The 133,305-nt window shown below is 43.5% G+C and overlaps 1 protein-coding gene across 3 annotated transcripts; it reads right to left on the bottom strand.

Moving 5' to 3' along the window:
• Window positions 1-13,736: 13,736 nt before the first annotated feature.
• KCMF1 (potassium channel modulatory factor 1) lies at window positions 13,737-96,490 on the bottom strand. 3 transcript variants are annotated; one of them, XM_017947689.2, is made up of 8 exons: window positions 95,354-95,377; window positions 57,024-57,039; window positions 42,083-42,250; window positions 35,114-35,253; window positions 26,119-26,220; window positions 23,514-23,688; window positions 20,179-20,461; window positions 13,737-15,367 (listed from the first exon to the last, which is right to left on the bottom strand). In XM_017947689.2, the coding sequence occupies exons 1-8, from the start codon at window positions 95,360-95,362 to the stop codon at window positions 15,106-15,108; spliced, it is 1,155 nt and encodes a 384-aa protein (XP_017803178.1). In that variant the 5' UTR covers window positions 95,363-95,377; the 3' UTR covers window positions 13,737-15,105. The 3 variants fall into 3 exon arrangements, with proteins under 3 accessions (XP_017803178.1, XP_031511162.1, XP_009182794.1); XM_031655302.1 differs by lacking the exons at window positions 57,024-57,039; window positions 95,354-95,377 and adding an exon at window positions 96,128-96,490; XM_009184530.3 differs by lacking the exon at window positions 57,024-57,039 and having other exon boundaries at window positions 95,354-95,543.
• Between the last annotated feature and the right edge of the window lie 36,815 nt (window positions 96,491-133,305).

The following is a 133,305-nucleotide window of genomic DNA, read 5'->3' as shown; positions in this document are numbered from 1 at the left end:
CGTGGCTCTGGAGTCCCGGCCTGCCGGTGGCTAACTGGGCCACTTTACAGAAGCGGAAGCAAGCTCGGGGAGGGTAAACAGGAAGGGTAACTAATTTTCCTGAGATCACACAGTCGGTAAATGATGGAGGCAGCATCCATCCCAGGCCGTCTGGCCCCAGACACCACACTTTTACCCAATTCCCACAACTGCCTGGAAAATAAATAGAAATCAAATAGAGGTTAACAACGACCTTTGGGAGGTGTCCGGCGTTTGGGCGAGGGGTTGCTTTTCTGTTTCATGTTAGTCCACCGCCCTCACGTGGCCACGTCCTGAACTTCACCCTTGTTTGGTCGCAAACTGTCAAGACCCTCACCTTGCTGGGAACCACAGCCCTGCTGGCCTCAGACTGCAGGACAGAATCCTTACCCCTCCTGGGCCTCCGTTGTGTTCTTTCCAAAGTGGGATAATGGTAGCAGGTTAATGGAAATGATTAAATAAAATAATCCATCTAAATTCCTGGATCGAACGAAGGGCCCAATAAACATTAGCTGTGCTGCTGTAGTGCTCAGTGCTTCTCTCTCAAAAGCGGGTGGCAATAGACTCCCTCACACCTTTGCTGTCATGAGAACACTGCAAAGCCAACTGCAAGTATTAGGAATAGGTGTCCATCACGAGCCAACCCCGTTTCAAGGCTGCTTGGAAAACACTTTGCTAGACTAGCTTGGATCTTGCTAGCTTGACTCAGATCGCAGTTGAACAAATGCGCAGAAGAGGAAGAGATGAGGGAAGGCCTGGCTAAGTGTGCTCAGAGCTTCAATTTTGAGACTGTTCGGGAGGAAAAGTTCCTCACCAGACAGTGCCCTGCTGCTCTTCAAGCTAGAAACAGAAAGATTTCTGCACAGTTGGGGTCATGGAAGTGTGTATTTTCTTTTTTTCTTTTTTTTTTTTTTTTTGAGACGGAGTCTCGCTCTGTCGCCCAGGCTGGAGTGCAGTGGCCGGATCTCAGCTCACTGCAAGCTCCGCCTCCCAGGTTCATGCCAGTCTCCTGCCTCAGCCTCCCAAGTAGCTGGGACTACAGGCGCCGCCACCTCGCCCGGCTAGTTTTTTGTATTTTTTTAGTAGAGATGGGGTTTCACCGTGTTAGCCAGGATGGTCTCGATCTCCTGACCTCGTGATCCGCCCGTCTCGGCCTCCCAAAGTGCTGGGATTACCGGCTTGAGCCACCGTGCCCGGCCGGAAGTGTGTATTTTCCCTAAACCTTTCTTCGCTGAACCAGTTGTTGGAGCCTTCCATTTGAGACCTTGTGATGCCTTCACAGACATTATTTCTGCTCATCCACACAGCCAGCAGGGACTCGTGTGGCAGGAGGGGCAGGCTCAGAGTTAAGCAGCTGCTCCAACCTCACACGGCTAGCCTGGGCCTAATCTGGAGCTTGTCCCAGATCTGGAGCTTCCCAGGCTTGGCCCTGGGTCACTAGAGCAGAGCCTCCTTGCCTCTTCGTGGACGTGGAGCCAATTCACTGTGGCGGATCCCCAGCCTCACAGACTAAGGGGGCAGTTCTGGCCCTGCCCGCACCCCCACCACTGCCAAAGCCATCTCCGTGCAGACAAACACAAGCAGAAACTTCTCAGGATCTGCTGCCTCTTGTTCCCAGGAATTAGGCAAGCTTCTGTCTTGAGGACAGAAGAGGCAGCTGGAAGATCAGGGTGGTGGTTGAAGAGGGCCTAGGTGAGGTGCCATGACTCAAATGTCCCTAATGGGTGAGGGCTTTCGACCTTTGGAAACTGCAGTGGCAATTTTGGAGACAACGTTTAACTATAGTGTAAAAACTGCCAGTGTAATTTCTAATCCTGAAGAAATGTATATGTGGTCCCAGGCTAATGTTTCTAAAAGTCATCGAGTGACTTTACATGTCCTACTCCCGTATTTCCCCAAAGATGACTGTCTAAATGTCCCCAAGAGAGGCTTTGGAGTTCCTTGACTTCTCTGAATTGTTGTAGTAAAGATAAGGCAGAAATTTTGAAGAGATCAGAAAGAAAAACTTTAGAACAAATCTTGTCTTTTCTAGAACTGTCTTCATTTTAATTTACTGTCATATCAGATAACATGCCAGATGGAGTTTACTGTCTCTGACTTGAGTCAGACCAGCTGGGATGGGATCCTGCCTCCAGCAGTGGTGCGCCCCGGGAACATTTATTTCATCTCAGCATCAAGCATTCCCAAAGCAGCGGGGGCTAACAGGGCCGGCCGTAGAGATTACCCCTGCGACTGCGGGGCTGGCCAGCCACACTTCCCTAGATTTGTCTGTAGGGAGACATCAAGCCACATGGATTTGGACAGGTTGTTACGAACACAGACAGCAAAAGCAAAATCAGCATGGCGTGTCAGCTCCTTGTGTCCCTTGTCCCACAGGAGGACACCAGGCTGGAGGGTTGGGACACCAGATGGCATGGATAGTGGGTTGCCCTGCTGTGCAGCAGCCAGCTCTCAACTGCAACCCAGCACTCTACAGACTTAGCAGGCGCCTGCAGACTATCTTGTGGGAGCAGGGAGAGAGGAGGAAAGCGCTGTGCTCAACAGAAACTAGGGAGCTCCATGAGAAATGGCCTTGCAGCAGTTCCAAAAGGGTGGGGAGGCAGGTGAGACTGCCTCACGACAGCGATGCACAGGGCCACTTAACGCCCCTTGCTCTGCGAGGAGTTGCAGAGTGTTCCACCAAGACGCAGGTCAGGTTGCCGTCGAGCCCGGTGGAAATGTGCAGGGTTGCTGGGCACCTGGCAGAGCTGGTCCCTCACCCATACTTTCATCATCCATAAAATGGGGATGTTAAGAATACCTACCGCAGCTACGTTTGACTTTTTTTTTTTTTTTGAGATAAACTTTACATAAAATTCACCATTTTAACCATTTCAAAGTGTACAATTTAGTGGCTTTTCATATATTCACAGAGTTACGCAACCATCACCATTATATAATTCTAGAACCTCTTCAACACTCCAGAAAGAAATCCAGTGCACACGAGCTGCCACTCCCCACTCTCTCCTTGCCCAGCCCCTGGCAACCACTAATCCACTTTCTGTCTCCATGGATTTGCCTGTTCTGGGAATTTCATGTAAACGGAGTCATATACTCTGTGGCATTTTGCGACTGACTTTTTTCACTTACCGTGTTTGCAAAGTTCATCCAAGTTGCAGCATGTGTCGGTATGTCATCCTTTTTTATGGCCGCGTAATAGTCCATTGCGTAGATCGTGTTTTGTTTATCCTTTCATCAGTGAATGGACATCTGGGTTGTTTCCACTTTTCAGCTATTATGATTGATGCTGTTCTGAGCATGAATGTAGGAGGGTTTTTGTGAACATATGTTTTCAATTCTTTTGGATATACCTGGGAGTGGAATTGCTGGGTCACATGGTAATTCTGTGTTTAATGTTTTGAGGAACTGCCAAACTGTTTTCCACAGGGACTGAGTATTTGATATTGGTGTGCACTTTTTTTTTTTTTTTTTTTTTTTTTTTGGGAGGCCCAGGTCTGTCTATCACAGGCTGGAGTACAGTGGCCTTTGATCTCCGCTCACTGCAAGCTCCATACTCCAGATTCGTGCCATTCTCCTGCCTCAGCCTCCCGAGTAGCTGGGACTACAGAGCGCCGCCACCTGCGCCCGGCTAATTTTTTTTGTATTTAAGTGAGCGGAGTTTCACCGTGTTAGCCAGGATGGTCTCGATCTCTGACCTGCATTGATCCGCCCGTCTCAGCCTCTAAAGTGCTGGGATTACAGGCTTGAGCCACCGCGCCCGGCCCCTGGTGTGCACTTTTGACATAATAAACAACACTCTTAACAGAGCCTGGCCCACCCCATTCATTCTTTCATCCCATAAATATTTTGGAGCACTTACCGTGCGCCATGCCTTGTAGACATGGAGATACAAGGATGACTAATGGACAGCCCTGCCCTCAGGAAGCTGGCATCTGTGTGTGTGTGTGTGTGTGTGTGTGTGTGTGTATGTAGGGGTGTGTGTGTGCGCGTGTGCGCATAATGTGTACATGGGGTAGGAAGGATGTCAGATGGTGATAAGAGTTATAGAGAAACAGGCCAGGTGCAGTGTCTCATGCCCGTAATCCCAGGATTTTGAGAAGCCGGGGTGGGTGGATCCCCTGAGGTCAGGAGTTCGAGGCTAGCCTGGTCAACATGGTGAAACCCTGTCTCTACTAAAAATACAAAAATTAGCTGGGCATGGTGGTGGGCGCCTGTAATTCCAGCTACTTGGGAGGCTGAGGCAGGAGAATGGCTTGAACCCTGGAGGTGGGGCATGGGTGTGCTGGGTGGGCCTGGGATCCCTGTTTTCAGTTGGATAGTCAGAGAAGGCCTCACCGACAAAGAGAAGGAGGTGAGGAAATATGGATCTTCCAAGAAAAGGGGACTGCAAAGGCAAAAGTCCCAGAGCTGTGGCATGCCCGAGGGACAGCAAAGTGGTCAGCGAGGCTTGGGGGAGGGAATAGAGTAGCAGGGCATGAACCCCGAAAAGGAACGAGAGCCACAGCCTGTGGGAGCCAGGGGCCGTGGTGAGGACCCTGCCCTTCCTCTGAGAGGCGGGAGTGGCGGAGGGATTGGAGGTGCGGGTTCTGACAGGATCACCCAGCTGCTGTGCTGGGACATGGAAGGGCAGGGGCAGCGATGCCACTTGGAAGCTATAGCAGTGACTCTGTGGGGATACGATGGAGGCCTGGGCCAGGTGGCGGGCAGTGGAGACGGTGGGAGGGGCAGTTTCTGGAAAAGTGTGGAAATAGAAACAGTGGGATCTGCTGACGAAATGGATGTGAAGTGTGAGAAAAAGAGTAGAAAATGATTCCAACAGGTTTTGGACTGAGCAACTGGGAAGCTGTGCTATTTAGTGAGCTGGGGACCTCTTTGCTTTATTCACTGGAGAACCCAAGTGCCTAGAACAGTGCCAGGCACTTAGTAGATGCCCAAGAAATTGAGTAAATGAAGAGGTGGCAGGATCCATAGTAAAGCCTCAGTTTATTCTTTGATACCTGTGGTCTAGGGGGACCCCGTCCTTCCCCAACTCTTGAACTCCCCAGATAAAGAAACTTGAGCTTCCACAATTTTTACCAGGTCATTGACCCTCATGGAGTTTTGCCAGAATGACTTAGAAGTATTGAAGCAGGATGGGACTAATGAAATCAATGTGCTGTGTTTGCGTAGACGTTATCTGGCTCTGTCTTCCCTTTGCTCCCAAGCAAATCACTCTTTCTTTCCTTATTATTACTATTATTACTTTTTTTTTTTTTTTGACAGAGTCTCACTGTGTCGCCCAGGCCGGAGTGCAGTGGCGCGATCTCAACTCACTGCAACCTCTCTGCCTTCCTCAAGCGATTGTCATGCCTCAGCCTCCCGAGTAGCTGGGGTTACAGGTGCCCGCCAATACGCCCGGCTAATTTTTAGTACTTTTAGTAGAGACAGGGTTTCACCATGTTGGCCAGGCTGGTCTTGAACTCCTGTCCTCAAGTGATCTGCCCGCCTTGGCCTCCCAAAGTGCTGGGGTTACAGCTGTGAGCCACCGCGCCCAGCCCAAATTCCACTCTTTCTATTGGTCACTTTGGGTCCCTGTTGTGTTGGTTGCCTTCTGAGGCACCTGCCATTTGTTTTATGGTTACTTCACACCAGGCACTATATTAGCACATTATTTAATACTATTATTAGCTACATTTAATAATGAGACAATAGGAACACTGTTTAATTAAAGTTAATTAACTTGGCCAAGATCACACAGCTAGTAAGTGGTAGGGCCAAGATTGAAACTCACGTCTGTGCTTGTAACCACAGCATTTTATCTTCTCCCTGTTCTGGGTGGATATTCACTTGTCAGGAATATTTCTAAGGGAACTTCTGCAACCAGAGAGCAATTAGCCCTTTCCAATTCTAAGCTTTAATTCCAGAGTTCCATTCTCCAGGTTTTCCCTAACTTCACCTCCAACCCAACTTGATTTTGAGACCCGTCCACCGCCCTTGACACAAAAACGTGCATCTCCTTTTCCCCACCATGAATTCCAAGTTCTAACATCTGATCAAGCAACACAACCATTTTCCCTTTTGCTTCCACAGGGCAGGCAATGTCAGCAATCCAGGAAGTTCTGCAAATTTTACCTCCCCAGAATTGACCTACCAATTATTACCCACGACTTTCCTCCTAGTCCAAGCATGATCTGAATACTTTTGAGGTAAGAGAGAGAACCCCAAGATGATTAGCTGAACCCTAATTTCTGATGCAGAAGATTCACATCCATTCTCATCATTCATTGTAAATTTTCCAACCACTTCTTTTTACAAACTTAATTCCATTCTTTCTCCCAACCAACATCTGTTATGGCTGGCTACAGAATTTATAAGCATCTAAAAGCTATCTTACAAACACTTCATCAAATGCTGTCTACTTGAAATGTCTTGTAACAACGTCTAAAATGTGTAATTTACAACAGTATAAGATGTGAAAAGTGCTATTTGTTGCAACCTTTACATTTTAGGATTAATGGTCAACCAACCCACCCCAATCCTTGGCGGCCAGACTCTACCGGAGCTGAAGGCAGTTTGAAAGACAGCTGTGTGAAAAGAATGTGTTGCCCAGGACCACTGGACAAGCGCCTGCGAGTGAACTTGGTGGGTTTCGGTTTTGTTAGGTGGACTTGCTTGGGACTCTATAACCATAAAATGGTGAACACTTGGAAAACGCTATGAAAGGATTAAAAGTTTTATCAAAATATGCCAATAGTGTTCTTAAAAAGATACAATCCGGCCAGGCATGGCTCACACCTGTAATCCCAGCACTTTGGGAGGCCAAGGTAGGTAAATCGCTTGAGCCCAGGAATTCGAGACCAGGCTGGGCAACATGGCGAAACCCCATTTGTACAAAAAATACAAAAATTAGCTGGGCATGGTAGCATGTGCCTGTAGTCCCAGCTACTGGGGAGGCTGAGGTGGGAGGATAGCTTGAGTTCAGAAGGTCTAGGCTGTAGTGAGCCAAGATTGCACCACTGCACTCCAGCCTGGGAGACACAGTCTCCAGCCTGGGAGACAGAGTGAGACCCTGTCTTAAAAAAAAGAAAAAAAAAAGAAAAAAAAAGATCCAATCCACCCTCCTTCTCAGAACACAGTGACTTGGGGGACAACCCTAGAGCCCTAGGCTGAAGTGAAAGGCATTTGTTCAGGTAGATACTAAAATGTAATTTTCACCAATTGCTTTTAAACCTGCCGTTGGCTTGGCAGGGTACGGTGGCTCACTTCTGTAATCTCAGTACTTTGGGAGGCTGAGGCAGGCAGATCACCTGAGGTGACGAGTACGAGACAAGCCTGGCCAACATGGTGAAAACCTGTCTCTACTAAAAGTAAAAAATTTGCTGGATGTGGTGGCACGGGCCTGTAGTCCCAGCTACTCGGGAAGCTGAGGTAGAAGAATCGCTTGAATCTGGAAGGCGGAGGTTGCAGTGAGCCGGAGCCATGTCGCTCCAGCCTGGGCTACAGAGTGAGACTCTGTCTCAAAATAAATAAATAAATAAATAAAATAAAATAAAATAAAACAAACAAAAACAAACAACAACAAAAAAACCCCTGCCATTGGCCAGAGGCAGTTGGGTGTTCAAAATGGGGAAAAACAACCACCAAAAGCCAACAGGAAGTCTGAAGAGGGAAAAAAAATGGATAAGGAGCAAGTCTTGTCCCTTCTGGTCCTGAGTAGGTGGGGCTTATGTTCATGCTGAAGTTCGGGGGGCTCCTTCTCAAGTCCTTCTTTCTAGTCTTGCCCTGTGAAGCTGTAAGTAGAATCAGTATTCCAAAGTCCTTTTCTGGACTGAGGACAGAGGCCACACCTTCACCCCTCAGGCTCAGACACCAGCAAGAATGGTAACCTGGATGGTCCTGAAAATTCTGTCGGCAAATGGAACTGAAATGGCAGATGTCACTAGAAGCATTAATAAAACACACACACATACCCTCCCCATAAGGAAACAGGAGAGGAAGCAGAGAGGGACAATAGGAGAAATTGTATTTCACAGGGGATTTAAAACTATAGAAATGAGGCCAGGTGTGGTGGCTCATGCCTGTAATCCCAGCACTTTGGGAGGCCGAGGCAGGTGGATCACCTGAGGTCAGGAGTTTGAGACCAGCCTGACCAATGTGGTGAAACCCCGTCTCTACTAAAAATATAAAAAAGTAGCTAGGCTTGGTGGCATGTGCCTGTAATCCCAGCTGCTTGGGAGGCTGAGGCAGGAGAATCATTTGAACCCAGGAGGCGGAGGTTGCAGGGAGTCGAGATTGTGCCACTGCACTCCAGTGTGGACAACAAGAGCAAAACTCCATCTCAAAAAACAAACCAAAACAAAAACTACAGAAACGCCAAAACACCAGTGCCACAGATGACCAAGTCTGTGTTGAACATTACTGACATCTTAAGATGACACAACACGGAAGTCACACTCAGTTATCTCAGCGAATGCAATGTAAAGTGAGGCGCACAACCCAAAGTTTATTCAAATCAGAAAACAGGTAAGCTTCATGACAGGTGGTGATGTTATAAAGGAAAATCTATATCAAGGGTTCAGTATGAATTAGTCTGGGAGCCTGCCACAATATGCAATTTACTCTAAAGTACGGTATCATCAGTGTGATATTTTCCAAGGTGAGTCTGAATCCTGAGAGGTCAGCACACGTGGTGGCTGCTATCCGATAGGGCAATTCAACAGACACTGCTAATTAGCATACTGTATATTTATTTATTTATTTATTTATTTATTTATTTATTTATTTATTTTTTTGAGAGGGAGTCTTGCTCTGTCACCCAGGCTGGAGTGCAGTGGATCACTGCAAGCCCCTCCTCTTGGGTTCACGCCATTCTCCTGCCTCAGCCTCCTGAGTAGCTGGGACTACAGGTGCCCGCCACCACGCCCGGCTAGTTTTTTGTATTTTTTAGTAGAGACGGGGTTTCACTGTGTTCGCCAGGATGGTCTCGATCTCCTGACCTCATGATCCGCCCGTCTCGGCCTCCCAAAGTGCTGGGATTACAGGCTTGAGCCACCGCGCCCGGCCCATACTGTATATTTAAAAATGGACTTTCATGGGCAAAATAATGTCTTCTTGTCATGAGAGGTTCTCCTGGGCAAAATTAAATGGATTCAAGGCTGGCCAGAATAGCTTTCATGACTAGGGTGTTAAGAATCCATGAACTCTCCTTCAGTCCCTAGGGACAGCGGCTGAAGCCTGTGTCTGTTGGTCCAGTCCACTTGCCAATACAGGAGTACTGTAGAATCTTACCTCAGGAATATTGCTGCATCTACCTCAAGAAAACCTTATATACAGGGTGTGGTCAGAAAATCTACAAGGAGAGAGAGCTGGGACTCCATCCAACTTACAGAAGAGGATGCTTCTGGGCTGGTTTCACTATTAAATGAATATGGATCTCTTATGTGTGAGGCAGACTCCAAACGCTCTTAGTCTAATTTGGTAGATTTAAGGCAGCAGCTCACTCACCAGATCTGATTGGTCACGTGACCGACCAAAGGCAACAGGCTTGATGACCTTTGAAAACATTTCAATTGTGTAAGGGAGAAAGGCTCTTTTAGAAAATTCTTACAGGGGAAGTCTGTAAAAATCACAGTTGGCAAATAATGCTTAGACAAAGCTTGGTACCTACTGGGAACTCAAAAAGTATGTATGAATGAGAGCGAGCAGGTTTCTATAGACAGAGGAGCCAACATTCTACAGGCTACCTGCACTGTCTGCCAAGGACACAGTCAGATGCTCGGTTCCCTGTGGTTAGTAAAGGCCTCCTTGAAGAGAATCACTATCTAGGCCTGTGGAAAGCAGCCCCAGGCTTTGCACATGCAGCCCACATTTTTTTTTTTTTGAAGACAGTCTTGCTGTGTCCCCCAGGCTGGAGTGCAGTGGCCCCATCTCAGCTCACTGCAACCTCCACCTCCTGGGTTCAAGCAATTCACTGCCTCAGCCTCCCAAGTGGCTAGGATTACAGGTGTCTGCCACCACGCCCAGTTAATTTTAGTATTTTTAGTAGGGACTGGGTTTCATCATCTTGGCCAGGCTGCCCTTGAACTCCTGACCTCATGATCCACCTGCCTCTGTCTCCCAAAGTGCTGGGATTACAGGTGTGAACCACCAGGCCCGGCCCAACATGGGTTTTCAAGTCAGCCATGTGCAGCCCTCATCCATATCTGTGCACTATTTGTACACCAAGTAAAGTTACCCGAGACAGTCAGACTTAAGGGGTTTTTTTTTGAGATGGAGTCTCGCTCTGTCGCCCAGGCTGGAGTGCAGTGGCGCGATCTCCGGCTCACTGCAAGCTCCGCCTCCCAGGTTCACGCCATTCTCCTGCCTCAGCCTCCTGAGTAGCTGGGACTATAGGCGCCCGCCACCGCGCCCGGCTAATTTTTTGTATTTTTAGTAGAGACGGGGTTTCACCGTGGTCTCGATCTCCTGACCTCGTGATCCGCCCGCCTCGGCCTCCCAAAGTGCTGGGATTACAGGCGTGAGCCACCGCGCCCGGCTTAAGGGTTCTTTTTAATTGATCTCTTTAGTTGCCGTAAAGGTAACTTACTAAAGTTAACGTGAGGACTTGAGAGCATTCTCCTTTGTGATTCTAGGAACCCACGTTAAGACATTACCCACGTGACAGCAACCAACTAAAATGTGATGTAGAGGTTCAGGATCAACTTCTCTGAGATGAATCATCTTTCAAAACTTGAATTTGCTAACCAAGTTGAGGAAGTGGCAACAAACATCAAGTCACATCTTATTCGAGGTCTGCTGCAGGGTTCCTTAAGTAATGAATGTTTGCATTTATAGAACACTGACAGAGATGGGTTGAAAAACTACAGAAACCAAGAGGCAAGAGTACTAATTAGAAACAAATGTTGCGTCTGCATGGTTGAAGCCGATGAGCACAGGGAATTAATTTTTTACACTATTCTGAAAAACAGTTACTTGAATTTGGCTTTGGAATACTGTAATGACTTAGACATAGCCATGTTTAATAGCACAGAATTTCATTACACTGTCACAACCTGAAAGTCTGCAGACTGCTGCTGCATCCTGCACTCTAACCCTAACCTCTATCCACTCCAGGCCAGACATAGGGCTTCAGTTACCATTGGGGATGAAATGTTATGAGAGACTCCTCCCCAACCTCTTCCCTTCACCCTGCCAACTGCCATCCTACCTCCAATCTCAAGGAGAGAACTGTTTTAGTGTTTAGTTGAGCTTTAGAAAGAGCACAGATAACTGTTACCTTTTTCCAGCATAAACACCAACTTTTGCATGTAATTCTGGGAAAATTTCGTACCCAGTATTTTTTTTTTTTTTGAGATGGAGTCTCGCACTGTCACCCAGGATGGAGCGCAATGGCGTGATCTCGGCTCACTGCAACCTCCACCTCCCAGGTTCAAGCGATTCTCCTGCCTCAGCCTCCCATTACAGGTGCCCACCACCAAGCGCGGCTAATTTTTTTGTGGTTTTTAGTAGAGATGGGGTTTCACTATGTTGGCGAAGCTGGTCTTGAACTCCTGACCTCGTGATCCACCCGCCTTGGCCTCCCAAAGTGCTGGGATTACAGGCATGAGCCACCGCACTCAGCTATGTTTTTACTGCACATGAAACCAATATTGCATGTACCCCTTAAACTGTGCATGCAAATAATTAAGAAACAGGCATGTCATATAAACATTGCTGCAGGGCTTCTCTACAAAACTGTTAAGAGCTTTTAGCACCCATTCCTCCATCACACTTAGTTTTTCACACATGCCTATATCAGTAAGCCATATTAGACCCCACTTACAGTAGACTTAACATTGGTACTGAACACTGTTACAGGAATCCCATTCAAAAGATCCTTTTCTCCAGTCACCTGCTACCCTAACCTCTCTGTACAGAGTGTTCTCCTCTTACTCCCAACCCCGCTTTGTCCTTAACTAGAGCTATGAACTATTGACATGTGTGCTCACCCCAAGATCCATCGAGTAAAGTGTATAAAGTATTAATATTTGCAGTGAGGAGCCTAGCTTTTTTCTGTAAACTAAGTCTTGGACCTATCAAGAGAACTCTGGACTTGTTAGCTGTTCTCTAATTGTGGCCCACAGACGAGAAAAAACACAAAAGCCTTGGTGACCTTTGAAAATCTGTCAGTATATTATTGAAATTTCTAATAGAGGGAAAATGAGGGGTGGGGATAATGGACTGGGGTTTTTTTTGTTACATCTATTATTTCTAATAGTATAATGTGCTATCCTAAACTTCATTTCTCTGGGGACCACAGGGAGAGAAGCTTTCTCTTACTTTACCTGAGCCTCATTATAAGAATCCACTATTTTGTTAGTAGCAAACCTAGGTTCTACTTCTGTGGATTTTTTTTGTTTTAAACAAAACAATGCAATATAAATACAATAATTTCACGGTAGCCAACCATAGAAATTGTATCTTATGATTGCAGCCATACAAGGAAGCACAGTTATTTCTATTTGTTCAGAGTTGAAATTACACTTCTTCCAGAGCACCTTGAGGAGAAAGATTTAAATGATTTCTTAACAGGAAGTAAAGACAAGCACTGTAGAACATTTATAAACTTATATCCTAGACGCTCAAAACTCAACAAAACAAAAACTTCTCAAAATTCAGGATCTGGTCCTTAGAAATTTGAAGGTACTGCCAAAATAAACAGTGGTGTATTTTGATTTTGTCTCCTGTCCGTCAAAGTCTTTGCAATTTTTATTCAACAGTACATCCAGTAATAAGATTTTGATCCAGAAACTAAAGAAAAAGGACACAAGAATTTCAAGGGCTTGAATATATTTTTATATTGATATTCTGTGTCTTTCTACCCTAAAATAATACATTATTGATTACATACAGGATGAGGTGAGGTATTTGTAAAATATCTGGTAAAAAATAATTAATATACAGTATTCTACATGAGATGGAATCTTATGACTCCTTAGGTCTTCTGCAGTGTTAAAGTGATCATCTAAATTAAACTGCTCTGAATGGACTTACATTTGTTCCCTAAAACCATGTTAAAAAATGAAGGCTCTTACATTTTCCCAGAATTTGTGCAGAAAAGGGAAAGTACATAATTGGCATTTAAAAAAATTTCTCACATCCAAAATAATGCATTCACACAAAACCAGGATCTCCCACGTTTAGCATAAAAAGAAAAAAAAAAATACTGGATTAGAGATATAAAATCTCTGAGTAATGGTTAGGTTAATCCACCAACACCAAAGAAATTCAAGTGGTCAACAGTCTTGAAAATGCTTTATTGAAATGTGTGACTTAGTGCAGATGTGTTTGAAAGACCACAGCTTGAGAACTGGTTTTTGAAACTTCTCAACAACCAATCGAAAAAAAAATGAAAATCCCTACTGGGCTTGACTTCTAGTGTAACCAGAAGCCTGGTGTAAAGTTTTCCTTTAAACATTTTCCATTACAGAAACTAAAGAAAACAAAGCTATGATTGGAGTTTGAAGTTTCAGAGGAGAAGCAACAGTTTTTCAGACATGTAGGGTGACTTCTTTTTTGGTTACATTTGGATGAACATGGACTTCACAGTTCTCGGAAGAACACCGGAAAGGTGTTCAAGTCTGTATGCTTGTCATGTTGAAGAAATGGAGATACACGGACAGGAAAGGAAAAGGATGACAGGAGAAAGAGAGGAGACTAAGAAAAGGGCTCAGAGAAAACAGAACTGGAACGAGACATGATTAGGTTAAGTCTGGTTATAAATTTATCAGAAGCTGTGCGCACCTTTTTAAAAGTCCTAAATTTACATTCCAAAAACTGCCCTCCCAACCCCCAAACCCGCTGTCCCTGCCTTGGAGCTATTGTGAAAGTCTATGCACAAAAACCGAAACAGGAAATAAAAAATAACCCAGCCCTTCCAAACCCCAAAACAAACCCAAAAAAAAGCTGTACATTTTTTTTTACACATAGGATTAACAATATAGGCATATAGGTGGCATGATTCAATTAAAAGGCTTTACTTTTTATGCCAGAAAAAAAACCCAATAAATAAAAGGTGCTAAAATTAGCATTAAGAATTTGGTTGTAATATATTGACAAATCTGGGAAGGCAAATCCTCAAAGCTCCCCTGATACTGATCTGTCTCAGCAAACTACAAAGCAAATACATAAATAACGCAAAATATGATTGAGAATGTGAGATTTTTAAAAACAAAGACAACATAATTCAGGTTAACTCTGTTGAACAGTCAATAAATGAAATTCATCTACACCTGAATAAAACATATTTAACAATTGAAAAAATTTTAAACAACCACAAAAAGTAAAAACTTTAAACAAACATGAACAGGATTTGTTTTTAGGGCACACAAAGGCCCCTGCAGCAGATTCCAACGGTAGCTTTACTGGTGTGTCTTCTACAGATGAGTTAAAGAGACAGGCTGAGCTCCACACAGGCAAGATGACTAACAGGGAGACAGGACAGTCACACAGGGCGGAGTGCCACACCCGGCCACAATCCCCAGATTCCACTGCAGAGCTGGCTTTGTGCGTAGGAGGCACACAAAGAAAGGTGATTCAGGCAGACATTATTCAAAAGCTACTTCGTAGTGTAACCGTTGAATAATGTTTGGGAAAGCTTTGGGCTTTGTATTTTTTTTTTTTTTTAAGTTTTACTCCTTGTATTTAATTTTTTAAATAACAAGGTCACTAAAACTCATGCACGCTGCAAAAAACCTCATGCAGTAGTTAAGGTAAACCATCCAAGCAGTTTTTATTCATTAATATTCATAAATACACACAGCAGCTTCATTAGAGATTTCAATTTTCCTCTTCAGTTTGAATGTGGAGTATTAGGACAGCCTTTTGCATGTCAAGGTACAGGAAGCAGAGATCACCCCTGCACTGCTACCTACATTTACCTGCTAGAAGTAAAAATTAGTTAAGTGGAAATGATTATCATATATATTTTCTCTCTTCCTTTTGAATGTACACAATGTAACAAGAGTGACAGACCTGAAATTACAATCACCAAACAAACCCAAGATAGTTGTTGTCCACTTTCATTGGCAAATACAGCACAGAGGACATTGTCTGCGAATTGGGATGTCATCAAAGAGGAGGTGGTGGAGGCTCATTTCCTTTATTACTCTCTTTTAAATTTAGGTTTTCTAAAGCAACATCTAAAGGCATAATATCTACACAGCCCATAGCACCAAAATCTGCCATCTCCCCCCGATCATCCTCGTCTGAGGATGAGCTCTCTTCACGCACTAAAGTGGACAGAAGGAGCTCTTGGACAAACAGGCTGCGGTCTGCACGCTCGCTTTCCATGGACTGGCGCTCCGTTTCAGACATTTTAGGATCATTCAACCTGTTTAAGTTAAAAAGAAAAGACCTTATTGTTAAAAAGTCAATGAACAATGGCATGGCCAATATCTACAGTGCTCTCCACTGTGCAAGTTTTACAGTTGGCAAAATTCAGAATGAGACATTGCTGGAATATCTGGCTCTAATTTATCCTTAATTGTGTTGAGACGAATTCCCCACATTTGTTGCAATACTGTTACCTGGAGGTGCAAATCTATGCTTTAATTAGACTCAATGAGAAAAAAATACATTTAGACTTTTTCCACTCCAGAGAAAGCTAGGTGAAAATTTTCTAAGGAAAACAGGATTTCTTATAGATTAGACGCTTGGGAAAGCATCTAACCAGAATTTCATCTGGGGCTAAATACAGGAAAATAAAAACACAAAAACAAAATCTGCAGTGAACAGAATATTCAACTGAAAAATATCCGAAAATTTCCTCTGACTTTTCTCTATTACTCTATTTAATTCTTCCTGGTATATGCAGAAGCTAGAGAGGGCAAGAAAACACATGCACCCTCCTACATTTCTTCTACCAAGGACCTACCGTGTAGCAGGGCAGACGCAAGGTCTACCTGCCTGACTTCCTCCCCTGACGCATGTACTTATGAGATCTGGGCTATGCTGGGAAACCCGGCTCATATGCACAGAGACTGGACAGATGTTAAGAGCTGAAAATTCTACTTATCACTTGTTACTAAACTTGTTAAATTACTTTAAAATGTCAATCTCTGGCCAGGTGCAGTGGCTCACACCTGTAATCCCAGCACTTTGGGAGGCTGAAATGGGTGGATCAGCTGAGATCAGGAGTTCATGTCCAGCCCAGCCATCATGGTGAAGCCCCTTCTCTACTAAAAATACAAAAATTAGCAGGGCATGGTGGTGCATGCCTGTGATCCAAGCTACTTGGGAGGCTGAGGCACGAGAATTGCTTAAACCCGGGAGCCGGAGGTTACAGTGAGCCAAGATCGTGCCACTTCACTCTAGCCTGGGCAGCAGAGTGAGATTCTGTCTCAAAAAAAAAAAAGGTCAATCTCCAACAAAAAATGATATAAAATTCTGCTTAGTTTCAATACTGGTTTTCTCTACACTTTCAGTGGCAAAGAAAGGGAAACCAGCAGAAGCAATGGGGCAGCAAAAGGAACAAAGAGGGAGAATATGGGGACACTGAAAGGAGGCCCGGCAGGCACACATGACAGGTCTTCTCCCTGAGTACCCAGAGGCAGCACCCTGAGCCCAGAGACAGATCTATTCTATGCTGCCCTACTGCCTGGCACCTGCTCCCTGCTGTTCTACCAGCACTGCAAGGCACAGGAACACCCCCATGCCACCATGGATGATACTAACGGCGGGTCGGGCTTTGCGTGCTCTTTGAGTGCATTAGCTCATTTAACTCTCTGAGTTAGGGACTATTATTATCAACATTTTACAGGAAGAGGAAACTGAAGCAAAGGTTAAGTAATTTGCACAAAATCTCATAGGTGCTAAATAATTAGGTATCTATGACTCAGAAAACAAAAGATCAAATTTCAGAACTGAAAGAATGCAAAAATATCTGAAAGGTAATTACAGAAAAGCCATAAAATCCACATTGAAAGGAAATGACTGATTACATTTATGGTTAAAAAAAAATTAAGCATATCATAAGAGAGTATCTAATGGAATAGAAGATTGAGTAGACTACACGTTTTCAACCCAAAGCTATAAAAATATTACGAACTGAAGTCATTCCATGTTCTTAGCTTTGGAAAAGGTCTTTGGTAAAGAAAAAAAAATTTTAGAGAAGTTAAACCTTGTAACAGAAAGATAAAGAACGTAAAGAGGACTACCCACGTAACAACGAGGCGAACTAAAGACATACAGGCTGCGGCCTTCAGTCCTCGAAAGAACATGCAGTAACAATATTACTGTCTGTTTTTCAGGGAAGTAACTGAGAAGACACCTCATTCCTGAGAGGCAGGTAAAGTCTGCGTGTGAGGTACTGGTACTAGGTCTTGACTTCCTGATGAAATATAAAATTTAGGATATAAATGAAACTGCAAGGCTTGCGAGGATCTTCAAGTTGGGGTTAGCAAAATGAGCTGGTCCCATTGTCAAAAGATGAGATCTGGCCAGGCACGGTGGCTCCACAGCTGTAATCCCAGCACTTTGGGAGGCCGAGGCGGGCGGATGACCTGAGGTCAGGAGTTTGAGACCAGCCTGGCTAACATGGTGAAACCCCATTTCTACTAAAAATACAAAAAATTAGCCGGGTGTGGAGGTGTGTGCCTGTAATTCTTGCTACTTGGGAGGCTGAGGCAGGAGAATCGCTTAAACCTGGGAGGTGGTTGCAGTGAGCTGAGATCGTGCCATTGCACTTCAGCTTGGGCAACAAGAGCGAAACTCTGTCTCAAAAAAAGACCGATCTGACACACTCCAACAATCACTTTCTAAAAGGTCAACTATCTTGAACTCCAAAGAAACTGTGACCTTACCATCAGTTCCAGGGCAACATCAATAGGAACTGCCCCTGGTCAAAGAAAAGACCAAAAATAAGGCTTGGGCCCTATATATATCACATAAGAGCTGAGTGACCAGAGACCAGGATCTCTCCTGAATACACTGCAGCCGTTCTCCTTGCCTTGAAAATTCACAATGCATGTTAATACATGTGAAGTTCTGAGAAACCCAACAGTAAATAATCTCTTTATTCTTCTTTCTTTGCTTTCTCTGACCTTATTAATTGGGGGTGGAATAACATAATTACATATATTCCTTAGAATATATGAAGTTAAGAGAGTATTTCTGGGGAAATATTGCCTTAAATAAATCATATGATACAATAAAATATGTGGAAAGTGGTTTGCAAATTACATGGTACCATACAATGTACAGTATCAGATGACAGAAGGGGAATTTCAAGAAGCTACAACCAGAATTCAGAGAGAGCACTCAGAGGTCACTCCTACCATGCTCTGAGAGTTGGGTGTGGAATAAATGCACAGACAAGCTCACTGAGTAGTTTGGGTCTTTAAAAAAAAAAAAAAAAAAAAAAAAAGCATAGGGCAAGGGTGGACAGGAAGATGTCTTTTCCAAACGGCACTGGCAAGACGTTCCACCCACAGTTCTGTGAACTCTCAGTAGAAATGCACACTAGTAGATCTCCTTTTTGAGGCAGGAACTTAGATGTGGTATGCTACAGACCTGCTGCTGGTCAGTCCCTATAGGTAAGGCTACATGGCAGCAGGTAGCTCCATCTGTGGCCCTGTGGTTCTCTTACATTAAAGCAGCATTATCTGCTAATAACCAGGCACAGTTCCTGACCTAGCAGAGGTAATTCAAAGGTAAATTACCCATTTACATTTTTTTTCTTGGTTTCATAACAAATAATAATGAATACCATTAATTGGGCCTTTACTATAGGGCAGATACTGAGCCAGACCATACACATACCAGTATTCCATTTCATCCTCAAAATAATTCTCTCTCTAGAGGCAAAACTTCTGGGATACTGATGATAAAATTGAGGTTTGGAGGAGTGAAATGACTTGCCTGAGGTCCAAAACTTGCAAGTGGCAAAGCTGGGGCTCTAGTCCAGGGATTTTCAAGCATTTTTTATTCTGCACCCACACTATGTTATTTATAACTATACTATACACATGCACCACTGGATTAACAGAGTATGAGATAAAAGAAATATAAGTAGAAATTATAATATTTTCTTCTAACATCCCAATGAATTGTCATACACACTGCATTTTGGAGATAATGATGTATTACACAAACTCTATTCTTCATTTTACAGTTCTTTCTTTATATTCCTCTCTGCTCCCTTAAAAGCCCAAATTAGTCCAGGATCATTATCTGTTGAGGCTAAGTCTCCACTCATCATTGCTCTTTTTAAAATTCTTTATGTTCCTGAAAGTCACATAAAATGCCTATGAAGTTCTGGCAGACAAATACATACAGTTGCTAACAGTTTCAGAAGCGAACAGGAACTCCATCCAGTAGAGTAGTTTACTGTTGTACTGAATATTATTTATACCATGGGAAGTCATTTTTTTTTAACAGTTACTTTTGTGTGCCAACCATAAAAATTTAAATCTAGCTTTTTTAGAAATTCATAGGAGAAAACTGTCACTGTATTATGAAATCCTTCTAATACCTTTTAATATTTCACAGTAGATTAAAACTGGCAATAAAAAGCAATGTTAATTATGATAAATGCACCTAATATGAACCATATATATATATATAATGATATAGTGTTTAATGTTTTATGGGTACTATGGCAAAACAATTCATATTATATGATGATATATACCTTGAGAACAAGAAGACCAGTTATTTTATTTTAGAGACAGGGTCTCACTCTGTCACCCAGGCTGGAATGAATGGCATAATCTTGGCTACTGCAACTTCTGCCTGCAGGGCTCAAACAATCCTCCCGCCTCAGCCTCCTAAGTAGCAGGGACCACAGGTGCGCACCATCACACCTGGCTAATTTTTGTAGAGAGAAGATTTCACCATGTTGCCCAGGGTGGTTTGGAACTCCTGGGCTCTGGCAATATGCTTGCCTTGGCCTCCCAAAGTGCTGGGATTACAGGTGTGAGCCACTGGGTCTGGCCCAGTATTCTTAATTTATCTAAAAGAATTACTATGTTTCACATTCTTCGGGAAATACTGAATATGCAGTTTTAATCAGAGATTTGTGAGTTTTAATCAAACACAGAATTTTAAAGAAATATATATGCACAAAAGAGAAAAGATAATTCCAGACTGTAGTGGCAGTAAAATACTACTTCCCAAACAAAATTCTATTAACAAATGAGCTACCTTGTTAAAAGAAACTGGGAATTCTGGAGAGTCTGCTGACTGCTTTCTGTATTAGCTATGTTGGTTGTTGCTGTGGATTGTGTGATTGTAGTGGTGACACTGCTTGTGTTAGTACGCCGGGTTGCGTTGCGTGCGGTCTCCAGTTGTTGCCGTGCTGCCTGGGCATGCTGCCGTTCTAGCTGCAGCTGCATCTGCAGTTGTTGTAACTGAGAAGCGGAAGGGCCAGAGGAATTAAGCTGTCCTCCTGCAGAACGTCTCACTCCTGATAACTGAGATAAAAGCTCTGCCAATGGAAATGAAGACAATTAATGTCTGCTTAATACTGAGGAAAACAAAACGCTACAGATCACTCTTTTACTGGAACAACATCAAAAGCATTGTGAACAGGTAGGTAACCACAGCAGCATAGAGTTTCAGTTAAGAGCTGAATACCTTCTAGAATGCCTCCTGGAGGCAGGAGTTACTGTGTACAGAGAACGCAAATGCATACGAATATCGACCCAGACCCAACTATGTTTGCTTTAAGTAAAACTTAAATTGTCTTTAAAATTATCTGCATAATAGACTAATTTAGTTAAGCTTTCTCTTAGTATTTAATGAAGTGGTTTATCTGCGGGCCCAATTATAATATAAGCTTTCTCAATATGTGTTTCATGGAAGCAGGGATGAGGTCTACTGTTGACTATATTCCCAGCTCTCAGAACAGGGCCTGATATAGCAGGAATTCAAACATTTACTGAATGACTGAATGAATTATTAGGATTTAGTCCAAGAGGCCTGGATCATTTCTGATAGTGGCCCTTGAACACTCGCCTCTGCCTTCTCCCTCTAGTACCTTTTGGTACTGCTGTTTCAGAGTACCACTGCAGTAGGTACCACTAGCAGTGCTCAGCAAGGCTCCTGAGAACCTGTTGCATCTGACTGTACAGCGTACTTAGTGGCCTGTTATGATCCAGACTGTCTTGTGTCCATAAGGCTGTACTCATTAAGAGAGGTGTAAACCTTTGTCCCTGCACCCTCATCTACGTCAGGTGCAGTGAAATGCCTTCTTCCAAGTGGAGGGTCTACCTCGCTTATAGGGAACCGATGATTGCCTTGCACACACTCTTAGGCCAGTAAAAACTCTTTATCATTAAAACTCATTAACAGTTTCTGTTTTCTTCTTCACTGTTGCTTTATCCCAGGCTTTTGATAGCACTCTTACACCACTCTTTCATGGAATATACAGTCTATCACTAAAATAAACTAATTTTCACTGACAGAAAAAAAAACAAGTGAACATTTCTCAAATTTGAATTCTGCTCTCAGAAACTACTTTAATTTTTAGTGTCTGCCACCAAAATAGCAGGTAAATATTCCCTTTGGATGAAGAAATATTTTTTAAATCCCCCAAACTCAGTTTGTTAGGCTTGTTTTTGTTCTTGCACACCCAAATGTTCAAAGCACATTTGGAATTAAAATTTTATATGGTATATCTAACTTTTTAATAACATGATAGGTGTAAAATTATTCTTAGGTTTTTTTTTCTTTTTTAAATTTTTATTTTAGATTTGGGGGTACATGTGAAGGTCTGTTACACAGTTAAACACATCACGGGGGTTTGTCGTACATATTATTACATCACGCAGTACCCAATTAAGTCCAGTACCTAACAGTTATCTTTCTGCTCCTCTCTCTCTTCCCACCCTTCCCCAGTGTCTGCTGTCTCCTCCTTTGTGGTCCTAAGTTGTCATTTAGCTCTGATGTTCTCAGTTTCTATTACAGATTTACACTTACCAGTGTTTCAGGTGTTCTGCAGGGCACCTCATGACTTACAGGTAGGTGCACACTTCACTACATGGACACATTTCAGAATTGTTGCTTTAAATGTGTGCACACGTCCCACAGTCTTACCACTTGTCTGCTTGGTGTGTCTTGCAGATTGTCAGGCTACAGTGATTTCTTATATTTTATTCTGACCCTGTGTTCTGCTACCAACTTCCCAGGTTTGTCATGTACTAGACCAGTGACATGGCCAGGTTCAAAAACTGTGTATTTTTTTGTTTTTTTTTTTAAGATTTTCCCCAAGCTATTAAACATGTACCTTTCAGTATGTTCTACAACAATATAGTTCTCAAATCAAGATCAGGACATTAAGTCCTACTTTCCTTTCTTCCATGAGAAGAGCTTAATTTTTTAGTCTTGTCAATTAGCTATAGATAACAGTTCTGAAATGTGTCCATGTGGTGGAATGTGTACCTGGAAGCCATGAGGCGCCCTGCACAACACCTGAGATAGGCATAAATCTGTGATAGAATTTTACAGATAACATGTTCTTAAAAATGTTAGCTATGTCTTATAAAACCTTAATTTCAAATGTGCTTTGGACATTTGTTATGTGTACTTATGGGGGTTTAATCATGAAATTTTGGAGGTATTCAAACTGAAATCTTTTATGATTTCCTTGGGCTTCAATAGAGGCCACAAATACAACATAAAACCATTTTTTATCATCTTATGTCTCTAAGAACAGAAGTCTCCCACTCCCTTTACCTGCAGGAGACATGTTCCAAGACCCCCAGTGAATGGCTGAAATGGGCATCTGGATAACACAGAACCCTATATGTTTTTTCCTATATATACTTATCTGTTGTGCTCAAGTTTAATTTATAAATTAGGCACAGTATGAGATTCACAACAAAATAGAGTAAATCTAAAAATATACCATGAAAGTTATGTGATGTGGTCTCTCTCCCTCTCAAAGTATCTTACTGTCCTGTACTCACCTATTTTTTGACTGTAGTTGGTTATGGGTAACTGAAACCCAGGAAAGCAAAACCACATATGAGAGGGGGACTACTGGACTTAAGTGATACTAGAAGAGTATGAATTACTTTATGTTAAGTATCTGCTTTGAACACATTTTACACTTTTAAAGTATTTGGCAATTTTGTGAAGGAACATGGCTTATGATCAGAGAGGTGAGGCTACAAAAATCTCACATTTTTTTTTTTTTTTTTGAGACAGGGTCTCACTCTATCACCTAGGCTGGAGTGCAGTGGTGCGAGCTCGGCTCCCTGGAACCTCCACCTCCCAGGCTTGAGTGATTCTCATGCCTCAGCCTCCTGAGTAGCTGCGATTACAGGCGCCCACCACCACATCTGGCTGATTTTTGTATTTTTAGTAGAGATGGAGTTTGGCCATGTTGGCCAGGTTGGTCTTGAATTCCTGGCCTCAAGTGATCCACCCGCTCCAGCCTCCCAGAGTGTGAGCCACCGCACCTGGCATCACAAAAAGTTTTAAAAGGAGCTCCTCCTTCCCCTGCCATTTCCCTTATTAATGTGAAACTAACTTACCAGCTATAGGATCCATGGCTTCCCTATTGCTTGGAGAATATGAACTTTGAGAAGAAGAAAGTCCACCAGTAGAACTGCTAGTAAAGTGCATGTTTGATCTACGAGCACGAGGACCTCCTAATCCCCGGCCAGGGTGAAACATTCTACGTACATGTCGAACACCACTCGATTCATCATAACCCAAAAGTTAAGAAAAAAATGAAAATATTTCACAGAAAGAAAAAAAAAAAATCACTTGAGCCCTTGCTAGACAGATATAAAGACTTCCTGAATCGTAAGCTTTTAAAAACAGCACATTTAACTTAAAAGTGCAAATGTCCCAACTCTATCTATGAGGGAGGGCTATTAACCCTAAAAAACCACTCAAATATAAGGCAACATGTGAGTGTGTGTGTGTGTATTGGCTGTGTGAGGTAAGAAAGCTTCTCTATATAGCTCATGAAATCTCAAATACCACCTATAATGAAAAAGGAACAATATTGAATTTATATTCAGCAGATCACAGATTCCTTTTGGATTATTAGTTTTAATCTGTCTTTAAGCTTCTTTCCAATGCTGCTGCTAAGCAGAAAACAGATTTGCATTTCTTGTGTAAGACACACAGACAGATTAACATGACATTTATCACGAAGTCAAATTCCCAGCAGCCTCAACCATCTTACATAGCTGAGTTTGAGTCAAACTGAAAAAGGTCCTGAGTCGCAAATAGCTGTCAAAACTCATGAAGACAACCCTACGTTTCCACAAAGGCAAATAAGAGGTGGGGGAGGCCAGATCATATAGAAGAGATTTTTCCTTTAAAGCACCAAACAGACCAGCTTTATAATGCAGATTCATTTTTTTGCTGGCTTCTCAGTTTTTCAGCTGATGGTTCTGGAGTTATTTAAGGACCAGATGGGCAGCTCCAGGAGGCCTTCAGGTGTCACTGTACATGCAGTGTTCCATCATATTAATAAGGATGGTTTGGGTTTTAGAGAAAGTGATACGATCATATTTATATATTTGATAATTTATATATTATGATTTTATATATATATGTATTTTGAGACAGGGTCTCACTTTGTTGCCAGGTTGAAGTGCAGTGGTACAACCATAGCTTACTGCAGCCTTGAGCTCATGGGCTCAAGCCATCCTTCTACTTCAGCCTCTTGAGTAGCTGGGACCACAGGTGTGTGCCACCATGGCCAGCTCATTATTTTGGTAGAGACGGGGTCTTCCTATGTTGTCCAGGCTGGTTTCGAACTTCTAGGCTCAAGTGATCCTCCCACCTTGGCCTTTCAAAGTGCTGGGAGTATAGGCATGAGCCACTGTACCCAGCTGGTGACAGTTTTAGGCGAACAATTCATAACCTGAAACCAGAAGCAAAGACCACAAAATTAATCGCTCTGGTAGGCCAGTAATCTCAGGGAACACTGCCAGCAACTGTTGAGAGATAAGGAAGGGAATGAAGAAATAAAATCAGGAGGCTGGGCGTGGCGGCTCACACCTATAATCCCAACACTTTGGGAGGCCGAGGCGGGCGGATCACTGAGGTCAGGAGTTCAAGACCAGCCTGGCCAATATGGTGAAACCCCATCTCTACTAAAAAAAAAATACAAAAACTGGCCAGGCGCAGTGGCTCATGCCTGTAATCCCAGAACTTTGGGAAGCCAAGGCAGGCGGTCACGAGTTCGAGACCAGATTGGCCAAGAGACCGGCCTGGCCAATATGGTGAAACCCCATCTCTACTAAAAATACAAAAATTAGCTGGGCCTGGTGGCGGGCACCTGTAATCTCAGCTACTTGGGAGGCCGAGGCAGGAGAACTGCTTGAACCCAGGAGGTGGAGGTTGCAATGAGCTGAAGATCGTGCCATTGCACTCCAGCCTGGCCGACAGAGTGAGACTCAGACTCAAAAAAAAAGAAAAGCAGGAAAGGAAATGTAAAGCTAGAGCTGACCTTACGCTATCCTACTTAGGAACTGGGCAGGAAATGGCTCTCTTTGGAGAAAGAGACCCCAAAAAGGAAAGGAACACTAAGATGCACACCTGCCCCCACCATCTCACCACACCACAGCCACAACAGGGTAAGGCAGCAGAGGAACAGAGAGGGAAAGCAAATAATGCCTCTTCATATTTAACTAATTAAATTTTAATTTGGATTAACATTTTCCGCTTTTGTATGAAAATGCCATCCTGGAAGACATAATCTGGTCAAACTGCCTTAAAAAAATCTAATTATAGTGAACTAAAGATGAAGGACAAGTCAACTTTCACTTAGTGAAAATGGTTCATGCAACAGTGATAGTATATAAAAAGAGAAATCAATTGCATCTCAACACTGAGTCACTTCTAGGAAAAGTTCAAATAAGTAAAAATAATTTGGAGATTACTTTTCCTCTTTTGGGGGATATTATCCTTAAAAATAATCAAAATGACAAGCTGGATGCAGTGGCACTTGTGTGCCTATAGTCCCAGCTACTCAAGAGACTGAAGCAGGACGATCACTTGAGCTCAGGAGTTTGAGACCAGCCAGGTCGACACAGCGAGATCCTGTCTCCAAAACAAAAAATCAAAATGACAAACATTACAAACAACTCTTTTCCTTGTCATCTCTTAAAAGGATATTAAATCTCTAGGGGCTCTGTGTTCAAGTGTAAGATGAGCTGCAAAGTCATCCGTGACATGATTAGGATCGCCTCCAGGTAACGCTGCACATATTGGACAAATCTGAAATGGAAGTAAAGAAAGCAGCTTAATAAATGAATGTCAATAAGACATCTTTCCGGACGAGTATTCTGTTGTTTTACTATTATCAAGTTTTAACCATAAAAAACTCAGCAGATCCTGAATTAGTGAAAACCAGTAGAAGCCTAAGCAAGAACTGTTCACACAAGGTCCCTCAGGGTCAAACACAACAGTTTCAGACACACCAAACTTGATCTCTGGCAGGGCCTTCTAACAGCCAGTCTGATTCATTCGTATGGCCTAGCAAAATAGTTTCCATTAAAAAGACTTTAAAAATATGCTATTTAGTGCACATTTATGTTTAAGTCCAGTCTTGAATGGTAAAGACAGATACAAGCCTATGGCACACTTCTCCAAAGTAAGCTATACTTGAGAGACAATTCCCAAATAAGACAGCAGAGGTCTGATTAAATGCAACTGTGCAAACATTCAACAGATATGTTGAATGTAAGACAGATTATGATTACTAATAATATGCAAATGTGGTCTATAAATTTATGAATGTGACTTCCAAGGGGCATATTGAATGGAAGTCAATTTTTTAACCTTATTTTCCAAAGAAATGGGTGGTAGGCCATAAGCTTGTAACCAGGTCAGGCTCAAGGAGTAGAAGCTCAACTTTCCATGGGCCTTTTGGCAAGAGACAGGAGAAAGTAGGAATAAAATGATGTGTACACAGTCATGGTTTGGGGAGTGGGTGACAAGTTGGGAAGGCGGTGTCTATAGTTAACAGAATTGGTGAAACAGGGAAGGAGAGGGGAAGGATAGAAAGAATGAGGAACTTTTTAAAGAGGAAAGGCCCTTACTCTTCCGAAATTCAAATGGGCAGATAATGTTCTAACAATGGTAGCCAAGCCTTGAAGTATGAACAATTTCAATCTTAAAGAACAGGGCCAAGAAAAAAGGTCTGAAGCAAGGGGCATGACCAAAGGGAGCCCCAGGAAGTGCACAGTTCAAGTGGTAGACTTGTGTCTTTATAAATAAATAAGAAGGTTAAAGACAGGATACGTGATTCATCTTGCTAGTACTTGAGCCAAAATTCTTTCACCTAGGCAAAATCTAGGCAATTGGTCAGCCTTATTATCTGCTGACAGCACACTGGGAGTAGGTGGTAGTGCTAGAGATGAGGGGAGATGCGAAAGGTGAGACTTGGAAGGACAATCCTGGGGTACGGAGGGAAAACAAACTGCTCTGATTCCTGGAGCCCAAACAAACATAACTTTCCATCATCTAACAACTAGACAGCAGAAGTCCCCTGAGAGTTCAACTCTGATTTGGTATCAGTCTCTCTTATGCCTAATCAGCTGTCCTGATTATGTGACTCAGGACTCTGAGAAATATCCTCAGGAAAACCTAAATATGTTCATGAGAAATAACATTTAAGCATGACAGTGTGCAAAAGAACTAGAGAGGTCACAATGGAATGTGATGAGGCAAATGAGAAAAAGAAGTAGATAGACCTGTCTATGCCTTTCTTAAAAGATGCCAGGAAGGTGGTCAGATTCTTTCCTCTGTCAGTAAAGTAGCTGTATGTGTCACAAGTTTACAGATTATCCACTCTCTCTTTACTAGGAATTTAACTTCTACTATCTGTACCATTCCTGTACTCTAACATTACCTGGTTATGTCTGATATACCTATTTTACTTTTCATGTGCTTCTGGTCTTACCTAGCTAAACCGTAAACTCTTTGAGAGATGCAGCACAGTATGATTTGTCTTTGGTTTTAAACTCCAGACAGATTTGCTTTAAAAAAAAAAAAAAAAAAAAAAAGACCAGCAATGTTTGGAGAAACAGAAAAAATGTTCCAGTTATTTAAAAATAAAACAAGCTACCTTAGAGACTCATCATTTTGAAAAAGTTAACAAGTGCTGGGTTATAGTCTTATTACAATATTATAAGGCTGTATAAGATTTTTATTTAAAGAGAAAATAACCACCAAAAGGAAAAGGCATCTTTCTTCTAAGATACCTTCCTTTATATTGGCCTTCGGGTAAAATCTATAAACAACTTGAGCTATCCAGAGATTGCTGCAGAGGCTTCAGTACTTGAGGGGACATAAAAATGTTGGCAGATGAGAAAAGTCTCCACAAGGATATAAATTCCTAGAAGGAAAACAGAATGGGAAGCAGAGATACCAAATGTACTAAGAATGTCCTAATAAGATAGATAATTTAACAAGTAGAAAAGTACCTTTGAGAGGAGGATATAAAATAAAGCCAAGATCCTTCCTTATTGTGTATTGACTTTGGTTCTATACTCAAAATTTTTTTTATTTCACTGGAGTAACTATGTTAAGATGGCAGGATGAAGGTATTCAGAACTGCTTCATTCATAGAGAAATAATATAAAACCAACCAATCAACCAACCAAAATTCCATAACGTCTAGGGATAAAGAATTACTGAGGATAAGAAATTACTACGGCAGGAGGATCACCCAGGTTGACAGCTAGCATAGAAAATCAAGAGGCTAGGCAAGGCGTGGTGGCTCAGGCCTGTAATCCCAGCACTCTGGGAGGCTGAGGCGGGTGGATCACGAGGTCAGGAGTTCAAGACCAGCCTGACCAACATGGTGAAACCCCATCTCTACTAAAAAATACAAAAATGAGCTGGGCGTGGTGGCACATGCCTGTAATCCCAGCTACTCAGGAGGCTGAGTCAGGAGAATCACTTGAACCCAGGAGGTGGAGGTTGCAGTGAGCCAAGATCGCACCACTGCACTCCAGCCTGAAAAAAAAAACCCCACATTCAAAAAAAAAAAAAAAAAAAAGGAAAAAAGAAAATCAAGAGGCTAGATTTAGAACCAAGTGGAAGATGTTGCCACACTTGGGTCACATAAAGTGAACTCAGATGAGGACTTGGAAAGGAAAACTAAGCTCAGATGCTGATGTGACCACAGAGGCCTGGTCATCTTTTAGGTTTTACATTTTATATTTAGCAAGCTAACTTACGCTTTAAGACAAAAATGCTTGTTCTTAAGACTGTGTTTTCTGAAAGGAAATGAAGGGAACAAGAGGAAGAAAAAAAAAGGAGAGCAAAGCGGGGCAAGAGAAATGGAAAAGAGGTGGTGGGGAGTGGGAGGAAGCAAGCCACTGTACCACTCATGGCCACAAACACTTCTTAGTTTTGAGTGTGTCTTTATTTCCACATCATGGTGCCTAATATCTCTTACAGCACAGGAAAACTCAACACAAGGGTAATTTTAGGGTACTGACCCTAAAATTATGACAGCTTGTCAACATTAATATTTATCATACTTCCACTGCCACATGATAGAGTAGTATCTGTTATTTGTACAGGAAAATTCCATGTAACACACAAGCTTAAAATTATAACAACTTATCAATTAAGATTTACTTAACTGGCTTAAGTCAGTATTTCTTTAATTTGGCTAAGAATATAAATCATCGCCGGGCGCGGTGGCTCACGCCTGTAATCCCAGCACTTTGGAAGGCCAAGGCAGGCGGATCATGAGGTCAGGAGACTGAGACCATCCTGGCTAACACAGTGAAACTCCGTCTCTACTAAAAATACAAAAAATTAGCCGGGCGTGGTGGTGGGCGCCTGTAGTCCCACCTACTCGGGAGCCTGAGGCAGGAGAATGGCATGAACCCGGGAGGCGGAGCTTTCAGTGAGCCGAGATTGTGCCACTGCACTCCAGTCTGGGCGTGTCTCAAAAAAAAAAAAAAGAATATAAATCATCAGGGCCAGGCGCAGTGGCTGACACCTATAATCCCAGCACTTTGGGAGGCCGAGGCAGGTGGATTGCCTGAGGTTAGGAGTTTGAGACCAGTCTGGCCAACATGGTGAAATCCCGTCTCTACTAAAAATACAAAAAATTAGCTGGGCATGGTGGTGTGCGCCTGTAATCCTAGCTACTCAGGAGGCTGAGGCAGGGGAATTGTTTGAACCAGGGAGGTGGAGGTTGCAGTGAGTCAAGATGGAGCCACTGGATTCCAGCCTGGGTAACATAGCGAGACTCCGTCTCAAAAAAAAAAAAAAAAAAAAGAATATAAATCATCTGGAGCAATTGTTAAAAATACAGTTTCCTAGTCCTGGAAATAGAGGGATTTAACAATCTATTTTGACAAAGGTCCTGGTTGATTATTAACAAACTACGTAAGTTTGGCAAATACAGTTTAAATATACAATGATATTCAGAAACTGTATTTACTCTGTTATATGAAAACACCAAATGTTATTGTTACCTAACATAACAAAAAAATTTGGATTCACAAATGTTCTTGCCATTCTCAGTGTCGTCTCTGCTATTGCTTGAGTTTCCTCTTCTCCTTCACCATGCCACTGAGGGTCACCATCAATCTTGCTTTTTATCTGTAGCCCCTTTGGAAGCCTTTACTAATTGAGGTAAGGTCCCATTCCAAGAACCTACAGAGTCTCCATTTTTCCACGTGGTTCCAGCGCATGACTGCCAGCCAGCAACCAGTTAGGGCACATTATATAGCACAGTTGCCAATGTCTTTAAAACATACCTTCTGAAGTCATTACTCCACATATAAACACCGAGTCACTGCTGAATGCACAGAACTTTTCCTCTATGAAAGCACCTGAAGTCAGCATGCGTGATTTTTTTTTAAACAACAGCTCCACACATTCTTCCCCATACAGTTATCAACCATTCTAAGGCAAGTTTGGATTTCCTCTCGCCTCTCTCTTGAACTAATACAACCACATCAGACAGCATTCTCTCTCTGGGTACTATGCACAGCTTTAAAAACTGTTCTTTATAACCACCTTCCTATTTCTAGTTCAAGGATCTATGCTATGAAATCCAGGTAAACTGGTAAAGTTAAAGTTCTGACTGTTATATTGTATAATTTTGTTACCATGGACTAATCCATTAAGCATTTACTGAGTACCAAATCAGAACTAACTTAACACTTTAGGTTAAAACATTATCAAGAAATGAGCATAGTTCTGCCAATATTAAAGTTCATATGAATTTCATTTCTCTTTAAAAACTGGGGCCAAAATTGGGGCAGGGCACAGTGGCTTATACTTGTAACCCTAACACTTTGGGAGAATGAGGCAGGGGGATCACTTGCAGACAAGAGTTTGAGACCAGCCTGGGCCACCCAGTGAGACGCAGTCTCTACCAAAAAAATTTTTTTTTAAATTGGTGTATATTTTTCATTATTTCTTCAAACTGGGGTACAATTCACGTCTCTGCTTTTGAGCAGCTCTTAGAACTCAGCCACAGAAACACCCAGGCTTATTATGCCAAGGGATTTTCTGATCACCTGCAATACAATGGGGGGAATGGGGTTTAAAACACTTTTTCCACAGAAGAGTAATGACCCAAAAAGAGTCATCCGAATTTAAAGCCAACACACAAAACCTGTTGACACGTGTTATACTTTAGTGCTTATACAAAAAAAAAAAAAAAAAAATTAGAAGAAAGACATTCTATTGAGCTAACTAACTGCCACAGCCAATGACAACTTCAGGCTTTTGGATCTCCTTCCCAATTAAAAGTATTAGTTTATCCTACAAAATCTGCAGATATAATGAATACAAGACAGAAACTGAAGTTTTGCTTTGAGAATATACATAAAGGACTAGTGGATGATCTATGCTACATGGTCAACAAACTCCTTTTGGGCCTTGTAGAACCGTCTAGCTTATAGCTACCTGCACCTTGGCCATCCATTTTGCCAATATAAATAAAGGTCCTTTCAAGAGTTGAGTGAGCGCACTGTTCAACTAGATTACAATCTAATTTTCTGCTGCTGCAGTGAACAGTGAATAAGTGTCCAATTATAAGTGAAATTAACTTACAATTGTGAATTACTTCATATTAAATTATTTTCCCTCTCAATTCCATTCTCCCATAATGCTGAAGTTAGATTTATCACTGGCTTCTAAAGAGCAGCATCTACATGTAATTTCATGTAATTTAGGAAGTCCTAAAAAGCAATTATGTTTTACATTTAAACACAGTTCTTGTACAAAAATTTATGTGTATGACGACATCTTGGGAATTCACAAAACTTGAAATAGTATTAATATAATTTAGCAATACTGAAAAATAATTCCAAAGAAATCAGAAAGCAGTTCACAAAAGGGCTTGCACTCCTGTGAGAATCTAACGATGTAGCTGATCTGACAGGAAGTGGAGTTCAGGCGGTAATGCCCGCTGGCCCACTGCTCATGTTCTGCTCTGTGGCTCGGTTCCAAACAGGTCATAGATGGGTACTAGTCTGGTCCCGTCTGTGGCCCAGGGGTTGGGGAACCCTGGTCTAGAGGACACATGCAGGTAATGTGGGACAAAGCAAGACAGCAAACAGAGCATTCAGAAAGGAACATGTTAAGAGGAATAGAAAAGGAGATATAGCAAGTTGATATAATCCCCCAAACCAAAATGATGTAAATCACTCTTGAATTCCCTAATTCAAAAATGCAAAACATTGAGGGGTGAGAGAGGACACACAGTATTATCACCTGGACAATTACATGTAACTGTAGCACACTGGAGTTGATAATATGTTTCACATATATACAGAGAGGCATTCAAAACACTTAACAACTGGTATGGCACAGGCACCAATCCTTCGGAATGGACACTAGTCAGCATGCTACACTTGACTGCACCTGCTGAATGCCAGCCCTGCCTCTAGGACTTGACCCACATGACCTGAAGAAATCCTGTACTTTTATATTAAAGATTCTTATCTGCCTGCCATTTTTCACTTTGAAATGTCTGGGTGTATGGGTGGGAACAGAGGTAGATATAGTATTCATGTGAAGATTAAGGGCTAATGAGGAGAGATAAATCCTTAAAATATTCCACAAAAGCCAATATGAAAATAGAGTGACAACTGCCTTGGGCTATGTACCAAAAGCCTGGAAACTTAATGAAGGCATAAACACAACTCACAAGAAATAGACCATGAAACCATTTGCAGGTGGTGGGTATTTAATTTTCAAACTATGTATCAGGTATGCCAGAGTGTAAACAACAAATTTTGAGTATTTACTTTCCGGGGGGTGGGGGTTGGGGAGCAAACCAACCAGAGGCAACGTTATGGAAAACTGGGTTGTCTTGCCCTTGTGGGGAGATGAGAATACTATACTAGGGACTACTGGCTGATAATAATAATAATAATATATATTATTACTTGTTATATATCATTATATATATTTATTAATGATAATATAATGCTATTTATATATTATATATAATAATACATAATTTTTTTTTGGAGACAGGGTCTTGTTCTGTCATCCAGGCTGCAGTGCAACGCAGTGGCACAATCATGGCTCACTGCAGCCTCAACCTCCTGAGCTCAAGCAATTCTCCCACCTCAGCCTCCCAAGCAGATGGGACCATAGGCATGTGCCACCACGTCCAGCTAATTTTTAAATTTTGTGGAGACAAGGCCCCACTTTGTTGCTCAGGCCAATCTCAAACTTCTGGGCTCAAGCAATGCTCCCGCCTCAGCCTCCCAGTGTTGGGATTACAGGCATGAGTCACTGTGCACAGTCTGATAATGATTTTAAGGATGCCTAATTTACAATAAGAACTCCATGTTTATCTTACTGTATTTAGGTAAAGGACCCAAACTTAACAGAAATTAAATCAAAGAAAAATGATTCCAAGTTTTCCACAACAACCAGCATGGAGATGCAACTGAGTCAGGATTCTTCATACTGGTATGTGGGACTGTACCAAAAGGAAGCAAAGTCACTTTACAGAATAAAAAGAACAAACTAAGAATAGTAATAAAATGTGACAACAGTAGTCTGAGGCTCTCCTAGGTGCAAGATCAGAGCATTTCTGAGCTGTTAAGACAGTAACATTTGGCTTGATGTCTATACAAAATAAATTTACCTACTGCTTGATACATGTTATAACAACTTCAAGCATCAAACTAGCAGTGTCAGTGGGAATAAAAGTAACCCTATATTATATGCATAGCTGTAGCAGAGTTAAGTAGAGACTCTGGAACTCAGAGGGACACTAGCTGAGTCCAAACACCTGCCCCTACCCCTGCCCCTTACTAAGCTGAATGTCCTTGAGCATGCTACTTTATTTCTCTGGGTTTCAATTAATTTGTTTTGAGTACATTTAGGGGTTTATTAGTTGATGCAATATGCAATTACTTGTGCCAAAATTCTCCCAATTCAGTATCTATAGTTCCATATAAAGCCTTCACTTTACCTATTATTATCAATGGTAAAGAGGTGGGGGAGAGACTCTTAGGTGTACTTTATCATTTCTTGAAGGTGGATGCATGCTGACTCAGATGTCAAGTAAAAAATCCAACAAGCTTTCAAGGTAAGACTTTCTTTGTGTATTATTCTGGGTCCATGGCCTTTAGCCACTGGAAAGATCAGGATAGGAAGAACTTCTAGGGACCCCAGAGCTTGACCTAGGAAGCAAGAGATGTGATCTGATGAAAACCAGGTAAGATCAGCGATATGCTACAATGAGATGTGACAATGGATTATTATGACACTACCAAAGGTTTTTAAATTTCCTTGTGAAGTTCCTTGTAGAAGAAAAGTTAAGCAGATAGCAAGGATACTATAACAAGAGATGCACTGCAGGTTGCCGTCCTTTTAACCTTTCACAATGCATTGAATAAAGGGGCTCCTGAATTTGGTCAAGACTCCATGCTGTGGTTTTAGCTACAGGTTAAGAAACCCAGTGTGGACAGTAAGAGGTACTATTTTGCAAAAATGCAGCCTCCCATGATGTATAAAATTTGCTGTTAAAAGATGATTTTAATAACTATGCAAATGGTATCATTACACTGAGCAGGAAGTAGATGACACTGACCTAGCTTTATTAATGTTAGAAATAATGTACTTTACAACATCATTTTAGTCATAAGGCTGCTGCTTCACTTACCACTTCTGTTGATGTTTCTGCATGTTCAGAAGTAACATGTTCTTGAAGAGATGTCTCCGTATAGCCCATTTTTCCACAATAGGGACAAGTAAAAGACTGTGGCTGCTCTACAGAGAAAGCTTCCCCACCATAGTATAAATCTGAAAAATAAAGTAGAATTGCATTGAGGAATATTAGTCTTTAAACACATAAAAATGTAATAAACAAAGTGTGGGCCAGGAGCAGTGGTTCACGCCTGTAATCCCAGCACGTTGGAAGGACAAGGCAGGTGTATCACTTGAGGTCAGAAGTTCGAGACCAGCCTGGCCAACATGGTAAAACCTCGTGTCTACTGAAAATACAAAAATTAGCCAGGCATGGTGGCAGATGCCTGTAATCTCAGCTGGTCTGGAGGCTGAGCCAGGAGAATTGCTTGAACTTGGAAGGCAGAGGTTGCAGTGAGCCAAGATCGCGCCATTGCACTCCAAAAGAAAGTGTGCCTAAAATATTCGACAACCTCATGTGGTCAAGGAATGCTTAGGTACCTATTTACATTTGTAATATCCTTATTCCCATGAGGACTCCATGTTATTCCTCCAAAATTCCTTCCCCAGATAGCTACTATATATATAGCCTTAAGAGAGAACGAAGCAAACAACTCCATCCTCCTTCACTTATTTGAAACATTGGTCATTTTACATCTAGCTCTAATTTTATTGTAATTTATTTTTTCCTTATCTGTATACACTGTGGCAACACTGATATCAACAGAAAAAATCAGGAGGGTCCACCAAGAAACAAGGACAAATGTGCTCAGAGGGAAAGACAGACAACCATGATCAATACGAGAACTGCCAGACGTAGTTAGCTGTCTATAGAACACGCTGCTCTCAGAGCATGGAGGACAATGCTAACTTAAGATACTACCAACAACATTAAAAAGATTTTTTTTGAGACAAGGTCTTACTCTGTCGCCCAGGCTGGAGCACAGTGGCATGATCACAGCTCACTGCACACTCAGTATCTGAGCTCAAATGATCCTCCTGCCTCAGCCTCCGACATAACTGAACTATAGGTGTGTGCCATCACACCCGGTTAATTAAAAAAAAAATTTTTTTTTGGTAGAGATGGGGTCCCATCTTGTTGCCTAGGCTGCTTTTGAACTCCCAAAGTGCTGGGACTACAGGCATGAGCCACCACGCCTGGCCTGTCACAAAATATTTCGCCCAACTGGTTTACTGGAAAACTAACCAGTAGTCTGTGGGAATAATTTGTTCACCTCATAAGTTTATCTCAAGGAATAAGTCTATTTTTTCCATTAGGTAATTGCTATGGTTTGAATATGGTTTGTCCGCACCAAAGCTCATGCTGTGGCTTCATCTCCAATGTGGTGGTGTTGGAAGGTGGTGTCTTTAGTAGATGATAAGGTTGTTAAGAGGTATTAATGCCTTTCTCAGGAGTGAATTCTCGCTCTCTCAGGACTGAATTAGTTCCCTTGAGAGTGAGTTATTTTAAAGTGAGGCTGTCTGTCACTTACAACTGTTTGGTCTCTTTACACATGCCCACTTCCCCTTCTGCTTCTCTGCCATGTTATGACACAGCTGAGCCCTCACCCGAAGTCCACCAGATGCAGATGAACCGTCTTGGCCCCGTTAGCCTCCAGAATTGTGAGCTAAACAGACCCCTTTCCTTTAGAAATTATCTAATTTCAAGGATTTTCTTATACTAAGAGAAAACAGAGAGACAGAAACATAAAATAAGATGCAAGTATATTCAGTATGTTATGCCACCACAAGGAATTATTTAATTATTTAGCATAAAACAAACACCAAATTTAAGAGAGCTTTTATAAGAAAAGAAAATGGAAGAAAGTGTTCATTACATGATAGATTTGATAGATTTGTTCATTTTTAGGGAGATTTAAATGATCATAAAAGTTTTATATATTATGTATACACTGACCATTTATTAGGTGTACAAGACTTGTCAGGTGGATTTGGAGTAAGTGGGGATAAATATATTAAGAAGAATAGAACTTCCTCATCTCATAAAGGGCATCTACCAAAAACTCAGCAAACATCATTTACTGGTGAAAGACTGGATGCTTTCCCCTAGATCAGAACAAGACCAGTGTGTCCACTCTTGCCGCTTCTATTTAGTATTTTACTGGAGGATCTATCCAGAGTAAATGAAAGGTATCCAGATAGGAAGAAGTAAAATGATTTTTATTTGCAGATGACATGATCTTGTGTACAGAAAGTCCTAAGGAATCCACTAAAAAAAAAACTCTTGGCGCCGGGTGCTGTGGCTCACGCCTATAATCGTAGCACTTTGGGAGGCAAAGCAGGTGAATCACTTCAGGTCAGGAATTTGAGACCAGCCTGGCCAACTAGGAAAACCCCATCTCTATTAAAAATACAAAAATTAGGCTGGGTGTGGGGGCTCACGTCTGTAATCCCAGCACTTTGGGAGACCAAGGCGGCAGATCACCTGAGGTCGGGAGCTCATGACCAGCCCGGCCAACATGGTGAAACCTCGTCTCTACTAAAAATACAAAAATTAGCTGGGTGTGGTGGTACACACCTGAAGTCTCAGCTACTCAGGAGGCTGAGGCAGGAGAATCACTTGAACCCAGGAGGCGGAGGTTGCAGTGAGCTGAGATCGCGCCACTGCACTCCAGCCTGGGGGATGAGAGTGAAACTCTGTCTCAAAATAAAATAAAATAAAAATACAAAAATTAGCCAGACATCGTGGTGCATGCCTGTGATCTCAGCTACTTAGGAGGCTGAGGCAGGAGAATCGCTTGAATCCAGGAGGCAGAAGTTGCAGTGAGCCTAGATTGCACCACTGCACTCCAGCCTGGGCAACAGAGAGAGACTCCATCTCAAAGAAAATAAACAAACGAACAAACAAACAAAACCCTCTTGGAACGAATAAAGTTCAGCAGCACTGTGGGATACGAGATCTATATGAAAAAAAATCAATTGTTTGTCTATATGGTTGCAATGACCAATTCAAAAATAAAATTAAAAAAACAGCCAAGCATGGTGGCTCATGCCTGTAATCCCAATGCTTTTGGAGATGGAGGCAGGAACCACTTGAGCCCAGGAGGACAAGCCTTTGCAACGTAACAAGGCTTCACCTCTACAAAAAATTAAAAATTCAGTCTGTTGTGGTGGCATGTGCATGTGGTCCCAGCTACTCGGAAGGCTGAGATGGGAAGATCACTTGAGCCTGAGAGATTGAGGCTGCAATGAGCCATGGTGGCACCACTGCACTCCAGCCTAGGTGACACAATGAGAACCCATTTCAAAATAAATACATAAGATAAAAATTCCATTTAAGACAGTAAAAGAATACAGATGCTCCTTGACGTACAATGGGGTTATATCCTAAAACTTGATGAACCTATTTTAAGTTGAAAATGCATTTAATACACCTAACCTACCAAACATCATAGCTTAGCCTAGTCTACATTAAATGTGCTCAGAACACTCATGTAAGCCTACAGTTGGGCAAAATCACCTAAAACGAAGCCTATTTTATGAATTTATTGAAGACTGCACTGAAAATGAAAACAGCATGGTTGTATGTACTTAAAGTTCTGTTTCTACTGAACATATATTGCTTTTGCACCACTATAAGATAAAAAAATCATAAGCTGAACCATCATAAACTGGGGACCATCTATTCTTAGAAATAAATTCAATGGAAGTGCAAAACTCATACTGTGATAACTGCAAAAGTGTGTCAAAAGAAATTAAAGACCTACATAAATGGAAACATATCCCATGTTCATGGATCAGCAGATTTAGTATTATTAAGATGGCAGTACTCTCCAAACTAATCTACAGATTCGACATAATTCCATTCAAAATCCTAGTTGGCTTCTTTGCAGAAACTGACAAACTGAATCTAAAATACAGAAATGAAAGAGACACAAAATACCCAAAATAGTCTTGAAAAAGAACAAAGGTGGAAGACTTAGTCTTCTTGATTTCAAAGCTTACTATGAAGCTACAGAAATCAAGACGGTGTAGTACTGGCATAAAGACAGACATATAGGCTTGGCACAGTGGCTCACGCCTGTAATCTCAGCACTTTGGGAGGCTGAGGCGGGCAGATCACGTTGAGCTCAGGAGTTTGATACCAGCCTGGGCAATGTGGCGAAATCCCATTTCCACAAAAAATTAAAAAATCAGCTAGGCGTGGTGGCTTCCACCTGTGATCCCAATTACTTGGAAGGCTGAGGGTGGAGGATTGCCTGAGCCTGGGAAGCAGAGGATGCAGTGAGCCAAGATCACACCACTGCACTCCAGCCTGGGTGACAGAGTGAGACTCTGTGTCAAAATACAAACAAAAACACCAAGCATATAGATCGATGGAATAGACTGAGAGTCTAGAAATAAACCCTCATTTACAGTCAACCTATCTTTAACAAGAGTGCCAAGACAATGCATTGGATAAAGAATAGTCTTTCCAACAAAAGATATTGGGACAACTGAATATTCACATGCAAAAGAATAAAGTTGGTGCTTTACCTCATTCCATATATAAAAATTAATTCTAAATGGGTCGTATATCTAAATATAAGAGCTAAAACTATAAAACTCTTAGAAGAACACATAGGTTTAAATCTTCGTGACTTTGAATTAGGCAGTGATTTTCCAGATACAGCACCAAATGCACAACAAATGAAAAAATACATAAATGGGACATTATCAGAATTAGAACTTTTGTGCTTCAAAGCACACCACCAAGAAAGTGAAAACACAACCCACAGAATGGGAGAACATTTTTGCAAATCATCTATCAGATAAAAACACTTATCTATGGAATAAAAAACTATTACAATTCAATAACAAAGACATATTATCCAATTAAAAAATGGGCAAAGGATCTAGGTATTTCTTCACAGTAGATATACAAATGGCCCATAAGCACAAGAAAATATGCTCATAATTTATATTTCAGATAAATATAAATCAAAACCACCTGAGATACTACTTTACACCTACTAGGATGGCTGAAATAAAAAGGACAAAAAGTGTGGGGCTAGGTAAGAAATTATAGTATGAAGCCAGGTGTGGTGGCTCCTGTCTGTTATCTCAGCACCCTGGGAGGCCCGCAAGTGGATCACCTGAGATTGGGAGTTCAAGACCAGCCTGGCCAACATGGTGAAACCCTGTCTCTACCAAAAATACAAAAATTTTCTGGGCATGGTGGCAGGCACCTGTAATCCCAGCTACTTAGGAGGCTGAGGCAGGAGAATCGCTTGAACCCAGGAGGTGGAGGTTGCAGTAAGCCGAGATGGCGCCATTGCACTCCAGCCTAGGCGAGAAGAGTGAAACTCTGTCTCAAAAAATAAATAAATAAAAATTATAGCATGAAACATTTATATATTTTCTTACAATGTCTTCTAATCAACTGTGGAAACAATCTTTTTTTTTTTTTTGAGATAGCGTCTTGCTTTATTGCCCAGGCCGGAGTGTAGTGGCACAATCAGGGTTCATTGCAGCCTCGACCACCTGGGCTCAAGTGAGCCTCCCATCTCAGCCTCCCATGTAGCTAGGACTACAGCTGTATGTGTGCCACTACATCCAGCTAATTTGTTGTATTTTTGAGGGGTGGGTGCAGAGACAGTTTTCGCCACGTTGCCCAGGCTCGTCTCAAACTCCTGGACTCAAGTGATCTGCCCATCTAAGCCTCCCAAAGTGTTGGGATTACAGGTGTGAGCCACCACACCCAGCCAACAATCTTCTTTCTGGTCATTACAAAAGTTATTACTGCCAGGCATGGTGGCTCACATCTATAATCCCAGCACTTTGGGAGGCCAAGGCAGGTGGATAACTTGAGGTCAGGAGTTCAAGACCAGCCTGGCCAACATGGTGAAATTTCACCTCTACTAAAAATACAAAAAAATTAGCTGGGCACAGTGGCACACACCTGTAGTCTCAGCTACTCAAGAGGCTGAGGCACGAGAATTGCTTGAACCCAGGAGGCAGATGTTGCAGTGAGCTGAGATCTGGCCACTGTATTTCAGCCTAGGTGACAAAGTGAGACTCTGACTTTAAAAAAAAAAAAAAAAAAGCTATTATTTGTGTGTTAATAGCAAGAACAAAAGACAGACCATATTTCTTCTTTACTGAAGCACTCTTCTATTTCATACCTTGTCAGTGGTGTGTATTTCTGAATGGTTTTTTTAAACAAGTAAACTATGATTAAGACGAACAGACAGAATTACTTGGTATATAAAAGTAAGGCCGGGTGCAGTGGCTTATGCCTGTAATCCTAGCACTTTGGAGGCCGAGGCAGGTGGATCATGAGGTTAGGAGTTCAAGACCAGCGTGGCTAACATGGTGAAACCCCGTCTCTATTAAAGATACAAAAAATTAGCCGGGCACGGTGGTGCACGCCTATAATCCCAGCTCCTCGGGAGGCTGAGGCAGGAGAAGCGCTTGAACCTGGGAGGTGGACGTTGCAGTGAGCTGAGGTAGTGCCATTACACTCCAGCCTAGGCGACAGGGCAAGACTCTATCTCAAAAAAAAAAAAAAGCCGGGCATGGTGGCTCACACCTGTAATCCCAGCACTTTGGGAGGTTGAGGCGGGTGGACTGCCTAAGGCCAGAAGTTCGAGACCAGTCTGTTCAACATGGTGAAACTCTGTCTCTACTAAAATACAAACAAATTAGCCAGGTGTGGTGGTGTGCACCTGTAATCCCAGCTACTTGGGTGGCTGAGGCAGGGGAATTGTTTGAACCAGGGAGGTGCAGGTTGCAGTGAGCCAAGGTTGCGCCACTGTATTCCAGCCAGGGTGACAGAGTGAGACTCCATCTCCCAAAAAAAAAAAAAGGTAAGATTTATTTCATGTTTAATGAATCTGGGGCCTCATGGTATGCTGCTGGGGAGTTTTAGAACACTTTGCCTTTACTTCTTCACACGTACATACAATTCTAAATGATGTAATTCATTAAATTTTTAATTACTTACCAAAATCTACCCTTGTTAATATGCACTGCATTGGGTGGTCAGTTGTATGCCTTGTTGTTGTTGCACCACTTTCATAACAAGATGCACAAAGATCGTAATCGTAGCAAATTAAACACTTATATCTGCGACCTCGAAAATTTCCTTTTAAACATGCATCACAGCTGACACCTATAAAAAAAAGAAATATCTTTCGTTACCAGTTATAAAGACCACTCTTGATTTCATTTTTATGAATGTTTCAGGTGCTCATTTAACCCCACATATCCTTTCCAAAATGACTAGAAATGACTTAGTAAAATGGTATGGGAATTTTTAGCCATGTGCTGGATTCATTACTCTGATTTATATACTCCAGATGAAAATAATTTAAAATGACTGATATAGGCTGGGCGCGGTGGCTCACGCCTGTAATCCCAGTACTTTGGCGGGCCAAGGCGGGTGGATCACTTGGGGTCAGAATTCCAAGACCAGCTTTGGTCAACATGTTGAAACCCCGTCTCTACTAAAAATGCAAAAATTAGCTGGGCTTGGTGGTGGGTGCCTGTAATCCCAACTACTTGGGAGGCTGAGGCACAAGAATTGCTTAAACCCAGGAGGTGGGGTTGCAGTGAGCTGAGATCATGCCACTGCACTCCAGTCTGGGCAACAGAGCAAGACTTTGTCTCCAAAAAAAAAAAAAAAAAAAAAAACCAAAACCAAAACTAAAAACAAACAAAAAACCACTTAAAAGTAAATAAAGTAAAATGACTGACACAATGTAATCACCCTTTTCCCCCCTTAAAAAATGCCTTGATATAGGCCAGGCATGGTGGCTCAGGCCTGTAATCCCAGGACTTTGGGAGGCTGAGGTGGGCAGATCACGAGGTCAGGAGATGGAGACCATCCTGGATAATATGGTGAAACCCCGTCTCTACTAAAAAAAAAAAAATACAAAAAATTAGCTGGGCTTGGTAGCAAACACCTGTAATCCTAGCTACTCCGGAGGCTGAGGAAGGAGAATCGCTTGAACCCAGGAGGCGGAGGCTGCAGTGAGCTAAGACCAAGCCACTGCACTCCAGCCTGGGCGACAGAGCGAGACTCCACCTCAAAAAAAAAAAAAAAAAAAAAAAAAGCCTTCATAAGCCAGCAAGAAAGTAAAAACCAAGATGAAGAGGTGACTGACTGGAAGCACTAAAGAGGGCTTTTCACAATGAGGGTATTTGCGAAAGCAGGTAAAAATCTAAGTTTAAGTTCCACAGCATTACAGGACAAAGGCCTACTGAAGGTGGGATAATTAACAGAAGATTCCTCATAAAACCAAGATCCTAATATACTCTCACAATGCATGGGTGGGCTAGAAATCCTCCCTGGGGGATTACAAAAATTACCCTAGTGAAAGTCCCCTGCCCTGGGGGCACAAAATAACAACAAAAAGCCATAACCACAAACCAGTCCTCATGGGTTTATAGCCCAAATTCTATCAAATGGTTCCAAAGACCTTGGGTCAAGAATTTTAAGTGGTCTTAAATTAGAATTGACAGCAAGCATCTGGCATATATAAACATCCAAGGAATAAGTTCATAATTTAAATCATAAAATACAAAAAAGTAAAGCACCATCAGAAAGAACTAGCAGGAGCAGCAGAATCAGTCATGAGTTCGTATCAGAACTGGATATCAAATAATTCTTAACCTGTTAAAAGAAATAACTGAGTGTTGTGCCTAACACCTGTAATCCCAAGCACTTTGGCAAGGCAAGGCCCTCAGAGGGATGGCTTGAGGCCAGGAGTTCAAGACCAGCCTGGGCAACACAGTGAGATCCTGTCTACAAAAAAATTTAAAAATTAGCTGGGCATTGTGGCCTGTGCCTATAGCCCTAGCTACCAGAAGCTGGAGGAAAGGGAGAATGGGGAATTACAGTTTAGTGGGTAGGGAGTTTTGAAGTCTGGGATAATGGAAGAATTCTGGAGATGGACAGTGGTGATGGTTCCAAGAATGTGAATATACTTAATGCTACTGAATTGTACACCAAAAAGGGCTTAAAATAAATTTTATGCTATGTATATTTTACTGTAATAAAAAAATATGCCATTTGCAACAGCATTTTTAAAAAGTGCTTCTGAATAACTCTAACCAAAGATAGGTAGCCTTTTATGAAGCAAATGAGTACAAATGTATTCAAAGACACTAAAGGACTTTAAAAAATACAGATACCAACTTCATGGACTGGAAGGTTCATAATAAAATGTCAACTGATTTGTAGATTCGAACAATTATAACCAAAATTTAAAAAGAATTTTTTTGTGGGACATGGTAAGTTGACTCAAACGCTGATACAAGTTACAAAAAGGGCCAAGGACAGTCAAGATGCTCCCAAGAAAAACGAGATAGAGGGACTTGTTTTATATATAGAGAGAGCGCTACACTAATAAATAATAAGTAATACAATAACAAATTATAAAGCTATAATAACTATAAGAAGAAGGAATGGCACCAGCATAGAGACAAACTGGCCTATGGAATAGAATGGAAAGCCCCGAAGCAGAGGTTGAAATCTGTTTTACGACAGCAAGGTCACTAAAGAACACTGAGAAAAGAAGGGAGTGGACAATAAATAGTGCTGAACAGGTGATTATCTACGTGTGGGGAAAACAGAATTAGATCTCTTCCCCATATCCCATACACACAAAAAATCAATTCCACATGGTTTAAAGACAGATTCAAAAGAACAATGAAAAATATCCCTAGAAGACAATATAGAATATTTTTATCAGCCTAAAGTAGAAAACAATTTCTTAAATAACTATGTTAAGACTTTTTCTTCATCTTTTAACAGCCTCCACTGACTGAAAATACAAGGCTCAGAAACTGGTGATATGTACAACATACATGTCAGACAAAAGTTTGGTATTCAGAATGCATTATGAACTCTTACATATCAGTAAGTAAATAATGAACGCTCAATAGAAAAATGGAGAAACCTGTCAAAGGGCACTCAAAGAACAACAAACATAAATGGCCAGTAAACATATGAAAAGACGCTCAGTCTCATTAGTCATCAAAGAAGTGCATGATTAACATCCGTGAGCTAGCATTTTACATTTACCAAACTGGTAAGAAACTACAAGTTTCATGATGTCAAGTGTTAATGAAGATAAAGGGCAGCAGAAGTGCTTATACCCTCCTGGTGGGAGTGTATGTCAGCACAACCACTTTGAAAAATTTGTTCATATTTTAGTCAAGTTAAATACATATACCTCCTATGATACCGTAATTTCACTCTTAAATACGTTCCCAGGGGGAATCTTTTGTCTGTGTGCACCTAGAGAATGTAGAAGAATGTTGACGGCAGTTTTTGTAACTGAATTTTAAAAAGGCGATTCAGGGACCGGGCGTGGTGGCTCATGCCTACAATCCCAGCACTTCGGGAGGCTGAGCGGGCGGATCATGAGGTCAGGAGATCAAGACCATCCTGGCTAACATGGTGAAACCTCGTTTCTGCTAAAAATACAAAGAAAAATTAGTTGGGCATGGTGGCGGGCGCCTGTAGTCCCAGCTACTCGGGAGGCTGAGGCAGGAGAAAAGCATGAACCCAGGAGGCAGAGCTTGCAGTGAGCCGAGATCACGCCACTGCACTCCAGCCTGAGCGAAAAGTGCGAGACTCCGTCTCAAAAAAAAAAAAAAAAAAAAAAGACTATTCAGATTCAAAAGCTCGACAGTTCAATATGCACAGAATGAATTGGAAAAAGAATGAATCAAAGCAACAGGTAAGAACATTGCCTCAGATGAATGAAAGAAAGTCTCAAAGAATACATATAGTATAAAGTTGAAAACCAGTATCTAGTTTAGGAAATCAAACATGTAGTAAAACTATAAAAGGAAAATGAGGGAATGATAACATTTTGGTCAGTGGTTCCCTCTGGGGGTTAAGGGGATGAGGAGATGAGTGTGTGAAGCTTTTAGGGATCTTGAAATGTAACATTTTTACATCTGGCCAAGAGGATCTGTAGTACCATTCTTCTCCTTTGCATTTATTTTAGGAAAATTCTCATATATCCAACCAACATTTTATTTTTAAAAGTTCTTTCCTTCCTTCCAAACAAACAAACAAAAAAACAAAAAACAAAAACATAAAGCAAAGCTGGAATTGTTTACAACCACCTTTGGGCTGTCAGTTCAAGGTGGAAAACCGGAAAACTAACATAGTTTTGGCAGACTGTAGATTTATTTTTGAGACAAGGTCTTACTGTCACCCTGCCTGGAATGCAGTTGCATAATCTTGGCTCACTACAGCCTCGACCTCCTGGGTTCATGCCTTTCTCCTGCCTCAGCCTCCTGAGTAGCTGAGACTACTGGTGTGTGCCACCATGCCCGCATAATTTTGGTCAGGATGTTCTCGAACTCCTGGACTCAAGCAATCTGCCTGTGTCAGCCTCCCATAGTATTAGGATTACAGGCATGAGCCACTGAGACTGGCCTAGGTTGTAGATTCTTAATGTTTGTTGAATGTTTTTATTAAAAAACAAAAAACACCAAAAAAAAAAAAAAAAAAAATCAGGCCAGGCACAGTGGCTCACGTCTGTAATCCCAGCACTTTGGGAGGCTGAGACAGGCAGATCACAAGGTCAGGAGTTCAAGACCAGCCTGGCCAACATAGTGAAACCCCATCTCTACTAAAAATACAAAAATTAGCCAGGCGTGGTGGCAGCCACATCCCAGCTACTCGGGAGGCTGAGGCAGGAGAATTGCTTGAACCCGGGAGGCAGAGGTTGCAGTGAGCCGAGATCGCACCATCGCACTCCAGCCTGGGGCACAAGAACGAGACTTCTTCTAAAAAAAAAACAAAAACCACCACCAAAAAAAACGAAACAAAAAAAATGGAATTCCCTGTTATTACTTAGCCATTAACAATAACCACTTAGACAGATCACTTAATGTTCTCTGCTCAATCTTTCTTCATCTATGAAGTTTGCTATGAGAAGCAAATGAGGAAAAAAAGATATGAAAGTCCTAAATTCTAAAGTGGTAATATTAACTTATTCAGATGCAGTAAGATTTTTTTTTTGAGACAGAGTCTCGCTCTGTCGCCCAAGCTGGAGTGTGGTGGCACGATCTCGGCTCACTGCAAGCTCCACCTCCCGGGTTCATGCCATTCTCCTGCCTCAGCCTCCCGAGTAGCTGGAACTACAGGCGCCCACCACCACCCCCAGCTAATTTTTGTACTTTTAGTAGAGAGAGGGTTTCATCACATTGGCCAGGATGTTCTTGATCTCCTGACCTTGTGATCCGCCCACCTTGGCCTCCCAAAGTGCTGGGATTACAGGCGTGAGCTATAAGATTATTTTAGTACTTTTCTAGAATACAATTTGATCTCAGTAATATACACAACCTTTTAAATTACTTTTCAAAATATCCTTCGAGATCCTTGATCTCAAAAGCTGCAGGGAGACTCCCTGAGCAACTTACAATGACAGCCAAATGATGGCATCATCGTGGCAATTTTTCAGCAAATTCAACAAATATTGATTATCTAATATGTAATATGTTTTAGATGCTGAGGATATAGCAATGAACAAAACAAAGCCTGCCCCCAAGAAACTAACATTTAGTACACACTAAGACAAGCATAAAAATAAAAGTTGGCTAAGTGTGGTGGTGTGTGCCTGTAGACCCAGCTTCTCAGGAGGCTGAGGTGGGAGAATTGCTTCAGCCCAGGAGGTCGAGGCTGCTGTGAGTTATGATCATGCAACTGCACTCTAGCCTGCAGACAGAGCAAACCCTGACTCCAAAAAAAGAAAAAAAGTTGCAGAGCATGGTGGAAGTAAGTGCTATGGAGAAACATAAACCAGTGAAGGACAGCGTGGGCAAAGAAAGTATTACTAAAAAAGATACTTGAGCAAAGAGACGGAATACTTAAAAATTTGCTTATTCAAAATAGCTTCCAGGCCAGGCGCAGCAGCTCAGGCCTGTAATCAATATCAACACTTTGGGAAACCAAGGCGGGCAGATTGTTTGAGTGCAGGAGTTTGAGACCAGCCTGGGAGACATGGAGAAACCCCGCCTCTACAAAAAACATAGAAAAATTAGCCAGGTGTGGTGGTGAGCGCCTGTAGTCCCTACTACTCAGACTGAGGTAGGAGGATCACTTGAGCCTAGGAGGTTGAGGCTGCAGTGAGTGGAGATTATGCCACTGCGCTCCAGCCTGGGTGCCAGAGTGAGACCCTATCTCAAACAAAAACAAAATAGCTTTCATGCATGATGATGCTTTAAGCACAACACTGAAAATAATGAATGGGGGTGGGGGGGAATACCTATGATACCTATTTAGGTTCACAAATGGTATAATAACATGGACAAACAATTGTACTGTGAATTTAGGTGCCAGGAAGGTAAACCCAGCTCTGAACTTTTTGGTGTGTAGCCTTGACATTATTCTGTAGGCCTGCCTTCTCTTTCTGAGGTGGGGATGCCTACTGGCAAGTATAGATGAACAAAGCTTAAGGCAGCTGTGCATGGTGATATTGATAAACACTGTATCTTTCAGTAAAAAGATGCTGATACTTATCCCTTGCTCACTCTACTCTTGTGATTTAATTCAAAGCTACCTAAATGGTTCACATAAGGGATGGGGGTGGTAGCCTCAGGCTTCACTTAAACCCAGCTAGAGTTCTGTAACTGTAAGCCCTTTAAAAAGGAAACAGGGTTTGTTTAAATTTACTGTCCATTTGCGATGAAATCATTTCTGTAATATATATTTTTTAGCTTCTCAAATACTGAAAGGCCTTTTATGATTCAAGATCAGTATTTCAAATACAGATACATCATACATATATATAAAATATTTAAGTCAAACTTTAGGTAAGTTTACAGCAGGGTTTCTTACAACATAAGATTCACTTTATTAATAATCTCTGTGGCGGCCGGGCGCGGTGGCTCAAGCCTGTAATCCCAGCACTTTGGGAGGCCGAGACAGGCGGATCACGAGGTCAGGAGATCGAGACCATCCTGGCTAACACGGTGAAACACCGTCTCTACTAAAAAAAAAAAAAAATACAAAAAACTAGCCGGGCGAGGTGGCGGGCGCCTGTAGTCCCAGCTACTCGGGAGGCTGAGGCAGGAGAATGGCGTGAACCCGGGAGGCGGAGCTTGCAGTGAGCTGAGATCCGGCCACTGCACTCCAGCCTGGATGACAGAGCCAGACTCTGTCTCCAAAAAAAAAAAAATAATAATAATAATAATAATAAATAATAATAATAATAATAATCATCTCTGTGGCAGCCATGCGACAGAGGGTTTTTTGGTGATTAGCAAACTATGAATAAGAAGTTGAGCTAAGTAAAAATGTTTTATAACATACAGTTTTTCCATATAGTCTGCTATCATCCTTTCTCATTGTTTTGTTTACGAAAGCTCTGTCCTTTAATTCCTTCTGTTGTCATAAACTTGTTGAAGGTAATATTTAATTTTATAGAACATTTCATACCACCTAAGTCTCTAAATAAAAGTATACAAGCACAGACTTTTTCAATTTCTCAATAGTAGCCCATTGTCCCCCTTAGAATGACTCTCACTCAATACAGAGGACCTCCTAAGTATATCTGTCAGAATTTGTATCATTTTATGACACAGACTAACAAAACCTGCTCCACTACTGTCAACTACAGGTAATCGAACGTTCCCAAGGGAGGAAATAAGCTAGCTCTTTGCTGCAGTCCCTTGGTTAACAATAGTGATTCTACCTGGTATCAGGAAGTCAGAGAAATCTGAAACAGAACAGATACATGGCATATGTAAAACTATCAATTCCTTCACAGGAAGAATGAAGTTGCTTCTGATGAGGTATCAGTACACTGTATTTAAGATATTAAAAAATCAAAGTTCTGGCTGGACGTGGTGGCTCACGCCTGTAATCCCAGAACTTTGGGAGGCCGAGGCGGGTGGATCACCTGAGGTCAGGAGTTCAAGACCAGCCTGAAATTCTTTTTAGTAGAGATGAAACCCCATCTCTACTAAAAATACAAAAATTAGCTGGGAGGTGGAGGTTGCAGTGAGCCAAGATCATGCCACTGCACTCTGGCCTGGGCGACAGAGCAAGACTCCGTTTAAAAAAAAATCAAATCAAAGTTCTGAAAAGTATTATAACAGAAACAAGAGTTCAAATATTGTAAAATAATGCCTTGAGAGGCAAAGCTGAATAACCACTAGTTGTCTAGATAGCACTGATATCCATTACATTAAAAAACATTTAGGTTTCATTTACCTTACACTACATATATTCTGCAAAAACTGAGTTAACCAAATAATAACATGTGCAACCCATCACTGAATAATCTAGCTTAGTCACGGCTGGGCATGGGGGCTCACGCCTGTAATCCCAGGGCTTTGGGAGGCCGAGGAGGGCAGATCACCCGAGGTCAGGAGTTCCTGACCAGCCTGGCCAACCCGGTGAAACCCCATCTCTACTAAATATACAAAAATTAGCCGGGACTGGTGGTGCGTGCCTGTAATCCCAGGTACTCGGGAGGCTGAGGAAAGAGAATAAACGAACTGACAGGCAGAGGCTCGGGGAGGCTGGGAAAAGAATAGCGAACCCGACGGGCAGAGGTTGCAGTGAGGCTGAGATTGTGCCACTGCACTCCAGCCTGGTGGCTGAAACGACATAAGTCTCCAAAAAAAAAATCTAGCTTAGTCATACTGTGTCATAAAGAAGTTGAGAAATCACTTCTTTGTGATTTGTAAAATCACAAAGTTTGTAAATGGTAGTTTGTAAAATCGTAACTTGGACAAGCTACATTATAAGGTTAAGGTGTTATAGTTGTAATCCCCCATCTTTTCTCATTGTTTTGTATATTTAGAAGTTCTGGAAAACAAACGAAAGCTATGAACTTCAAATTTTAAGGAGAAAAGGATGCCCTCTAGATGGGAACACTTTTTTTGAGGCAGGTCTCCCTCTGTCGCCCAGGCTGGAGTGCAGTGGCGGGATCTCAGCTCACGCAGCTCCGGCCTCCTGGGTTTACATAATTCTACTGCCTCAGCCTCCCGAGACCAACTGGACTAGTAGCGGACAGTTAAGCCCAGCTAGTTTTTTTGTATTTTATTAGAGCGGGGTTTCACTGTGTTGGCAGGATGGTCTCGATCGCTGACCTCGGGGATCCATGCGTCTCACCGGCCTCCCAAAGTGCTGGCTCTGAAGCAAGCCTAAATACCTGGGGAGACATTTTTAAAGCCACTGAAATAGTATGTAGTCTTTGCTTTCTTATTTAAAAAAAAAAAAAAAAGTTTCTAATATTCGTTTACAGCTTTTTAAAGGAGAAAAATCTCAGGTTGGTATACCTTATACTTTTTAATAAAATTAGTTTTTAGCTAGGGAATAGAGAGTTGATGGGAAAGAAAAGGTCAACAAAGGGCAAGTCACCTTCAAGACACACAGGGAAAAAAGAATACAACAGGAAGTCGACCTCATCTGGAATTTGAAGGCCTGGGATTACACAGCACTTGTCACTGACAGCCAATTTTGACTTCTAGCTACCATGTGATGGGGGCGGAGGCGGTGGAGAGAGGGAAGGCCTCTTTTCTACTTCTGTGAAATGTCTGTGTATTGTCTCTTCAAGGCCCATGCATCTCTCCAAGTGTGACTTTTTGAAAAAAGGGTATGTATCATATAGGCTGTATCATTTTGACACTGAGAACTGCCCAAAGAACAATACTATTAAATGATAGACAATCTCCAAGAAGAGACTCTGCATTTAAGCAGTTGAAAAATTGTGCAACCCTTAGAAGAGGATCTCAGATGAACACAAAACCAAGTAAAAAAGATGAACTAGGCTGGGCACAGTGGCTCATGCCTGTAATCTCAGCACTTTGGGAGGCTGAGGTGGGAGGATCACCTAAGGTCAGGAGTTCGAGACCAGCCTGGCCAACACTGTGAAACCCCGTCTCTACTAAAGATACAAAAATTAGCTGGGTGTAGGGGCGGGTGCCTGTAATCCCAGTTACTTGGGAGGCTGAGGCAGGAGAATTGCTTGAACCCGGGAGGTGGAGGTTGCAGTGAGCCAAAATTGTGCCAGTGTGCTCCAGCCTGGGTGAAAGAGTAAGACTCTGTCTCAAAAAAAAAAAAAAAAAAGACAAACTATAGTATAAAGTAACTCAATGAAAAGTACAAGTAACCAGAATTATTTTGCTTAAAGAAAACGGTCAAAGGATACTTCCAGATGTGAAACTGCTGGAGGAAGGAAATCTAAGACAAAGTTTATAATGCTTCATAAACTGGGAGCCTACGTCAGGAGTGGAGAGTTTTTTCATCTTCTACTTAAGAATCACAGAGGAAATACAAATCATCCCTTGCCAAAACAAAAAGAAACAAAAAGAAACTCTAGGATTTGTCTGTGTGTGTGTGTGTTTTTTTAAAAAGAGCTTTCCTTAGTTATTTTTAGAAATAGGAAGAGAGTAAAAAGGTCTATTAAACATACATATAACTCTATATATGCGTATTTTTAAAAACCTATGCCCTGTGTTTAAGGGACAGACTCAAGAGGAGAAATGGGGTATTGAGACCCGTTCAAACAGACTCTTCAAGAGTAAACCTATAGCTAAAGAGATTCCACAGCAGAGAAAGAGAAATGAAAAAGGGGGAGAGCATGATCCAGAAACAAGATCCAGAAGAAAGAGAACCAAGAAGCTCAGTAAGTAGGTTTTGCAATGTGTACTCCTCACACGGTAGTCTTATTTGAATGAACTATATGTTCATTCAGCATTTAAAACATTTAAAACAACCCTTTCTTACTGGAAATTGGCTTTTCTACTTTTTTTTTTCCAGGTGGAATTCTGCGAGTTCTGTGATACGTAACAACAAGGAGAATCCACCCATCCTTTCATTATTTATTATCTATTATATGCCAAGATACAGCAGTGAACAAAAATATTTGCTGAGGATACAACAGTGAGTAAAAATTCTTGCCACACAGAGTTCCCTCTAGTGGTTTAATAGCAAGTTCCTTCACTTTTAATTATGTACCTAATGACTTACATATATTACTTTGCCAATCTTCACAAAGTCATGAGGTAGGTGGAAAGTGATAAAACTTCTTTTGTGGCTATAGCTGATTTAAAGCTGGTTCAAATCTGCCCAACAAAGTGAATAGAAAAATGGGTGAAATATTGTATTTAAAGAGTTCTTTATGAACTTTGTGAAAGAGGGAAGATTAATTCATTTCTAAAAGTTTTCAGTATAGAGGAACTTGGTCCTCTCTGGAATAACTGATTGGTTTGCCTGATTTTAAAGAACTGATCTATACTCTTTCATTTGTTCGTAGAAATGCATCCCTGTTTTGAAAACAGAAACTTAGCAACAATGGACTTGCTCATGAGTGAGCTTAGGAACAGCCTTTCAGAGCCTCTTATCTGGAAATAGAGAAGCTTCTATATTACTCAATCTACTATTATACTCTGCCATGATTAGAGCTGTTTTCTGACTCATAAAATGAAGGAAGAGGAGGTGGATAAACAGTGCCTGGGACAATGTGGGAATTCAATAATATCTATTGAATGAATGAAGTAAATGAAAAGAAGGGGATGTTTTCCTAGGGTAATTAGATAAGAGCTCAAAAAGAGAGAAGGGAAAGGGGGAGGGGATTAATGTGTGTCTATAACAGACTTTTTTTTTTCGGAGATGGAGTCTCACTCTGTCGCCCAGGCTGGAGTGCAGTGGCGCTATCTTGGCTCACTGCAACCTCTATAACAGACTTCGTGATGTAAGAACTACTGAATAATGAAAGTAGAGGGGGGAAAAGAAGGCCCTGAACAAGTACTTGTTTTCTATAGGAGAAAAAAAAATTAAGTAGATAAAAATGCTATATCAAATACCTCCAGGAGTAAGCCACCAGGTGGCAACAACAGCCCAGGAGAACTAGGTTGCAAGTTTTAACAGGTGGTTAGTGGGGAACAGGTTTTGAAGAAATGAATCCTGTCAGCCATGGTTTTGTGATAAAAAGTTTACATGTAAAAACCAAAAATAACGCCAGGTGAGGTAGCTCATGTCTGTAATCTCAACACTTTGGGAGGCTGAGGCGGGAGGACTATACACACACACACACACACACACACACACACACACACACCCCCACCCACCCACCCCAGTATTTCCATATACATTTGCAATTCAGTTTAGTTGCTTTAAACAATGCACACTAGATAGAAACTGCTCTGTTTTGAAAATTCTGCAGACAGGTCTGTGGGAGCAAGGCAGAGAGAGCTTGGTTTAGGCTCCAACTTTTCCCAAAAAAGAGCTCTTTTAAGGGAAGGTGATGATTTTTAATCTGCTAAAGACTTAGTCACTTAACTGTTGATTCTTTTACAGATGGATAAACGGAGGCACACAGGCACTAAGTAATTTGCTCCAAAGGCAGAGTCATTAAGTGGCAAACCAGTGATTAAGGGTTGCCTACTGAAGCATATCGTTTGATAATAATCTTTTTTTCCCCAGAAGTAGATGCCTTCAGAACTGTATTTATTACGATATGGAGATATATATTTCATGTTTTGTTTATTGTTTTTCCCTTGACTTATTTTTTAAGAAGATTGTACCAATTACCTAACTTCTCTGGAATGAAATCCTGAAATTGAGGAATTACTCTTGAGGCAGGTGCTTATAGATATTTATTTTCAGAGATTTATCACCAAACAAAGCTCTACTTAAAGTCACTATTTTAAGTTCTTACTCTAATGTAGTGTTTTCTCAACTTTTTGAAAATTACAGATACAACTTACAGGCAATGCAAAAGACTGTGTACCACTGGGCATTGAAAACAGAGTCTAAGAGTTGTTTAGAAAGCCTTCCCATCATATACTTAGCTAATAATGTATGCACAGCAACAGGTGACCTCTAGCCTGAAAAGACACACTACACGTAAGAGAATAATGTCATTTCAAACAATGAAAGGGGGGAAACACATTTAATGTCTCCCCTCCCCCACCCCACTTGCTCTGTCGCCCAGGCTGGAGTACAGTGGCGGGATCTCGGCTCACTGCAACTTCTGCCTCCGGGGTCAAGTGATTCTCCTAGCTCAGCCTCCTGAGTAGCTGGGATTACAAGCGCATGCCACCATGCCTGGCTAATTTTTGTATTTTTAGTAGAGACGGGGTTTCACCATGCTGGCCAGGCTGGTCTGGAACTCCTGGCCTCGTGATCCGCCCACCTCGGCCTCCCAAAGTGCTGGGATTATAAGCATGAGCCACTGCACCCGGCCTAAACACTCTTATACTGACTTTCTGCAACTGTTTGAGGGAAAGGAGAACTGGAAATCCTTAATGTACCACAAGATGTATAAGGAGGGAGCAGAAAACATACTGTTTGCTAATTTTTTTTTAATGTTATCTAAACTAGAAATGTCTGCATATGTATTTGTGACAGACTCCCAGTCAAGTAAGGCACATGACAGCTCCTTATATTGAGGTAGGAAAAGATCTGCCCTGGATCTGTATTTTAAGACCATTTCTCATTGACTTTACATTACTATTTCTAACAACCAAAATTTTTGAGCACTTGTAATACCCACTTAGTGCTTAGAGCTTAAATGGGGAATAAGGATAAGTAAATAAGCATTTAAAACAGTACGAAGACTAAGGGATAGAGATCTACAGAAACACAGCCAAATATATAAAAATGATGAAAGATGATTTGTTATAGTTGTACAACAGACTCACCCTGACACAACTCTTCATACCAAGCAGTTCCTGAAGTCCTCTCTAAGACACTGAAATACAACTTCAGGTCCCTTTGTTCTAATGTGCTCTACATACAGAGCAGTTATTCTAAATCCAGTCTCAAAAACTCACCACAGACATGAATTAAGTCACTTTCCCCTGTTTTGCAGGCTAACCAATTTAAAATGTTAGCAAGTCCTCCAAAATCCTACCTTCAACTGTTAAATTACATTTCTTTATGTCTGCGCCAGTTTCTTCAGGGATTTTAAAATAAAGGGACCTCCAACAAACATCAAACTCTGGATAGGAGTAGGAATAATTAATACAAAGTATAGAGAATACCCTAGCCCTGGGGGAAAAGAGGTGTGGTTTATGTCTAGTTTAGGAGGCATGCAAGTCTGATTTTAGACATGTTTGGTTTGAGGTGATGAGACATGCAAGCTGAAAGGTAAACAGTTGGTTAGGATAAGCTGATCTTTGGGAGACTTTCTCTGAGAGAGGATGTCTAAGAGTGATATATGGTAGTATGGAAAAGAAAGAAAGAAGGGACTAAGCATAAAGATAAAATGAGGAAAATGGATAGTGCTTATACAGTTTGAAGTGAATCTCAAATAAACCAAGGTATACAAACACAGTATAATTACACAAAATGTAAAAGTTTTTTTTTTTTTTTTTGAGACAGTCTCGCTCTGTTGCCCAGCCTGGAGTGCAGTGGCGCGATCTCAGCTCACTGCAAGCTCTGCCTCCAGGGTTCACGCCATTCTCCTGCCTCAGCCTCCCGAGTAGCTGGGACTACAGGCGCCTGCCACCACGCCTGGCTAATTTTTTGTATTTTTTAGTAGAGACTAAAAAATTAGTTTCACTGTGTTACCCAGAATGGTCTCGATCTCCTGACCTTGTGATCCGCCCACCTCAGCCTCCCAAAGTGCTGGGATTACAGGTGTAAGCCACCGTGCCCAGCCAAAATTTAAAAGTTTTTAAACACTGGCTTTAATATTCATTTCTTCTTTCCTCCACTTACAATGTCTAGCCATGAGCCTGAACAGTATGACCCTAGCAGGGCACCATCCAGAAAATGCATTCATGTTAATAATGCACCAAGAATGACTGAAATGCAACACACAAAAAACAGTTCACTCATGTAAAAACAGTATGGCAATAACTCCAACTCAGAAAATTCAACAACACATTTTAAAAGCATGTAAACAAATATCAACTTTATCAGGATTTGAATCTTGCCTGTCTATAAAGAGATTGCTTACCTGATCTTTGCTTTCCCTGTCAATGAAAAAAAGAAAAAGCATCATCTCTCTACATTACAGGACCATCACAGGCCCATAAACATAATCCCTTTGCCCTTCCTCTACATTTCAAGAACATTTGAAGTAAAGTAGGTTGATGGTTGGTTAGTACTACCGTTTCTCAGCTCCAAGCCTGCTCTGCTGGGTCTAGGAAATGGGTCTCAACCAGGTGCCATGTTGCCCCCTAGGGGTCACTTAGCAATGCATGGAGACACTCTCAGTTATATTAGTGGGACAGGGAGGGTTACTGGCATCAATTTTGTAGAGGTTAGGAATATTACTAAACATCCTACAAAGCACAGGACAGCCCCCTGGCCCAAAATGTCTACGACGCCAAGGATGAGAAACCATGGCCTAGGAAGTGCTGACTCATTTATTCAGAATCCCTTAGCAGCTTGCTTCTGGTTTACACTGTGCCCATGAGAGGCTTCACAGGGAGAGAACAAAATGGGAAGAGGTCAGCATCCTTCTAGCAGCAGGGCTTCTTCCATCCAGAGCTCCAACACTAGCGTCTTCGGGCACTCTTATCACCAGCTAGTTGCATCCTGCTCAGAAGGCCAAATACCAACTGTGCCGAGATGTGCAGGTGAGACTTTGAACTCCTAAATTCTAGTTACTTGTTTTTCCTTTTTTGCAATGATGGTTTTGCATCTATACTGTCCAATAATAGCCATTAGCAATTAAAATGCCTTGTCAGGTGACAGGGCCTAGAAGCAGTGATACAACAAGTTTACCAACCAAGTACCAAGTAAGTCTAAATAGCATCCTCCACTAAGAGGAACCAGGGCTCCTCACAGAAATGAAGGATTCTATGGGCTGCGCAGGGCAAATACATGAGCCTGTAAATATATCCAGTTCTAAATGAATCATCTAGAAATGTCTGAGGAAGAACGACGGGGACATATCAAAAGTACACAGAAGAAACTTTAAAGGGGTTTCACCAGCCAAACCTGGGACAATTTGAGCATCAGGATAAATAATAAAAGTAACAGACTGGCCGGATACGGTGGCTCACGCCTGTAATCCAAGCACTTTGGGAAGTCGAGGTAGGCAGATCACAAGACCATCCTGGCCAACATGGTGAAACTCCATCTCCACTAAAAATATAAAAATTAGCTGGGCGTGGTGGTGTGCACCTGTAGTCCCAGCTACTCAGGAGGCTGAGGGAGAAGAACCACTTGAACCCAGGAAGTGGAGGTTGCAGTGAGCTGAGATTATGCCAATGCGCTCCAGCTTGATGATAGAGTAAGACTCCGTCTCAAAAAAAAAAAAAAAGTAATAGATTATAACTCACTGAATAGTACCGGAATCCACGACTCCATACTGATATAAAGGAATATATAAATCAGAAGGAGGAAACAGAAAAAAAAATCTTCCTTGTGGTAGACAGATTGACTAGAAATTACATTCCAACTTCTTACTTCACTGGTACTAGAAGTATGCTGTCCAATATGGTAGCCACTAGGCACATGTCATTATTTAAATGTAACCTACTAAAATTAAATAAAACTAAAAATTCAGTTCCTCAATTGCACTGGCCACATTTCAAGTGCTCATATGGCTAATGGCTGCTGCATTGGACAGTGGTGCGCTGGACAATGGCATTTAAGAGACTGAGCCATAATTTTGTGAAAATGATGTCTAGAACAGTCTTTTTTATTGAAGACAGTCTCATTCTGTCACCCAGGGTGGAGTACAGTGAGGCAACCTAGGCTCACTGCAGCCTCTGCCTCCCTGATTCAAGTGATTCTCATGCCTCAGCCACCCAAGTAGCTGGGGTTACAGGTGCACCACTACACCCAGCTAATTTTTGTATTTTTAGTAGAGATGGGGTTTCACTACGTTGGCCAGTATAGTCTTGAACTCCTGGCCTAAAGTGATCCCACCTCAGCCTCCCAAAGTGCTGGGATTACAGGGGTGAGTCACGGCACCTGATCTAGAACGGTCTTAAAGTAAGATCTCATTTTGTTGCTTTCTGAAACTCTTAAAATTTTGTAATGAAATTGAAATAAAAGACAATTTCACAAGGATAAAGAGAATAAAAGAAACAAGACGAATACAATTTTGGATGCTGAAAAGCAGAATTAGATAACTGAATTAGGAGATTGGAAAGAGCTGAATCCCCGTATCGGCAAAGGGGAAAGCTAAGAAACAAACCAATTTACCAAGCAAATTCAACAAAATGTCTGGGACTGGCAGCAACATTGCTGGAACCCTGGTTAGGGTGAAGAACTGCTGAAGGATAGAATATGGATAAAAGGTCTTTAAGAAGCAGTTAAATCTCTAAGTTGCTTCTTCAACATTATGCTGCACTTTAAGTGGAAAGTAGAAGTTTATTCATTAAAGAGGGTCTCTGACCCCTAGGAACTCAAGACATCATTGAAAACAGAGGGATTAAGTAAATCATTTCCAGAAACAGAAAAAAGAAAGAAGAGGAGGGGGGAAGACAGAAAAGGACAGAAATTAGAACACAGAAGAAAACTGGAACCCTACTCTAGAAGCTTCAATATCCTCAAAGTAAGAAAAACGGAAGGGAGGAAATAATCAACAGAGTAATTCAAGAAAACTTTCCAGAACAGAGAATAGGAGTTGCCAGGCTGAAAGGGCCCCTGTACAGCAATGCCCCACTGAAAAGGCATCTGTACAGCAATGCCCCACTTTCTTGGCACCAATTTTCTATATTAGTCCATTTTCATACTACTATAAAGAACTACTCGAGACTGGGTAATTTATGAAGGAGACAGGTTTAACTGACTCACAGTTCTGCAGGTTTAACAGGAAGCATGCATGACTGGGAGGCCTCAGGAAACTTACAATCATGGCAGAAGGTGAAAGGGAAGCAGACACCCACTTCACAATGGTGGAGCAGGAGAGAGACAGAGCTTGAAGGGGGAAGTGCCACACACTTTCAAACAACCAGACCTCATTATCTCGAGACCAGCAAGGGGGAAGTCCGCCCCCATGATTCAATCACCTTCCAATGACATATGGGGATTACAATTTGAGACGAGATTTGGGTGGGGATACAGAGCCAAACCATAACATATACATACAAAAGTACTGGGCATGGTGATTCACACTTACAATCCCAGTACTTTGGGAGGCCAAGGTGGGAAGACTGCTTGAGCCCGAGTTTGAGACCAACCAGGGTGATATAGTGAGACCTCCTATCTACAAAAAATTGCCAGCTATTTGAGAGACTGATTGGCGGAGGACTGCCTGAGCCTGGGAGGCAGAAGTTGCAGTGAGGTGAGATTTAGCCAGTGCACTTCAGCCTGGGAGACAAAGCAAGACCCTGTCTCAAAAAAAAGAAGTACACATCAATACTTGCAGTGCTTTCAGTCTTTCCAGTGAGTGGCTGAAACAGGCACACAACAGCATGAAAGCTGAGTGGCTTGATATGCATGTTTCCAGCTCAGGTCCAACAAAGCAATGCTCTGCCTTCTTGTTTCAGCTCTCATTTTGTAAACAAGTGTCGTTTTCATGGTCTGTTTAGTCCCATGTTTTCATCTTTTTGTGCTGTTTCTTGGTGGTTTCACTAATTTAAATGGCTCCCAAGTGTATTGCTGAAAAGCTGCCTAGTGTTCCTCACCACCACAAGGTTGACATGAGGCTTACAGAGAAAACACATGTATCAGGCATGAGTTATAGTGTTGCTGGCCTTCAGTTTAATGTTAATGAATCAACTATATATATTTTTATATATATTGTACTGTATTTTATATGTAATATATAATATATATTTTAGCAGAAATACACATAAAACAAGGTTATGTATTAATCCATCGATAAAAATGTTATAACCAGAGGCTCAGAGGAACCTCAACCTGAATTTCCTCTAGGAACAGAGGTTCAGTAATTGCTAACTTGGTGTTCATGTAAACTTTATAGAACACGACTAGCAGCTGGGTGCAGTGGCTCATGCCTGTAACCCCAGCACTTTGGGAGGCCGAGATGGGTGGAACACTTGAGGTCAGGAGTTCAAAACCAGCCTGGTCAACATGGTGAAACCCCGTCTCTACTAAAAATACAAAAAATTAGCCAGGCGTGGTGGCAGTGCCTGTAATCCCAGCTACTTGGGAGGCTGAGGCAGGAGAATTGCTTGAACCCGGGAGGGGGAGGTGGCAGTGAGATGATGCCATTGTACTCCAGCCTGGGCAACAAGAGACTCTGTCTCAAAACAACGACAACAACAACACAACTAGCACCTACAACAAAAATTAATTACACATATGTACATAAAATCATACAATATCATACATTTTCTTTGCAACCTGAGGACACAATGGTACCTGAGGCCCAGTACCCACATCTTATCTGAACTTGGCTGGTCTTGCCCAAGTGATGTTGAAGTTCCTGCTCTCCCCTCAAGGAAAAAGGTTCAGTTGATCTCATTTCACCCCATGAGAGTGTCCCACTCTGACCTATTCCTGGGACCTGGAAGTGGGCCAAGTGAAGAGCAGTCCTCTGACTACCCCTCTGCTGGAAATCCAAGCTGGTCCATACAATAATCCCGCTAAACGCTCCACATATGTTGGGTCCTGAGTTTCCAAAGTGCATTTGCGCCCTTGCCCAATGATTTCTTCAGACTCTTGGAAACTCAGGGAAGCTGAAGGTAGACTCTGTTCAGCTTTTCTTCTAAGGGCTTCCCCCTGATAGTGCAAACTGCTCTTTCCTCACATGGTGAGGCCTAGGCTTGCTATTCCATGTTTCGTAACTAAACAATATGTGGCTCAGATAGAAATGGATAGATTGGGAGTAAACCTGCACAGAAAGGGAAGAGGATTATCGAAACGAAGATCCAGTTAGTGGTTATGGACATGTGGACGAGATGTTCTATTTCTTTGTTTTTGAGACTGAGTTTTGCTCTTGTTGCCCAGCCTGGAGTGCAGTGGTGCCATCTCGACTCACCGCAACCTCTGGCTCCCAGGTTCAAGTGATTCTACTGCCTCAGCTTTCCTGAGTAGCTGGGATTACGGGCATGTGCCCAGCTAATTTTGTATTTTTAGTAGAGACGGGGTTTCTCCAGGTTGGTCAGCCTGGTCTCGAACTCCCGACCTCAGATGATCCACCTGCCTCAGCCTCCCTAAGTGCTGGGATTACAGGCGTGAGCTACTGCGCCTGGCTGAGATGTTCTATTTCTTAATATGAGTAGTGGATGTGTGGACGTTTGTTTTATTCTGTTTTTACTGGATACATACTTTTGTACACTCTTCTAAATGTTATGACACATTTCACACACATACATAAAAATTCCATTCTCAAAGAAAAGAACTGGTTGGCCATATGTCTTTAAAATGGCAAATATTATTTAGATTTTTTAAAAAGACATACACTTCTTAAAAGAAAATGAGAATATTTAGTGGGTAAGGCCTTTCTAAGCAAATATAGGGAAAGTGAAACTATAAACAGGGGAAAGTGGAACACCCTGTAAATTTGATCATAAATACATATAACACTTTAATATTGGCAAAAGGTTCCATAAACAAACTCAAATGACAACAAGTAGGGAGAAATATCGGTAACAAATATAACAATGGACTCCTAAACATTAAGAAAAAGACCAGTAGGAGGGGGGAAAAAAATAGAAAAATAGGAACTGGTATGTGCCCAGGCATTACTGAGGAGGAAGTATGTCATTCAAATACATGCTTGGTAAATAAAAGAAGTATGCCTAATTAACAATAACTTATTGCATATTTTCAAATAGCTGAGAGGATTTTGAATGCTCTTAACACAAATGAGTGATAAATGTTTGAGGTGACAGATATGCTAATTACCCAGATCTGGCCATTACACACTATATGTATTTACTGAAATATCACTATCGGCTGGGTGTGGTGGCTTATGCCTATAATCCCAGCACTTTGTGAGGCCAAGATGGGAGGACCATTAAGGCCAGGGATTGAGACTATCCTGGGAAACACAGTGAGAGCTTATCACTACTTTATAAAAAAATAAAAATAAAATAAAATAAAGCAAAATATCACCATGTACCCTAGAAATATGTGTAATTATCATGAGTCAATTAAAAATAAAAAATTTAGGCCAGGCACAGTGGCTCATGCCTGTAATCCCAGCACTTTGGGAGACTGAGGTGGGTGGATCATCTGAGGTCCGGAGTTCAAGACCATCCTGGCTAAAATGGTGAAACCCCCCCTACTAAAAATACAAAAAAATTAGCCAGGTGTGGTGGCAGGCACCTGTAATCCCACTTACTTGGCAGGCTGAGGCAGGAGAATGGCGTGAACCCAATGGGGGAGCTTGCAGTGAGCTGAGATCACACCTCTGCACTCCAGCTTGGGCGACAAAGCGAGACTCCGTCTCAAAAAAAATAAATAAAGAAAATAAAAAATAAAAAAGCAAAATATCACCATGTACCCTAGAAATATGTATAATTATCATGTCTCAATTAAAAATAAAAATTTAGGCCAGGTACGGTGGCTCATGCCTATAATCCCAGCACTTTGGGAGGCTGAGGCAGGTGGATCATCTGAGTTCAGGGAGTTCAAGACTAGCCTGGCCAAAACGTGGTGGAACCCTGTCTCTACTAAAAATACAGAAATTAGCTGGGCGCAGTGGCAGGTGCCAGTAATCCCAGCTACTTGGGAGACTGAGGCAGGAGAATCACTTGAACTCGGGAGGCGGAGGTTGGAGTGAGCTGAATCCCAGCTACTCGAGAGGCTGAGGCAGGAGAACTGCTTGAACCTGGGAGGCGGAGGTTGCAATGAGCTGAGATTGTGCCATTGCACTCCAGCCTGGGCGACAAGAGTGAAACTCCAGCTCAAAAATAAATAAATCAATAAATAGGCCTACAGTCCTCCAAAATTTTCAATGCCATTCATAAAAAGGCCTAGTTCAAGCAAGACTCACGAAAATCCCAAGATAGAAGATTGAGGCATGACCGGTAATATAAAAGATAGGTAAACAATCCTGTGAATCACAACTGGCTTCATTCTCAGTTAAGACAGACCCTGTGCCCACCACCTGCCCCCCTCCAAAAAATTCAGTTGTTCTCATGCTCTGCAAGAGTTCTAGCTTAGGCACCACCCACAGGTAAGAATATACTGTAGTCCTCCCAATCCAAAGTTTTGTTTTCTTCGTGTTGTTGTTGTTTTTCTTTTGAGACGGAGTCTTGCTCTGTTGCCCAGGCAGGAGTGCAGTGGCGTGATCCCAACTCACTGTAAACTCCACCTCCCTGGTTCACGCTATTCTCCTGCCTCAGCCTCCCGAGTAGCTGGGACTACAGGCACCCACCACCACACCCGGTAATTTTTGGTACTTTTAGTAGAGATGAGTTTTCACCATGTTAACCAGGATAGTCTTAATGTTCTGACCTCGTGATCTGCCCACCTCGGCCTCCCAAAGTGCTGGGATTACAGGCGTGAGCAACCGTGTCCGGCCCCAAAGTTTTGCTTTCTGAGGTTTCAGTTATCCGTGGTCAACAACGGTCTGAAAATATTAAATGGAAAATTCCGGAGACAAACAATTCATAAGTTTTAAACTACATGCTGTTTTGAATAGTGTGATGAAATCGTGCACTGTCCCACTCGGGAGGTGAATAATCCCTTTGCTTGGCGTATCTGTGCTATATACCTGCCCAGCAGTCACTTAGTAGCTGGTTATCAGATGAAAAACAGGATACACAGGGTTCAGTACTATCCACAGGTTCAGGCACCCACTGGGTGGTCTTGGAAAAATGTCCCCCTCAGATAAAGGGTGACTACTGTAAGGCAGAATCAGGGCCTTTACCCTACGCTAACCCTTTTTAGCTTCCTTACACAATTACATGCTTGCTATATCTTCCTTCATCTGCCCAGTTATCTTGGGCCTGTAAGGTCCTGTACTTAACCCTATTTTATACATGTTTTTATTAGTGACTTAGAAAATGACAGTAGGCCGGGTGTGGTAGCTCATGCTTGTAATCCTAGGCAGGAGGATTCCTTCAGCCCAGGAATTTGAGACCCACCTGGGCAACATAGGGAGGCCCTGTCTCTATTTAAAACAAACAAAAAAATTAAAAAGAAAAAGAAAAGAAAATGACAGCAAACATTTATAAGCTTGTGCATAAAACAAACAGTTAAAATGCTGGATGACAGAACAGAGATTGAAGCGAGGCAAATGCGTATGTAAAACAAGATGAATTTTAAAAGGACTTCGTACAAAGTTTTGCCTTTGGATAAAACAACAATTCATGCGATAAGAAATCCTGGAATAATTAAGCAAAAGCTTAGCTTCAATATTAGCTCAGGATGAGATACAGTTGCTAAAAATGCCAGCAAATAAACAAGCAAGCTTAGGTTGCATTAATAGCCATACAAGATTCATAACTGTGATATATCTACAACATTTTACTCTTGCCAGACCATATGTGAAAAACTACATTCAGTTCTGTGTGTCTTGTTTTAAAATGGGAAACCAGTACAGTAGTATATATAGTTATATAGTTAGTATATATAGTATATAGACAGAATGGCAAAGTATCTAGAAACTACACCAAGATAAATTACTAAAGGACAAAATGGGCTGTTTAGCAAAAGAGCTGGGAACAGGCAATGCTGAGGGGATGCCACAGCTCCATACAGAGCTATCACAAAGAGGCAGTACACTCAGTTCTCTGTAGTTACTAAGGTCAAAACCAGAAGACAATAAATGCAACCTGGTATCCTGGATCACACACAGAAAAGGAATATAAGTAAAAAAAAAAAAAAAAAAAAAAAAAAGTAAAACCCCAATACAGTCAGGAGCTTTATTAGTAATAATGTACCAGTGTTAGTTTCTTAGTTTTGACAAATGTACCAAGGTAATGCAAAATATCAACATTAGGAAAAACTAGGTAAGGAGTATATGGGAAGTCTCTATACTACCTTTGCAACTTATCTGTGAATCAAAAATTATCCCAAAATAACAGCTTATTTTTAAAAAGTAAGCTAACAAGGAGGCAGGTGGTTCAAAGGATGATTCTCTGATGGTACAATGAATGCTCTGTCAATGCATGCGTTATGGTCAGAGTTTAAAATGCAAACTGAAACATGCTTTTGAAAGGGTTTCTGCATATTTCATAGGACACTGGTACCATCTAAACTGGAGGTTAAATGAGTTTAGTAGGGCCATTAATATTTATACTGGAGCCTGAAAACCAGAATGTAAAGAACAAAGCTAACTGAAGTAGATCCATCAATACTAGAAAAGTAACAATTTTGTATTTGCACTAATGTTATTAATACAATCAATTCTTCTACTTGTTTTGAGGAGGATGCCAAAGCCTACCATGATTAGGTCAATGAAGGACTGCATATTTGATGGTGGTCCCACAAGTTTATTATATGATATTTTTACTGATACCCTTTCTATGTTTAGATATGTTTAAAACCACAAACACCATTGTGTTATAATTCCCTACAGTATTGAGTACAGCAACATATTATGCAGGTTTCTAGCTTAGATAAACAATAAGCTATCCACATAGCCTAGATGTACAGTAGGCTGTACCATCTCGGTTTGTGTTAGTACACTCTATGATATTCACATGATTATGAAATTGTCTAACAATGGATCTCAGAATGTATCTATGTTGCTAGGCAACATGTGATCGTGTGTTTTTCAAACTACAGGTTTTCAGTAAAATCAGTTCAGTTACTATCGCTCTCAACTGGGAGGTATCACCCCCACGGGACATTCTGGAATGGTATGGGGGCTATTTTTTGGTCATCACAATGATTAGGGGCTGCACTGGCATTTATTGAGTAAAAGTGCCAAAGATGCTAGGCGTTTTGCAATGCACAGAAAATGCAATAAAGAATTGTTTGGCATCCCAACAGGATTTTCTAAACCTCCTACCAGACATTCAAGAAGGAAACTAAAAACCCAAAACTGTAAAATTATGTAAGGCTGGGGGCCGGGTGCGGTGGCTCACACCTATAATCCCAGCACTTTGGGAGGCTAGGGCAGGCAGACCACTTGAGGTCAGGAGTTCGAGAACAGCCTGGCCAACATGGCCCTGTCTCTACCAAAAAATGCAAAAATTAGCTGGGCACGGTGGTGTACACCTGTAGTCACAGCTACTCAGGAGGCTGAGGTGGATACAGAATCACTTGAACCCGGGAGGCAGAGGTTTCAGTGAGCCAAGATCACGCTACTGTACTCCAACCTGAGTGACAGAGAAAGACCCTGTCTCAAAAAAATGAAAAAATTAATTTATTGATAAAATAAAATAAAATAATATAAGGCTGTGAGTAGTGGTTCATACCTGTAATCCCAGCACTTTGGGAAGCAGAGCAGGAAGATCACTTGAGACCAGGAGTTTAAGACCAGCCTGGGCAACAGTGAGACCCCATCCCTACAAAAAAAAAAAAAAAGAAAAAAAACCCCCACAAAACAAAACTAACCCCAAAACTTTAGCTGAGCATGGCGGCACTTGTTTGTAGCCCTAGCTATTCAGGATGCTGAAGTGGGAGGATTGCTTGAGCCCAGGAGTGCAAAGCTGCAGTGAGCTATGATCATGCCACTACACTCCAGCCTGGGCAACAAAGCAAGACCCTGACTCTTAGAAAAAAAAAAAAAAAGTAAAATTATCGAAGCACAATACCTAATTCAATTGTTTACCTTAACACAAAATATTATTTCAGTTTTAGTAAACACTTATTTTCTAGTATGTCACTATTCCACAAATTAATATTGTTTTGCTTCATTTAGAACTTTACCAAAGACTGTTTAACATTCCAGAAAATTAGATGACAAAGCCATTTGTAGCTGACTTTCCAGTACACTGTACCTGATCAGACTGCTTTCAGAGCTATAACTTCCAAATATGAAATAGAGACCGAAGATATTTATTTCTAAACATTATTAAATCACAAGGGGCTTATGAAACACACGGTTCTTGCTAGATTTTATTAACATTAAAAAATATATTTCATAGCCGGGTGCGGTGGCTCACGTCTGTAATCCCAGCACTTTGGGAGGCTGAGACAGGCGGATCACAAGGTCAGGAGATTGAGACCATCCTGGCTAACACGGTGAAACCCTATCTCTACTAAAAATACAAAGAAATTAGCCAGGCGTGGTGGTGGGTGCCTGTAGTCCCAGCTATTCGGGAGGCTGAGGCAGGAGAATGGCGTGAACCTGGGAGGCGGAGCTTGCAGTAAGCTGAGGTCGTGCCACTACACTCCAGCCTGGGCGACAGAGCGAGACTCCATCTCGAAGGAAAGAAAAAACATACATACATACATACGTACATATATATGTGTGTGTGTGTGTGTATACGTATTTCACATCAATATCATCTTAGTTATGTTTAATTTTTTGTGACACAATAGACATCTATGTTGTAAAAATTAAATATTGAACTTACTTATTTTGAGGTTGCTATCATTTCTTTTTTTTTAATGTCCCCTGAAGTCAACCACACATCTATTACTGTTTCTTTTTCTAATCTATCCTTTATTCCCCATTGCCTATCAAGAGATATTTTCTCTAAGGGACATTTAAGTACTAGGGGCTGAATGTAAATGCTACCAGGTTTTCTGTGAGATTTCCTCACTTCTTTGTCTCATGTCAGGGCCTCTAACTGGGAATTATTTTGATACTATAATTAGGGCAAACTCACTGGTGACTACATGATACTATTTTTATTTTTCCGTGTGGAAAGTATGTAATTTGTCTTATGTTATCCCTACATCAAACAAAATTATTTCCCCCTTTCTCTTCTATGCAAATAATTCTGCTTTTACTCATTCTAACAGTTTTCATTCTGGTATCTCCCCATATCTATAAATAGTAAAGGAAAATGAAAGTTCTTCTGATCTTATTTCTTTTAAGTCCAACTTATTTATTGTAAATAGGTACTCAGTTACTTCACTATAATGTCAGATTCTAATGTAGTTAAAGACTCACCTATTAACCTTATTTCAGGATAATCAATAGGCATTAAAATATATGTTATAAAAAATAAATGAGGCAGGGTGTGGTGGTTCATGCCTGTAATCCCAACACTTTGAGAGGCCGAGGTAGGCAGATCACAAATTCAGGAGTTCAAGACCAGCCTGGCCAACATGGTGAAACCGTGTCTCTACTAAAAAAATACAAAAATTAGCTGGGTGTGGTGGCAGGCACCTGTAATCCCAGCTACTTGGGAGGCTGAGGCAGAAGAATTGCTTCAACCCAGGAGGCTGAGGAGGCAGTGAGCAGAGATCACGCCACTGCACTCCAGCCTGGGCGACACTTGGATAAATAAGTAACTAAGTAAGTAAGTAAGAGGCTAGGTGCAGTGGCTCATGCCTATAATCTCAGCACTTTGGGAGGCCAAAGCGGGTGGATCACCTGAGGTCAGGAGTTTGAGGACAGCCTAACATGGTGAAAACCCGTTTCTACTAAAAATACAAAAAAATCAGCGAGGTGTAGTGGTGCGCACCTGTAATCCCAGCTACTCGGGAGGCCGAGGCAGGAGAAGCACTTGAACCTGGGAAGCAGAGGTTGCAGTGAGCCAAGATCACACCACTGTACTCCAGAGTTTAGGCAACAAGAGCAAAACTCCGTCTCAAAAATAAATACATAAACCATAAATAAGTAAGTAAGTAAGTAAAATGTATTTTTTGGCTGGGTGTGGGGGCTCATGCCTGTAATCCCAACATTTTGGGAGGCCAAGGCGGGCAGATCACTTGAGGTCAGGAGTTCAACACCAGCCTGGCCAACGTGGAGAAACCCTATCTCTACTAAAAATACAAAAAAATCCAAAAAACAAAAAACAAAAACAAAAAACAACAGCTGGGTGTGGTGATGTACACCTGTAATCCCAGCTACTCAGGAGGCTGAGGCATGAGAATCACTTGAACCCGGGAGGCAGAGGTTGCAGTGAGCCAGGATTGCACCACTGTACTCCAGCCTGGATGACAAAGTGAGATTCCATCTCAAAAAAAAAAAGAAGAAAAAAAGAAAATTTATTTTTTGCCGTAAGTCAACATCAAATTAGTATGCAAGGCACTGTTAAGTGCTCCCTCAACCCCAAGGCCTTTCAACACTTATAGATGAGGCACAAACTGAACAGACACCACTCAACAATTCTACAAAGTACCTCACACTCCTTGCCTCCTTCAGAAAGGTCTCCTCCATTCCTGGGCTCTGTGTCTTACTCTGTGATCCATTTCCTAATATGTTGCCTTTCTCTTAAGAGGAGACCATGGGGGAGTGAGGGTTAAGAAATATATGCCTTCTTCAAGTCCCCCCTCAATTGCTTTTTCACCTTTTTGGTCTTTTTTTGAGGCAGTCTGTGTCACCAGGCTGGAGTGACAGCGATCTCGGCTCACTGCAACCACCTCCCAGGTTCAGGCCATTCTCGGCTCCAGCTGAGGACTGGCGCCACTGCCACTGCGCCCGGCTGAATTGTATTTTTAGTAGAGGCAGGGTTTCACCATGTTAGCCAGGATGGTCTCGATCTCTGACCTTGTGATCCGCCAGCCTGGGCCTCCCAAAATGCTGGGATTACAGGCAGACCACCTTGACCCACCTTTTGGTCTTAAAAAGCAAACAAAGAATCATGGGCATGGTAATTGCCTTTTTAGATATGATGAAATCCAGAAAGCCAAAAGGAAAGGCAGAGGATATGTCTAAAATAAAAATGAGTATCTTTTTGGGGAACCAAGACACTACATATAAGCCAAATGAAAATGGAAAAAAAATCCTATAATATCCTCAAGGCCTACAACAATCAGGAAGAGACAAGCAATTTTATGAGGGAAAAAAAAGTGAGCACCACAAAAAAAATTTTCAGTGAAACTAAGTAGCAAACCTGTTCTATGACTGAGTAGTTGTCACACTAGGCATAGTCATGCACAACACTTAAATCAACAATAGACTGCTCTCATAAGATCATAAATTTTTATTGTATCTTTTCTGTTTAGATCCAGTTATTATTCTGTTATAATTACCTACAGTATTCAGTACAGTAACATACTGTACAGGTTTGTAGCCTAGGAACAACAGGCTATGCCACATAGCCCAGATGTGTAGTAGGCTCTACCATCTAGGTTTCTGTAAGTATACTCCATGATGTTCACACAATGACGAAATCACCTAATGATGCATTTCTCAGCACGTATCCCTGTCATTAAGCAAAGAATCACTATACAAACCCAGCTACTTATGAAATTATCTCATTAATTCTAGTAATTTTTAAAGAGACTCTTAGGTTAGGCTGGGCGCAGTGGCTCACTCCTGTAATCCCAGCACTTTGGGAGGCCAAGGCGGGTGGATCACCTGAGATCAGGAGTTTGAGACCAGGCTGGCCAACATGGTGAAACCCTGTCTCTACTAAAAATACAAAAATTGGCTGGGCATGGTGGCGCATGTTTGTAATCCCAGCTACTCAGGAGGCTGAGGCAGGAGAATTGCTTGAACCCAGGAGGTGGAGGTTGCAGTGAGCCAAGATTGTGCCACTGCACTCCAGCCTGGGTGACAGAGCAAGGCTCTGTCTCAAAAAGAAAACAATAACAAACAAAAAAACTCTTAGGTTATTTAGGTATAAAGTAATATTAGCAAAAAGAGATGATTTTTAGCTCCTATTTTCAAATGTTTGCTTATTTATACTGGTTACTTGATTTCCTACCTTCCTATTGTCAATTGACCAGTGGTTCTTAATGAGGGTGACATTACTTTAGAGAGTAAAATGAAAATTTGGTTGTCACAATGATTGTGTGACAGGTTGGCATTTGGGAGAACACTATCAGCGATTCTAGACATCTGCAGTGTGACAGACAATACTATACAATGAAGACTCATCTTTCACATAACTGTCAAATGTCCCAAAAGAAAAACCTGTTTATAATTACTTGAGTGTAGAAGCTAACTCAATTTTTTATACAGACACTAAGAACTTTTGCAAGATTTTAACACACACTGAAATCACCAGTAATACAATTGTTTGGAACTTGACACCATGAGCTGTTCAAAAAGAAACAACATTGATGGCAATGCTGCTTGTGGTATCTGAACTTCAATACAACATGTCTGTTATGGACTTGCATCTGAAGCCATCACATTCATAGAGTATCTGACTTCTTCATTACTGCTTCAAATAACTTCCTGAGCATCTGTATCTTGAAAGGCATATTATTTTATCATATATTGTTTTCATTTTTCCTTTACATTTGAGCATTCCAGTGATTTCTTTAAAGTATGTGAATAAGAGTTCTTTTTAAAAATGGATTTTTTAAAGACACAGGGTCTCACTGTATTGTCCACGCTTGTCTTGAACTCTTGGCCTCAAGTGATCTTTCCAACTTGGCCTCCCAGTGTTGGGATTACAGGCATGAGCCACAGTGCTCAGCCAACAGTTCTTTATAAAATAATTCTAATGAATAAACACAGAAATAAAAACGATAAAGTTGGAAAATCAACCTCTTGCAATTACTAACAAAGAATAGATCCAAGCAGCTCACATTAGTGACAGACAATAAAGGGACAGCCTGACATCTGAATCCACTGAGACAACCAGACATTGTAAGCCTGTCAGTGTGATGTAGTAAGAAGTATAATACTAACATTTTTATAAAAACATTTTCAGCACCTATGAAATATTCTTACCAAAGACAAAAACCTGAATCAAGACTCTAGAACTGATACCCCGAAACTCTGAACACATCTATCATACCAAGAAAAACAAAATAATAAAATTGGCCAGGCGCGGTTGGCTCACGCCTGTAATCCCAGCACTTTGGGAGGCCAAGGCGGGTGGATCACGAGGTCAGTAGTTCGAGACAAGCCTGACCAACATGGTGAAACCCCATCTCCACTAAAAATACAAAAATTAGCTGGGCTTGGTGGTAGGCGCCTGCAATCCCAGCTAATTGGGAGGCTGAGGCAGGAAAATTCCTTAAACCCAGGAGGCGGAGGTTGTAGTGAGACGAGATTGCACCACTGCACTCCAGCATGGCCAACAGAGCAAGACTCCGTCTCAAAAAAAAAAATTAATAAAATTTAAATTTCAAAAAAGGCTCTAGAACTGAGTACCACTTAAAAGAAATATAGGTGATGAAAATAACATAGTAAAATATCATTAAAATGCAATCCCAAATATGGGAAATACTATCAAAGGAATGATCTAGTTTTTCCAACAAATAAACAGTATTTTCAAAAGGAGGGCTACTATAAATAGACATTTTAAAGGACCTATCAACCAAATGTAACATGTGGATCTTATATGGATCTTGATTTTAACAAACTAAAAAGACATATTTGACAAATGAGAAAACTGAACATGAACTGAGTATTAAATATTAAAGAAGTATTGTTGGCCAGGCGTGGTGGTTCACGACTGTAATCCCAGCACTTTGGGAGGCCGAGGCAGGTGGATCACCTGAGGTTGGGAGTTTGAAACCATCCTGACCAACATAGAGTAACCCCGTCTCTACTAAAAATGCAAAATTAGCTGGGAGTGGTGGCGCATTCCTGCAATCCCAGCTATTTAGGAGGCTGAGGCAGGAGAATTGCTTGAAACCGGGAGGTGGAGGTTGCAGTGAGCTGAGATTGCACCATTGCACTCCAACCTGGGCAACAAGAGCGAAACTCTGTCTCAAAAAAAATAATATCAAGCCTGTAATCCCAGCACTTTGGGAGGCCAAGACGGGTGGATCACGAGGTCAGAAGATCGAGACCATCCTGGCGAACACGGTGAAACCCCGTCTCTACTAAAAAATACAAAAAACTAGCCGGGCGAGATGGCGGGCGCCTGTAGTCCCAGTTACTTGGGAGGCTGAGGCAGGAGAATGGCGTAAACCTGGGAGGCGGAGCTTGCAGTGAGCTGAGATCCGGCCACTGCACTCCAGCCCGGGCGACAGAGCGAGACTCCGTCTCACAAAAAAAAAATAAAATAAAATAAAAATAAAAATAAAAAAAGAAGTATTGTTAATTTAGTGAGGTGTGATAGTAACATTGCAATTCCACATACACACACACACACACACACGTGTGTGTAGTACACTATCCAGTAGTTACGGATAAATACAGAAATATTTGTGAGTAAAAGGATACACAGGTCTAAAATTTGCTTTAAAATGTTCAAACTCAAAAATGGGGGTAGGTCAGGTGTGGTAGCTCACGCCTGTAATCCTAGCACTTTGGGAGGCCAAGGTTGGTGGATCACTTGAGGTCAGGAGTTTGAAGCCAGGCGGCCAACATAATGAAACCCAGTCTCTACTAAAAATACAAAAAATAGCCACGCATGGTGGCGCGTGCCTGTAATCCCAGTTACCTGGAAGTCTGAGGCAGCAGAATCACTTGAACCCAGGAGGCGGAGGTTGCAGTGAGCCAAGATTGCACCACTGCACTCCAGCCCGGGGGACAAGAGTGAAATTGCTTCTCAAAAATAAATAAAAACATATATAAACAAACAAACAAAACATGGATGTAGAGAATTGACCAAAAAAATGATAAAATGTTGATGTGAAGCTGGGTAATAGATTAAGAGAGTATGTCAACTATGTGTTAATCTCGGTCCATACAAAACAAATTATCTCCCAACAGAAAAAAGTGATTATCACCTCGGTGATCTTCTCTGTATTCCAGGTTGACACTATCTGTGGATCAACACTCTGTGAGCTACTCAATCGTAATGAGCTCCTCTTATATTATCATCCAACACATCTATTATGTCCATGAGGACAATGACAGTCTTGTCTGACACTCCCTAATGAAGCAAAGATACTGTCTTTAGTTTTTTTGTTTTGTTTTGTTTTCCTGTTTCTGTTTTTTTTTTTTGACACAGGGTCTCACACTATTGCCTGGGCTGGAGTGCGGTGGCACGATCATGGCTCACCACAGCCTCAACCTCCCAGGCTCAGGTGATCTTTTTGTCTCAGCCTCCCAAGTAGCTGGGACTACAGGCATGTGCCACCACGCCTGGCTAATTTTTTTGTAGAGACAGGGTTTTGTTATGTTGTTCAGGCTAGTCTCGAACACCAGGGCTCAAAGGACCTGCCTGCCTTGACCTCCCAAAGTGCTGGGATTACACACCGAGCCCAGCTAAAAGATACTGTCTATGGCGATGCTCTGATACACCAATTTAGAAGCCCAGTCGAAAAAGACCTAAGTTTGGTATGCTTGGTCTTGTATACCCCCAGTGGATCCTAATCACTATCTTTCATGGGCTTTTCCTTAACAAAACTGTTCTTTTCACTGTTCACAAATTCTCCCTTGTGTTTTCCTGCCCTAGCTGCTGTCCTACACACTCATTGTCCTGGAATGTCTATCTACTTCTACTTTCTTCACAAAACTTGCTCAAACTCCTCCTCAGTCCCCTGGCTTTCATCTGAACACATTCTTAACTCATAGACTATGGAAAGGAAGAGACTATTTGTAGTTCTTACTGTCCTATAATTTTAAACAGGTAAGCCTTGTAGTGTACCTTGTATTTTTCTTTCCCATTAAAATAAAGATTCCTTGAGGGCACAGACCATATCTTATACAAAGAAATGTACCTTGCATGTTGTTAGCACTCAAATTATATCCAAAGTCACCACGAAGAATATGTGAGGTGTTATATATGTTAGCTCAATTTAGCCATTCCTCAATGTATACATATTTCAAAACATGTTATATATAATATGTACAATATATACAACGTGTCAATTTAAAAACATACAAATAAGGCTGGGCGCAGTGGCTTATGCCTGTAATCTCAGCACTTTGGGAGGCCAAGACAGGCGGAGCATGAGGTCAGGAGATCAAGACCATCCTGGCTAACACAGTGAAACCCCGTCTCTACTAAAAATACAAAAAACTAGCTGGGTGTGGTGGTGGGCGCCTTTAGTCCCAGCTACTCAGGAGGCTGAGGCAGGAGAATGGCATGAACCCGGGAGGCGGAGCTTGCAGTGAGCCGAGATTGTGCCACTGCACTCCAGCCTGGGCGACAGAGTGAGACTCCGTCTCAAAGAAAAACAAAAATAAAAACAAAAAAACACATAAAAATAAAATCTTTAAAACTGTATGCAAAGTATTTATAAGGATGGTAGACAGCTATTTTTCTGTATCCAAGAAGAAAATGAAGATGGTTACTAAGAGCTAAAATGGGCCGTGCGCAGTGGCTCATCTGAGGTCAGGAGTTTGAGACTGGCCTGGCCAACATGGCGAAACCCCATCTCTACTAAAAATACAAAAATTAGCTGGGTGTGGTGGCATGCGTTTGTAGTCCCAGCTACCTGGGAGGCTGAGGTAGGAGAATCACTTGAACCTGGGAGGCAGAGGTTGCAGTAAGCCAAGATCGTGCCACTGCACTCCAGCCTAGGCGACACAGTGAGATTCCATCTCAAAAAAAAAAAAAAAAAAACTTAAATGATGACTGCTTACCATATGCTAGGCACTACTCCAAACATCTTATATATAAAACCATCCAATAACAACCATTCTCTGAGGTTACTAAACATTAAGCCTATTTCATAAAATGATACAGAGAGAGATAAATAACTTACCCAAGGTCACAGTAAGTGACCAGGCTGGGGTTTGAACTCGGGCAGTCTGGCTCCAAAGTTCTATTCCTAACTTCATTACTCATCATCTCAGGAAAAAGTTAAGAGTAAACAGGAAAATTTCATCCATTGCAGAAGTGTGGCCTCGGGGTACTGATGAACTAATAAATTCTCTCTGAGCCTGTGGTTTTGGGTCTCTTATACCAGCAGCATATACAGTAGAAAATGGGTTTGAAATATGAGTCACAGGATCTAGATTCTAGTCCTGACTTTGTCACTAAGTTGTAGTATGATCTCAAGTAGTATGGTTCAATCTTTCCTCTAGACCACAGTTGGAGGTATTATTAAAGGGGGCTGGTGAGGAAGCTGTTGTGGCTGATTTCCTTCTGGACCAAAAGGTCTATTATTCTATCTTCCTCTTGATTTTATTGGAGAGAAATGCACTAAAATAAACTAATTCATTACCCAGCTGCCAAACTGGCCTATTTCCCACAGTGTGATCTCCAGGCCTGGACCTGTCTCACTGTAGCACTGGCACAGAAGACACATCGGGCTTTCTATCTCTCTCCTGCAACTGTGGGAAAAAAGACAAAGTTCACAGGCCACCAAAATGATGTCTACCTGATAAAAGTTTAAACTAGAGAGAAAGGCAACATAATCACATCAACTCCTGACTTCAAGATTTCTAACGATATTGCTGCTGAGCATGTATCTATTTATATTCATTCAACCAAATTAATACACTTGGGTCATCCCAATGGCCTACACAACATCTCCACTTGAACATCTAACAGAAATCCCTAATTCACGCCTGAAACAGAACTCCTGACCTCCATCTCCAAAATGCTTCTCCCTTCCTCCTGCCTTTCCCGTCTCAGTAAATGGCCCTCTTCTCTACCATTTGCTTTCACAAAGACGACTGAGCTGTCATCCTTGATTCCTCCTTTCCCCTACATTACACCAGCAAGTCCTCGTTGTCTCTACCTTCAAGATACACCTGGGCGAGGCCACCACTACTCATCACTGTCATGCCTCCACCCTAGCTAAAGACATCTTCATCTTTTGACCAAAGCAGCCTTCCAATTAGGAGTCTTGCCTTATACTCTTGCCTCACTCCACCCTGCAGCTTAGAAAGATCTCAAACACAAGTGGTTAAGTCAGTCACTTGCTCAAAACCATCCACTGGGTTTTGAGCAAGAATCAAAATCAAATTCCTCACCATGGCCTAAAATGTCCCAAATAACCTGGGCCCAGTATCCCTACCTCATCTTCTCTACTCTTCTTTGCCTAGCAGCTTCAACCACCCTGTTGTTCCTCAACCAACCTACCGTGTTCCAACTCAGGGCTTTTATACTTAATGAAGTCTTTGCTCCAACGTCACCTCCTCAAAAGGCCTTCCCTGACCATCCTTTCTAAAACAGCCACACACCCCAATCATCTGACTTCCATGGTTATGCAATTTTTTTTTTTTTTTGATTAAAATAGAGACAGGGTCTCCCTGTGTTGCCCAGGCTGGTCTAACTTCTGGGCTTAAGCAATCCTCCCACCTCAGCCTCCCAAAGTATTGAGATTACAGGCGTGAGTTACTGCACCCAGCCAGGTTATGCAATCCTTATTCTCTCACTCTCCTTTATTTCCTTCAGAATATTTATCACCTTCCAAAATGATGTTTCATTTCTACTCCACTCCCCAACCCCCAGTCTCCACTAAAATGTAAGCTTCAGAGTGAGAAGAAGTTCCTCTTATCTTTCATTACTCTATCCCTAGCTTCAGTAATAGTGTCTGGCACAGTATTTGTAGAATGAATGAATTTTCCCAGTCTCTATTATGTGCCAAAATATGCACTAGGTGCTAGAGATACCTCCAGCTGTTGTCATTTCTCCTTCCCTTCAGAGCCAAACCTTTGGGTAGTGTCCTCAATTTCTCATGCTCAGTCAGAATTTAACACATTGCAATCTGGGTCCAGCCCACTCCTTTGAAACTGCTCATTAAGTTCCACAACCTTCCCTACTCCAATGGCTCAAGCCAATGAACACGGCATTCCTTATCTTCTTGACCTTCCTGTAGCGCTATTGACCATATTCTTCTTCAGGAAAATCATCACTTAAGTTTCAACACCAATACTCTCACCTGGTCCTCCCACTCTCCAGGCTGTTCAGTTATTTTCCTGCTCCTTCAATGCTCAATTCAGTTTCCTTATCTTCTCAATCCATGTATTTTCACCATCCCTGAGCAATCAATCACTCTACAACAATGGACACCTCTTAGCCTAGACCTCATGTTCACATGTTCAAATCCCCCTGGACATCTCTACCTGGATGTCCCTCAGGTACCTCAAACCCAACATGCCAAAACCAAAGTCCCTTCTCTTTTCCCTGCTTCCTGCACCCACCCTCAAAGCATGCTTCTCTGTCCTCTATATGCATCATGATGAATGGCAATACCCAATTAATCAAGCCAGAAACGCAAGTTTCTTAGACTTTTCCTTCTTCCACAATCTCTGTGCCTAATCAATCACCAGATATGCCTCTTATTCACCTCTACAGCAATGATCTTTTCTTGTGGTAACCAAACTGTCTCCCTCCTATACCTTCCTCCCTGCAGATCCATCCTCCAAAGTGCTATCTTTCAGAGCACAAAAATCAGATGTTACTCCCTGGCTTAAAATTACCTACAAACTCACTCCTCATCACCCTACCCTCTTGACAAAGCTCATCTCCTGGCATTTGTCCCTCCCTTTCTGCCTCAGCAATGCTATCTACGCCTTCCCCCTACACCACAAGCCTGGCAATCCATCAACTATCATTCTTTTTTGAGATGCCTTTATAAATTCACCAAAATATGGAGCCTCTGTATCTGTTTTTTTCTACTATATCTGGTAAATATAAATTTATTACAGTTCTTACTACACTGTATTATAATCACCTGTCTCACAGGACTGAAACTCCCTTTGTTATTTTGTCACCAGTGCCCAGCACATCTCCACAAAGTAAGTTTTCAATACATATATATTAGAAGAATCGATTAAAGCAAAGGTCAGCAAGCTATGGCCCATGGACAAATCTGGTCCCCTATCTGGTTTTGTGCAACCTGCTAAGAATGGTTTTTACAAATTTTTAAATGATGGTGTGGGGGGAACTTAGAATAATACTTGGTGGTGCCTGAAAATTACATGAAATTCAAACTCAGTGCCCATAAAGATCTACCAGATCACAGCCATGTTCATCTGTTTATGCACAGTCTTATGGCTGCTTTCATACCTCAACAGCTGAGTAGAGTAATTGCAATCAAGACCATGTGGCCTCCAAAACCACGTTTGCTATCTGGTTCTTCAAAGCAGTCAGATGGCTTCTCAGCTAAATATGAATGATCGTGGGCTTTGGTCTCTAATAGAGTTTGATTTAAAATCCTGGCTTTCTCTCTTACTACCTATAGGACCTAGGACAAATAACCTAACCTCTCTGAAACTCAACTTCCTAATTTGTAAAATGGAATAATAAATGCCTGGCTGGGTTGATCTGACATTTTAAGCCTTTATTAAACTGAGGTCTCTGCTGTAAGAACCAGTCTAAAAGTTCTTGGTACAGAGCTTAAGGTTAAGAACCCAGACCTGGGTTTGAGTTCTAGCTCTTCAGACACTGTGCCATCTTGGGCAAGGTACTTAACTTCTCAGGGCATTAATTTCCTAATCTATAAAACTGAGATAATGATACATATCTCATAGGACTGTTTAGAGAATTAAATGAGTTGGTACACATGAAATGCTTACAACAGTGCCTGGCACGTAGTAAGCATTCAATAAATATTAATATAGCAGATGCTTGGTTAATATTAGTTTCTCCCCTTGCTGCCTCTTCATCTACTCTACTTCCCATTCCCATTCCCAAGAAGCCTACATTTTTTTTTTTTTTTTTTTTTTGAGACAGAGTTTCGCCCTTGTTGCCCAGGCTGGAGTGCAGTGGCGCAATTTTGGCTCACCCCAATTTCTGCCTCCCAGGTTCAAGTGATTCTCCTGCCTCAGCCTCTCGAGTAGCTGGGATTACAGGCATGCGCCACCACACCCAGCTAATTTTGTATTTTTTTTTTTTTTTAGTAGAGACGGTGTTTCTCCATGTTTGTTGGTCAGACTGGTCTCGAACTCCCGACCTCAGGTGATCTGCCCACCTCGGCCTCCCAAAGTGCTGGCATTACAGGCGTGAGTCACTGCGCCCGGCAGAAGCCTACATTTTTAAGGAAACAGACAAGTCAGTCAACACCCACATGACAAGAGCTATTATACTATAAAAGATGTCTTCCAAGTCAATACACAAGCAGGGTCCTCCTCTTAGCTCTCTGTTTGGGCTGACTGACTCCTCTGTCTCTTGCTTCTAAATATGAACATACTTCTCCCTTCTCTATGCCTTCTTCCTTAGAAATCTAGCCTATCCCCAGGCTTCAATGTAGAAGGCTATGAAATTCTTAAATCCCAATTTCTCTTTCCTGAACCCCAGAGTAGTATTTCCCACTTCTGATTTCTGTCTAGTTGCCTACCATCACCTTAAATTCAAAACATGAAAAGCTGAAAAAGATTTTTTCCTGTCTCTCCCCTCCTAGCTGACCAATTTACTAGAAGAACCTGCAATTCTTCCTGCACTCTGGCTGGCTGTCCTGCAATTTATACCTTATTCCTTGCTCTCTCAACAACAAGCTTTTATCTTAAGGCATCTTTTTTCTTTCTGTTCCTATGACCATTGACTAACTCAGGTCTTTTTTATTTCAAGCTCAAGCTCATTCCAGCAAAAATGTCTACAGGTATCCCTGCCACAGGCACAGGCACCAATCTCTCTCTCACATACTACCATACCAATCTTCTTAAATGATACCAATTTTCATTGTTCCTTTTCTCTGCTTAAAACTTTTAATGCACTACTCCTTCTTCCATCCCACAATCTGTATGGGAAAAGAACAAGACTGACCTTCATGTTGCAATCAAAATCCTTCACTTATCTACCTTGCTCCCACCTCCATTTCTTATCTTATCTACCGTGATAAAAAATACCATCACCTTACATTTATGCAGTGCTTTATCTAGTTTAGAAAACCTTCTAACATGCACTGGCATTTCATCTCGACAAAAGCCTTAGAGAGTAGCTAAACAGGCATTAGTGTCCTTCTTTTACAGATGAGAAAACAGACTACTAGCATTGAACTGAAGTCCAAACAAATGAGTCCCCTGGAACCTTAGGTAAGTCAATCAACCTTCCTTTTTTTCTTTTCTTTTTTGAGATGGAGTCTTACTCTGTCGCCCAGTCTGGAGTGCAGGCTCACTGCAACTTCTGCCTCCCAGGTTCAAGCGATTCTCCTGCCTCAGCCTCCGAGTAACTGGGATTACAGGCGCCCGCCACCACACCCAGCTATTTTATTTTTATTTTTAGTAGAGACAGGGTTTCACCATCTTGGCCAGGCTGGTCTCGAACTCCTAACCTCATGATCCACCCACCTCAGCCTCCCAAAGCACTGGGATTACAGGTGTGAGCCACCGCGCCTGGCCCTAATATACTTCACTCCCACTGCTAACATATGGGAGTCTTCTGTTCCAGAAACTCTGGTCTCCTCACTGTTGTCCCACCTACCTCTCTCCAACACACTGCATGTTTTCTTAGTTCTGCACTTTACCTCCTACATTCTCTCACTTGGCAGCTCCCCTTCCCCCAACTCATCCTATAAAAATACAGTACTTCTTCAAGTCTTGAGTTTAAATGCCACCCTAAGGAAATCTCTTCTCTGACGCCCAAATAACACTTCATTCCACTTGCCAACACTACAGAACTTGTAGTAAATGAGTTGACACTTTTAAATGCCCCAGTCATACAAGGGCTATTTAATTTTAAATACTTAGACCTTATTGCTTCAGTCATACCACATACTTCAGGAGTAAAAATTCTAACAGTTTTCTATATGCCTCATAGTACCTATCATAATACCTTGCACATAAGGACCCAAAGTTTTAGGTTGACATCCAAGGCCAGTGTTTTTCAATAGGAGGTGACAATCCATGAATAGAATGTGAAATCGATCTAGAAGGACATAACTAGTATTTGGTTTTTAATTAAGCAGAATAGAAAACAAGGTATATGTTTCAAAGTAGTGATAAGTACTACTTTGCATTACTCTTGCTTCATTACATATGTATGTGACTACTGGATCAGAACATAAAATATATTTCTCAGCTCAGCACGTGTTTTTTTTTTTTAAAGTTTGAGAGCTGCTAGTTTAGATGACCCAGTTTCTAGGCCCAAGGTTTTTTGTTGTTTTTTTTTTTTTCTTGAGATGGAGTCTGGCTCTGTCACCCAGGCTGGAGTGCAGTGACACGATCTTGGCTCACTGCAACTTCCGCCTTCCGGTTTGAAGCGATTCTCCTACCTCAGTCTCCTGAGTAGCCGGGATTACAGGTGCCTGCCACCACGTCCAGGTAATTTTTGTATTTTTAATAGAGATAGGGTTTCATCATGTTGGCCAGACTGGTCTCAAACTCCTGACCTCGTGAGCCGCCTGCCTGGGCCTTCCAAAGTGCTGAGATTAGAGGTGTCAGCCACCAATCGCAGCCGGCCAGGCCCAAGGCTTTTACATTCAAACTAGAAAGATTCACTTTCCATCAAACCCCACACCCTTCAGGAAACATCAGTTAAATAGAGTAATAGGGGTCAAGAAAGACAAAGCTTAAAATAATGGTAAATGTAGGGAAAGTTTGTAAAGTAATGTTCTTAGAGGTGTTTGGGACACAAACTGAGTATTTACTTTCCACCCTCTGCCATTTATTTAGTCAAAAAGACCTTTCTGTAGAAGCAGGGCTTCCGAAATGTGTTTCTCAAAGCATTCACAGTTCAACAGTCCTCAATACAGCCTACAATGCAACGGTGTGCAAGATCTGGCTCCAACTACGCTAACTTCACTTCCTACCCCTTTCCACCTGAACCATTGCCCTCCAGCCACACGGCCTCTGTGCTGTTCCAAGAACATTCCAATTTCCGGACCTCTACACTTGCTGTATCCTCAGTCATATTTTTTCCCTTTATTTATTATTATTATTATTTTTGAGATGGAGTCTTGCTGCGTTGCCCAGACTGGAGTGCAGTGTTGTGATCTCGGCTCACTGCAAGCTTCATCCCCTGGGTTCACGCCATTCTCCTGCCTCAGCCTCCCAAGTAGCTGGGACTACAGGCGCCCGCCACCACGCCCAGCTAATTTTTTGTATTTTTAGTAGAGATGAGGTTTCACCATGTTAGCCAGGATGGTCTTGATCTCCTGACCTCATGATCTGCCTGCCTCGGCCTCCCAAAGTGCTGGGATTACAGGTATGAGCCACCATGCCCAGCCATTTTTTTCCTTTAAATCTCTCTCATTTAACTAAGGTTTTTCTTAAACGTCCATCTTCAGACAGTCTTTTCCTGACCACCCTACCTAAAGCAGCCCATACTTTGGCCAGCCATGGTGGCTCATGCTTGTAATCCCAACACTTTGGGAGGCTGAGGCAAGAGGATTGAGCCCAGGAGTTTGCGGACATCCTGGGCAACATAGTAAGGCCCCAATTTCACAAAATAAATAAACAATAGAAGTTTCTTTCTTTTTTTTGCGATGGAGTTTTGCTCTTGTTGCCCAGCTGGATTGGAGTGCGATGGTACCATCTTGGCTCACTGCAACATCCGATCCCGGTTTCAAGGAATTATCCTGCCTCAGCCTCCCGAGTAGCTAGGATTACAGGCATGCGCCACCACACCCAGCTTATTTTGTATTTTTAGTATGGGCATGGTGGCAGGCGCCTGTAATCCCAGCTACTTCAGAAGGCTGAGGCAGGAGAATTGCTTGAACCCAGGAGGTGGAGGTTGCAGTGAGCTGAGATTGGGCCATTGTACTCCACCCTGGGCAACAAGATCGAAACTCTGTCTCAAACAAACAAACAAAACAAAACAAAAGTTAGCCAGGTGTGGTGGCGCAGGTCTGCAGTCCCATCTACTCGGGAGGTTGAGGTGGGAGAATCTCTTGAGGCTGGGAGGTCAAGGTTGCAGTGAGGTACGATCACACCCCCACACTCCAGCCTGGGCAACAGAGTGAGACCCTGTCTCTTAAAAAAAAAAATTAAGACTTTGTTAGAAAAAAATGTAAATATATCATAAACAATTCTATGTCAGTTACATGTTGAAATAGTATTCTGGATATATTGGGTTGTTATTTCATTATTAATTTCACCTCTTTTTTAAAAATGTGGCTACCAGGGAATTTAAGATTATGTATGTGGCTTACATTAGATTTCTAATGGATAGCAATGGTCTACCCCAATTCTGCAAGTAGATTTGCTATCTCTTTTCCACTGGTAGCTTTTAAAAAACTTGTAGAAAATGATCTAGAATAACAAAAAAACATGAAAATATACAGTATGTCTGACTCAGAATGAAGATACTGAGTGTAATATAGGAATTGATACTGGTGTAATATAGGAATACTTGTATTTCTCATCCACTGTCACTTGATGTTCTTATCACCATTTTTCTAGAGAAGAGAAAATCAGTCCCACCTCTGCGACCACTATGTGTATTCATATGTAGAGCCATACAAACACACTGTATAATTTACATTGACTTAGAACCGCAATTAACTACATACAAATCCCTAATAGTGTCAGACTAAACATCAAGATCTCTGAATACGAAAACTACCTGGGTTCCCATTCATCATCCAGCCATCCTCAACTCCCAGCATGTATTTCATTATTATAAAAAAGAAGGGCCGGATGTGGTGGCTCAGCCTGTAATCCCAGCACTTTGGGAGGCAGAGACAGGTAGATCACCTGAGGTCAGGAGTCCAAGACCAGCCTGGCCAACATAATGAAACCCTGTCTCTACTAAAAATACAAAAATTAGGGCGTGGTGGTGCATGCCTGTAATCCTAGCTACTCGGGATGCTGAGGCAGGAGAATCACTTGAACCCAGGAGGCGAAGGTTGCAGTGAGCCGAGACTGCGCCACTGCACTCCAGCCTGGGCGACACAGCAAGACTCTGTCTCAAAAAAAAAAAAGAAAAGAAAAGAAAAGAAGGAACACATCTGTAACTCCTTTATAACTCCTTTATATAATCCCTGTCTGCTCTACTTCAACATCCTTAACTCCTAATTTAGAAAACTTCTCTGCTCACACTGCCAAACCTTTACAACCACAGAGCACACCAAAGAAGAATACTGGTGGAACAGTAACAGTAGGGTCCAGCTATTCACCCCAGTAGTTGTTAGTTATCTAACCATTCACAAAAACCCATAATGCAAAAAACTACAATGAACACAAAAATAAATGTTTAATCCCTTTAGCTCTTTTCTAAGTATCAAAACATAATTACAAATCTGTGAGGAATCGCCAGGCGCAGCGGCTCACGCCTGTAATCCCAGCGCATTGGGAGGCTGAGGCAGGAGGACCAATTGAGGTCAGAGGTTCGAGACCACCCTGGACAACATGGTGAAACTGTCTCTATTTTAAAAAATACAAAAATTAGCTGGGTGTGGTAGAAGGCACCTGTAATCGCAGCTGCTCAGGAGGTTGAGGCAGGAGAATCATTTGAACCCAGGAGGTGGAGGCTGTAGTGAGCCGATATTGCAGTACTGAACTCCAGCCTGGCTGACAGAGCGAGACTCCATCTCAAAAAAAAATTTTTTTAAAGCCTGGTGAATAAGACAGAAGTGCTACTGGAGAGACCCTTTACTTTGCTGAGTAGGAGGACGACAGAGTCTTAAAGGAACAATAAAAGTCATAACCAAATAATAAATAATCAAATACACCTATAACTGTTCCAAGTCAACTCATCTACCTAGTACTCTAAGAAGTGACTCTCCTAATGAAAACCCTCTTACTACAGAAAAAGCTGATATTCATGACACTGGCACCGAGTACCAGCAACAGAGCAAAAAAAAAAAAAAAAACAAAACACACATTAAAATTCAACAGAAGATAATGTGCAAACTTAATTAGTCATGATATCAAGATGCTTCATCCACTTATTCTTCTGCTGTCCCTTCTAGCTGAAGGTAACACAACTGACCCACTCTTCTGATTTCAGTTTTTTGTTTTTTTTTTCTAGTAGCAGTGATCAATTTACAGGGATCCATCCATACCTCTTCGCCCATACCTGTGGTCACTGGCAAAGTTTGATGGACTGCTGGCTGGCACTGTGGCCATACAAGAGATGAGACTAGGCCAGGTGTGGTGCTTCACACCTATAATCCCAGCACTTTGTAAAGCTGAGGCAGGAGTATCGTTTGAGCCCAGGAGTTCAAGACCAGCCTGGATGACACAATGAGACCCTATCTCTACAAAAATTTTAAAAATTATTCAGGTGTAGTCCCAGCTACTTGGGAGGCTGAGGTAGGAGGATCACTTAAGCCCAGAGGTTGAGGCTGCAGTAAGCCCTGTTTATGTCACTGCACTCCAGTCTGGGTGACAGAGTGAGACTCTGCCTCAAGACAAAAAACAAAAAGAGATGAGGCTAATTGACTGTGTATATGAATTGGATGGACTCATAATTCTACTTTGCTACAACTCAGAGAGCCAACAACTAAAAACAATTCTATAGGCAGTTATCATGATTAACAAACACCAAGAGGACCATCAGGGATGTAGCAGAGAGGGAACGGTGGGAGGTGCTTAACAAGGCAATTCATCTCTTGTTCATTTCATTGGGCAGAGTTTTCACTTCCTGGTACCCAGCTCTCAAGACATTCCATCAAGCATGAGAGCTGGTTTTCTGTTTCCAATATCCCGTAGCTACAGATCCATTTCCAAGCTTCATACCCACCCTGCCTGTCTTTCCTCTGCCGACACCCACCTGGCCGCTGGTCCTTACCAACCCAAGAACAGCCTATCTTTTCCTGGCTCCTCACTTCCTTCCCATGTCATCTAGGTAATATGTTCCCTTAGGAAACTGTCTGCCTTACCCCAGATCTTTAACATAAATCAAGACATGGCTAATATATAAAAATAACCGGCTGGGCATGGTGGCTCACACCTGTAATCCCAGTACTTGGGAGGCTGAGGCGGGCAGATCACCTGGGGTCAGGAGTTCAAAACCTGCCTGACCAACATGAAGAAACTCCATTTCTACTAAAAAAAGAAAGAAAGAAAAAAAAATACAAAATTAGCCGGGCGTGGTGACGCATGCCTGTAATCCCAGCTACTCGGGAGGCTGAGGCAGAAGAAACACTTGAACCCAGGAGGCAGAGGTTGCGATGAGCCAAGATCACTCTATTGCATTCCAGCCTGGACAACGAGAGTGAAACTCGGTCTCAAAACAAAACAAAACAAAAAATTACCACATTTTAAGATGCTCTGATCTGTATACTGCTTACAGGTTCTTTCCTCAACTTTAATGAATAACTTCAAAGACTGAAAAAAAAAATACTGTATCATTTTAAGGAAATGGAAAACATCATGGTCCTCAGCGCAACACTAAAATTAATTAAAAAAAAATTAATCTTCTATAAACAAAGACTTATTAGGAACAGCATTCTACTTTTAACTTTTATGAATATATGCAGTTAGGGAATGCTTTGAGTCCATATTCATAAAAGTAGCCCCACAGCAATATTTATAAGGTGATTTTTTTTTCTTTTTTTTAAGACAGTTTCGCTCTTGTTGCCCAGGCTGGAGTGCAATGGGCCATCTCGGCTCACTGCAACCTCCACCTCCTGGGTTCAAGAGATTCTCCTGTCTCAGCCTCCCAAGTAGCTGGGATTACAGGCACCTGCCACCACGTCTGGCTATTTTTTTGTATTTTTGGTAGAGACAGGGTTTCACTATGTTGGCCAGGCTGGTCTCAAAATCCTGACCTCAGGTGATCCACCCATCTTGGCCTCCCGAAGTGCTGGGATTACAGGCATGAGCCACATGCCCAGCCCATAAAGTGATTTAAAAAACATTATTTCTATGGTAATTCAATGACACCTTAGCCTTCACTAAAAACTTTTGGAACTTCTAGTTTAAAAAACAGAAAAAACATGGCCAGGCGTGGTGGCTCACACCTGTATCCCAGCACTTTGGGAGGCTGAGGCAGGTGGATCACCTGAGGTCGGGAGTTCGAGACCAGCCTGACCAATATGGAGAAACCCTGTCTCTATAAAAATACAAAATTAGCCAGGCATGGTGGTGCAGGCCTGTAATCCCAGATACTCAGGAGGCTGAGGCAGGAGAATCGCTTGAACCCGGGAGGTGGAGGTTGCGGAGAGCTGAGATTGCGCCATTGCACTCCAGCCTGGGCAACAAGAGCAAAACTCCACCTCAAAAAACAAACACAAATTAGCCAGGCATGGTGGTACATGCCTGTAATTGCAGCTACTTGGGAGGCTGAGGCAGGAGAATTGCTTGAACCTGGGAGATGGAGGTTGCAGTAAGCCGAGATCATGCCACTGCACTCCAGCCTGGACGACAAAGTGAGACTCTGTCTCAAAAAAACTCAAAAACCAAAAAACAAAAAACCTAGGCAAATATATATCGTAGATCTCATAAAGTTGATATTTTGAAAAGTAAGTTATGATGCGGGGATTTCTTTTAAAAAGGTTGCAAAGCTTAATATGAAGGGATCTGTTTAGATATTTCACATCATAAGTTTCATAAGCTCCTACTGTGAAAAAGTTACCATCTTACAAGATTGCTGCTGAGGCTGGGCGCAGTGGCTCATGCCTGTAATCCCAGCACTTTGGGATGCCGAGGTGGGTGGATTACCTGAGGTCGGGAGTTCAAGACCAGCCTGACCAACATGGAGAAACCCGTATCTACTAAAAATACAAAATTAGCTGGGTAAGGTGGCGTATGCCTGTAATCCTAGCTACTCAGGAGGTTGAGGCAGGAGAATTACTTGAACCCAGGAGGCGTAGATTGCGGTGAGTCGAGATCGCACCATTGCACTCCAGCCTGGGGAACAAGAGTAAGGAAAAAAAAAAAAGATTGCTGCTAATACATCTTAAAATCCTCAGACCAAAAGGAAATTCTTCCAAATTAAGTTCCCAATTTGAAAGAAGAACATGTAGTCATGTTTTGCTACATTTTAACTTAAACATGAATGTAAAAATACGGGAAAATGAGCTCCAAAATGAACTTTAAATGAAATCATGAAATCAAAGACCCCAGAAATTAAAATGTGATTCATTTTTCCATAAATTTACATTCTTATACATTCTCCATTGAAAGTCAAGGTAAATATAATTTACGATTTATTGAAACTGAAAAAGTTGCTGCGCATGGCAGCTCACACCTATAATCCCAGCACTCTTGAGAGCTGAAGTGGGAGAATCACTTGAGCCCAGTAGTTTGAGACCAGCCTAGGCAATAGTGGAAGATCCAGTCTCTGCAAAAAAGAAAAAAAAAAATAGCCGGGTGTGGGGTGCACACCTGTGGTCCCACCTGCTTCGGAGGCTGAAGTGGGAGGACTGTTTGAGCCTGGGAGGTCAATGCTGCAGCAGGCTGTGCTCGCGTGCAGCATGGGCGACAGAGACCCCTGTCTCAAAAACAGAAAACCAACTGAAAAAGGCTTAAAAATGTCATAACATTTTAATAGATTATAGTTAAAGTAAAATAAGTTATAAGAAGATCTGATGGTAAGGATCTTATCAGTGGGAGTCCATTTACATTTCTACAGGGAGGCAAAAGGCACTGCATTAAAATCACATGCTAATTACCAATGTTGGCTCTGCAGTCCCCAAATTCTAAAACCAAATTATTTCTGTCTATATGTGTGCTTCAGTGGCAGATAACATGTTTTGAGAAGAGAAAATTAAGGCTGGGAGCAATGGCTCACACCTGTAATCCCAACACTATGGGAGGCTGAGATAGGAGGATCACTTGAGCCTGGGAGGTGGAGGTTGCAGTGAGCCAAGATCCCACCAATGTACTCTATTCTAGCCTGGGCAACAGAGAGAGACTCCGTCTCAAAAAAAAAAAAAAAAAGAGAGCGAGAGAAAATTAGAATCTACTAAGAAAAAAGTGGTACAACTTTCAAAAAGTTGGAGCTGCCATTCTGCAAAATATACATATTTCAAAACATCACGTTATACACGAGAAATATATACAATTTTTGCCAATTAAAAAATAAAAACAAAAAAAAGTTGGGACTAACTAGATTAATGGCTTACGTAGTCTTGTATTTTACATTTTAAAAATAAATAGTATCAGATACTTCTGAGAACAGCACAACAACATGACCACCTGCTCATTTATCCACTATCATTTTTACATATGAAAATCTTCAAAAAGCTAGGGAAATTATAAATCAGATAAAGATAAGGACTCTATTTTAAATCTCTCTCTTTTTTTTTAAAAGTGATAGGGTCTCTCAGCCTCCCAAGTACCTGGGACTACATGTGCACATCACTGCAACCGGCTTGAAATCTCAAACAACTTTACCGAAAATCAAAAGTGGCCCAGAAAGAGTGAAGAAGGTGCTGGGTGCAGTGGCTCACACTGGTAATCCCAGCACTTTAGGAGGCCGAGGTGGGTGGGTCACTTGTGATCAGGAGTTCGAGACCAGCCTGGCCAACGTGGTGAAACCCTGTCTCCACTAAAAATAGAAAAATTAGCCAGGCATAGTGGCAGGCACCTATAATCCCAGTTACTTGGGAGACTGAGGCAAGAGAATCACTCAAACCCGGGAGGCGGAGGTTGTAGTGAGACAAGATCACACCACTGCATTCCAGCCTGGGCGACAGAGTGAGACTCTGTCTTAAAAAAAAAAAAAAAAAAAAGGGAGTTAAGAAGGCACTCAAGAAAAAAGTGCTAGAATCACAGTAGAGTACCTCTGTGAAATTTGACAAAATTAGTAGGAGAAAAGTTGGTAATTACTTTGTCATCAATGTTTACCCCTTCCTTATGCCATGTTTCACACTGCACTGTGGAAGTTAGATAAAAAATGCATCTTCCTCGCCAGACTTAAGGTAAGGAGCTGCATCTCATTCACTTAGCCCCACATTCCTTGGAACCTAGCAGACTGCCTTACACATAGTAGTGACTGAAACGTTGAATGATTTAAGGCGACACGTGTACCAAGATCCAGGTAATCAACGAGGCTCTAATCTATTCAAGAACATTCATAATTTCATTTTAGCTAATAAGCAGTGAGCAATTTGATAAGTTGCTTTTTTTATTTGGAAAGCTTTAAAAGTAGATTTTAAACTCTGAATAACATACTTACATTTTAAATGTATTTGAAAGTATGGCAGTGACACATTTTAAAAAATACATCAAGATAAAAAATGATTGGGTTCACTGTGAACTAGACAGTGTTGGTAGGGTGAAGATAAAGTGACTGGGCACTAAAGTCTACAAAACGTTAACATGACAGGAACACCACAAAGTGAGTTAAAAGTGGCCCTGGAATTCTCCCTGGAAAAGTAGTAACGGGCAAACAGGAAAAATATAGAGTACTGCCATCTCCATTAAGGGTCTGGAGGGTGGGGAGCCTGTTGCCCACTCGTGAGGAACAATTATTTCCATTCCACATGGTGCTGCTGAAAAGTGACGTACAGAGGAGCTGGTTCAGTCTGTGAACTCATTTCCCATCACCCAAAGGAAATGATGGAATACCAAGCCAACTGGGCCCCTTCTAGACTCTTGACAGTTCAAGCTCTATCAACTCTCTAAAGCGGCAGTCTAGGGCAGAGGTAAGGTAAGGCAAACTACAGCCCTCAGGCCAAATCCAACCACCACCATTTTTTTTGTTTGTTTGTTTTGGAGACGGTGTCTCACTCTGTTGCCCAGGCTGGAGTGCAGTGGCATGACCTCAGCTCACTGCAACCTCCGCCTCCTGGGTTCAAGCAATTCTCTGCCTCAGCCTCCTGAGTAGCTGGAAGTACAGGCGCCTACCACCACACCCAGCTAATTATTGTATTTTTAGTAGAGACAGGGTTTCACCATTTTGGCCAGGTTGGTCTTGAACTCCTGACCTAAGGTGATCCACCCGCCTCGGCCTCCCAAAGTGTTGGGATTACAGGCGTGATCCACCGCGCCCGGCCCACCACCAGCTTTTATACAGCCCAAAAGTTAAGAATGGTTATTTGTATTTTTGAATGCTGGGGGTGTCAAATGACAAATCATATTTCATGATACATGAAAATTATACGAAATTCGGCCAGGCGCGGTGGCTCACACATGTAATCCCAGCACGTTGGGAGGCCGAGGCAGGTGGATCACAAGGTCAGGAGTTTGAGACCACCCTGGCCAACATGGTGAAATCCCATGTCTACTAAACAAAACACAAAAATTAGCCAGGCGCAGTGGTGGGTGCCTGTAATCCCAGCTACTTGGGAGGCTGAGGCAGGAGAATCACTTGAATCCAGGAGGAGGAGGATGTAGTGAGCCAAGATCATGCCACTGCACTCCAGCCTGGGCAACAGAGCAAGACTCTGTCTCAAAAAAAAAAAAATTGTATGAAATTAAAATGTCAGTGTCCACAAATAAAGTTTTAATTGGAACAGAGCCATGCTAATTCAATTACATGTTGTCTACAGTTGCTTTCGTACTATTATAGCTCGCTAAGCCTGCAATGTTTGCTACCTGGCCCTTTACAGAAGCAGCATGCTGACCCCTGGACTAGAGCATTTCTCTATGCTCCTGGTTGCACTGCCTTTCTCAGAGGCACTGCTTCACAAGGTTCAGCCTTCAAGCCTGACAGGTGTCCATCTCAGGACTGTGTTGTCCAAAGTTACATTAGTAAAATAATAGGATTTAGTGTAATTCATTAGGGTGGGTACAAAGACAAAGAAACATATTACTTGCACACACAAGGCCCTGAAAAGGAAGCACCAGGCAAGTACAACATGATAGGCTTGTTCAAACCTTTTACCAGACTATTACATACAACTTGGGGTCACACTACTGAAATGAGAGTGTGAAAGGAAATGAGAACTACAGAGAATTTGGAGGTGGACAGATGACTGAGAGAGGAAAAATCACACCACTAAAGAAATACTGAGGCCAGGTGCGGTGGCTCACACCTGTAATTCCAGCACTTTGGGAGGCCAAGGCAGGTGCATCACCTGAGGTCAGGAATTTGAGACCAGCCTGACCAACATGGTGAAACCCCGTCTCCCCTAAAAATACAAAAATTAGATGGGCGTGGTGGCGGGCGCCTGTAATCCCAGCTACTTGGGAGGCTGAGGCAGGAGAATGACTAGAACCCGGGAGGCGGAGGTTGCAGTGAGCCGAGATGGCGCCACTGCACTCCAACCTGGTGACAGAGTGAGACTCCATCAAAAAAAAGAAAGAAAGAAATGCTGAAAGAAAGAAATGCTGAAAGAAATGGGATTCGTTGGCCCAAAAAAGGGAAAGATAAGAAAAGAACAGCAAGGTTGCCATACCCTGTATTTGCTGATAAGTCAAAGTCGTACTGATGACAATAATGAGTCTGAACTAATATTCCACAAAACAGATATCTAATGAGTTAAGTGTGATTCATGAGACTGCTATTCCTGTCTCAGACCATAAACTAGACCCCTGAAAGATAATCACTTATGAAATATTGTACTGTAAGTCTTCAACAGGTGTATTTAGGTATGGTCCTTTTTCATTAGGTATGTTCTATTTTCTGACATTAACGTAAGTTACTAGGAAAGGTGTGCTACTAGTGTGCTGAGGTTCAGTAATATTCAAGTAACTAAAAGGTAACAGAAGTTTCATAACCACACACCTTTGCACAGGACCAAATGGGGGGAAATGGGTTTAAATTACAGAATGTACGTTACATTCAAGAATGTCCCAAATATGAGATTTTAATTACTCCAACAGAGCACGGGGGGGTGAAGGAATTTTCTTCCCAGGACACTTCAATTAGAATGCTCCTCTGGAACTATCTGTGTGCTTTCTTAGACCAAGGAGAATGCGTCTGAAACACTCTTCCATGGCTGTGATTCTGTAACTTTAACTCTCCCAGTTTTGAAGCGTTAAGAAAGCCTGCAGCCATTGCTCACTTTTGTTTTGTCTTGAAAGTGGTCAGTGTACACAGGACTACAGTTTAAGATAAACTTTAATATCCCAAATTGAAATCTGATTATAACTTTAATTACAAGTTCTTAAAATTACAGAGATAAGGATACATTTCCATGAAGCAGCCAAAGTGGGAAAAGAGGCACAGCTTCCCACTTGCGTGTTCCTTTCTATTAGGCTAGGTACCTCATTATTTCAAAATGTCCAACACTTGAACACAGTAAGTACTCAGTAAATGCTTTGCGAAGAAAATATAGTATATTTCATATTAGTTTTGTAACTTTTAAAATACAGAATCGTTGAACACAGAATGTTGAGTCAATTTCAACGCTGTAATTAGTAATGCGAATTTTGAAACTTGTTCTAAATACAATTTTAATCAATCTGAGTTTTTCAGCCTTAAAATTCTAAGGTCTGTATTTCCCAAAGAATATCTTTCCCACAGTGCGAAGCACACACTAAACTGACTCACTAAACTTTCTCCACTCCTACATCACCTATACAGGATTTTAAAATCGTGAGTACACAAACTTTCAAGCCACTTCTACAATCTTGTATTAACCTTAACAGGGCAAACTTTCCGCCAAGACTCTTAACACTTTTTATCCAAAAACCTGCAGTAGTGAAACAAAGAAAACACAACCCCCTCCTCCCTTTTCTAAACCATATGGCAGTAAATTAAAGTTAACTTATTTCTTACCAGCTCAAAGCCTCGACCCTAAACATTTGTCTCTTTGTGCCCTGGGACTGGGCTTAGAGCAGTCTGCTTATTTGCAACTGTACTCCAATCGTGTTTTTAAATCGCATAACAAGGTCCAAAACGACCCCCGACCATGAATAGACCTCACCATCGTCATTTTCCAAAACCTTGTCTGGTAGGCAGCACATGCCGGCGAGGGCACCGGGGCCGGCGGGAAGCGAGCCCTGCTCTGCCTGGGTGACTGAGCAGGGAGTTTGCTTGCTGCGGCGGGGTCGGATCCACCCCGGGAACTTGGTTACCCGAGCCCAGGGACGCGCCGAGGCCTAGCCGCGAGGCTGGGGCGGGCTCCAGGCGGCGAGGGCTTCCCGTCCCCTGGCCGCAGAGCCTTCCCGCCAGCCCCGCGGTCGCCCGCAGGCGGGGACACTCGCCGTCGTCTCCCGGCGACCGGACGCGCCTGCCGGGTCCCGGACCGGCTCTTTTGCCTCCTGCTGCCGCCCGCGGCCCGGCTCTGCGACCACACCGGGCTCTTCCGGGGCGACGGGAGCGCTAGGCCGCGCTGGGGCCCGCGGCTCCTGAACCGGCCGGGCGGGCCTCGGCGTCCGGTATCAGTCCCGAGGGCCGAGCTCCCGCCGGTAACGGGCCCCGCCGCCTCCCCTCCCCCCCCGCCCCATGACAGTGCAAACCCTCCGGCCGCCCGGGCCGCCCCGCCTCCAGCACCAGGCCCAGCTAAGGGCCGCGGCCGTGGCGGCAGCGGCGCAGCGGCTCTCCGCCCTCGCTCGCTCACTCCCGGGTCCAGCGCCTCGGGCCCGGCTCGGGCTCGGCCAAAGTCTCCGCCGCTTCCTGGCCGCCCTCTGCCGCGCCGGGCCCGGGCGGGGTAGGCCGAGGCCCGGGCGGTGCGGGTGGGGGCGGGGGCTCCTCTCACCTTCATGTCGGGACATCCTAGTTCAGACGGTGGCGGCGCGGCCCCTCCCGGGCTCCGGCTGCAGTGTCCCCCGCGGGGTCCCGGCGCTGCCCGCGCCGGCCGGCCGACTCCCACTCGACTCCCGGGCTCGGCCGCGGGGGCGGGGTGGGCAAGGGAGCGCTCCCGCGGCGGCGGCGGCGGCGGCGGCGGCGGGGAGGCGGCGCGGGGCGGGAATGGGGCCGGGCCTGGTCGGGGCTGAGCTCCTCCAGGAGGCGGGTCCGACGCCGCGGCTCCGCCGGCGCCCGCCGTGACTCCGGTCACTCTCGGGCCTGCCGGCTCCCGGCAGCGGCGCGGCGCTCCGCAAATCCCGCTCCTCCCCTCCCCCGGCCCACCCCCCGCCCCTCTCCCCCGGCTCCCGGCCGCCGCCGCCTCCTCCTCTTCCTCCTCCTCCGCCTCCTTCAGCCGCCCGCACGCCAGCCCCGCCTCTCGCTGCCCTCGCCGGGCCCAGCCGCCCGGAGGCCCCGCGGCCGGCGGTCGTGACGGGGGCGGCGCGGCGACGGCGGCTCGGGGCGCGGCGCTTGCCCGCGCTAGCCAGCAGGCCGCGATCGGGCGCCCGTGCCCAGCCTCGGCCTGGCCGCCGCCGCCGCCGCCGCGCCGCGCGTAGGGAGGAAGAGGAAATGCCCGGCGCCGGCTCCCGCTGCTCACCCGCGCGGCCTGAGGGGCGCCCGCCAGCCTCGCCGCCCCTAGCCCCGCCTGGGGCGGGCCTAGGCCGGGCTGTAGGGGCCAAGGTCTTGGACTGGGCCGGCCGCGGGAGGTGGGTGCTTTTCGGCGCCGAGCTGCGACTCGGAGGTGCTCCTGTCCCCAGGTGCATAGCTTCCGGACCGGCCGCGGGCAGCGAGCTCCGGTCCCACGGAGAGGCCGCGGACCGTCTGGGGACTTGTGTTTATGTGTATTTTAAGCCATCAGCCCAGAAGGGAAAGGCGACTGACCCCCGGTCGTCGCCGGTGTTCCCTGGCCGTGTTACTGGCGGTCGGGAGGGAAGCCAGGAGGCTGCCAGGATCCGAGGCCGACTCCTTGCGAACCATCTCCGTTAAAGACTCCGCGCCGGGCAGCCCGGGAGTCCGGCGGTACCCGCGCAAACTTTGTCCCAGCGCCTTGGCTCACCGTGAATGCCCTGCCTTGAAAACTTGAGTTTTTTGTTTCCTGCAAATGGTCTGCTTTTCCCATTTTATCTGTGTTTTCCATTTTTACCTTCTTATTGTCAACTTTGTTTTGAGGCGTTATTAATTCGACAGATCTTTGTACTGCCCCTTACCACGTGTCGGTGGTAGTGTGGTTTGGTGGAAGTAGATCGCGCTTTGAAGACAGATCGGCCATGGATTTTGGCTCTGATACCCTCTGTGTAACGTGGACGAGCTACAAGGCCTGCTGAGCCTCCATTTGTCTGGTTTTTGTGGTTGTTTTAATTTATGTTTTTCCATTTGAAGTTGTGGTTTTTGCATAAAATTGAACTGTTAGCCGGCGAAGTCAACTGAAATTGAAATCTAGGGTACTGCTTGCTTTGGGGTTACTCTTATACTGTTCACCATTCACTGTGTGACCTCTTAACCTCTCTGTGCCCTGACTTCTCTATCTTTAAAATGGACGTAACAGCAGATATATAATAATAAGAGGTTTGGAAGTTAAGTGCTAAAATGCATATAAAATACCTATCACAGGACACAGTAAAAAGATTGTTACCGTATTTCATTGAATCTGGTTTTAAGACACTTTCTGATTTTAAAGAAACTAAAAGCTCATCTTAAAGTCCAGGAAGTAGGTTTTGGGTCACTCAGAACTCCCGAGGGACTGTATTTGGTAGTAACTAGTGTTAAACTGTAGTTTAAATGAGGACTTTGTCACCAGAGATAATTTCATTGCCTATATGGAACTTCTGCACAAATTTATTCCATTTCTCTTGTAGAAAGAGGTCCAACCTGGCTGTAAATGGGGTGTGGTGGAGTAGAAAGAAGGGTATTAAGTAAAGCTAGTTAACGTCTATTGAATGCTTATCCTGTGTCGATGCCTTTCTGAGCATTTTACGGTGTTGGCATATGTGATCCTGGGTATCAGGAGCCTCAGTTTCTTGGGCTGTAAAAGTGGGGACAACAACGCTGATCCCATTGTATCCTGATGGGTAAGTGATGTCTATAAATGAATTGTATAGAGATTAAGGCATTATCAGTACTATAGTCTGATAAAATGGTGGAACAGATAGGAAAGCCTACTACAGTACTGAACTGCAGGAGGGAATAAGAGTAAATATAGAGATTTCATTTGTTTGGGTTTTGCAAACGGTTAGCTAACTAAACAGATAACTTTGTTTTTGATAGTTACTTCGTTGTTTTCAGTCAGATAAGAGTAAGGAAAGAGAGTAACTAAACCATTCTCAGAAATATTATGGTTATTTGGGGTTTTCATGACTTTCATTCAGTTAGAGGTCAGGCTGTTCAATTTAAAACAACCTTTTGCTTGCTGCCCTGCCATATGGGAAATTTCATTCCAAAAAAAAGGATTAATTTCCAGCCTGGGCGAAACCCCATCTCTACAGAAAATACAAAAATTAGCGGCCAGGAGCGGTGGCTCCTACCTGTAATCCCGGCACTTTGGGAGGCTGAGGCAGGTGGATCACGAGGTCAGGAGTTCAAGATCAGCCTGGTCAAGATGGTGAAACCCCATCTCTACTAAATATACAAAAGTTAGCCGGGTGTGGTGGCGGGTGCGTGTAATCCTAGCTACTTGGGAGGCTGAGGCAGAGAATTGCTTGAACCTGGGAACATATCAGCCTAGGTGACAGTGAGACTCCATCTCAAAAAAAAAAAAAAAATTAGCAAGGTGTGGTGGCATCTGCCTTTCATCCCAACTACTCTGGAGGCTGAGGTGGGAGGATTGCTTGAGCCCAGGAGGTCTAGGCTGCAGTGAGCCGTGATTGCACCACAATATTCTAGTCTGAGTGACAGTGTGACACTCTGTCTCAAAAAAGAAAAGATCAAGAAGGATTAATTTAAATCCTTATACCAAAGTGTCTACCAAATGATTTCCGTTCCACTCCAGAAATGTTTTCCTCTATTCCCTTCCTCTCTCTGCACCCCCCTGAGTTCTCCTTTCTTCTGTGGACAACTGTAACTAATGCATGTTTTTGCTAGGCTAACCCTTCTTTCATACTATGGCCCAGTTATGTTTTTTCAAATAAGCTAATGGATGTAAGCACTAGTGAAATCTGAATAAGGTCTGTAGTCTACTTGATAGTATTGTACCAATGTCAGTTTCCTGGCTTTTTATATTTCTCCATAGCTTTATAAGATGTTCCCATTGGAGAAAGTGTACCTGGGCCCTCTTTGCAACTACCTATGGGTATATGATTATTTCAAAGTAAAAAAGTATAGGGACAGAAATTAGATCAGTGGTTGCTGGCAACTGGAGCTGGGGAAGGGTGGACTGATCACACTTTTTGAGATGATGAGAATATTCTATATCTTGATTGTGGTATTTACATGACTGGATGAATCTATGGATCTGTCAAAACTCATAGAACTATAGACCTAAAAGGGTGTTTTTGGTTTTTTTTTTTTGAGACGAAGTCTCTCTGTTATCCCCCAGGCTGGAATGCAATGGCAGGGTCTCGGCTCATTGCAACCTCTGCTTCCCGGGTTCAAGTGATTCTCCTGCCTCAGCCTCCCGAGTACCTGGGATCACAGGTATGTACCACCACGCCCGGCTAATTTTTTGTATTTTAAGTAGAGACGGGATTTCACCATGTTGGCCAGGCTCGTCTCGAACTCCTGACCTCAGGTGATCCATCCACCTCGGCCTTCCAAAGTGCTGGGATTACAGGCGTGAGCCACTGCACCCAGCCAAAGGGTGGTTTTTACTTCTGTGTAAATTATACTTCGGTAAACCTGACTTAAAATAGGGAAAGCAAGCTCTTGGCCAGGTGTAGTGGCTCACGCCTATAATCCCAGCACTTTGGGAGGCCAAGATGGGCGGATCACGAGGTCAGGAGATCGAGACCATCCTGGCTAAATGGTGAAACCCCGTCTCTACTAAAAATACAAAAAAATTAGCCGGACTTGGTGGTGGGTGCCTGTAGTCCCAGCTACATGGCAGGCTGAGGCAGGAGAATGGCGTGAACCTGGGAAGTGGAGCTTGCAGTGAGCCGAGATTGCGTCCAGGCCTGGGCAACAGAGCAAGACTCCCAATCAAAAAAAAAGAAAAGCAAGCTCTTATCACCCCAGCCTCCTGGGGCTAATAGGATGAAATGTAACTTTAAGGCCAACGTGCTTTTCCAGCATACGGACTCTTCCTCCTGCCAGTGTACCCTGGGCTTCCTTATACTATATTAATTCCTGCCCTTGCGCGTTTGTGCATTATCTTCCTTCTCCTTAGATGGAGCATAGGAAAGTAAAGTCAAATTCGGGTTCCGTGTACTCCTGTAAGCCTTCCCTGCCTCTCTTAGGCACACCAGTAATTTCCTAACTTCCTCCTCTGTTCACTCATGTCGTGATATAATTTCTAATTTGTTTTCATCTTTTTTCTCAACTAGACTCCTCAAAGGCAGTGACCACATTGTTCTTTGTCTCTGGGATCCAGTAGTGTTGAATGAGTGAGTGAATGAATGATTTATTTATTTATGTATTTATTTATTTATTTATTTTTGAGATAGAGCCTCTCTCTGTCACACAGGCTGGAGTGCAGTGGAGCAATCTCGGCTTACTGCAACCTCCACCTCCCGGGTTCAAGTGATTGTCCTGCCTCAGCCTCCTGAGTAGCTAGGACTACAGGAGGGTGCCATGAGGCCTGACTACTTTTTGTATTTTTAGTAGAGACAGGGTTTCATCATGTGGCCCAGCCAAGCTGGTCTCAAACTGCTGGCCTCTGGTGATCTGCCCGCCTCAGCCTCCCAAAGTCCTGGGATTACAGCCATGAGCCACCACCGCACAGGGCTGTGAATGATTTAGAGCTGAAAGAAAAAGTAATGGTTCTCAAAGTGTGGTCCAAGGTCCCCAAGAGGTGAGGTGAGTTGCTAGGATTTTCACGCTTTAAGCAAACAGGAAACAGCACATCCTAACAGATTGAATGCAGAAGAAGAGAATCTAGCTGTCTTCATTTAAGCCAAACATTAAAGAGATCTGCAAAACAATATCGTACTTCCACATTTTTTGGGAAAAAAATAGTTATTTTTCTTTAAAACGTGTTATATTTCTAGTTAGTGGATTTATTACTGTTTTCAAGTGACTGCTTTTTTGTTTTTTTTTTTTGAGATAGTCTCCCTCTGCCGCCCAGGGTGGAGTACAATGGCGCCGTCTCGGCTCACTATAACCTCTGCCTCCTGGGTTCAAGCAAGTCTGCCTCAGCCTCCCAAGTAGCTGAGATTACAGGCCCCTGCCACCACGACTGGCTAATTTTTTTGCATTTTTAGTAGAGACGGGGTTTTGCCATGTTAGCCAGACTGATCTCAAACTCCTGACCCACCTTAGCTTCCCAGAGTGTCAGGATTACAGGCGTGAGCCACTGCACCCAGCTGACTACGTATTTTAAAAATATTTTCTCAGTTTTCTAATATGAAAAATATTGACAGATAAATTTTTTTTTAAAAGTTCTTAGGGCTGGGCACGGTAGCTCACGCCTATAATCCCAGCACTCTGGGAGGCTGAGGTGGGCAGATCAGGAGCAGGAGTTCAAGACTAGCCTGACCAACATGGTGTAACCCCATCTCTACTAAATATACAAAAAAAAAAAATTAGCTGGGTGTGGTGGCACGCACCTGTAATCCCCGCTACTCAGGAGACAGGCGGGAGAATTGCTTGAATCTGGAAGGTGGAGGTTGCAGGGAGCTGAGATCGCACCACTGCACTCCAGTCTGGGTGACAGAGCGACTCTGTCTCAAAAAAAAAAAGGTTCTTTGGTGTCTGTGACAATTTTTAAGAATGTAAAAGGATTTTGAGACCAAAAAATTTAAGAATCTGTGCCTTAGAGACTATTAACAACCCCCTCATTGTTGAAATGAGAAATGATAATGATGCTGACATTTAAGTAGTGCTCTGGTACATGTGGCAGGCCTTTTTATAAGCACTTTACTTGAGGGTACTATTATGTCTTCATGTTACTGATAAGGCAAGTGAGGCACAGAGAGGTTAAATTGACTTGCCCAAGGCCATGTTGCTAATCACTGCTGGAGCCACAATTTGAGGCCCTGATATTGACTACAGTTTTCTGCCACTTCCATGAGGTCTGGAAAGGGTCAGAAGGCCCATGCCATCTGGTTACTTCACCAGCTCTCTATTGTCTACCAATCTCACAGTCACTATGCAGGAGTCACTGAGGCCTCAGTTCTGCTCTGCAGTCTTCATCCCAAATTCTGCCACCCTGAATGTTTTCAAGCAAGGCCTTACAATTGGCTGTACAAGGCCTTGATTTTTTTCAAATCTATGTCCACTTCCATTTCAACCACACATTCCTCTCTTGTGACCATGCTCGAAACTCTAATCATCTGTCTTATTGTAACTTCCTATTTTTCAGTTTTCTTACTCTCTACCACTAAACCTTTTTTTTTTTTTTTTTTAAATATACAGTGTCTTGCTGTGTCACCCAGGCTGGAGTGCAGTGGTGCGTCATGGTTCACTGCAACCTTGAATTCCTGGGCTCAAGCAATCATCTGTATTTCTCAGCGGACACTGAGTAGCTGGGACTACAGGCATGCCCCACACTGCACCCAGCTCATTTTCTTATTTTTTGTAGAGACAAGGGTCTCGCTTTGTTGCCTAGGCTAGCCTTGAACTCCTGGCTTTAAGTGATTCTTCCACCTCAGCCTCCCAAAGTGCTGGAATTAATAGGTGTGAGCCGCCACGCCTGGCCTAATTCTTGATGTTTGCACTTGCTGTTATGGTGTGTGTGTGTTTGTTTTTCTGAGACAGAGTCTTACTCTGTTGCCCAGGCTGGAGTGCAGTGGCGTGATCTCAGCTCACTGCAACCTCAGCCTCCTGGGTTCAAGTGATTCTCCTGCCTCAGCCTCCCAAGTAGCTGGGAATACAGGCGCTTGCCACCATGCCTGGCTAATTTTCATATTTTTAGTAGAGACAGGGTTTCACCATGTTGGCCAGGCTGGTCTTGAACTCCCGACCTCAAGTGATCCATCTGCCTTGGCCTCTCAAAAGTGCTGGGATTACAGGTGTGAGCCACTGTGCCCGGCCATTTTTTCTTTTGTTTTTTCCCTTTTTAACTGCATTCTCTACCTGACCCAACTGGTGCCCTGTGGTCAACTCAGACTTCTCATTCATGCCCTCAACTCCTTAAACCCCTCATCCTCAAACTCTACCAGCTTTGCAAGCTTCCAAGCCTGAATTGCCTGACTCAGTTTATCCCTATGTATATCTGTTTGGGGTGTAGAATATAGCAACTAAAAATGATAGAAGTGTACAGATTGTGGCTGTTATAAATCTAGGGCATTCAACTACAGTTGGACCTCAGTGCCATTGAGCAATCTTTGTCTGTGGTCAGAACCCTCTAAACATTCACCACTTGGTTCCAACTGCTTACTTACCGATGTGCCTAATAGATAACCTCACCTTCTAAATCACAGAGGGAGGAAAGTTCAAAATGCAGGAACTTTCACTTCCTACTGTGAGCCTCCAAGGGAATGTGTACATCTGCATCCTGCTGCCTCGTGCATGGAGATATCCTTTCTGTTCAGCCCTTCCTCTGTTATGATCCCACTTCATCCCATCTCTGGGATCTTACTCCTTCAGCCACCTGCTTGGCATCTGTACTTTCAGCTGCTCAGCCTCAACTGGTCCGTTGCCCTCAGCCAAAAAACACCCCTTCAACCCTGTACTCCCTCTGGTTATTACCCTATTGTTTCTCTCCATGGACAATCTTCTTGAAAGAATCGTCACTCCCCTTCCTCAGCTTAGAAACTGGTTTATCTGATTGCCTGATTTTTGGTGCTGTTGGTCACCTTCTCATTTTCTGGGATACCACTTTCATCATCTTCCCTTTCATGTCTTTGCTCTTTTTGTATCCCCTATTGGATTGAGCAAAGTCACCAACCTAGTCAAGTCACCCCCACCCCGCAAGATGAAACACAGTGGTCATCCTAGACTCTTTCCTCCCATTTATCTTCCAGAGCCAATTGCCAAATCCTGTGATGTTTACCCATTAAACATCTGTCAAATCAATCCCTTTCTCTTTATTCCCATGGCCAACAAACCATTCCAGGCTGCTACCATCTCTTCTTGAGATGTGGCGTGATCTTGGCTCCTCACCAACAATCATACTCCGTTATGTGGTCTTTTGTACTGCCCTGAGCAATAATGATGCTGAAGGCCACCCCCCACAAGAGAAGTCTATGCCAGAGAACAAGAGTGACCAGAAGAGGCTCTGCTCACAGAAGTCAGAGAAGCAGTCTTCAGGCAGGGAGACCATTGGTGTCCACCCAGCAGAGATACCTCATGAGATAGATTGAAGTGTGGCCCCTGGATTTCAGAAATGGATGTCATCTGTCCATGGACGAGTAGGGTCAGAAGCTGCATTGCAGTAGGCTGAAGGGAGTCCTTGGAAGCCTGGAAACTGACAGTAGCTATACATGACTTCTAGAAGATGAGCTGAAATAATATGAAACAAATTCAACCACTAGGAATCAAATAAATCCAAATTAAAAGGAGACACCATTTCACCTCTTAAATTGGCAGAAAAATAATTTTAATAATACTTGATAATGAGGGTGTCAAGAAAGAAACATGACTTGTTACAAGCATTCCAAATGGGATTTTATGGTAGGTTTCAAGAGCCATAGATTTTTGCCCATTCTTTGCCACAGCAGTCCTGGCTCAACTCAGCCTATTTAGGTAATTACTGATACATGCAAAGATTTTAGACACAAGGATGTTTGTCACAGTGTTCTTTTTAATATTTAAAATTGAAAATCTATAAATTATTGTCTATCCAAACCAAAAGCAGCAACTAAAAATGGGTAATGAACTAGAAATATATTTATGATATGTTTTTAGCAAAAAAAGCAGGTTATAAAACATTCTTTTCTAAATTGTGTATGTACAACCTGATGTCATTATTGTTTTTGCTTTTTGAGACTGGGTCTTGCTCTGTCACCCAGGCTGGAGGACAGTGGCATGATCATGGCTCACTGCAACCTTGACCTCCCAGGCTCAAGCGATCCTCCCACCGTCAGTCTCCTGAGTAGCTGAGACTACAGGCATGCACCACCACGCCCAGCTAATTTTAAGATTTTTTTTTTTTTTTTAGAGATGAGGTCTTGCTATGTTGCTTATGCTGGTCTCAAATTCCTGGCATCAAATGATCTTCCCACCTCAGCCTCCCAAAGTGCTGGGGTTACAGGCGTGAGCCATGGCACCTGTCCTCATTTTTTATTTTTAATAAAACACATAAAGATTGGATGGATACCAGAGTCAATATGGTTATGGGTGTATAATATGGATGATTTGTGTTACTTTTGTGTTACCTAGGTTTGTTATCTGGTGTATTGCATGATGCTGAGGTTTGGGGTATGAATGATTATGTCACTCAGGTACTAAGCATTGTACCCAGAAGGTAGGTTTTTAGCCCTTGTCTCCCTCCCTCTCTCCTCCATCTGGTAGTCCCCAATAAATACATATTTATTGAGTCTTCTGGGTCCACTGAGGACACAATGATGAAAAAGAAAACCATGTCCCCATCCTGGAGGTATTTACATTCTGGTGACAAAATTAATTGAAGCAGTTATGATTGATGTTTTGAGAGCTTATGATAAGGTGTGAAGGCCTTTTTCTCCTTTTAGTTTTGAAATTTTCTGTAATTAACATACACTGGTTTAATAGCCCTTTTATTTCTTTTTTCTTTCTTTAAAGAAGGTTGGCAGAGGCCGGGTGCGGTGGCTCACACCTGTAATCCCAGCACTTTGGGAGGCTGAGGCAGATGGATCACTTGAGGTCAGGAGTTCAAGACCAGCCTGGCCAACATGCGAAACCCCATCTCTACTAAAAATACAAAAATTAACCAGGCGTCATGGCGCACTCCTGTAATCCTGGCTCCTTGGGTGGCTGAGGCAGGAGGATCACTTGAGCCCAGGAGCTGGAGGTTGCAGTGAGCCAAACCATGCCATTGCACTCAACAGAGCAAGACTCCATCTCAAAAAAAAAGCTTGTCAGAGAAATAAATGAGAAATAAAAGGTGGTAAGTGGGACTGGGCATGGTGGCTCATGGCTATAATCCCAGCACTTTGGGAGGCCGAGGCGGGCGGATCACCTGAGGTCGGGAGTTCGAGACCAGCCTGACCAACATGGAGAAACCCCATCTCTACTAAAAATACAAAAGTAGCCAAGCATGGTGGCTCATGCCTGTGATCTCAGCTACTTGGGAGGCTGAGGCAGGAGAATCGCTTGAACCCAGGAGGCGGAGGTTGCTGTGTGCCAAGATTGCATCATTGCATTCCAGCCTGGGCAACAAGAGTGAAACTCCATCTCAAAAAAAAAAAAAAAAAAAGAGATGGTAAGTGGAGGCCCCAGAGTGAAGGGAAGTGTTTTTGGTTTTAGGAATAGGAGAGTCTAGTGTGTTTAGAGGTTTAGGGGAAGGATCCAGGAGAGGTGGCAGAGAACTGAAGGGTGTATGTGTGTGTGGAGCAGGGAGGTGGGGTTGGTGAGAGTGGGAGATGGAGGGGAGAAGGAGCTTAGATGAGTTTAGCTTCCACCAGGAGCAGGATACCTCTTCCTCTGCTGGTGCTATAGAAACGGTTGCCAATGGGCCCAACGTGGTGGCTTATGCCTGTAATCCCAGCACTTTGGGAGCCCGAGGCGGGTGGATCAGGAGTTCAAGACCAGCCTGACTAAGATGGTGAAACCCCATCTCTACTAAAAATAGAAAAATTAACTGGGCATGGTGGCTCATGCCTGTAGTCCCAGCTACTCAGGAGGCTGAGGCAGGAGAATCGCTTGAACCCGGGAGGCAGAGGTTGCAGTGAGCCGAAATCGCACCACTGCACTCCAGCCTGGGCAAGAGTGAGACTCTGTCTCAAAAGAAAAAGTTGCTAGTGGAGATAAAGGTGTCCATTTGGGTAGATCAGGAAGCTGTGGTATTCATGCTTCATGGCCTTCATTGTCTTAGAGTGTAGGGTAAAATCATGCCATTTTTTGCCTCTGTGCCTCATAAGTTTGTATTCCTTCCTCCTCTAAAAATCAGCTGTAAGAGCTGGATGTGCTGTAAGGGCTGGATGTGGTGGCACATGCCTGTAGTTCCAGCTACTTGGGAAGCTGAGGCGGGAGTACCACTTGAGCCTGGGAGATTGAGGCTGCAGTGAGCTATGATTGCGCCACTGCTCTCCAGCGTGGGTGACAGCAACACCTTGTCTCTTGAAAAAAAAAAAAAAAAAAATCAGCTGCAGACCCCTGCCTTTGTGAACCTTTTCTTGAAGGAAAGTGTGTGGGTTGGGGCCACTTCCAGTGGAATCACCGGGAGGGGAGTGGAGGGAGGAGGGAATGCGCTCAGAATAAATATTCAATGTCCCTGAGCATTCCTAGATCAACCGGATCAGGATCTCTGAAGGCTGGGACTCAAAAGATTGGCATTTGAAAGAACACCCGTGGGGATCCTGATGGTGCAATAAAGTTGGAGAACCACCTCACTAAGTGCTCCCAATTCCTTTTACAATTCTCTATTATTGCAATTAATCCTTTCACTTCCCCCACTGGGCTGCCTTTGGGCGGGAGTAGGTGTGTTTATTTACATACTTCTAGCACAGCCCTGCAGTTGGCTATCATAGTGGGCTTTGGGTGCTCATTTGTGAAATGAATGAATGATGTGTACAAAACTGGAACCCAAGTGTCCTGATTCCCAGACTCATAATTTGCCCTATCACATTTTATCTCTGGAAGCTGCTGAATTCCTCATGAAGGCATTTCCTGCTCCAACTGTGCCTAAAACTCATATGCCAATTTAAAAACCACAAATCCCCATAGAAAGATTCTCTGAAGAAGGAGACAGGGTATGGGGGATTGGTTGCTCTAAGGAAGGTTAGAAAATGAGGTCTCCTGAAAGTGAAGGGAGTGGGATGTACACAAAGTGGCTGAGCAAGCCCTTGGAGCAGGTCTGTTCCAAGTGTGTCACCCAGGTCTCCCCAAAAACCGCCAAGGAGTTAGAAACATACTGTAGAAAAGATCCCTGGAATGTAACACTTAAGAAGCTGGATGCTCAGGAGGTAATGAGTCATAGAATGCTTGCGTGTGGACTGCATGGAATCCAGAAAAGGGGAAGCTATAGGTTAGAAATTATAGCATCTCAGCGGGGTGCAGGGCTCACGCCTGTAACCCTAACACTTTGGGAGGCTGAGGTGGGTGGATCACGTGAGGTCAGGAGTTTGAGACCAGTCTGGCCAACATGACTTCGCTGTCTCTACTGAAAATAGAAAAATTAGCCAGCTTGGTGGCAGGTGCCTATAATCCCAGCTACTCAGGAGGCTGAGGCAGGAGAATCGCTTGAACCTGGCGGGGTGGAAGTTGCAGTGAGCCGAGATTGTGCCACTTCATTCCAGCCTGGGTGAAAAAGCAAAACTCTGTCTCAAAAAAAAAAGAAGAAGAAGAAATTAGAATTTATAGAGTTGTAATATCCAAAGATAAAGATGCTCTGATACTGCTGGCTAGTGCAGTTAATTTAGAAAGAACTGGTCCAAAAGAATGCGAATTCATAGGAGAGATGGGTGTTTCCGCTAAGAACAGCTCATCCCTTTTCTTTAATCATTCAGTAACTCTTTATAGAGTTCCTCCAATGTGTCAGGGGCTGTATTCACTGTGTCTTTTTGGTGATATGACAGTGGGCAAAACAGGTACAGGATGTACCCTTGAGAACTCACAGTATTATTATTGTTTAGTCATCAAGTTTCTAACCTGTAATTTGATATGCTTTGTGGATTTGCCTGCCACTCAGAAAAATGACCAAAACCAATTATTTTGCCAGGTAGGCCTCCTGTTTCACGTTAATAACATTCTAGTTGTGAGTCATTTATGACTTGGGTGAGAGAGTATAAAACAAACAGTTCCACTAGGGGTTGAGTTTTCCCTGGACAAATGGGTACAGAGCTGGGCCTGCTGATGAGCTCAGCAAGACGTCCCTACCCTGGGAAGCCCTGCCAACTGCCAGCACCTTGTATTCAGCAGACTCCCAGCCACACACAGGCTCAGTCACAGCCCCTGGCCCCATTAGGAATGTGTGTGTCCTTTCCTGCCTGAATGGCCCACTGAGAGGTCACTGGGAAAATTCTTGGAGCATCGGATTCCTGGATGTCTTGAATTCCAAAGAGCTTGAATCAGCACAAAGCTTAGTGCCCAGGGCTGTATTTTAAAGGAAGACACAATAGGGGCAGGTGATGGGAAATGGAGGAGAGTGGACGTGGTGGGAACAGACTTCAGGCTGCACCTGTGACTGAGGACAGCCCCCAAATTCTTAGTTCTGAGAGAAACCCCTGAAGGCCAAAAACAGCATCTCAGTTCCTGGTAATTCCTTAAAAACAGGCTTCTATCAGACCTGGCTCTTAAAAAATACTCACTTAAGCTGGATCCAGGTTTGGGGCCCTGAGGCTTATATATTTGGGACAGGCAACTCTTAAGAAAGAAATGCAGGGCCGGGCACGGTGGCTCAAGCCTGTAATCCCAGCACTTTGGGAGCCCAGATCACAAGGCCTCCAGACGAGCAGATCACGAGGTCAGGAGATCGAGACCATCCTGGCTAACATGGTGAAACCCCATCTCTATTGAAAAAATACAAAAAAGTGGCTGGGCGAGGTGGCAGGCGCCTGTAGTCCCAGTTACTCGGGAGGCTGAGGCAGGAGAATGGCGTAAACCTGGGAGGCGGAGCTGAGATCCGGCCACTGCACTCCAGCCTGGGAGACAGAATGAGACTCCGTCTCAAAAAAAAAAAAAAAAAAGAAATACAAAATTAGATACAGGGCTTGGAAGCCCTGTTTGAGGAAGCAAGGGACCCTGAAGTGTAAGCTTCAGTAGTTTCACAGTAAATCCGCCTATGTGTTCATTCTGGAGAGTAAAAATATCCCGTGTCTGTGATCCCAAAGGATCAGAGAGCTCTCTGGATGCTTGGAGGAAGGAAGGAAGCAGGGATGAGAGCAACTTCAATGTTTTAACTCACTGATCTTATTAATAAATCACAATCCCTTTTCTTCATCCCTTACATTCAGTTAGAGGTTTAAATGCTAGACTTGGCCAGGTGCGGTGACACACACCTGTAATCCCAGCACTTTGGGAGGCCAAGGTGGATGGATCACTTGAGCCAGGAGTTCGAGACCAGCCTGGGCAGCATGGCAAAACCCCATCTCTACAAAAACAAACAAACAAATAAACAAAAAATTAACCTGATATGGTGGTGCATATCTGTAGTTCCAGCTACTTGGGAGGCTAAGGTGGGAGGATCACCTGAGCCAGGAGGTCGAGGCTGCAGTGAGCCATGATTGTGCCACTGCACGCCAGCCTGGATAACAGAGCAAGACCCTGTCAAAAAAAAAAAAAAAAAAAAATCTAGACTCTGAGCTACTCGAGGACAGCAATCATATCTTACTTGTCTTTGAATCCCAAGTACTTTGCAAATAGCATAAGTAAAATATTTGTTGAATGGATGAATGAATGAGTGAGTGAGTGAGCGAGCGAGTGAGTGAATTCTCCCAGGAACTGAGATGTGATAGTCATACATTCCCCTCTCCCTTCCTTTTGACTGCTCTGGCAGGTGGCATAGACTAACTATGAGCTCTGGAGTAAGACCTGAGTTGAATCCCAGTTTTGCCACATACCATCAGGGTGACCCTGGGAAAGTAACCTAACATCTCTCAGCCTCAGTTTCTTTATCTCTAGAAAAGAGCCAATAATACTTCCCCTCAAGGTTGCTGTGAGAATCAGTAATAAAGTGCCTGGTATGTCATAGTTCTCAACAAATGTTGACTATTATATTATTACTTTAGGTCCAGGGTAGGCAAACTAGCCCATGGGCCAAATCTGGCTCCCCACCACCATTTTTGTAAATAAAGTTTTATTGGAACACAGTCATGCCTATTTGTTACTTTTTGTTTGTTTGTTTTGAAGCAGAGTCTCTGTCATCCAGGCTGGATTGCAGGGGTGCCATCTCAGCTTACTGCAACCTTCGCCTCCAGGTTCAAGCAATTCTTCTGCCTCAGCCTCCTGAGTAGCTGGGATTTAGGCACGCGCCACCATGCCCAGCTAATTTTTCTTTTTTTTCCTTTTCTTTCTTTTTTTTTTGAAATGGAGTTTTGCTCTTTTTGCCCAGGCTGGAGTGCAATGGCACGATCTTGGCTCACCACAACCTCTGCTTCCTGGGTTCAAGCAATTCTCCTGCCTCAGCCTCCCGAGTAGCTGGGATTACAGGGGCATGCCACCAAGCCTGGCTAATTTTGGTATTTTTAGTAGAGACGGTGTTTCACCATGTTGGCCAGGCTGGTCTTGAACTCCTGACCTCAGCTGCCCACCTCAGCCTCCCTAAGTGCTGGGATTACAGGTGTGAGCTGCTGCGCCCAGCCCTAATTTTGTATTTTTAGTAGAGATAGGGAAGCCATGTTGGTCAGGCTGGTCTTGAACTCCAGTGATCCGCTTGCCTTGGCCTCCCAAAGTGCTGGGATTACAGGTGTGAGCCACCTCACCCAGCCTGTTACTTCTTATCTATGGCTACTTTCATGCTACAACAGCATAGTTAAAAAATTGATACACAGACCTTATGGCAAGCAAAGACTAAAATATTTCCCACATGTCCCTACAGCAAAAGTTTGTTAGCCTCTGATTTAGGCCTTTATCACTTTACTCTCAACTTGTAGCTGTCTCCTAACTGGTCCCCAAGCCTGTTCTTTCTCCCATTCTGTTCTTTCTCTACTCTGGGGCCAGTTGTTTCTTTTTCTTTTTTTTTTCTTTTTGAGACAGAGTCTCGCTCTGTTGCCCACACTGGAGTGCAGTGGCCCAATCTCGGCTCACTGCAAGCTCTGCCTCCCAGGTTCAAGCAATTCTCATGCCTCAGCCTCCCGAGTAGCTGGGATTACAGGTGTGTGCCACCACGCCCAGCTAATTTTTGTATTTTTTAATAGAGATGGGGTTTCACTCTGTTGGCCAGGCTGGTCTAGAACTCCTGACCTCAAGTGATCCGCCTGCCTCGGCCTCCCAAAGTGCTAGGATTACAGGCATCAACCACCGTGCCTGGCCCTTCTTTTTCTTGTTTTTTTAGAGATGGTGTCTCTAAAAAGCCATTGCAACCAAACTTTTTTATTTTTCTGTTTTGTGTTTTTTGAAATGGGGTCTCTTTCTGTCACTCAGGCTGGAGTGCAGTGGCATGATCATGGCTCACTGCAGCCTCAGACTCCTGGGCTCAAATAGTCCTCCCACCTCAGCCACAGGAGTAGTTGGGACTACAGGCACGTACCACCACACCCAGCTGATTACAATTTTTTTGTTTGTTTGTTTTTGAGATGGAGTCTCGTGGGTGAAGGCTGAAGCACAGTGGTGCGATCTCGGTTCACTGCAATCTCCGCCTCCCGGGTTCAAGCAATTCTTCTGCCTCAGCCTCCCAAGAAGCTGGGACTACAGGCGCCCGCCACCATGCCTGGCTAATTTTTGTATTTTTAGTGGAGATGGGGTTTCACCATATTGGCCAGGCTGGTCTCGAACTCCTGACCTTGTGATCCACCTGCCTCGGACTCCCAAAGTGCTGGGATTACAGGCGTGAGCCACTGCGCCTGGCCCCAATTTTTTTTTTTTTTTTTTTTTTTGTAGAGACGAAGTCTCACTATTTTGCCGAGGCTGATCTTGAACTCCTGGACTAAAGCAATCTGCCTGCCTTGGCCTCCCACAGGGCTGGGATTACAAGCATAAGCCACCGTGTCCAACCCAGATGGACACTTTGGATAGAGTCTATTAGGCTTACCTTTAGCTTTCTGCTGTCCTGTCGTCTCATCGCATCCTGTTATGTAGTCCATAGCTCACTTCATTCCAGGGGGCAGGTTGAAAGCATACTCAGCTCTGTTTGTCCTCGGCTGATCCCTGAGTTCATGCTGCTGTTTCCCATACCTTCGCTTTATAATCTAGCACCAGGAGCCAGTGGCCAGCGACAGCCACTGCGCTTACATGTTTTCTCAGAAATCGTTACCCATCCCTGGGCTTGGCCTTTAGTTTTCGTCTTGCAGTCCTTTCTTGCTGTCTTCATTGCTTGCCTTGTAGATTGGATTTCTGACTCTGAGTACCTGGAGCACTTGATCCTGCCTTTGTTCTTCTAGGCACTGATCCATCAGAACTCAGAGAAAACACAGGCTTAGAAATCAACACTGGCATCATCCCTGCACTGCATGGCCAGATCTGTGCCTCACTCAACATATCCTGGCCCCAGTATGATTTCATGTACATTCCCAAGAACTTTTGATGTAGACCTGGATTATATCTGCTATGTTTTGTTGGGATTCAGTGTTGTAGCATGGAGTGCTGACATTGTCCCTTTTTGGGAACCCACCCCCGACTCCAATTTCTTTACCAACCCCAGTCTGCAACCTAGTTCCTGATTTTGAGCTTCAACTTGTTCTTCTGTTGCTGGATACTGTCCCAGGCTATTTTCTATCAGTGTTCTGAGTTTTCTTGAGTTTTTCGAACCCGAGGTCCTGTGTGCTCTGTCTCTGCACCACTGCTGCCACCATCCTAATGCTGAGGCCAACTCTCAGAACTCAAATGGGCAGACATCAGGGATCACGGGTCCAGAAGTACAAATAGTGGCTCATCTCACCCAGTAGAGTTCATTCACTCATGGAAAGCACTTAGCGTAGTATCTGGCCCACAGTAAGCCTGTATAAGCATTTACTGATAATTAGGATGTGCCAAAATGAAGCACATACTCTCTCTTATACAGGGAGATCTTTAGGATGAAAAATGAAGGTAAGTCACCAAGGAATGTGGTTCACTGGTATAATAATATGTACTTTTTTTTTTTTTTTAGACGGAGTTTCACTCTTTTTGCCCAGGCTGGAGTACAGTGGCACAATCTTGGCTCACCGCAACCTCCACCTCCCGGGTTCAAGCAATTCTTCTGCCTCAGCCTCTTGAGTAGCTGGAATTACAGGCATGCACCACCACACCTGGCTAATAATATGTAACTGTAAAAAAATTATTTAGTTTTTGAGATGGTCTCACTTTGTCACCCAGGCTGGAGCGCAAGTGGCTCAATCACAGCTCACTGCTGCCTTGACCTCCTGGGCTCAAGCAATCCTCCCACCTCAGCCTCCTGAGTAGTTGGAACTACAGGCGAGTGCTACCACATCCGGCTAATTAAAAACATTTTTTTGTAGAGATGATGTCTTGCTATGTTGCTCAGGCTGGTCTCAGACTCCTGCGCTCAAGCAGTCCTCCTGCCTTGGCCTCCCAAAGTACTAGGATTACAGGCATGAGCCACTGTGCCCAGCCTAATCTATAGTTTTAAAAGAAATGTTATTTATATACCATAAAATTCACGCTCTTCCAAAGGTTTTTAGTATGTTAACAAAGTTATGTAACCATCCCCACTATCTAATTCTAGAACATTTTCATCAGCCTGTACCCATTAGCAGTCATTTCCTTTTCTCCCACCCTCGGTCTCAGGCTGCCATGAATCTACTTTCAGTGTCCATGGATTTGCCTGTTCTGGACATTCCCTAAAAATGGAATCATATATACTATGTGGCCTTTTGTTTCTGTTTTTGTTTTTTTTCCTTTGGAGACGGAGTCTCGCTCTGTCGCCCAGGCTGGAGTGCAGTGGTGCGATCTTGGCTCACTGCAAGCTCTGCCTCCTGGGTTCAAACGATTCTCCTGCCTCACCCTCCCAAGTAGCTGGGACTACAGGTGCACACCACCACGCCTGGCTAAGTTTTGTACTTTTTAAAAATAGAGATGGGGTTTCACCATGTTGGCCAGGCTGGTCTCGAACTCCTGACCTCAGGTGATCTGCCCGCGTTAGCCTCCCACAGTGCTGGGATTACAGGCATGAGCCACTGCACCGGGCCTTGTGTCTGTTCTTTCACTTAGCACAATGTCCTCAAGGTTCATCCATGTTGTAGCATATCTCAGTACCTCTCATGGCTGCATAATATAGCCTATTGTATGGATATACCATATTGTGTTCAGCCATTCATCAGTTGATGAGCATTTGTGTTGTTTCTACTTTTGGCTATTGTGAATCGTGCTGCTATGAACATTTGTGTAAAAGTTTTGTGTGGACACTTGTTTTCATTTCTCTTGGGTATATACCTAGGAGTGGAATTGCTGGGTTATACGGTACCTCTGCTTAACTTTTTGAGAAACTGCCAAATTGTTTTCCACAGCAACTGTGCTGTTTTACATTCCTACCTTCAGTGGATGAGGGCTTCAACTTCTACACATATCCTTACTGACGCTTGTTATGGTCCCTCTTTTTATTATATCCATTCTAGTGGATGTGGGGTAGTATCTCGTGGTTTTGATTTGCACTTCTCTAATAACTAATAATGTTGAGCATCTCTTCTTTTCTTTCTTTCTTTTTCTTTTTTTTGATATGGAGTCCTGCTCTGTTGCCCAGGCTGGAGTGCAGTGGCGCCGTCTCAGCTCACTGCAACCGCCAACTCCCGGGTTCAAGCGATTCTCTTGCCTCAGCCTTCCAAGTAGCTGGAATTACAGGCGCCTGCCACCGTGCCTGGCTAATTTTTTTGCATTTTTAGTAGAGACGGGGTTTTGCCATGTTGGCCACACTGGTCTCGAACTCCTGACCTCAGGTAATCTGCCCGCCTCAGCCTCCGGAGTGCTGGCATTACAGGCATGAGCCATCACGCCCAGTCGAGCATCTTTTCTTGTGTGTATTGGCCACGTGTATATCTTCTTTGGAGAAATATCTATAGCAATATATAACTTTACACACACATATCCATCTTTTCTAGTACAGTCTGAGACTGTGCAGGAGGTCTGACAATTGCTTCTTCAGTTACTATCAGTGGTTAGAGTGGAGGGGACATATCCTGAGACATGCTTGGAGGAGAAGGAAACTGTGTTGGTTGATATTTTTCCTCAAAGTTGCTTCTCTTGACTGTCAGGTGGCATATGACTGTGGGGATAAATTGAGTACTCAATATGGGCAGTGTGATATTCAGCAACTCACACTGGTTCAGTGATATCAATTATTTAAGTCCTGCATCTGGCCGAGTGCAGTGGCTTATGCGCCTTGGCAGGAGGCGAGGTGGGAGAATGCGGCAGGTCTGGGGAGGGTCGGGGCTGTGAGGCCGCGGGTGCACCACTCGCGCAATGTGAAGAGAGCAAGGTTGTGTCTCAAAAGGAGGAAGAAGGAGGGAGGGAGGGAGAAGGGAAGGAAGGAAGGAAGGAAGGAAGGAAGGAAGGAAGGAAGGAAGGAAGGAAGGAAGGAAAGAAAAACGAAAAAGTTCTGCATCTGTTCTGACTGGCTGATGTCTGAGCCATAATCCTTACTGAACATTTGGAATACCATGCCTGGCTGTACAGTATCAAGCACTCGTGCCTGGCAAATGCTTGGTAATTGCTACTTTTCTTTCTTTCTTTCCTTCTTTCCTTCCTTTCTTTCCCTTCCCTTTCCCTTACCCTCCCTTCCTCCCTTCCTTCCCTCCCTTTCCTCCCTCCTTCCTCCCTTCCTTCCTCTCTCTCTTTCTCTCTCTCTTTTCTTTTTTTTTTTTTCTTGAAACGGAGTTCGCTCTTATTGCCCAGGCTGGAGTGCAATGGCATGATCTTGGCTCACTGCAATCTCTGCCTTCCAGGTTCCAGCAATTCTCCTGCTTCAGCCTCCCGAGTAGCTGGGATTACAGGCGTCCGCCACCAAGCCCAGCTAATTTTCTGTATTTTAAATAGAGACAGGGTTTCACTGTGTTGGCCAGGCTGGTCTCAAACTCCTTAACTCAGGCGATCCACCTGCCTCAGCCTCCCAAAGTGCTGGGATAACAGACGTGAGCCACCGCGTCCGGCCTCTTTCTTTCTTTCAACAGGATCTCGCTCTCTTGCCCAGGCTGGAGTGCAGTGGTACGATCATGGCTCACTGCAGCCTTGAACTGCTGGATTTAAGCAATTCTCCTGCCTCAGCTTCTGAGTAGCTGGGATTGCTTACAGGCATGTGCCACTGTGCCCAGCTAATGTTTGAAATGATATCCTTCCCTTTACTTTTGGGCTCCTTTATGTCACTCCGTCAGTGACAGTAGGCTATCCTCGGCTCGTATCTATGTTTCATTGTTCTGCATCCCTGAATTTTCACCTCATGCTGGACGCTGAAGTCTGCTTTGATGCTCTTTGCTGAGTGTTCTGGTTCTTTATTATGAAAATGAGATTTTTCTGTACAGCCCTTTGCCTTGGCAACTTTGGTAATTGCTCCTATTTCCAGAGTTGCCCCTGGAGCCACAATGTCTATTAATGAGAGAGTCCACTCTTAAAGGAAATATTTCTGTATCGACACATTGGGTTCACACTTACTAATGTTCTCACTCACTGATAGCCATGGTGGCCATCAACTGATGTAAATGTTGAAAAAGAAAGTGTTAATTGTGAGATTGTTAATGCTGAACAAGTGGAAACAACTTAAATGTTATTAACAGGGACTGGCTAAATAAAGCATGATACAGCCATATATTGCACAGGTTGGCATACTTTTTCTGTAAAGAGCTAGATAGTAAACTCTCTGGACTTTGCAGGCAACAGAGTCTCTGATGCAACCTTTTAATTCTGCTACTATTGTGCAAAAGTAGGCTGAGACTCTATGGAAAGGAATAGGCATGGCTATGTTCCCATACAACTTCATTTAGGTGCTGGGCCATATTTGGTCTAGAGACCATACTTTGCTGACCCTAATATAATAAGTCTTACTATGTGACCATTAAAAGGAACCAAATAGAATTATATGTACTGACAAAGATGTCCATCAAGTTGTTTTGTTTTGTTTTGTTTTGTTTTGAGACGGAGTCTCGCTCTTGTTGCCCAGGCTGGAGTGCAATAGTGTGATCTTGGCTCACTGCAGACTCTGCCTCCCGGGTTCAAGCGATTTTCCAGACTCAGCCTCCTGGGTAGCTGGGATTACAGTCGTGCGTCATCACACCCAGCTAATTTTTGTATTTTTAGCAGAGATGGGTTTCACTATATGTTAGCCAGGCTGGTCTCTAACTCCTGACCTCAAGTGGTCTGCCCACCTCAGCCTCCCAAAGTGCTGGGATTACAGGCAGGAGCCACTGCACCTGACCCCATCAGGCTGTTTAAAAAAAAAAAAAAAAGAATATAAGGCCAGGTGCAGTGGCTCATGCCTGTAATCGCAGCACTTTGGGAGGCCAAAGCAGGCGGATCACAAAGTCAGGGGTTCGAAACCAGCCTGACCAACATGGCGAAACCCCATCTCTACTAAAAAATACCAAAAAATTAGCCAGCCCTGGTGGCGTGTGCCTGTAATCCCAGCTACTCAGGAGGCTGAGGCAGGAGAATTGCATGAACCCAGGAGGTGGAGGTTGCAGTGAGCCAAGATCATGCCACTGCACTCTAGCCTGGGTGACAGAGTAAGACTCCTTCTCAAAAAAAGAAAAAAAAAAAAAGGATATATAGCAGGGCACGGTGGCTCACGCCTGTAATCCCAGCACTTTGGGAGGCCGAGGCGAGCAGATCACCTGAGGTCAGGAGTTCAAGACCAGCCTGGCCAACATGGTGAAACCCCATCTCTACTAAAAATACAGAAAATTAGCTGGGCTTGATGGTGGACACCTGTAATCCCAGCTACTCAGGAAGCTGAGGCAGGAGAATTGCTTGAACCCAGGAGGCAGAGGTTGCAGTAAGCCAAGATCGTGCCACTTCACTCCAGCCTGGGCAACAGAGCAAGACTCTGTCTCAAAAAAAAAAAAAAAGAAAAAAAAAAAGAAAAAAGGCTGACTGTGGTGGCTCATGCCTGTAATCCCAACACTTTAGGAGGCTGAGGTGGGCAGATCACCTGAGGTCAGGAGTTCAAGACCAACTTGACTGGTGGAACCCCATTTCTACTAAAAATACAAAATTAGCTTGGTGTGGTGGTGCATGCCTGTAATCCCAGCTACTCAAGAGGCTGAGGCAGGAGAATCGCTTGAACCCAGGAGGTGGAGGTTGCAGTGAGCCAAGATCACACTATTGCACTGCAGCCTGGGTGACAGAGCAAGACTCTGTCTCAAAAAAAAAAAAAAAAAAAGAATATATAGGCTGAGCATGGTGGCTCACACCTATAATCTCAGTACTTTGGGAGGCCAAGGTGAGAGGATTGCATGAGCTCAGGAGTTTGTGACCAGCCTGGGCAACATAGTGAGACCTTGTCTCTACTAACATCAAAAACAAAAAACAAACAAAACAAAACAAAACAAACAAAAAGAATATATATATATATATATGTGTACATTTGTTGGAGGGGGAGGAGAAGGGGTCAAAGTTACACTCACACACAGACACTTGTGTTTCTATAGGCTGACAGGACACACATCTAAACTGCAAGCAGTAGTCACGCCAATTTGGGGCACATAGGCACTTTTTCTTACTTTATTGTTTGAATGTTGTACAATGAGAGAGCTTGGTTTTTGGAATAATTAAATGTAATTGAATTGAGATTTGTTTTGTTTTGGTTTTTTGAGACAGGATCTCACTCTGTTGCCCAAGCTAGAGTGCAGTGGTGAGAGCATGGCTTACTGTAGGTTCAACCTCCTGGGCTCAAACAGTCCTCCTGCCTCAGCCTCCCGAGTAGCTGGGACTAAAGGTGCATGCCACCATGTCTGGCTAATTTTTTGATTTTTTTTTTTTTTTTGTGGCGATGGGGTCTTACTATGTTGCCCAGGCTGGTCTCAAATTCCTGGAGAATTGGGCTCAACCAGTCCTCCTGCCTTGGACTCCCAAAGAGCTAGGATTACAGGCATGAGCCATCACACCTGACTGGGATTTGTTTTTAAAGTTCCAAAGAGCTTTACTAGTCTTAATCGTAATGTACATAAACTTGTATTCTATGTAAAATATAACAACTTCACAATCATAATAACCATACAGCCATCATTAGCACAGTGCCTCTCTAACCCACAACCTCTTACGGTTATAAATGGGAGTTCAGACAGATCCATGGACACAGGGGAGGTTTGGTTGAGGAGCCAGATCAGAGTTTTGGTTGGAAACACATGTGGCTGTATCTGGAAGCAGGATCTGAGGCAAGCTGGGGACAGAGGGACCTCACTTCCAGGCTTCCCTACCAGCAGTCCTCTCACATAGAGCTATTTCCAGGTCTAAAGGGTCTCAAAAATGTTCCAACAGCTTCTAGCTTCCTGGTCATTAGCTGCATTTTCACCTACCGGGAGCCTTAATTCCGCGTTTGCTAAAGGCCCACCGCAGGCCGGGCCCTGGTGCCAGCAGAGGAGGTCTGCACCCTCACAGCTGTGCAGAGAGGTGAAGCTCACGGCCCTGGAATACATACACCACGGAGGTGAGTGCAAGTGGGAGGGGACTTTGTGGAACAAGTCACATCTGAGTCACTCCGAAGTATGAATAGGAGTCCACCTCATCAACCAAGGCAGGGCAGGAAATTGCAGGCAGACAGTAGTGCAGGGATGAAGGTCCAGAGACGGAAATACTTTTGAAGGCACCATATGAAGTTTATGAACAGAGGTGGAGCTGAGACACCACAGATCAGAAAGGGGAACCAGCAGAAGGTAGCCAGCAGGGAAGACAGGAAGTCAAATTTGAGCTTTAGGGAGAGTTTTCTGATGGTAGGGGAGGAGAATGTGTGGGTAGAGCAATTGCTGGACTCTTGTCCATGTAAGAAGTAATGTGGGCCTAGACTTGGAGCACAAGTGATTCAGACTTTGCTTGCCTCGCCTCTGAGCCATGCTCAAAGCTGCCCTACCAGCCTGCTGTGTCCTCTCCTCTCCTATACTCTTGGTGTGCCAGCTCTCCTTTAGTCTTCAAGCTTGGGCGTCACCCCCATCAAGAAAAGTCTATTGACTGGGTGTGGTGGCTCATGCCTGTAGTCCCACCTACTCAGGAGGCTGAGGCAGGGGGATCTCTTGAGCCCTGGAGTTCAAGGTTGCAGTGAACTATGATCACACCACTGCACTCCAGCCTGGGTGACAGAGGAAGACCCTGTCTCAAACAAAACAAAACAAAAAAACCCCAAAAACTCCACTGATGTCCCCACCCCATCCCCCACCATTCCTGAGCTTGGTCAGGGACCCCTGCCCTGGACTCTGCGATGCTCTGTGCATTTCTTTTTTTTTTTTTTTTTTGAGACAGAGTCTCGCTGTGTCATTTAGGCTGGCGTGCAGTAGCGCGATCTTGGCTCACTGCAATCTCCGCCTCCCGAGTTCAAGTGATCCTCCTGCCTTAGCCTCCTGAGTAGCTGGGATTACAGGCATGTGCCACCACACCTGACTAATTTTCTATTTTTAGTAGTGACGGGGTTTCACCATGTTGGTCAGGCTGGTCTCGAACCCCTGACCTCATGATCTGCCCGCCTCAGCCTCCCAAAGTGCTGGGATTACAGGCGTGAGCCACCACGCCTGGCAGCTCTGTGCATTTCTCTCTGTGTGCCTCCCATTGCTTTATGATTGTGTTGTGGTTTTTGTTTTACCACTACCGTGTGATTTTCCTACCAGGTCTCATTTGTTTTTCTGACTCCAATGCCTATCACAAAGCCTGGCACAGAGAAGGTTAGAGCAAATAATCTGTGATTGAATGAGTAAATGATGAATGAAAAGTGAAGATGGGAGATGAGAGAGGTATTTGGGGGTGGAATCAGGACACCTTGGCAAGTGATTGGCAGGGATAGTGCAGAGGGTGGGTGGTGAGAGGGTGGCATTGAAGATGACTCCAGGTTTTCTGGTTTGGGAGTAGGGAGCTCTGAGCTGTTTTTATTCACAATACTTCTGCCATCACATGTGTGAGTTTTTTCTTATACTGGCCAATTATTCAACTCTCCAGATGACCAACTGGGTATCCAACAAATCAATTCCATTCTGACATTATCTACCTAGAATTAGTGTCAATGCCACCAGTTAAAGAGCTCCATCCCACAAGATTGCCCTGATTTCAGATGTCGGTTACTGGTACCAGGTTACCATCTGTATTTCTGATCAACCAGCTATGTAAGTCCTAGGTTCCCACTACCCCCTCTTCATGTTCAATAATTTGCCAGAATGGCTCACAGAACTCTGGGAAACACTTTCGTTAGGCTTACCATTTCATGATAAAGCACACATGCTCAGAGACAGCCAGGTGGAAGCATAGGGCATGGTATTGGAGGGGCACACAGGGCTTCTATGTCTCCGCTGGGCACACTGCCCTCCTAGCATTTCAGTGTGTTCACAACCTGGAAGCTCCCCGAATCTCATCATTTAGGGGTTTTAATGGAGGTTTCATTACACAGGCACGATTGATGAAATCAGTGACCAATGGTGATTGACTCAGTAGCCAGCCCCTTTTCCCTCCTGGAGGTTGGGGGATGAGTTGAAAGTTCCAATTCTGTCATGCCTTGGTCTCTCTGGTGACCAGTCCCCATCCTCAAGCTATGTCAGGGACCCTCCCAGCCACCAGGCACTTCATTAGCACACAAAAGACATCATTCCGGAGATTCCAAGGGTTATAGGAGCCATGTGCCAAGACTGAGGACAAAGACAGAATCCATATTTACCACAGGAGGTGCTGGTGCCATTAGCCAAGGCGGGAGATATGAGAAGAGGAGCAGATGTGGGTGCGGTGGCTCATGCCTGTAATCTCAGCACTTTGGAAGGCTGAGGTGGGTGGATCACCTGAGGTTGGGAGTTCAAGACCGGCCTGACCAACATGGAGAAACCCTGTCTCTACTAAAATTAGCTGGGCATTGTGGTGCATGCCTGTAGTCCCAGCTACTCAGGAGGCTGAGGCACTAGAATTGCTTGAACCCAGGAGGTTGTGGTGAGCTGAGATCAGGCCATTGCACTCCAGCCTGGGCAACAAAAGTGAAACTCCGTCTCAGAAAAAGAAAAAAAAAAAGAGAAAAGGAGCAGATATGGGAAGGAAGATTGTTTCAGTTACCTACTGTGTCGGTGACACAAACAACAACAATTTATTTATTTATTTATTTATTGAGACAGAGTCTTGCTCTGTTGCCCAGGCTGAATTGCACAGGTGTGATTTCGGCTTACTGTAACCTCCTCTTCCCAGGTTCAAGCGATTCTCCTGCCTCAGCCTCCCGAGTAGCTGGGATTAGAAGTATGTGCCACCAAGCCCAGCTACTTTTTTGTATTTTTAGTAGAGACAAGCTTTCACCATGTTAGCCAGGCTGGTCTCGAACTCCTGACCTCAGGTGATTCACCCGTCTTAGTCTCCCAAAGTGCTGGGATTACAGGCGTGAGCCACCACACCCAGCCTTTAACAATCATTTATTATGTCTCCTGGTAATACAGGGTGACTGGGACATTCATTCCCACTCCTGGACCGAGTTGACAACCCCAGCGTGGCTTGGCTTCTGACTGACCCATTTCCTGTTGCGGGAAGTCAGGGACCCCGAACGGAGAGACTGGCTGAAACCATAGCAGAAGAACATAAATTGTGAAGATTTCATGGACATTTATTAGTTCCCCAAATTAATACTTTTATAATTTCTTATGCCTGTCTTTACTGCAGTCTCTGAACATAAATTGTGAAGATTTCATGGACACTTATCACTTCCCCAATCAATACCCTTGTGATTTCCTATGCCCGTCTTTAATCTCTTAATCCCGTCATCTTCGTAAACTGAGGAGGATATATGTCGCCTCAGGACCCTGTGATGATTGTGTTAACTGCACAAATTGTTTGTAGAGCATGTGTGTTTGAACAATATGAAATCTGGGCACCTTGAAAAAAGAACAGGATAACAGCAAGCTTCAGGGAACAAGGGAGAGAAGACTTTGGAGTATGACTGCCAGTGAGCCGGACGGAACAGAGCCATATTTCTCTTCTTTCAAAGGCAAATAGGAGAACCATTGCTGAATTCTTTTTCTCAGCAAGGAACATCCCTGAGAAAGAGAATGTGACCCTGAGGGTAGGCCTATGAATGGCCCCCGTGGGAGCTACGTCTTTTACGGTCGAAGCCAAAGGGGTGAAATAAGCCCCGGTCTCCTGTAGTGCTCCCAGGCTTATTAGGATGAGAAAATTCCCACCTAATAAATTTTGGTCAGACAGATTGTCTGCTCTCAAACCCTGTCTCCTGATAAGATGTTATCAATGACAATACGTGCCTGAAACTTCATTAGCAATTTTAATTTTGCCCCATCCTGTGGTCCTGTGATCTCACCCTGCCTCCATTTGCTTTGTGATATTTTATTACCTTGTGAAGTATGTGATCTCTGTGACCCACACCCTATTCATGCACTCCCTCCCCTTTTGAAAACGCTAATAAAAACTTGCTGGTTTTACGGCTCAGAGAGCATCAGGGAACCTGCCGACATGTGATGTCTGCCCTGGACACCCAGCTTTAAAATTTCTCGTTTGTATTCTTTCCCTTTATTTCTCAAACCAGCTGAGACACTTAGGGAAATAGAAAAGAACCCATGTTAACCATGGGGGGCGGGTTCCCCTGATAATTTCCCATTCTCTCCCATGTGTTTATATACCTGTTGTATCTCAGTGGAGGCAGAATGCCTTTTATTGACCTTATGTCACCCATGTATCTAGGGATCTTTCCTCTCAGTCTTCATGAAGGGCCTCTTACCTGTACACAGACCCATAGCTCAGGCCTCCAGCAGCTTTGTGAAATAAAATTTGTCATGTGACTGATCTTCTATACTCAGAGGGACCAGAGAATATATTCTAGAGCTCTTTCTCACATGTAACCAAAAGCCTCACTTTAGGCATGACTGGATCTAGGGAGGTAAATGTGGCAAGGCCCTTGATTTCACTCCCTGATGATTCAGTCTCACTTCCTGTCTCTCAGCTGTATTCTTGGGGGGTTCTTTGTGTGGTGGCAAAAATTGGTGATAGTAGGCCAGGCACAGTGGCTCATGCCTGTAATCCCAGCACTTTGGGAGGCCAAGGCAGGCAGATCACTCGAGGTCAGCAGTTCAAGACCAGTCTGGCCAACGTGGTGAAGCCTCATCTCTACTAAAGATATAAAAAGTCAGGAAACAACAGGTGCTGGAGAGGACGTGGAGAAATAGGAACACTTTTACACTGTTGGTGGGATTGTAAACTAGTTCAACCATTATGGAAAACAGTATGGCGATTCCTCAAGGATCTAGAACTAGATGTACCATATGACCCAGCCATCCCATTACTGGGTATATACCCAAAGGATTATAAATCATGCTGCTATAAAGACACATGCACACGTATGTTTATTGCGGCACTATTCACAATAGCAAAGACTTGGAATCAACCCAAATGTCCATCAGTGACAGACTGGATTAAGAAAATGTGGCACGTATACACCATGGAATACTATGCAGCCATAAAAAAGGATGAGTTTGTGTCCTTTGTAGGGACATGGATGCAACTGGAAACCATCATTCTTAGCAAACTATCACAAGAACAGAAAACCAAACACCGCATGTTCTCACTCATAGGTGGGAACTGAACAATGAGATCACTTGGACTCGGGAAGGGGAACATCACACACTGGGGCCTATCATGGGGAGGGGGGAGGGGGGAGGGATTGCATTGGGAGTTATACCTGATGTAAATGACGAGTTGATGGGTGCTGACGAGTTGATGGGTACAGCACGGCAACATGGCACAAGTGTACATATGTAACAAACCTGCATGTTATGCACATGTACCCTAGAACTTAAAGTATAATAATAAAAAATAATTTAAAAAAATGTTTTGTACCATAGTAAAAAAAAAAAAAAAAAAAAAGATATAAAAATTAGCCAGGTGTGGTGATGGATGCCTGTAATCCCAGCTACTCAGGAGGCTGAGGCACCAGAATCGCTTGAGCCTGGGAGGCAGAGGTTACAGTCAGCCGAGATCATACCACTGCACTCAAGCCTAGGCAACAAAGTGAGACTCCATCTAAAACAACAACAACAAAAAATGGTAATAGTAGCTCCAACTCATTCCTTTCCAGATCAAGTCAAGCCAAAAAGGGCAAGCCTTTTATCCACAGGTGCCTGCAACAGTGCTGAGAGTCACTCTGATGGGGCCAGTAGGGTCATTTGTTGGCCCCTGAATAGATCTCTGAGGTCAGGAGCCTGCAGCAGGGTCTTGTGCTGGAGAAAGAGGGGTGTGGAACAAGCAACAAGTATTCACTATAAAGGCAATGCTCTGAAATCCCTCCCCCATGCAGATGGAACTCAGACCACCAATCAAGTACCTGGCACATTGTAGCCCTCGAGAAATACTTCTGCTTCTGAAAAGATGGCACCACAGAGCCATGACCTAGGATTCTGAGACAGAAGCTGTGTCCTGGCCTTGTGGCCAGAGTGGGCCCAGTGAGCAGAAGATACCTGCTGGCTGAGTCAGGATACTCTACATGCTTACAGGGCACAGACCCTTTTTGTTTTAGATGTTTAATTACTAGTCTCTCTAGGGAAATATAGGTGAGAAGACAAAAACCCCACACATGGGGAAGTTGCAGAGTCATGAAATCTCTTAAGGTGATTATAGCCTCAGTCCTTACAGTATATAGTTTCCAGTTGTTTTCCTAAGATTGAACCTAGAAGCCCAATTTATCATTTTTTTTTTTCTTGAGATGGAGTCTCAATCTGTGGCCCAGGCTGGAGTGCAGTGGTGTGATCTCGGCTCACTGCAACCTCCACCTGCCGGGTTCCAGTGATTCTCCTGTCTCAGCCTCCCAACTAGCTAGGATCACAGGCACACACCACCACAATTGGCTAATTTTTGTATTTTTAGTAAAGACAGGATTTTGCCATGTTGGCCAGGCTGGTCTTGAACTCCTGACTTCAGATGATTGTCTCAACTTGGCAATCATCTTGGCAAGTGCTAGGATTACTGGTGTGAGCCACCATGCCTGGCCCAATTTTATCAATTTTTTCACTCATCTAATGAACCCTTATTGATCATCTAAGAGCTCTGGGCCAGACACTAAATGTGTAAAGATGAATAAGGCCTAATCTTTTGTTTTTGTTTTTGTTTTTCTTGAGACAGGGTCTCCCTCTGTCACCCAGGCTGGAGTGCAGTGGTACGATCTTGGCTCACTGCAACCCCGGTCTCCTGGGCTCAAGTGATCCTCCTGCCTCAGCCTTCTGAGTAGTTGGCACTACAGGTGATAGCCACCACGCCTGACTAATTTTTATATTTTTTGTAGAGATGGGGTTTTGCCATGTTACCCAGGCTTGTCTCCAACTCCTGAGCCCAAGCAATCCGCCCACTTTGGCCTTCTAAAGTGTTGGGATTACAGCGTGAGCCATCACACCGGCCAATAAGGCCAAATCTTAGCTCCTGGGAAGTTCACAGCCAGAGTGGGGAGACTGACTAAACAAATGACCATGGTGCATTTCGTAACTTCAGATAAGAAAAGTATACAGGAAGAGCTTTGGAAGGCGAGAGCTGCCCCTTCCTCCAGGGACTCACTCACCTGTGGGCTCTGTGGAAGCCCTCTGAAAAGCAGATTCTCAGCACAGTGAGCTTGAAGTTGTCTCCAGTCAAACCTGGAGCACTGCCCTGTATTGCAAATGGGAGGGTAAAGTTGGTGTAAATTTTACGGAGGGCAATTTGGCAATAAAACTAACAAAATTTCGGCCGGGCGCGGTGGCTCAAGCCTGTAATCCCAGCACTTTGGGAGGCCGAGACGGGTGGATCACGAGGTCAGAATATCGAGACCATCCTGGCGAACACGGTGAAACCCCGTCTCTACTAAAAAATACAAAAAACTAGCCGGGCGAGATGGCGGGCGCCTGTAGTCCCAGTTACTTGGGAGGCTGAGGCAGGAGAATGGCGTAAACCCGGGAGGCGGAGCTTGCAGTGAGCTGAGATCCGGCCACTGCACTCCAGCCCGGGCGACAGAGCGAGACTCCGTCTCACAAAAAAAAAAAAAAAAAAAACTAACAAAATTTCACCACCATTTTCTCTTCTAGGACTGCTTCTTTCCTTGCATGTGTATGAAATTACATTTGTATAAGGTTTTGCACGGCAGCACTGTTGGTAATAACTAAGACTGGAAGTAACCTGTGTGCTCAACATAAATAACAACGACGGTGCAACTGCACAGAGTAATACTATGCAACTATATAAAAAAAAGAGGAACCTCTTTAGGTACTGATCTGGATCATTCCAAGGTATCCTGAGATATGAAAAAGCATGTATCTGAACCCTATTATATTAATAATATGCTGCCTTTTGTAGGAAAAAAAGGTAAAAAGTATACATATGCATACACACTCATATAATTTGTTTATGTATAAACTAGCTCAGGGAAGGAAACAAAAGAAACCAGTAGATCCTTTGGGGAAGGGATCTGGGTGTCCCAGAGTGGGCAACTCCACTGTGTATTCTTTTTACCATTGGAATTTTGAACTTACTATGTTTTATTTATTTATTTATTTATTTATTTATTATTTTTTGAGACAGAGTCTCGCTCTGTTGCCTAGGCTGGAGTGCAGTGGGCATGATCTGGGCTAACTGCAACCTCCACCTCCTGGGTTCAAGTGATTCTCATGCCTCAGCCTCCCGAGTAGCTGGGATTATAGGTGCTCAGCTAATTTTTCTGTTTTTAGTAGACATGGGGTTTCACCATGTTGCACAGGCTGGGATTACAGTCATGCGCCACCACTCCCTGCTAATTTTTGTATTCTTAGTAGAAACAGGGTTTCACCATGTTGGCCAGGCTGGTCTCAAACTCCTAACTTCAAGTGATCCGTCCACCTCGGCCTCCCAAAGTGCTGAGATTACAGGCATGAGCCACTGTGCCTGGCCTGACTTTTTAAAGAGCCCCCTCCCTTAGTCTCCCTAGCTGAGATTGAGGGGTGAGGGCAATTTGCATCTCAGGGAAGGTATGCTGGTCTCATTTCATCCCAATGATCCTTTATCTCCTCCACCAGAAAGCCCATCTTTGGTCATTTCTTTCTTCACGTTGACTTGGCATAAACTTTTACTGTTAACAACAACTGCTTAGCCTAATATTAACTTTCATTTCCCCTGTCCTCCCCACAAAAGGGGAGGAGAAGTTTGTGCTTTCACGAACTCCTGGTTCGGTCAGGGTAAGTTTCTGGATTTCAGTTTTGGCTCTAGCGGCTGGCAGCTGTGTGGACACTCCACCATCTCAGTCTTTATTGCTTGCCAATTGTAGCTGCTTTTGGCAAAGTTTGTTAAGCTCAGGGGCTGTTCCAATTGTCAGCTCTTCCTCCTCTGGTGGGGAAATTCCCCTTTAAATCCACGTGCTTAAAACTGAAACCTGCAGGTCATCACAAAGGCGGGGTCACCACACCCATCTCAGCTCCACCAACTGCAGGCTCCCAAGTACCTCTTACACCCTCACTGATGGCCTCCCTTGGAGGAAGTTCAAGGCCAAGATGGCTTGAGAAACCCACTCTTGGCAGTTTCTAAATCTAGATTAATTTTCCCTCCAGAGAGGAAATTTTGTTCGTTGCAACCTGGTTGCTGCCGTGTGACCAGGCTTGGCCAGTCCAGATCTTCCCCCAGGTAGAAGGATCTGGATAGACTGATGGCAGACAAATAAAGACTGTTCTCAGCAGCCACGGCAGTGGACTGCAGACTGCAACCTTAAGTAACCGCCCCCACCACTACCCTCATCCCCTTCACTTTAACCACCACCCTTTCACATCACCGCCACCATAATCACTACCGCCACTGTCACACCAAGGTCACCTTACAACTCCATTTGTCTAGCAGATAATTCACTGAAAGATTGGGGTAACCAAATAACTGCAGAGGATGAACATGGTCACGTATCTGTGTAGCTAAAGAAATAGTCCCAGTGCATCCCATGGATCTGAGGGAGGCCTAAGGAGCTCAACCAGGAACATCCCTTCTCTGCAGACCTGCTGGTGTGTCTGCAGCTCAGCAAACTAGAAAACTGTGTGGACACGGCCTGGTGCGGTGGCTCACGCCTGTAATCCCAGCACTTTGGGAGGCCAAGGTGTGTGGATCACCTGAGGTCAGGAGTTTGAGACCAGCCTGGCCAACACAGTGAAACCCCATCTCTACTAAAAATGCAAAACTTTGCCGGGCATGGTGGTGGGCATCCCAGCTACTCGGGAGGCTGAGGCAAAAGAATTGCTTGAACCCAGGAGGAGGAGGTTACAGTGAGCTGAGATTGTGCCATTGTACTCCAGCCTGGGCGACAAGAGCGAAACTCCATCTCAAAAAAAAAAAAAAAAAGAAAGAAAGAAAAAAATAACTGTATGGACTCTGACACTGTAGCATAAATGTACTCTAACATGTGTGGGAACTTGTTTCTAACTTAGCATGTAGCGTGACGAACTGAAAAATAAGGTCTGTTATACCATGTAAGGGTTCAGTTAAAGTCTCTGGTTTCACTTTTTAAATGAATAATAAGTCACACACGTGTCATCTTTATACGAAACTCCAGGATAGAGTTTTACTCTTTTTTTTTTTCTTTTCTGGTCTTATATCAAAAAGAGTTATACTTCTTTAGATTCAGAAGTATGCCTTTTTTTTTTTCTTTGAGAGAGAGTCTCATTCTGTCTCCCAGACTGGAGTGCAGTGGTGTGACCACGGCTCATGTGGCCTCAGCCTCCTAGGTTCAAGGCATCCTCCCACTTCAGCCTCCTGAGTAGCTGGCCACGGGCGTGTGCCACCACACCCTGCTAATTTTTAAAATGTTTTGTAGAGGTGGGGTCTTACTATGTTGCCCAAGCTGATCTCGAATTCTTGGACTCTCACGTGGACCTCCCAAAGTGCTGGGAGACAAATAGAGACGGTTCTTTTTTTACAGTTTTTTACAGTTTTTTATAAAGGCCAAAAGTTTGCCTTTATCTCATAGATACTGTAAACTGCATAACTAATCAGATTTCCCTTTTCACACAGGCTGCTAGGAAACTTTGAATCAAATATACGGCCCAGCTCTGGCAAGCATTGAGCATTGAGTTCTTTAAGCTTTGAATTCTTTTTCTTCCTTTTTTTTTTTTTTTTTTTTTGAGATGGAGTTTTGCTCTTGTTGCCCAGGCTGGAGTGCAGTGGCACGATCTTGGCTCACTGCAACCCCTGACTCCCGGGTTCAAGCGATTCTTCTGCCTCAGCCTCCCAAGTAGCTAGATTACAGGGGCCCGCCACCACGCCCAGCTAATTTTTTTAATTTTAGTACAGATGGGGTTTCACTATGTTGCCCAGGCTGGTCTTGAACTCATGATTTCAGGCAATCCACCAGCCTCGGCCTCCCAAAGTGCTGGGATTACAGGCGTGAGCCACCGTGTCTGGTTAAACTTTGAATTTTTTTTTTTTTTTTTTGAGACGGAGTCTGGCTCTGTCACCCAGGCAGGAGTGCAGTGGCGTTATCTTGGCTCACTGTACAGCCTTCTCCTCCTGGGTTCAAGCGGTTCTCCTACCTCAGCCTCCCGAGTAGCTGGGACTACAGGTGCATGCCACCACATCCGGCTAATTTTTGTATTTTTAGTAGAGACGGGGTTTCATCATGTTGGCCAGGCTGGTCTTGAACTCCTGACCTCGTGATCTGCCTGCCTGGGCCTCCCACAGTGCTGGGATTACAGGTGTGAGCCACCACGCCCAGCCTAAGCTCTGAATTTGTAATCCCTATTCCTGGCTTGACTTTTTCTCTACTTTTGCCTCAGTTTTTTTTTTTTTTTTAAACTGAGTCTTGCTCTGTTGCCCAGGCTGGAGTGCAATGGTGCGATCTTGGCTGCAACCTCTGCCTCCCAGGTTCAAGTGATTCTTCTGCCGTGGCCTCCCGAGTAGCTAGGATTACAGGCACGCACCACCACGCCTGGCTAATTTTTGTATTTTTGTAGAGATGGGGTTTTACCATGTTGGCCAAGCTGGTCTTGAACTCCTGACCTCAGGTGATCCACCCACCTCGGCCTCCCAAAGTGCTGGGATTATAGGCGTGAGCTACCGCGCCCAGCCCTTTTGCCTCTGTTTTAATTTCTGTCTTGTTATAAACTTGTAAACCACTATAAACCCTTTCCAGATCAAGATGGAGATTAGACGGGCAGATGTGTCTTGTCTAACCTCCCTTTGTATGCAAGTTGAAGAGGTTGTGCTGAAAACAACATGGAAGACCACTGGACATTGCACATTGACATTAAGGTCATCTGTCTTTTTTTTTTGTTTTGAGAAGGAGTTTCGTTTTTGTTGCCCAGACTGGAGTGCAATGGCGTGATCTCAGCTCGCTGCAACCTCCACCTCCCAGGTTCAAGCGATTCTCCTGCCTCAGCCTCCGAGGTAGCTGGGACTACAGGTGCATGCCACCACATCCGGCTAATTTTTGTATTTTTAGTAGAGACGGGGTTTCACCATGTTGGCCAGGCTGGTCTCGAACTCCTTACCTCGTGATCTGCCTGCCTCGGCTTCCCAAAGTGCTGGGGTTATAGCCACCACACCTGGCCTAGTCCAGGACACTTTTTTTCTTTCCTCCCCAAAAGGAAAACTATCCAGTCTGAATGAATATCTTCTTTTTTTTTTTTTTTTTTTTTTGAGACAGAGTCTAGCTCTGCCGCCCAGGCTGGAGTGCAGTGGCGTGATCTTGGCTCACTGCAAGCTCCGCCTCCCGGGTTCACGCCATTCTCTGGCCTCAGCCTCCCGAGTAGCTGGGACTACAGGCGCCTGCCACCTCGCCCGGCTAGTTTTTTTGTATTTTTTAGTAGAGACGGGGTTTCACCCTGTCAGCCAGGATGGTCTCGATCTCCTGACCTCGTGATCCGCCCGTCTCGGCCTCCCAAAGTGCTGGGATTATAGGCTTGAGCCACCGCGCCCGGCCTGAATGAATATCTTCTAAGTCACTTTTAGATTTTGGAAGTCTCAAAGTCCAGACTCAGACGTTTTGTTTGTTTTTTGAGACAGGGTCTCACTCTGTTACCCAGGCTAGAGTGCAGTGGCGTGACCACAGTTCACTGCAGCTTCTACCCCTGGATTCAGGCGATCCTCCCATTTCAGCCTCCTGAGTAGCTGGGACCACAGGCGCATACCACCACAGCCGGTGAATTTTTTCATTTTTTATAGAGACAGGATCTCCCTATGTTGCCCAAGCTGGTCTTGAACTCCTGGGCTCAA

This window comes from Papio anubis, chromosome 14 (assembly GCF_008728515.1).
Source record: "Papio anubis isolate 15944 chromosome 14, Panubis1.0, whole genome shotgun sequence".
Taxonomy (NCBI): domain Eukaryota; kingdom Metazoa; phylum Chordata; class Mammalia; order Primates; family Cercopithecidae; genus Papio; species Papio anubis.
This window is presented reverse-complemented; position numbering and strand designations above follow the sequence as displayed.

Coding starts and splice junctions, on each gene's coding strand:
- KCMF1 (XM_009184530.3), bottom strand. CDS start 95,393: ATGTGCTGCCTACCAGACAAGGTTTTGGAAAATGACGATG. Junction 26,221..35,113: donor CAGAAACATCAACAGAAGTG/GTAAGTGAAGCA, acceptor CTTCCATTTCAG/ATTTGTCCAATATGTGCAGC. Junction 15,368..20,178: donor TCCCAGTTTCTTTTAACAAG/GTAGCTCATTTG, acceptor TAACTTAAACAG/GTTGAATGATCCTAAAATGT.